Source organism: Asterias rubens, chromosome 7, assembly GCF_902459465.1.
Source record: "Asterias rubens chromosome 7, eAstRub1.3, whole genome shotgun sequence".
Lineage (NCBI taxonomy): Eukaryota > Metazoa > Echinodermata > Asteroidea > Forcipulatida > Asteriidae > Asterias > Asterias rubens.
In genome coordinates, this window is record NC_047068.1 from 11071734 (window position 1) to 11186409 (window position 114676).

Genomic DNA, 114676 nt, shown 5'->3' on the forward strand with positions numbered 1-114676 from the left:
CTGGTATGTACGGGGAGCGGGGGGGGGGGGGGGGGTACGGGGACCCCCCGAGTCAGAGAAACAGAGCGCCCGCTAGCGTTATTTCATTACAAGTGCGTACAGTTTTTGCCGTGCATAGAACGTTGGTTGTGTGTGACCGCGCAACACCAATGGTCTTGGAACCAAGACTAACTCTACATGCGCAAAGGGACATGTGTTAAAGGCAGTGGACACTATTGGTAATTACTCAAAATAATTATTGGCATAAATAATTCTTGGTGACGAGTAAAGGGGAGAGGTTGATGGTATAAAACATTGTGAGAAACGGCTCCCTCTGAAGTGCCATAGTTTTCGAGAAAGAAGTAATTTTCCACGAATTTGATTTCGGAGACCTCAAGTTTAGAACTTGAGGTCTCGAAATCAACCATCTAAACGCACACAACTTCGTGTTGCAAGGGTTATTTTTTGTTTCATTATTATCTCGATCGCAACTTCGACGACCGATTGAGCTCAAATTTGCACAGGTTTGTTATTTTATGCATATGTTGAGATACACCAACTGTGAAGGCTAGTCTTTGACAATTACCAATAGTGTCCACTGCCTTTAATCACCATGTGTTATGCGCTATATTATGGGCTGGAGGTGGATGTTATTAATTTAAAAAGGGGCGCTTTTTTAAGCTTGTAGGCCTACACAGTTCGCCTGATGGAGGGACGCAGAATCTGTTGCCTCACACCGGTTTAAACAAGAGTTTGGTCTAACTAGTCTTGGTAATGATTATGCAAACATTCTTGACAGCTGACCTGACATATATTGGACACATTGAGAATGACATGTAGTTTCCAGTTTTTCCTTAAAAACTGATACCTGGATAAAGTTTTATTTTTTATTTATTTTTTTTATTACAAAAAAGTCAATTGAATTTAAGTTTGCGGGGTGTCGTGGCCGAGTGGATAAGAGCACCGAACTCAAGCTCTGATGCTTCTGTTCAGCAGAGTGTGGGTTCGAGTCCAGGTCGTGACACTTGTGTCCCTGAGCAAGACATTTAACTATTGCTTCTCTCCACCCAGGGGTAAATGGGTACCTGTGAGGGCAGACATGGTTCTTGTGATTGGTTTAGCCATGTAGCGCATATAATTGTCGCACAGGCTGTATACTCCCCAGGGAGCTGAGATGGTTTAAGGAATGATTTAAGGCCCAGTGACCAGGGGTAATAATGTCGGAAGCGCTTTGAGCACCCCGTGAAAAAGCGCTATATAAAAACCGTGTATTATTATTATTATTATTAAGTTGACTTTACGGTTCGGGTACCCCTTAGCTTCATCTGACGTCACACCTCGAGGTTCGTGGATATGAACAGGGTTCAGATCAGCCCAGGCAACAATTTGTCTGGTGTGTCTAGAATTTGCCATCCTCAAACATTTCAAACATTTGCCATCTTTTGTTTAAACTTTTACTGCAATTTTAGAATCTTTAATGTATAGTATATAAATTTGTATTTTTTAATGAGCTAGGTCTGGGAGGGCTCATCTTTTTTGAAGACAGTTATTTTTTTCACTCTTGCCTTTCCCTCGACGGCCTGTGCTTGATTTATTGTTTTGCTTTTTTTGTCCGAAGAATTAAAATAAATAAAAAATAAACAATTTCCCGGGCACCCCCTTGTTAACTCTAAATAGCGCCCTCTTTTGACTTAACAGTTCATGCATGTGTAATCTAAATGGGTGTACAGCTGTGAACAGGTGAATCTGACCCCTGGGGAAAACAAGTTGCCGAGAACGAATACCCATATAACGGTAAATATGCATTGATTCTGAATTTTCAACCATTTAATTTAGATTTCCAAGTGAAGTTCTTTATAAAAAGTTTGTGAGGGGAGGATGGAGGGTCGAATATCGCGCATCTAAACTCATCATGAACTAGGCCCACACGGGCGCGCAAGAAGCTGTAAATTACAGTGGTTAGTATTACTTAAGTAATGTAGTGGGTTAGTTAGTAGACCTACATTGTGTATGTAGCTTTTTCGATAAGTTTTTGTTGTTTTATTGTGCATTTATTTTTCAGTTTTTGTAAGCGCTCTGTATAGTTTTCAATGGGGAGCGTTTCTAATACCTGTTAATGTTATTATTACTCCTAAAAGAGTCCTAGCTATTTCACTTCAGTTTTGTTCCGCTATCGTCTCCCGTTACCGAAATAGTTCTAGGAGTAGTAGTGTAGAGGAGAAGTTTTTAGTTACAATACTAGCTCTATCTTTGCTTAATGCTCTATCAGTACACCCAGTAGCTGATTGGGCGCTGGTGGTACTCCTTTTACTAGTAAAATATTGTCATTTAATATCGTGATAATGACAAAATTTTCGAAATGTTCAGTCATTATCAGTCATACTTCTAGTATGACCATATGGAGATAGAAATAGGCAATGAAACTGGACGGCTCAGGTAGAGGCTGTCCCAACTAACTAAAAATTCAGTAGTTGGGACAGTCCCAACTTGAGTGATCAGTTGACGGCCCAACTATATCTGCCACCCAATCATACCTCCATGCACCAACCAAGGAACCAGTAGGCCTGAAGAACCAGCACAGCAGTTATTTCATCACAAACTATTACTATTGTAAGTACTACAGTATTACTGCTGGTGTTCTGTAGACCTAGTTGCGATAACGTAACCCTTCTGACGGCGGAGCCGCGGGCCTCCGGCTCCGCCAATTCGGGAGGAGGGTTACATTATCGCAACTGCTTTAGACCCAGCCGTGTTGGGGTGCTGTTTTTTCAAAATTTGATATTGATATGACAAATTTCGCAAAAAAGGAGTACAGCGCCCCACTTACTGGGTCTACTACTAACCCACCTTGTTGAGCTGTTATGGCTCTCTTGTAAAAAAATCGGTCTCCCATCACCGTCGCCATTACTGTGGTGAGACTGATTTATTAAAAGATAGCCATAACAGGTGGTCTAGGGTCTATTGTACAGGTGGTGCATGGTTCTACTTTGTGTATATAGTATAGCTCCATAGATAGTGCAAAATACCCGATGCGTCTGAATAATTCAGATAAAAGTTTGAAGTTTCTCATCCAAATAAAGAAACACAAGATCTGTGAATCTATCATTTGTGAGCCAAATTGCAAGTCGAGACAAACTTAAAGGGGTAAAAAATCATTTTAGAAGCCTAACTTATTGTGGTTTTCTATGAGAGTTTTATCAGTCTCTTTGCAAGGCCCACTTATTTTAATAGTTAATATTGGCTCCTCGCGTTTTCGTTTCCAAATATTTCTTATCCCTGCAGACCAGTCAGCAATTGATTGAACAACCATGGCTGCTGCATCAGGAAGACTGGGTTCCAGACTCTACCTATCGGCCAAGGGTTTCGCCTCGAGGCATCCAGCGATTGCAAACTCCATCACCTACGGAACGATCCTGGGCGTGGCTGAGACGATGCAGCAGACCATAGCTGGTTGTGAAAAGTACGACTGGCCAAGAGTTGGGCGGATGATGGTGATCGGTGGGTGTGCCTATGGCCCCATTGGGTTCTACTGGTACAGGTGGCTAGATAGGGCGCTTCCAGGGGCAGCTAAACTCGCAGTTGCAAAGAAAGTCATCCTTGACCAACTGGTGTCTGCTCCGTTGTTTATAAGCATTTTTTACGTTGGTAAGTAGTAAACCATGTAGCCCCAAACCCAGGGGGAGGGGTGGCCAAGGGCAAGGGCGGTGGGCCCCTTGCTGCTCAGAACCCTTGCCCCCTATCTTGCCCTCACCATTGATTGATTGACTGATTGATTGAAATGGTTTATTTAAATTTAAATTTAAATTCAATAAAAACAGCGCCAAGGATGGTACAAGGTACATTACGAATTAAAGGGAAGGTACACCTTGGGTAATTACTCGAAACAAATATTAACTTAAAAACTGACTTGTTAACGAGCATTGGAGAGCTGTTGATTGTATAAAACATTGTGGGAAGCGACTCCCTCTTAAGTAATGTAGTTTTTGAGAAAGAGGTAATTTCTCACTTAAATAAGAAAAGACTTCTAGCTAGAAGTCTTTTATTTTTATCTGAAAGCACACAAACTCGTCCAACAAGGGTATTTTCTCTGTCATCATTTTCTCGCAACTTCGATGACCAATTGAGCCCAAATTTTCACAGGCTAGTTAACTTATGCTTATGATGGTATACACTAAGTGAGAACACTGGTCTTTGACAATTACCAAACGTGTTCAGTACCTTTAACATACATGTCACAAAATTTGTACATAGAATATAAACCAATAGTGTTTCACAAGCAAATGACATTCAACCCTTTAGCATTTTTAAAGCGGTTCAAGGGAAATTTGTAGGGTCTCATGGTCGTCTCGAGTGGTAGAGCAATGAGCATCAAATTCAAGTCCTGGCGCTTGATTGATGTGGGGGTTTGGGTCCTGGTTGCTTTGTGCAAGATGCATGACTATAATTGCTTCTCTTCACCTAGGGGTATAAATGGGTACCTTTAGGGGTAGAGGTTGAAATTATGTATGAACACCCAGGGGCATAAATGGGTACCTGCAAGGGTAGAGGTTGAAATTATGTATGAACACCCAGGGGCATAAATGGGTACTTGCAAGGGTAGAGGTTGAAATTATGTATGAACACCCAGGGGCATAAATGGGTACTTGCAAGGGTAGAGGTTGAAATTATGTATGAACACCCAGGGGCATAAATGGGTACCTGCAAGGGTAGAGGTTGAAATTATGTATGAACACCCAGGGGCATAAATGGATACCTGCAAGGGTAGAGGTTGAAATTGTGTATGAAAAGGCCACTGGAGCGCTGCGGTTGCCTGGGGTTCAGAATACTTTTCAGGGTGCTGGAGAAAGATTAAAGGAATTTTTATTGACCCAATGCCCAGGCATGGCCCAGGGCACTAATGTAAAGGGCATTAATTCTGTTTTTGTGTAAAATGTGTATAATAAGAACTTGTTGTTACTATAACATAATTTTGTTTGTGTTTTGTGGGTCATTTGCAGGATCCAGTATTATGGAACGCACAGAAGATATTTCTGCTGAATTGAAGGAGAAGTTTGTCCCAACATACACTGCCAGCTGTTGCTTTTGGCCACTGGCACAGGTAAACAATTCAAGTCTGGGTGCAAGCCGTTTTTGTTGACTGTCACTCAACTATCGCGATCCCCTGCTCTGCTCCACGCACATTACTATCAAACAGTAATGGCGTTTTTGGGGAAAACTTCTAGACCATCACATCCCACTCAAACATCCAAAACAGTGGGTTCCTGGCTTCCAGAATCGCCCTCTATATGTGGAATAGTCGCGATGCGTGTACAAAGCTCTCCATAAATAGTCGCCATTGTACATATCTGACAATTACTACAGCTGCAACCACAACGCAGACAGCTTAGATCATCCACATCTTCTCCTCAGTTTATCGTGCCCAGAACCCATGCTGTGTCATTTAGCTCATTCTCCTGTTTTGAACCAAAAGAATGGAAATTTCTCCCTAATCACATCAAGGATGCTAACACTTTTTTTTGTTCAAGAAACTTTTCAAGCATTATCTTTTCCAACAAGTGTATCGATATTAATTTCATCCAACACTCTTGAGCCCCTTTGAATGATTATGGTTGATTTTGGCGCTCTATAAACATCCTCTGATTGATTGATTGACTGATTGACGAGTGCCTATTCAACATGAACGTCTTGTACCAAGACTAGTAAAGAATTGCTAGATGCATATACTTTTTTTAAATTGAATTAAAAACATTTGTTTTCCCCAAATATTTATTGCTGGCGTTTTTAAATAAAAAAATCCCCCGAATCCTTCTAATCCTCTTTGCTGAAGAGGTTTCTTAATGTAAGTCTTTAGAATTAAACCATTTTCAATTGTCTCAAAGTGTTGTTCCCACACCCAAAGCTAATGTTGTATTTCCTCCTGAATATCTTATAAACTGACTTTAAAACTTTCTCCAAAAATGACAGACCGTCAATTTCCTGTTTCTACCTCCCCACTTCCGAGTTGTTTACGTCGCCACGCTGAGTATGGTCTGGTCTAATATCCTCTGCTTCATGAAGAGAATTGTAAGTAAATAATAATAATAACAATAATAATAATAACAATTATCAATTGAATTTATATTGCGCTCTCTCCAGGACCCGCCTGTTTGATGGCTCATAACAGTAAAAATGGCATAAGAAAAACACAAAGTCAGTTTAGGAAAAAGAACACCTCAGTAAAACCATAAACAAAATAGAAATTAAAGCCTTATTGACAAAAAAAGGTGCATAAACATCATAATGCTGTCAAAAACAATGCATCTTAGGTACAAAGTAAAAAAAAAAGTATTAATCATAACAACCGACAGATACAAAACACACCGCACATTATTATTATTATTATTATTATTATTATTATTATTATTATTATTATTATTATTATTATTATTATTATTATTATTATTATTATTATTATTATTATTTTAATTATTAATATTATTATTATTATTATTATTATTACATCACCAAATGCTCCTTTTTAGAAGGGAAGTTCTAAGTTGACGAATTATTCCATAGATTAGGTGCTGCTGAATAAAAAGCATGATTTCTTAAATGTAGCCAGCATTTTGTTGTTTGGATATTCTAAAAAGGACTTTACCTGCTGACCTGGAAAATCGTCCATTTCAACTCACTGTGACCAAACCGAGGCTAGAAGGAAACTAGACTGGTACCCATTATGGTGAATTTGAAGGCATGGTAATAAATTTAATGAATTTTAGCTGACATTGGCCCGAGAAAATATGTAGTTAAAAAAAAGAAATTATGATTATTATAATAATACTGTCTTTAAAATACAGACCTGTAAGCTGTAGCTTTGTGCCAATAAGATTGTAAGGCCAAGTAATTCACTTTGGCAATAGCTATGGCTTCAGGATTGGGCTGTTGCATATTTCAAAAAAATATTTACACAATTTGTTTTTCTACAAATATAGTTTTAGAGTTTAAGTTTTTTTTTTTTTCTCTTTTTTTTCTTTCTATTGCAGAGTATGCACAAAGAGGAGAAAGTGGTTCCAGTTTAGACAGCAATGTAGGGAGAACTATTTTCTACTACAAACCACATTAACAGGATTCCAACACTTTGAGTGCCGGGTATGGCCCCTAATTTGTATCTGTTCTAAACAATAATTGTTACTATTCGTGACGTCCTTCAGAATCCGTTATTTTTTTACTGATTTGATGGCCTTATTAGTACTGCCTTAAATTGTGCTGAGGCTGGTGGCATGCATGTACCAGTTTTAACAGAGTCTAACGCTTGGTTCATACTTCATGCAAAATGGGAAGCGAATTACATGATGCAACCAAATTGCTGCCAGCTTGCTGTTTGCTAGTTGTGATTCAAGGAATTTGGCTTCACTTTTACAACTCACTGTACAAGAATGACAGACTCTCTAGGGTTCTGATGTTTAAGGATTCTTGTGGAAAGATGTTTTCATTTTTTCTATTAGAAATAGATTACGAAATAGATTACACGCAGTTACTTAATTAATTAGCTATGAATTGCGCGTTCCGCGTGATAGTATTAGCGTACGCGCGCGTCTGACATGCGGAAGCTAGCCGGTTTTATATAAACAGCTCCAGCTGGTCATTATCAACCATTTAATCACCCCCACTTGACGCGCTCTCCACCAATAGGAGTAGCGAAACTGTCTGGGGTATTTATGAATATTTATTTATAGTTTCTTCCATACTGGGGCCATAGTTGGTACCCGCTGTCACCAGCATACCTTGATCGATTCGATGTTCATGTCAAATTACCTTGAAATTTGTTTCAATGTTTCAATGAAACTCTCAAGTGACTTTTTATTTGATCTTTCTTGATAGTTTTGCCTATTCAGCTCTATGGTGACACAAACCAATCTACATGTTATGACCCTACCTTTGAGTAGAAGGGAACTCACAAGATTTATTCCAGGTTATATGCATCAGTTAACACTGTTACCATCTGCAAATCATGCAAAAGAAATTGTTGAGAAAATAGAATTACCTGTTGCAAACAATTCTTACCAACCAACTCAGGACCGATGGTATGAATGCAAAAAATCGTTAATGGCCTGACGTTTCAACCCTAGCAGAGTCTTTCTCGAAGGCTATCAAATAAACAAATTTGGCCTTCGAGAAAAACTCTGCTAGGGTCGCAATGTCAGGCCATAAACTATTTTTTGCAAAAGTAGTTTAAGTTTGTTTATTGTTTAACTAGGTTAAATTAAAATGACTGAAAATTACTGAAATATAGAAATGCCAAATCATTTTTTTTAATGACAGGTAATGACATGCAAGTTTTAGTCACTTTTTGTTGTTTGGTTGTATTTATAGAACATAATTATGGCATTTATGCAAATTTTCTAGCTTATACCCACTTTGCAGTTTTCTGCATTATGTTCATTAAAAAAACATTAGGCCTAATTATAAAGCTACAAATTCGTTCCTTGTTCTCATTAAAAAGTTCTAAAGTTTGAAAAACTTTATTTTGATATAGTTTTCCCATCGGAAATTAATCAGATGTATTTTATTAAAAAACAAATTTTTTAAATGCTATGAGGCTGCCTTGTTAATTAAAAAAATAACACAATTGAATCTTTTTGCTCATATCTTCCATATTTTCTATGACACTTTATACTGTATTTTGTCTATAATTCTATTCTTCTTGAGTATTTTTCATAATTTTTTAAATAAATTAATATCAACAGATTAAAAGTTCAACTTGAATGTTGACATCATTCTGAGAAGAAAATTGATATTTTAGCATTTTGAATTGTCATTGAACCTTTACCAGAGCTGAAAGAATATACGGGTGAAAGCTTTTATAAATAAGCTTTTATAACAATCTTTTATTAAACTTCTTTAGAAAAATTCTAAAATGTTGTAAGCTACTTTTTGAACTCTCTCTTTTAAGCAGGTTTACGTAAATATGTATGTATGCAAATGTACTATTGAATTATAAAATGATAGAACTTTACTTGTCTGAATCTTGTAAATTGTTCTTTTTTAGTGGTTTCAGGAACAGTGGCTCACATAAAAAAGGGTTAATTAGTCTTGGTACAAGAGGTAGACCCCCCAACCCCAGTAGGTGATAGCGAGTTGGTATATACGCATTCAACCAGGGACCTGCATGTTTAAAGGCAGTGGACACTACGGCTCCCTCTGAAGTAACAGAGTTTTAGAGAAAGAAGTAATTTTTCACGAATTTGATTTCGAGACCTCAGATTTAGATTTTGAGGTCTCGAAATCAAGCATCTGAAAGCACACAACTTCGTTTGACAAGGTTTTTTTTCTCCATTATTATCTCGCAACTTCGACGAGCAACTGAGCTTTAATTTTCACAGGTTTGTTGTTTTGTGCATAGAGATACACCAAGTGAGAATACTGGTCCACAGTTGGAAAACGTTTACAAAGCCAATGGGAGCTGTTGCACAAAATTTAGAGTATACAAAAGAGGGACAATAGAAGGTCCACGGTTGCAGGCGTACACAAGCTTGTGTGTGTGTGATTAGGTATACACTTAAAAAACGGGGACCAATAACAAAAGAGGGACAATAGGAGGTCCACGGTTGCAGGTTGATACAAGCTTGGTGGGTTTGGGAGTAGTAGCATTGTGCAAGGTGCGCTGAAAATGTAAACGGAGCAATGTAGACAATTATTTTTTTGAGGATAACTCGGTACGCTTTACAGATGCATTGAATTATGTGCGTTACTTGTCGTGTACTTTTACACATTGCCCATTAAGCACAATGCATGGACAAGGATTTCTGGCCCAAGGTTAACATGTCACACTGGGCAATTTACTTGCAACCAGTTCCAGGCAATCTCCAAGAAGAGAATCCATTCACATGTACACATTCTTGGGGGATCGTAAGACATGGTTTGAAAAAATGACTCGTGTGCTACCGTACCCAGAGTGGTCCTGTAGCATCCACCAGCAGTTGGTTGCCTCCAAGTTGCCTGCAAAAGTTGTGTCGTGTGACAAGGTCCTTACAATAGAAATAAGGAGGTTTAGCACCAAAATTTGAGCTGATACGTCGTGTGTAGGGAAAGTGTTTCTCACGAAGCATTGTTTGATCAGTAGCTTCCCCCCCCCCCCCCCCCCGAGTCCACTGGAAAACAGCTATATAGGTGACTTTGGTGGGAGTAGAACCAACAACATTTTACCTTCTAGCATAGACATCCGGACTAATTTGATCTTTTGTGGCAATCATTTTGGTTCCCTACTCAATTTTTGTATTTATATAGTCTACTTACTTATATCGTGAAGTCTGTGGTTTCCCGAACCCTCTGGAAAAAAATCTATATACTTTTTGGGACCTAAAATAGTTGTTTTGCATTCTTCAGGTATGTAGTTTCTAAGGATTTCTCAAAATCTCCTTGAACCTTCAAGTTTTCTTGAAGGAAGTAAAGCAATGACTAAAGAGACAAAAGAAATATTCCACATTTGTAATGCACAGGGTCTGTTGACCTCCTGAAAAGTGTACCATCTTGGAGGGTTTGGATCTAGGGGAACCAATCAAGCTCACATTCTTTAAACCTCCTCCCTCAATCTTGAGTGGATGTCTTTACTGCTTTTCCACCATTCCCAACAAGTGAAACGAGGCAAAAACGAACCCTTCTTCATATGGTTGTCAACTTAAAAGGTTACACATCTTCAAACTTAAACTATTTTGTGAAGAACAAAAATGAGTTTTGGTTTCTTTGGCCGGAACTCTCAATTTTATTTTGCACTTCTAAAAAAAACAAAAAATCCAGAAAGTCTACTCAAAATACACAACCCATAAAATACATTTGGAAGAAACTGTTTTTATATTAATAGTTAGAATTTCTTTTGGAAGGCAACAAATATAATATAATCTTTAAACTTCTTAAATATTTAAAAAATATTATAAACAACTATTCTGCCATATATGCATATGTCATCAAATGCAATTTGAACAAATTAAGGCAAAATATACTAAAAGGCATTGTACACCTATGGAAATTGTCAATGGCCAGTATCTTTACTTGGTGTATCCCAAAATAACAAACCTGTAAATTTAGGGCCTATGGGCTGAATTGCTCATGAAATTTCTAAGAAAATAATAGAAAAACACTCTTTTTGTATCAAATTGTTTGCTTTCAGATGCCTGAGACTGAAGCCTTTTTTGTTTTTGGGGTGAATTATTACCTCTTTCCCTTGAACTACATTACTTCAAAGGGAGACATTACAAAGTATGATTTCACTGTCTTTAAAGGCATAGACACTATTGCCAATTACTCCAAATAACTGTTGGCAAAAAAACTTGGTAACGAGCAATGGAGAGTTGTTGATAGTATGAAACGTTGTGAGAAAGGAATCCCTTTGAAGTAACTCCCACTTCAACTGAAGCTTTTTATAATATAAATATGACAGCAAACAAATTTTGCACATGAAAGCATACAAATTCGTGCAAACAGCTGGGTGTTTTTTTCTTCATTAATCTCTTGCAATTTCGATGACAAATTTTCACAGGTTTGTTATTTTATGCATATGTTGGGATTCACCAAGTGAGAAGACTGGTCTTTGACAATTACCAAAAGGCGTCCAGTGCCTTTTACTTGTCAATAATTACCAAAAGTGTACACTACATTTAAATCCATCACATGAAAGTTAACGAAATAAAAACAGGCTTCAACAATCAAATTCTGTTGTACACATTCCAAGTACAAAAGGCCTAATAAATTAAAGATATGGGCCCAATCTCATAGAGCTGCTTTAGCACAAAAAAAAGTAGCTAAGCACAACAAAGTTATGCTTACAAGATTGAGGTTAGCAGCCAAACTTCCATGTCACACATTAAATTTGTGACTGGTATTCTGCTATTTTTTTCTGCGCAAAAAGATTTAAGCAATATTTTCTGCTTATGCAGATCTGTGAAATCGGGCTCCGCTGGAAGAAATAACAACTTAAATTAGAAATTAAATACCAAAAATGCATTCGACTGCAAATACATAGCATGGGAAATTCAATTTACGATCTGTAATAAGTTAAATAATAAATATTTTGACAAATTTCATAAATTATTTTTTAGCAGCTGCAGCGTTCTTCTTCAAACATTGTGCCACAAAATACTGATAAACTTTATACAATGTTAAGTGGGTTTGTGTGGCCTACCCTTCTAGGACATTTTTCAATAGGGACAATAAGTCCTCACTGGTTCTGTTTTCATGGATCCTCACTAATCATTTGAGTACAAAACCAATAGGGATTGCTTCAATACAGGAACAACAGAAAGCACATTAGGCGTCCTCTAACGTAATGGTCAAACACGACTGAATGTAGTTGATCATGTCCTCTTTTTTCAACATAACCCATATAATACACCAATTTATGTGTAAAGCACTGAATACTTCATACTTTCCCCCCGAGTCTCGAAAAAAACACCGCAGACATATAACTCAAGTTGGATTCGAACCCACGACTGTTGCCATTTTAGAGCAGATGTCTTACAAACTAGACCACTGCAATTGCCCAGTGGCTAGAGGCAGTTCGAATCTTACATTTAGCAGCGGGAACCGCATCAATTTTTAATATTTTTTTGTACTAAAAGATGTTAAATTATACATTTATTGAAAGCAAATAGTATTTTGAAAAATAGACAACAGGTCTTATAGTGTTATTTAACAGACAAATGAACTCAAAATGTTTGAATACATATAAAACGCCTTTACCCTACAATGAAAAAGTTCCTTGAACATTAGCAATGGCACTACAGGGGGGGGGGGTATGTATTTGCCCTCCCGCAAAAAGATCTCAGTCCCCATCCCCCCCCCCCAGTCTAAATTAAATTTAACACCAATCCCAGACCACATTAGTATTACCGCAGCTCAAGTCGGTCATCGTGGTAAGTCAGTGCTTTTTTAGCAGTACAAACAAAATAAACATTACCCCCTCCCCCCATAAACATGGAAATGTGGCCTCAAAGGAGTTAAATGATTCTTGGAAAAACAAACAGGACTTCTGGTCTATTTATGGATACCCTTTAAACGTATTTGGTATTTATTATTATTTTTTGTTTTATTTATTTATTTAATTGTTCAAAAAAAATTGGGGGGGGGGGAGGCAAACGGGAGGAAACGAAATAACTTGGAAGTGCTTTTGATGTATTGAACCATTCATTTGTGCTTTTTTTTTTGCTCTAAAATTGGATCCAGTTACACTATAATTCATACTTGTTTAGCCTAGATAGTGTAATGTTATGGTGCTACCAATGCTGCGGGATCAACAAGGGAGTTGTAGCTTTGACCATAGCAGGAGTAAAAGCAGCCAATTATTTGTTTCAAAAGTGTGCCCAGCTGTCTAGGTACCAAGAAGCTGCTGTTGCTAGGGTTTTACTGTACATTGGTTGCTATGGGATAGTGCAGTGGTTGCTATGGGTGTACATCTACATGTAATACTTTGTTTGCTATGTGTACAGTGTCGCATTCACGTGGCTTTCAAGTAAAAATAAAGACATATCATGATGCAATGCCCTCTAAACCGAACAAAAGGCACAATCTTTGTAAAGGGTGTTTTCTAATTTTCCGTCCTATGGAATTGTTTCAATGACTCATACCGCGCTTGGCATGCGATATTAACACTCCACTTATGTGTCATGAATAGTTGTGTTAAATTTGTTATTAATGGCCGACTTTACCCTACAGGTATATCTGTACATGAACCATACTATAGTTATACGCATTAGGCGTGAGACTCACGCATTTGGGCTCTGTCTCACGCTCACACGCACAGCAACCATTTTCTAACGCATTGGGGCCAGACCGGGAAAAAAATAAAAATTAACGACAATGCATTGCCAAATCGCGCTCGTGTGTACAAAAAACGTAATCTACAATGTTTGCACAATCTTCAGATTGCACGCAGTTTATCAGAATCATCAACTAGCTACCGTACAAGCACAGCGCAAATTTGCAGATTGCGCACGCAAAGTCTCACGCAAAGCTGGCCTCTGGACTTGGCATCTCTGTCATCACTGTATACATGAACCAAACTATTGACCCAATTCACCTGACATCATCATCAGAATAATCTTTGAAGCGCCATTTTGTTGGTCAAAGTCACTGGCGTTATTCATTGAAGTGCGCATTTTAGGCGTGTGATGTGCGTGCCAGGGGTCAATAGTTCAACCTTGTACACATGAACCATACTATAGTCCAACCTTGTATTAACCATACTATAGTTCATCCTTGTATTGTGAACCATACTATATGGCACCCTCGGCTTCGCCTCGAGTGCCATTTTCCCCTTCTGGTGTACAAAACGCCATGGACCTCATCACAGCGTGCAACAATTGTATAATGTACCATGGCTGCACAGCGCAACAGGTAACATGAGTTATGTTAACCGGTGTACATCAACTTGATCGTTCCCACCGTTGGTCGATTTCCAGCTCTTAGTACGAAATGACCACGGGTTGAGGGAACAGTGAAGAATGGTTTCTTATTTTGAACAACTGTTCGCCTGCTTATTAATTTGTGCATACTCCGTCGTTATAGTGTTTGAAGATGACAACATAACTTTGAGAAGAGGAATAACCATGTTACCAAGGTATAACAAAACAATTGTTGCACGCTGTGATTTGGGGTGCATGGATTTTGAACACCCTCGGGGGAAAATGGCACCCTCGGCTTCGCCTCGGGTTCCATTTCCCCACTCGGGTGTACAAAACGCCATGGACCCCGTCACAGCATGCAACAATTGTACAATGAACCATACTAAAGTTCATCCGTGTAAACATGAACCGTACTACAGTTCATCCTTTAGAGCTTGAACGAGCCAATCATTTCCATAAACCTCATCAGATTCTTCCTCGCTCAGATAGTCTTCATCTGCATCTTCCTCTCGCCGCAGCAGTGATGAATAATGAAGCTTCCTCTTCTTGGGGACGAGCTGTTCAACCAAGACCACAACCATCCCCCAAGCAAGGGCCAGGCCTGCCGACGCACTGTACAGGACCTTCAACCCCACTTGATCGTAGACGAGGCCCCCCACGGAACCCCCGATGAAGAAGCCGAGACCATGGTACATAGAGTTCAGGATGGATTGTGTGGATCGGTCCATAGCTGGGGGGGATATCTGCTCAGCGTACGAGGATACTGTTTGGAAGAGAGCCTGCTGACTGAACGCGCACAGCACTTCAACTGGAACGACAGCCCAAGGTGTCCACAGAAACGCAAAGTAGAGAAGACGTGATGAGAGGCACAGCAATGCCACAACCAGGACACCAGTGTGGCCAAGTTTTCGAGTCAACCAGCCAGTTAGAAAAAGCATTGGAATTTGGGAGGTGACAGAGACTAGCAGCGCAACTCCCATGACAACTTCTGATCCTCCAAGGTCTTGCATATGCCAGAAGAGGAAATTGTGTATGTTTGACGCTATCGCTCCTGCAATAAATGTAGTGAGTGTCACCACAACATTGTGCGGATCAGCAAAGAGCAGTCTGATGCCCTTACAGAATCTCATCTGCTTGTTTCCTTTCCTTATTGCAGGGATGGGGTAGAAGAAAGCCAACAAGAAGGCAAGTCCGAGGAGAACCGCAAACATGTAAAAGTGGATCATGAAGTGGCTCGCCTTCAGGAAGATACGGCAGTCCGTCTTGTCAACAATAACTGCAACAGTCACGGCAAAGATGGCAAAGCCAATCATACTCGGCACTCGATGTCTCTTGTACTTGTCAAGTTCATCTACAGCATCCAGAGTCTCATGTAGATTGCTGTCGCATATTTTGTCAACGGGGCACGAAAGGCTCTCCCCGATGACCACAATCAGGAGTGCAATTACAAACACAATGTGCTCAGATTCAAGGAAACTGGTCAGAGGTTTACTTACAATGTCCTGTGCCTGGCCCAACGACTGAGGATATTGGTTATTTTGTGATATTTCAGATGCCTCAATCGGTACAGTGTGTTTATCGACGTTGCTACGCTTCTTTCTGTCATGAGATACACTTGGTTTTCCTGCAAAGATAGATTTTGTCGTTTCAATCTTTTGCCTCCGATTTGGTTTACTATTTGAGTTTTCTGTCAAAGTGGGTTTCCTCTGCCTTTGGTTTGGCTTATGATTAAATTTCTTCTTTTTGTTTCCTGATGCTTGATTATGATCGATGTTACCCCAGTTCAGATGGGTCCCAGGTCTTCCATCATTGTGATTTGGATTTAACTTAAGGTTATTGCTTTGTGGCTGCATCACAGATTCATGGTTATAATATTGGTTGTGATTTAGTTGCTGGTTGTTGCTTTTCGTTGTCGAAGGGGACACAACAGCAGGTAGAGTTGGAGTGGTTGAAATATAACTAGGTGCTGAATCTTGATAATCCTCAAGTTGGGACTGTTCATTGTTTGATTGGAGATGATCAGCTGTAGATTCTTCAGTGTACTGGGAGTTGGATTCTGGCAGAGTATTTGACTCTGGAAGGGGGTTGCTTGGCTTAGGAGTCCAAATCTGATTTGCGTTATTGTGAGGTGAAGGCCGTGCTGTACTTCCCGTATCGTGGTTGAGATTTGGATGGAAATTATCAAAGGGTAGTTTTCTGGTTGGTTTTATTCTTAAATAAAGAGTTGTTGTCTTCTTGGTGTTGATCCACAGGTTAGAATCAGTTGAACCGATGAAGTCCTTTGAGGTTTGAGAGGTTGAGAATGGACTACCTGACAGGGTCGATGTGTAACGAGTTGTAGGGGCGGTTGATGAAGGCATGCTTACAGCATCTTCATTATCAACTCTTGAGTTGTTTGAAGGTTCTCTGTAGTTTGCCGAATTATTTCTAGGGTTGCAGTAGGCTAAATAGAGATCTCCATCTGCTGGCGGTAACAGCGTCAACCCAAGGTTAGATGCCAGCATCATAAACATAGCAACCATCAAAACGATACGCTGTCTGCCATGTTTTGTAGCACAGCTGCTCCACAGCGGTGCACCCCACAGTGCAACGAAAGCCTTCAGTCCACAGATGACACCCGTCTGGGTGGCACTCAGGCCTAGTTGACGGAAGTACAGGGTCAAAAAGGGGAAGAGGCATGCTTTACTAGCTGAGTACGTAAAATAGAAAAAACTGACAAAGGTCAGAGTTCGTTGTAGGTCGACTTGATCTCCTTTGGGCATAGTGGATGAATTTTCAGATCTTCGATGTTGACAAATGTCCGACAATCTCTAATCTGCTGTCTTCATTTTTCTACCAGTTGGCAGGTTAAATCAGCTGAGGGTCTGTGAAAGGAAAAAAATCAATCATTTAACAATAACCTCAAATTTAATTGATGTTTTATATTTTGATATTCGCTCATATTAGAGCCAAACGAGAGAAAACATTAAATAAATTTAAGTTTTAGATGTGGGAGGAAAACCCAGAGAAAGTCCATGCAGTCAAGTAGGGACTGACTGATGATAGTGATAACCAATCCACACAGTACCGCCCCCGGTGGGATTCGAGTCGATGTCTTAGAGGTGGAAGGCGAGGCAAGACACCACTATACAAACCCGACCACCAGGGCCCAATTTCATGGCTCTGCTTACCGTAAGCACAGAATCGGCGCTTACGGAAGCAGGGAATTCTGTGCTTACGGCAAGCATATTTCACAGTTTAGTGTGCGTACTCCACGTTACCAGACATTCTACGCTTACAAGGCTAGCGCAGAAATTCGGCGCTTGCACGTAAGCGGGAATCGCGATTGTAAGCGCAGAATTCGGCAGTAAGCAGAGCCATGAAATTGGGCCCTGGTTTAAGAACATTCTAAAATAAAAATTATAAATAAGTTACAAAAGTCTTTTCACAAGATGCCATGTATGTGACATGTCTCAGATCACCATTTTTTTCACTGATTTGTACTAAAAAATAAAAAAAAGTATTTAAAAAAGAATTAAATTAAATAAACTACCTTTCCTTGCTTATTCGGGTTTATTTGTAAATTGTAATTAATAATTACTTTTTTTTATTGGTCATAAATAACTCATATATTACTTAATGAGTCTTGTCAATAAAGGACGAGTAAAAAAAGGCAGTGGTCGGAATCAATTGTTTTGTCAATTTGTTTTGATTTCGTTTACTTTTTATAGCCTATCTATGTTATTATTAATTATTTATCGATATTAATAAATAAAGTAACTTTAGATACCAGTAGTAGTAGTAGTAAAAAATAAAAACGAATGAAAAAGTGGTGCAGGGTCACAGGTGGATACGGAAACTTTGCCGAAAAAGGCTTACACTTTATTCAGCTTGTCTGTACTCTAGTCTCTACTGTCGTCGTTTCATGCGTAATCGCTTCATCGTCTTTCTATCTAAAGACTAAAGTAAACATGTAAAGGAAAGATCGTGTCAGCCGCCACCTAACCACCGTCGTGTCTACAAATTGTATGTTTTTCGTTATGTGAAAAAGTTTCGTATTTTAAGCTTCCATGATAACCCATCCGCCTGTTGGCGGTTTCAAAGTGTGACGTAATGCTAGTCTCTTTCAACCAGCTGCTAGTTGCTGTTTATTTCATTATCTTTTCTTTGCATTATTAGTTAGGAAGATGAAAATTTACGACGAAATTGTAACTCCAATTCAGCCTATCAAATTGTAGTTTTTGTTTGTTGTTTGATGATAAAAAAATACAATGTTTTTTCGTTTGGGGGGGGGGGGCGGGGTCAGTAGATTATGCGAACTGTACGGATTGGAGTTTAGTTTTTGTCAATTCTTTTACAGCAATAACATAACAAACTCCCGGGTTAATGAAAATTTACCCTCTCTGGAAAGTTGACAACAACGGGAATTTTAATTCCCTTTCTTGACAAACTACTTTCCTAATAAATGCACAGAGTGTCTCTTTTTCAGGAAATATAAGCAGGGTACTAATGCTACTATGTTTGATGGCAGGGTCATTCGTCTCAACTGATAAATCCGTTTCCGCCCCCTGCCCCCCGAACTTATTTCATCCATGCATAAGCCCCCTCCATGGCCCCGCCCCTCTTTCCCAAAACAACCTTTTTTATTAGTAGACTAGGTACCCTTTCACTCATGTGCCAGCGTGGACTAATCCAACATGGCAGCCAGGGTGAGTGTTGGCGATGAAGTAATTCCTACATCGACACCAAATCACGTGCCTAAAGCTACCCCTTCCTCCAAACCACCCTTGAGAATGGATAGCAATTTGCAGAAGGTAATGTGTGATGTCTTATATGTATTTGTTTTATCTCATGGGTGTATTTTGGATCTTATGTGAAGTCCGGACTCTGCTCTGGCCCCCTACAAAATAAAAAGGGGGTTTGTAGCGTAATGCGTTGTTCGTGGCAAGGGGGCGGGGCTTTTTAGCAAAATGCCACCATCCAAAATGCATAGTGGCTCTGGCAGCAGTGTAATTTCAGGCCTGTAATAACTTTTTAAAAAGACAGGGTTGGAGGACTGCAGAATTTCACTAAATAAAACTTGAGGTTAAGTAAAAGCTGGCAAATCTTGTTCAAAATAAAAATCATAAATGAACAGATGAATGACAAAATCATTTTTTGTTCCACCCCCCACCAAACCAAACAAAGTTGTTTTTTGTTATCACAATTCCTATCGAAAGAAAGTTTATAATTTTTTATAGTAGTAGGGCCCTAGTATATCTATAGTTTTTCCTTATTCCGATTTGTGGCTCCCGAGAAAGGAAATAAATGTCTTTAAATAAATTGAATAAACTGTACATCTCTCCAGACTAGTCCTATAGCCGTACTTGTTCAGACTCAGAGGTAGAAATGGTCAAACTAAGTCATCAAAACAGTCAGTGTCTGGCAATACCCACTGCCTTTTTTTAGGCAGTGGACACTATTGGTAATTACTCAAAATAATTATTAATTAGCATAAAAACTTACTTGGTTACGAGTAATGGGGAGAGGTTGATGGTATAAAACATTGTGAGAAACGGCTCCCTCTGAAGTGACATAGTTTTTGAGAAAGAAGTAATTTTCCACGAATTTGATTTCGAGACCTCAGATTTAGAACAGAGGATTTTTCTCGGGATCTTTGCTGTTCCCAAAAGCGCTATTATTATTATTATCTTTTTCTTGCACAGATGTTCATTGAACCGTCGTTGAGAGATATGTCGGAGAGTCTTAGTGAGGTCATGAAAATGATGGAGAAACACGGCAGGTGAGCTTTGATTCAGACTGTTTGGGTCACAATTGCACTGCAATGACCAAAACAAATCTGGAATACATTCATATTTAAAAATTCCATGGGCTAGTCAACACCTCTCCAAAACTTGCCATGAGAAACACACATGGCCATGTGTGTTTCTAAAAACTATGCAACCTTCTTGGTTCAAATATTAATTTTTTTTCCTTTTTCAGAGATGAGTAATATGATTAAACAATTTCTTGAGTGTTTGAATGTAACTTCATTTTCTTGACCATTATTAAACTAGTTGTGATGGCTGCAAAATCAGAGAGATACATTTATGTGACTAAAATCTAGCTAGGGCCAGTTACTAGCCCAGTTGGCAGCAAATGTTTGGATTGAAAAGGGTTAACAGCTTTATAGGCTAGTGTTTTTTTTTTGCCTCCCTATGTGACTGGATCAATAGGCTTTCAGGCTACAGTGTTTATTTATACTTGAGTTGATCCTGGCCATCACATTACGGTTGTTTTGTAAATTTCTTGGCATTTACGGTCTGTTTTGCTTTTTTACTTAAATTTTCTTTTATATATTCATTTATGTATCGACTGTTCGTTCTTGTTAAGTGGTCAAATAGAGAACAAGAATGAAATTGGGCCGAGTTGAACAAAATAAGTTCAGAGAATGTCAGTCCATTCACTTCCTATTGTATACTGCAGGAAACTGGATACAAATAAGAATGAGACAGCACCCTGGAATAATGTACAAACCACCATGAAATCTCCTGAACCTAGTATAAACAGGTTGGACTCTCTATCTCTAGTTCACAATATTCGTCAGTTTGACATTTTCTGGTGTTTTGTAGGAATTTTGGGTTGATCGGTTCTGGTTTATTCCCATGCATGCAATTGTCATATTATTTAAACTTTACATAAAAATATAGGTTTTTCTTTGTCACTTTTGGGTAAACAAAGCACCCAATTGTTTTTCCCCTTCTTTTTGGGCATTAATTAAAAGCTTCTCAAAATAGTTGTTCATATTTATGTGCAGGCAAGTGTTCTTTTTTGCGTCATGCGATTTAAAAAGATAACCATTCAATCTAACAATCCACTTCAGAAGCAGTGAATTTCACGCTTATGTCAAGCATATTTCACAGGTTAGCAGGGAACTTATGCTTGTGTGCGAGTTTTAGGAGGAATTGGGAACGTTAGCTCAGAATTGGGTGGTAAGCAGAGTCATGAAACTGGGCTTTGGTCCTGCTGGCCAGTCACTAAACAAAACCCTTAAGTTTGAAACAATTCAACTGCATTGGTTGTGTATGGACCTTTAGGCCTAAAAAAAATATATGTTGGATTGCCCTTTCACTTTTTGCTTGGGTCGGTCGGTCGTTTTTTTTTTTTTTTTTTTTTTTTAGATGTCAAACAATGCCCAATACTGCATAAACATTTCATGAAAGATTAAGTTGTCAGGCAAGCAAGGTATTAATCATCTTATACATCTCGCTCTTTTAGCGTCTTTATTTTGGCAAATTCCTTCAAAAACAATTTCCAAGAGTCATTTCATTCACCGTGTTTTTCGTCCGTTCAATAAACGAGCGATACCATATATGGGCATTACTGGCAATAGCGCCCTCTGTTGTTCAATGGAGTGTTCGGATAAACAGGCATGCGGTGTGATATGTGGAACAGGCTCAATCATCCGTGCGTGTGAGGGAAATCGATCTACATTAGTACGTTGCGTTTTTGTGAATGTTGAAACCACGACTGTTGCACTGGATAATTATTACTGCCGACCGTAAGCAGTCGGCCAAAAACTAATATTTGTGTCAAATCTACCATTTTGAAAGCATAAAATATTCATGAAATCAAAAAAGTAAAAAAAGGGGAAGAAAAAAAAAAAACGTGACCGAGATTTTGCTACTTTTACGGTCAGTCGGGATTGGGCAATCCAACATAGTTTTTTTTTAGGCCTTATCATGCTGCCTCCATCTCGGTCATGTTCCTCGTATCAAGTAACAGTAATGAATGCTAATAATCACTTTGCAAAACGGGAACCAGACTATTTTGTTCTTCCAGCCTCGGTTTGGTAACATTGATTTCAATGGGAGAAATTCAGGATGGCTGCACCATGATAAAGGTCTATGGGCTTTTTTGAAACAACGTCTTCGGCTTTGGATTTGGCTTCAAGCTCCATCCTTGCGTCTGAAGCCGTGAGGGCTAACGCAAAACATGCGCAGTTGTCAAAACAATCGCGGGGCCAAGCTAGCCTGAGCTGAATCCAAGGCTGAAGCCGTGGTTTCGTAAAGGGCGTAACTGTGCACTGTTTGTGCACTGAACGGTGTGCTGTGTGACCATGCCTGCAATTTTTTTATCACATTCAAAACCAAATTGGATAAATATTATTATCAGACATTGCTTGGAAAAAGTAGTCAACATGCATAGATGCAGGTGTAAACAGAATGTTTAGAGCCATTTGGAGTTTGTAATTGTGTAAATATGTGGTGAACAACAAAAGAACATTTGAGTATTATGCATACATTTTAGACAGCTGTTGTTTGTTTGTGTTAGGATTGCATGACGGTGAAGGTTTTTTTTTTCCCCCTTTAATTTATTTTGTGAAAGCACAGCTGTGACATGCTGACTTTATGGTGTTGGACTTATATTTAGTTTTTCTCATATTTATTCCTGCATATTCGCTGAAAACAAATGCAACATTTGTAAACCAACTGGTCCTAATTGTTTGTTCAGGGAAACTTCTGTTTTATAGTCTTCAGATTGACTTTGATAATTCATGTTTGAAAATAATGAAACAAATTTGTTAATTTGTACCATTTACCTACAAATTTTAAAAGTATCTAAGATCACATTTTGATAAGAGAGAATAAACAATGATAATAAGTTGTTTTTTGGAATCAGGTTATTATATTAGTTCTATGCTACTTATTTAGCTATTTATTTTTAGTTTTTCAATTTCCCTTTCTTCTTTTATTGCAGTGGTCAGAAATTGGATGAAATTGTTTGCAAGTTGGAAAGCATCATTGAACAAGATGATGTGGATGGCCAAGCTGTGTAAGTTGAAGCACTTTGCTTTCAAGGCAAAGTATATCTTTGGTTTTGGGGAACCGTTAAATTATTTTTTGGTCAATATATGAATGTAGAAATACAGTATATCTAACTCATGAAGAATATTGGGTGAAAAATTACCTCTTTCTCTTAAAGTACTTTAAGGGATCATTTCTTACAATGTTTTCTCATATTTGTGGTTATTAACTTGTGAAGTAATAACCCAAAGTATTAAAGATTTATGCCTTAGTTTCACATTGCACATTCTCTGAGGACTTAAGATTGTTCTGCACTTCCAAAACGGATGGTAATGGCTGGAATAATTTGTAATTTGAAAAGAAAGTTGACGAATAAATGTTGACCAATGGTGGTGGTACTCGTCGTTGTGTGTACAAATAATGGCGCTCGGGCTTAGCATTATAGGAACAAGCTGTTTACTGAAAGGTTTAAATGGACTTGCAAAGAAATATCAGTAAACAGCCGTCTAGAATAAACAACTGTTTATGGCAAGCGAGAGTTTATAGTGTTGCTTTTCAGTGATTCATTGACAGGTACATGGCAATATATTTAGTTTTGGCTGGTAACCATGTTCGGCTAAGCAACATTTTTCTGTGCTAAACAAATTGTGTTCTCAACAACTGAATGAATTTGTTTATTTATTTATATGTTTTTTTAAAGGAACATTACAGAATTGGTTTTTGCTAACAAAACAGTTGCTGGCAGTGTAAGCACTTTATGTAATCCACCATATACATAAACTGACAAACCTGTAGAAGTTTGAGATCGATCGGCCATCTGGGTCACGAGAGCATAGTGAAAACTGATTACAAATTTTGCATTGCATCGATGCTAAAATAAAAACGCTCACTGAGCGATAAACTCCAAATGCGCGAAGTTAGATTATTTATTTATCATCAAATATGACATTCCAGACAGAAATATTTCAAGGGATGATTTCAACTATCACCATCATCAGACCGTTTAAGTTTTATGTAAATCTGTGATCTTCACTATTTTTGTTTCTTTCCAATTCTGTAACGTTCCTTTAATGGTTTAAATGTATTGACAACATTTTTTATTTACTTCTTAGGTTATCGCCGCCATGTTTAGACAAAGAAGCCCAAGTTGCTATGCTTGGCCAGAGCATTGCGGCCTACTGCAATACACTCGACGCTGCCCACCTCAGGAAACTGACCACTCGCATCATCTCAGACACAACGCTTTGGCTGTCAAGGATATTCCGGTGAGTAAATCGACCCCTGTAGAGGCCGCTTTAACCTTGAAACAAGTAATTGGCGTCCCGATCTTCCCCGATAAGTATATGCCAAATAAATATGTCTGTTGATCGTCTCCTCCCTCATCCTTTTTTGAGGCCGCATCCTTTTTTTTACTTTTTCTTTTTTAAATAGACAAATTACTGTGTATTTCTCATTAAACTTACTATCTTTTAAGAACTTGTAATATGTGGTGACTTAAAACTGAACAGTTGGAGGCCAGTTTGAATTAAATGCTTGCAGCCACCTTAGAAAGAAATAAAAAACAAAAAGGCCCTCATCCTCCTCTTTTGGGAAAAACCCGGACGATTAACTGGTGTTTGTTTTTACTTGGCCTTATGGTTTTTGGGTTCAAAGTCAATGCATGGTGACGTATGGTTTGCAGAACACAACGTAATTTTCTGCATATAAGACGTGTCCTGTCATATATTCAAAGGTAAAAAAAAAGTCTCTGCGTCTTAACTACTGGTGCGCATTATCTGATACAGATTGAGTTAATTTTAATGATCCTTTTGTGAAACTTTGTGATCCCTTTACATTAGGGTAGGTGTCAATATACCGTCACAATGGCCCCTGTATGTGTTGACGTACAAGCAGTGAAAGTCTTGTTGCTTCTTAATTGGTGGTTTGCATGAACTCCTCTTGACCAATAAGAATGGACAAACTGACAGTTTTTTTGAATATTTTTTATAATAACATGTCATTTGGTAATGAATCATTTTTAAATTTTTTAATTTCAGGTTTGATGATTCCTCAGCCTATTTCCATTCCGATAGCCGTGATGGTTTGCTGCGAGTCTGCCGGCTGGCCCTCAGCAGTAAATACGATAAGTACGGCACTGATGGGTTTAATGCACTCTACACTAAACCTCCAATTATCTACATCAGTGCATCAGCCAGGCCTGGGCTGGGGCAGTATATATGTACACAGGTAATGTTATTACTGTTTTAAGCCGACCTCAGGTCAACCTACGATTTTCTTGTGCCAGCAACAAACCGTCGGCAACGCGCAGACAAAATATGCTCAGGTCACAACTGAGAAATCGTGTGCCTGCGATTGGTTCCGGACTGTCGGGATCACGTCGTACAAGTTGAAATTGTTCTACTCTTGCGACTGTTAATTTTTTTTAAGCGGCGACTTTTCAGATTTTCTTAAAATCGTCGCAGTTACGCTCAGGTTGTAAATAATCGCCGACTGAAAAGTTCCCGTTGGTCTTAGTTCAGGCGCAGCGTGATCCTGAAAAGTCAGTCCCCAACTGTTTTTAGTTGACACAAGGTCAACCTGAGGCTGGCTTTAGAGTAATGGTTATGTCACCCGTTCAAACGATCTCACCCAAATCTGAAACCAATTCTTTTAAGGCATGTTGTGGCCGAGCGAACAAGAACACAAGACTCAAGCTCTGGTGTTTCTGATCAGCAGAGTGTGGGTTTGAGTCCTGGGGTGCGTTCCACTCGCGCAAACGACTCGCAACTGTTCGCGCAAACGTTTTTTTATCGTTTGAACGATTGGTGCGTATACGCGATGTCAATATGGCGGCGCCCTGAAATGAAGATGGCGCGCACCATACGTAGGTTTTTTTTAACTTCGTTTTTGCTGCAATAGTCCTCTTTTTGACATCATTACATCAACTAATTAACTTTGTTATTCCAAATCTGCATTATCATCCACCAAAAATACAATGTAATTATGTTTGTGACAAAGAAATAATACCGTATTCTTGTCCGCCATTTTAAAAATCACTCGCCAACACCTCCGAAGTATGTTCGCCTAAAGTTGCCAACGTTCGCCAACGGTGGCGGCGAACAACTCGTTCCACTTGAAATTGTTGGCGAACGTGCGCAACTGTTGGCAACGTTTGCGCGAGTGGAACGCACCCCTGGTTGTTACACTTGCATCCCTAAGCAAGACACTTGCACCATTACTGCTGCATCCTTTGGATGGAATGGAAGCCGTAGGTCCTGTGTGTTGTGGAATGCACTCAAAAGAACCCAGTGCAAATATCAATTCCTGGTTTGATTGGCTGCATATCATGCGTATTGTGCCGCAGCACCTTGCATACCTTGTAGGAAAAGTAATACTCTATAAATAGTGCCTTGCACTGTAACTCGTAGGCCTGAAGATACCTGTGCAGACAACATGATAAAGAAATTTCAGTTTTAGATGTGAGAGGAAAACCCCAAATAGGGAAAACCTGTGGAATCGGGTAGGGACTGAAAAACCCAATCCACATGCCGGGCGCCAGTTCCTGATTCAAACTGGGGTCCACAGGCAGGGAACGGCAGTGACATAAAACCACTGAGCCAATCTGAATGCCCTATTATGTGAATTGAAGATGAGAGACAATCCATGCCAGACCAACTTAATATTAATTGACCCCTTGCACGCGCGTCACACGCGGCGCCTGATGCCACGCTCACCATGTTGGTGGTCAATAGGTTTACGTGTATAGGCTGCGTCGCCTAAAATGCGCGCTTCACTGAATAACATGTGTTGACATTGACCACCAAAATGGCGCATCCAAGATTATTCTGATGATGGCGTCAAGTGGATTGGGTCAATAGGCCGTGTCCGAAGCGGCGACTTTGGTTCAGCTACAGCTAGATCAGCCTGATTCCAGTCTTGAAGAATAGGCAGACGCGCAAGATCTAGCCATAGTTGTAGCCGAAGTCGCTGTTTTGTACACGGCCATATAATAATCTTTATGAATTTATCTTGTCTTTTTCTTTTTCAGCTTGGTCTTCCGCTGTCTAGTTTATGTACCGTCCCCTGCAATACTGTCTTCGGATCACAGCATACAATGGTAAACACGGCTCTCTACCCTCTGTAAATAAGCAAGTCATAGTCTCCTGACGATGACTAGAGCAAGCTAGTCGAAACGTTGAGACCAATTTAAGAACTCGCTCTGCGGTAGTGCAGTTAATAACGATCCTATAGGCTAAAGTAGTAGTCCAAGCCAATTTTCAACCTTCCGCCCAGGTAGTAGTTAAAAAGCCGGACAATTCTTTTCAAAACTGAGAAGTCTCCCGAATAAATCCAATAAATCTACTCCGCGGTGTAGTAGATTAAAGCAAGACAGTTCTCTAAGAACAAACTCAACCATGTTTTAACATGTTAGTTTTATTGTAAACATCTACATTTATATAGGATTACAACGGACGGTATTTTGCCTTTGAGTTCAAAGATGATATTTAGCTTCTGATTTATTATTTATTATGCTGATTTGTGTAATATGGACAAAAGATTTATCAATTTGTGCTTCTAATATTACAGGTATTTTGATAAATAAAAGTTAATTTTAATGCTCAAACAAAATTTATTTGTCAGGACATAGCGACGTTGGAGAGACTGATCAAGGATGATGAAGGGTCATCTAAGATTCCGTTGATGGTAGTTGCCAATGCCGGTACCCCGCTAGCCGGTCACACAGATAACCTCAACCGACTCAAGACTATCTGTGATGAGTATGGAGTCTGGCTTCACGTCGAAGGGTGAGTTAAACTCTGACAGTGCCGTAATAATAATAATAATAATTATTATAATAATAATTGAACTTTATACAAAGTGCTTTACACACACTTTGAAGGGCATCTCAAAACACTTCCAATGAGTCGATTTCACAATGAGTTAGGACAAGTTCTAACTTAGGACTAGTCCTAGGAGATATTTAAAAAAAACGTAAAACTAAGTTAGGACAAGTAACTGGTCACTGGACCATACAATCGCAGCTCCCTGGGGAGTATAAATAAATTGTAATTTTTTTCTCATGTACTTGGTTTTATTGTGGTGTTTGTACAATAATAGTTATCTGTATTCATATCTGTGTGTACCCCAGATGTGGGGCAACAGCTCTAAGGATCATAGTATGTATTTGCTTTCGCCAGAAGATGATCAAAGCATACTGATCGAAACGTCAAGAAAACCAACGGTTCTTTTCAGAATCACCCCAACTCATTGAGAGATAGTCATTGCAAGGTGTTACCACAAACTTTTCCATTTTTGCTTTTGCTTTCCCCTCGCCCATCTCGGTGTGTATTGTCTTGTATTTTGTTATATTTACTGTGGCAAATAATAATAATATATATAATGATAACTTTTGAATTAATGTACTTTGTTTTTCAGTCACAACTTAGCAACCCTGGCATTGGGAACGGTTCCTACTTCAGTTTTGGTAAGTTTAGAGATTTTACATGGGAACAAAAAAAGTTTTAGAAAGCTTGATAATGCTTGGAAAGGATCTCTTACTTTTTGTGATTCACTCTTTTTTTAATAGGTAGAGTCCTTGTGACAGTGCAAAACTGTTTGTTGCTCTTTCTGGTGCAAAACCTGTTAACATTTATAAACAACAGATGGTATTTCATTTTGGATAAACGGGTTTGTACATTCTTGTATGGGGATTTTTTAGGTCGTTCCTGAATTTCCAAAATATTTGATCAAAATGACACTCAGGGATGTGTTTTCTCTGGTTTCTTGTACGAAAATCTGTTTTTTTGTTTGTTTTTTTTATACCCGGCATGCCCAGCGAAAAAGAAAGAAAAGGACACACCCCTAGGTTTAAGAACCACCCACCCTTCTGTTTAAAGAGCACCCATTCCACCGGGAAAAAAGGTTTTGATTTTCTCATTGATTGCTTTGATTACAGGCGGCGAAGAGAGTGAACAGTTTGACCTTACAGCCTGGAGTATGGCTGGGCCTCCCTGGTGTTACCTCAGTCGTATCCTTTACAGTACATTACCTGCCAATATTGTCTTTTCAGAGCCAACACTTCCTCAGAAGAGATTGTACACACGTTTGTACCCGCAAGTCTACTATTCATAATTATATTTATCGTGTACTCTTATTCTCCTCACCTTGCAAAGCTTCAAGTACCATTTAAAATTCTCTACATTGCAGGCATGTGAGACTTCCTCTTTTTAGCTGATTTCCTCTTTTTGGGTTTTGATTTTCCTCTTTTTTTTCTTCACTTTCTGTGTACAAAAGGATAGGTATATTATCTTGTCCTCTTTTTTTCTTGCCTGGTATTCTCTTGTTCTCTTTTTTTCATGGGTAATAATTTACATGCCTGATATTGGCACGTTGATGCTGAGGTCGCAGGTTCAAATCCCCCTCTAATTAATTTGTCTTTGTTCAACTCAAAATAAATTTTGGCTGGTATAATTTTTCTGCTGAGCAAATAATAAGTCGCTTAGCAGATTTGCCTGCAAATTAGAATTTGAATTTGGGGGCTGATTTCACAAAGAGAGAAGATTGATCTGAATTGCGAATCAGTCGTACCTGTTCAGCACGTGTGATGTCACAATGCAAATCACTATAGCGATATTGGCAACTCATCTTTTGAAGGCCAGATTGATCTTTCAGCTATTATTGGTTTCCTTAACTATTGATGATGTAGACTTTGTACAAGAGTGCAGATCCTGCTATGGTAAGTGATGGCCGAGTGGTTAAGAGCACCGGAATAAAGCTTTGTTGTTTCCAGTCAGCAGAGTGTGGGTTCGAATCCCTATCGTGACACCTGTGTGACACTATTGCTTCGTCCTTCTGATTGGACTTAAAGTCGTTGGTCCCATGTGTTGTGTAACGCACATAAAAGAACCCAGTGCACTTTTTGCGAAAAAGAGAAGGGGTTCACCCCTGTGTTTCTGGTTTGCGTGGCAGCATATTGCATCACAGCACCTTGTAAACCATTACATGGTGCTATCCCTGTGTTTCTGGTTTGCGTGGCAGCATATTGCATCACAGCACCTTGTAAACCATTACATGGTGCTATCCTTGTGTTTCTGGTTTGCGTGGCAGCATATTGCATCACAGCACCTTGTAAACCATTACATGGTGCTATGTAAAAGAGTAGGTCTCATACTTCAAACGTAGTCCCACATACATGTACCATGCAGGAAAATACTGCGCTTCAGAGGCTGGCCCTACATACGTTATATTATTATAATTATTATATTATTATGTTTGAGGAGCATTCAGAGAGTCTTTCAATTCAATTCAATTCACCTTTATTTCCACTAACACTAACACATTTCCACAAATTACAGAACTACATTGTAATGCATATACATAAAAGACAGAATCAGAATAAACTAGCGGGAAAGCGCTTGGAGGCAAGGCCCAAAATAAGCCAGGTTCAGCCTGCAGCAGCTTAATATTACATAACAAAATACATCAGCAAAGGTACTTCTATTGACAATCAGAGTGTCAAATAATGTACCGACACAAGCACAGTGGGTTATATTAAGTTGTCAAGCAGTAGGAGGTTAAGGTTGTTTTGCTCCAAGTTTTTGTAATAATTGCTTGATAATTCATTTCTGGTTTCTTTGTAGACTTTAGCAGCCGGTGTGGGATCTTCACAGATCCATGATCGTCTAAGTGCCTTGCCTCTCTGGCTCAGCTTACAGTGTCTTGGGTACAAAGGCATTGTAGCTAAACTCAAGCATGCAGCAGAATTGGTAAGTGTCTGTAAACAATTTTCAAGAGGTTTTGTTTAAAATTCCGGATGGCTTAAGACTTGCTAATCTTGACATGAATATTAGTTTTGGAGGTGTGTTTGCAAGGAATGGAAATTATATTTAAAATGCATTATATTATTTCCGATATTTTGCATTAAGCAACTTATAATCAAATCAGGCCAAGATGTAAACATCAACTTGAGACCGACTCCCAGGAGAGGTTTACAAGGAACCTTCCCCACCCTACAAAACCCAACACCCTACAAACCCAACACCCTACAAAACCCAACACCCTACAAACCCAACACCCTACAAAACCCAGCACCCAAACTGTTGGATTCTCATTATGGTGGTATGCCTGATCCCATGTAAAGCATAATCAGTTTACTAGTCCAGTCCTCAGTCCAACACCATACAGTAAATCAGAACCCAAACTGTTGGACTCTGATTATGGTGGTATGCCTGATCCCATGTAAAGCATTATTAGTTTACTAGGCCGAGTCACACTGCAGCGATAACAAAAAAGAGAATGCATTCTATTGGTTGAATTGCTCCACGCAGAATACGCACACGCTCATTCAACCAATAGAATGCGTTCTCTTTGCATCTTGAACGTTATCGTTTTCATTTTGCTGCAGTGTGACTCGACCTTTAGTCCAACACCATTCAGTTACTCAACACCAAAACTGTTGGACTCTGATTATGGTGGTTTGCCTGATCCCATGTAAAGCAGAGTTTGTTTTCTAGTGCACTACTCAGTCCAACAGAATCGAACTAAACTTGCAGTTGAATTTTGAAGTGTTTCGGATTTTTATGGGTAATTTTGAAAGAGGGTGGTAGTGTGCCTGATCCCATGTAAAGCAAACTCACTTTACTAATGCAGCCCTTAGTCCAACAACACTGTAAAGTAACTCAACACCCAAACTGTTGGACTCTGATTACGGTGGTTTGCCTGATCCCATGTAAAGCATACATGTATTCGATTTTCTAGTGCACTACTCAGTCCAACAGAACTAAACAAAACTTGGAGTTGAGTTTTGAAGTGTTTGGGGATGTTATGGATAATTTTAGAAGAGCATCTTAACTTCCTACACAAGTTAAATTAAGTTATTGATTTGTCTGCTCTACAGAGTCAACATATGCAGCAAAGACTCAACTCGCTGGGATCAATCAATATATCGGTAAGTAATCAATAGCGGATTCATTTTCCTATTATTTGTCAGGGGCGTGTTTGGCGACCCAGATCACAAACGAGTTTCTGGCATAAACTCAATGATCAAAATAATTTCCCACAGCTACATGACACGGGTCAGTTAACAGAAACTGTTCTTGACGCATGAACATTTGACATGTCTAAAATATAAAACCTTCAGTTTATTTCCAAATAATGAAAACAAAATTGTGAAATTTAAAGGAACATCACAGAGTTGTAAGTAATTTTGTTTGTGAAGATCACAGATTTACATAAAACTTACACAGTCTACTGATGATGATAGTAGAAACATCCCTTGAAACATTTCTTTCTGAAATGTCATGCTTGATGAGAAATAAATGAAACTAATTTCCTGTCTGGAGTTTAACGCTCACTGAGCCTTTTATTTATTTATTTTTAATCAATGTCATTCAAAATGTGTAATCGGTTAGTCACTTTTTTCTCGTGACCCAGATGGCTGATCAGTCTCAAACTTCTACAGGTTTGTCAGTTTATGTGTATGGTGGATTACAAAAAGTGCCAGCAGCTGTTTTGTTAGAACAAAAAAAATTCTGTAATGTTCCTTAAAAGACACTGGACACACTTGGTAATTGTTGAAGACCAGTCTTCTCACTTGGTGTATCTCAACTTATGCACAAAATAACAAACCTGTGAAAATTTGAACTAAATTGGTCGTCAAGTTGCAAGACAACAATGGAAGGAAAAAACACCCTTGTCACACAAAGTTATGTGCTTTCAGATGCTTGATTTCAAGAACTCAAAGTCAAATTCTGAGGTCTCGAAATCAAATTCAAATATTTGAGTGGAAAATTACTTCTTTCTCGAAAACTACATTACTTCAGAGGGAGCCGTTTCTCACAATGTTTGATACTATCAACAGCTCCCCATTACTCGTTACCAATTAAGGTTGTATGTTAAAGGCAGTGGACACTATCGGTAATTACTCAAAATAATTATTAGCATAAAACCTTTCTTGGTGACGAGTAATGGAGAGAGTTTGATGGTATAAAACATTGTGAGAAATGGCTCCCTCTGAAGTGCCATAGTTTTCGAGAAAGAAGTAATTTTCCATGAATTTGATTTTGAGACCTCAGATTTAGAACTTGAGGTCTCGAAATCAATAATCTAACTGTACACAACTTCGTGTGTTTTTTTCTTTCATTATTATCTCGCTCAACTTCGATTACCGATTGAGCTCAAATTTTCACACCAGCTGTGAAGGCTAGTCTTTGACAATTACCAATAGTGGCCACTGCCTTTAACAGATGGAGATTGTTGTAACTGATTTTTGATTGTGTTTTTGTTTAGGAAAAGCCACTCAAAGACAGCAACCAGGTTATATCTGAGGGTTCTCTAAAAGAGATCTTCACCAAAACAATACAGGTTCTGGTGAGTAGATTTCTTATTCATAAATACCTAAGACAGGTTATCCATTCTGATTGGTCGTGAGGGCATCACGAGGTGTTGTTTGAACGGATGATATAACACCAGTAAAAAGGGTTATAACATGGGCGTGGCACGTGCGCCTGCACCTGTGCGTATAAGACAGTTTCTTCATTCCTATTGGTTGAGAACAACGGCTGAAAAAGTTGTGCAACATCACGCGATACGCGCGACGCGCACAGCATCTCCTTATAAGGAGTTGTTTACCCGAGGGCCTAACCATTTCATAGCTGGAGGGGTGTTGTGATGAAGGAAATCATTGAATAATTATGATTTTTGCATTTATTTCACCTTTTGACAAAAAAGTGTTGATGTTTTTTGACCGAAAAGGTATTTATGAATGGGAATCAAAGTGTGTTGAATCGGTTTTCAACTAGCGGTTTAAACCCGCCGAGGCCTGGTTCATGATAATTTACCTCGAAGTCCAGGCCTCGTTGCGGGTTTAAATCACTTGTTGAAAACCTCTTCACCACACATTGATTCCCTTATTATATACCACACTCACAGACGTTGTTTTTAGCCACAGTGAGCGGTGCTGAGCGGGCTTGCCCCAGGACTCACAATTTTTGCCCAGTACTCTGAGCAAAATACAATGTGCCGCACAGCACAGATTTCCCCTAGAATAAATCAAAACATTGTCCAATGTGCATTGATCTGAGACACGGCTGATGATAAAGAGTATCAAATGTCCGAAGAAAAAACACAGTCAAAAGGCCAAGCAACTTATTTCATGGGCCCCATATTCTTGAACAGTTTAGAAAAACTGTGTAAGTTGAGTGTAAGTCTGTAGACATTATGTTTTTTGTTCTACAAAAAAGTACATAGACCCTTTAAAAGGCTGATTAGTGACTCCGCAACTGAGAGTCCTCAACTTGGGGGCTTCTGAGTTCATGTCTAGAAAACCTTTTTTTCCCCAACAACTTTTTGAAGTTGTGAGTTTTCAAGAGAGTTTGCAAAATTGAGGCATTGTTGGTTGTGTCTACCCTCAAGAAATTTGAAGTTTACAGTCCTGTAATTTGTTAGAGTAACTGGAGTAATTTGAACCCAGGGCTATATTGGGGACAGAATCTCTAGGGGAACAGATTGCCCTCCGACACAAGGAGTTAGTCCAGAGTTTGCAGGATCAAATACACTTCTAGTCTTTTTTTGCTTGAACAGATGTTAATTTTACATCTGTTAAAGCAAAAATTCCGTTCAACCAAACATTATTACAAATTTATCCAGTCGGTTTCCCTTGTGGGTTATTACTTGGTGTTTAGTTACGATAATACAGTTGCAATTTCTTTCCCCTTTTTCCCTTCCACCTCCCCACTATAGGGTCAGGCTGATGTCATTTCACCAGTCATTGTATTCAAATATGGCGACAGAAGAGAGGGTCCCAGTCCAGACGCTTCACCATACACAGACAGCGCGGAGGACCAACCAATAAGCAGTCTACCGAGCCCACTATTAGATGCTTTCAATACATGGGTATGTAAGGAGTGGAATACAGTGATGGAGCCAAGTGTTTAAACATAGTACTTTTGGTACTGGGTACTAAAATACAGTATTTTTGGTACTGGGTACTAAAACACAGATCATTGAGTACAGGGTACCAAAACACAGAACTCTGAGTACTGGGTACTAAAACAGTACTCTGAGTACAGGGTACTAAAACAGAGTGCTCTGAGTACAAGGTACTGAAACACAAGACTCTGAGTACTGGGTACTAAAACAGAGTGCTCTTCATGAGTACAGGTTACTAAAACATAGTACTCTGAGTACAGGGTACTAAAACACAGTACTCTGAGTACAGGGTACTAAAACACAGCACTCTGAGTACAGGGTACTAAAACATAGTACTCTGAGTACAGGGTACTAAAACATAGTACTTTGAGTACAAGGTACTAAAACAGAGTGCTCTGAGTACAGGTTAACAGAGTGCTGTGATTACAGGGTACTAACACAGTACTCTAAGTATTGGGTGCCAAAACACAGTACTCCGAGTACAGGGTACAAAAACACAATACTCTGAGTACTGGGTACTAAAACAGAATGCTATGAGTACAGTGTACTTAAACACAATACTTTGAGTACTGGGTACTAAAACAGAGTGCTCTGAGTACAGGGTACTAAAAAGAGTATTCTGAGTCCAAGGTACTGAAACGCAGTATTCCGAGTCTGGAGGTACTAACACATAGTTCTCCGTTCAGGGTATGTAACTATATTTTCCAATTACAGGGTACTGAAACAGTACTCTGAGTACTAGGTACTAAAACAGAGTACTATAAGTACATGGTATTAAAAAAGAGTGATCTGAGTACAGGGTATTAAAAAATAGCACTTAAGATACTGAATACCAAAACATTACTGTGATTCGGGGTACTAAAATAGTGTACATTTGCCTTACAGCTTGGTGAAGAGCTACGTCGGGAAAACCCAAACGTCAAAGTGGATATTGTAAATATTGATAAAGATGGCGTCTGTCTTCGGTTTAGCCCTCTTGAGTCAGCATCATGTAAGTCACTCAATGTGTTTTGATACATACGTGTAAGGTTTTGTAGTGTAAGTGTGCTAGGTGGTTGTGTATTTTAACTACATGTGTTCAAAGCATATAAAAACATTTAAATCTATCCGGAGTTGAATTTAACAAACTAAAACGGGTTAATAGCACACCACACTAATTATTATTTAAAAAAATTACAAGTACCTGGATCTCCGTGTTTCTCTGTGTCTATTTCCATGATTCATAATATTATTGAAGTCTTATACAGCGCACGTATCTCCCAAGGTATTAACAAACATTCATAAATACCTCAGACAGTTTCGCTATTCCTATTGGTAGAGAGCGCGTCACGTAGGGTTGTGAGCGGAGACTCCGCGCTAGTCTTGATGCAAGACGTTTCTTGTTACGGGCGATGCATGCGCTGTCGGTGAGTTGGCTGCGCTGTATGTGAAAGGAAAAACCAGCGAATATGCACCAAGACTATACGCGCATGCGCACGAACGGAACCGCGTACAGACGTTGTACTGAACATACCATGGAGGTGGAAACATACAGAGCTCGAGCACTGGGAAAACGGATTTTACAAAGTTTCTTACTTTATTACGCCTTTTAACCAAAAAGGTATTTATGAATGGAAATCAAAGTGTGTTGAATCGGTTTTCAACTAGTGGTTTAAACCCGCCGAGGCCTGGTTCTTGTTAATTACCTCGACTTCATCTCGGTAAAATTATCAAGAACCAGGCCTCGTTGAGATTAAACCACTAGTTGAAAACCTCTTCACCACACATTGATTCCCTTAATAAAAAAGATAGGTTATTGCAGTAATGAATTCTGAGACCCAATTATTTAGCATCTTACAGGGGTTTACAAGGTGCTACGGCGCATACAGCAGCCACAGCCAAGAACTGCTTCTCCTCATTGAACCCAAGTCTCGCCACACTTTGGCTGACAGGTCTTTTTCTTCAGCTGTGCCACTCATCTGGAACTCTCTACCACCTAATCTTAGATCTTGTCTCTGTACCACAAAGTTCAAATCTCTTCTCAAAACTTATCTTATGTCGCAGGTTTTCAAGGACTAATTTTTGTTGTGTCTGCTTTTCTTTCATTTTGTTTTTGTTTTACTGCCCCTTGGACACCCAGCAGGGTGGATATGTGCGCATTACAAGTATTTATTGTTAATATTATTATTATACGCATTTGTTCGTGTCCAAGTTGATGTTTTTCACTTGTATTGACTGTACTTCTAGTGCAGTTTGGCATGGTGATGTTCGAGTAAATGGTGGAATACTCGTGTGACAGGAGGTTACTTTGAGCAAAATTGACATAGTTAGTGCGGACTGCTGTTGTGTAATTTTGAATTATCAGTAACCAACGCACTAAATGCGCAACAGAATATGTATCTTCTGATATTTCAGTTCAATGTAGTTTATTGCTGTACAATTTTTATCATATTTTTGGGAAAGCAAAGTTAAGCCATGAAATGTATGAAATTACTTTTGTTATATTTTAGTCAAAGAAAACCCAAAACTAAGGCTTGACCTCCCGTTTTTGGTTTCTTGTAAGTAATAAAGAATTTTGGCCATCTGACGTTCATGCTATCCTTGTAACGTTCGCACAAGTTTGGCCGTGATTGGCAAATGGGGTTACTTGAAAAAAAAGAATCCTCGGCCAAAGTGTTAATTTTGTTTCAATGTTAATTTTAACAAACTATTTGTATTATGTAACAGTTAATTGTATTTATGAGAAACATCTACGGGTACATTTTAAAATATTGTAAAATTTAACTAAACAAGAAGTTTTGATATCATCAAGAATTTTAAATTGTTTGTCGCTTTTGATACATGAGAGAATTGCACAGTCTGTATAGTTAATAGTTAAGAGATCAATTAAACAGTGTTATTTACTTACTTTTTTCAGTAATTGCACACAGAAAATTATTTTTATTTTTTTATTTTACCAGATCGAGGAACGATGTCTGATGATATTGACAATTTCGTTGAAAGTCTGAAAAGTCTAATAGTAAGTTCATTCAGAGCCTTCTATCCTGGCGCTCCTGAAGCCAGGAATGCTATGTTAATGACCCATAGAGTTACTCCCTTTTACAGGGGACTACGGTGAAGTTTGGGGTAGCACCTTGTGTCAATCTCTTTTGAGTAGTGTTGCTTTTTGACTCCAGTTCTTCATAGAACCACAACTACTCAAAAGATATTGTGCTACTGCAAACATCGCCATTCCAATGTGAAGGCATTTTATTTTATGTTTATATTTTGTTTTTAATCTTGAGACATACACAACAGTTACAAGTTGTACAGGGGCTGTCAAGGTTTAAACAAAAGTTTAAAAATGGTCATCAAAAAATGTGTACAACCAGACCCCTGCCAACGATAAAAATGTAATTATATGATATAAACAGGAGATTGCACTGAAACATTTAAAAATCACACAAGACAACATTAAAACACAAGCAAACAATCAATGCTAACCAGAGCTTCACAAAATCTTAACAAGTTCTTTTTCCACAGCTCAAATCCTACATGTATTTGTTTTTGTACCGCTTCTGAAATCATTATGGGAAAGCTCCATTAAATAATTTCTGCCACAAAAAAGTTTGGCCACAAAAAGTAAATATCCTTTTCAGTGAGCAAGTGTGTGTACACTGAACTATGTAGGTCATTAAACTTTCTATTCTATTCTATTCTAAATACCAAATACATAGAGGTATCAGGTTTAAGTTACCAGAGGAAAAGGGTGTGTCTTTTTAGCCTCCCCTTAATGGAGCTTTCCCACAAAAGGGAGTGGTCTAGGCACCATATTAAGACTTGCAAACTTGGGCTCTGACTTTGGCTTATGCTTCCTCATTAAAATTACCTACACCAAACGAAGCCGGAAGTCGGAGACCGAGCTGAGGTGTTGAAAAAGTCCTAAACCCTTTTTTCGTCTTTCTCTCAGGAACTCTTAAATTTCACAAGTGAACACAGATTTGAGTTCCAGGAGGCTGTCGAGTCCAGAGAGAATCTTTTATTTGTTGACCTGCTCTCCCACGGAGGCCTCGGTGTCGTCCAGTAAGTTCACTTTTATTTTATTCTACTTAGTTTGTGGTTTGTGGCCTAGCGGATATCATAAGAACACCGAACTCAAGCTCATGTGTTGTTTCTGATGAGTAGAGTGTGGGTTTGAGTCCCAGTTGTGACACTTGTTTCCTTCAGCAAGACACTTTACCATTATTGCTGTGTCCTTCGGATGGGACATAAAGCCCCTTGTGGATTATGTAATGCACGTAAAAGAACCCCGTGCACTCATCAGAAGGGGTTTGCCCCTGTGTTCCTGGTCTGATTGGCAGCATATTGCAACACATCACCTAGTAAACCATGACATGGTGCTATAAAGGAATAGGTCGCATCTTTCGATAAGATAACAGGACACAATATTGAGCTCTTTGATACACCCCTAGGGGCTTACCTCTTTTATACGGCAAGCTGATTCTCTTGAGATTTTCAAGCGACTTTTAAAGACTCATTTGTTTGCATCTTTCTTTTGTAATAACAGGCCGATCCATTAAGCTCTGCCCCCTTGCGTACTGACCAATCACAACCCATTGCGCAACCAAAAGTCTGACAAGTAAAGTGTGACATGCGTGCGCGTATGCTTGTCGCGCGCGGCAGAGTTGTACATAATGGCATTGGAGAGGCTCACGTGTTCTTGCTCACACGTGTGCGGGGGGGGGGGGGGGGGGGGTGGTGGAGCCTAATGGATCGGTCTATTGCATTTAGTATATTTTGTCATTGTTTTATGTTTTGTGCATGAAGGCTCCAGCATTAGGCTATATGTCTTGTATTATTATTAATATTATCAATATTTTCAGCTGGGACGATTTCACAAAGCAATGAAGCTCATCGCTAGACAAATTGTCAGTATTACCATAATGATTAGTATTGTGACATGACACTTTACTTTGCAATACATGATTGATTTGCAGTTCAGATCTATCTTAGCTCTTAGTGAAACGTTGATACCTCACCCTGTAATGCCTCAAAACCCATAAGCCTCAAGTAAGAGGGTTCAGAATGGATATGGCTGACGTTAATTCGTAATGTTGGTTTCCCAGATTCATTCCAGAGTATTTGAACTCGGGTCAGAACAAGGAAACAGCCAATAAAGCCAATAAAGAGCTGGATAAAATCAACTCGGAGATCGTCCAGCGTCTGCAGGCCGGCGAGGGCGGTCACATCATCTCAGAGGTCCTATCAACGTCTGGTACGATAGCCGTCGGGGTCGGAGTCGTATCGGAAGGGATCACCATTGATGATGTTGTTGACCTTGTGTGGTCAACAGGGAAGGATCTTGAAGATTCATCAAAGGTAAGATGGGGTATTAACAGCTCTGGGCCCAATTTCACAGAGCTGTTAAGCACCAAAATTTGCTTAGCTTGAAATTTTTGTCTTGATAAAAACAGGATTACCAACCAATTTTCCACGTGATTTTCAGGATAAAGCAAACAGCAGCTAATTACCAGTAACATTCATATGCAACAAATGAAAATTTGGTTGGTAATTCTGTTTTGTCAAGGAAGAAATTCATGCTTAGCAAATATTTGTGCTTAGCAGCTCTTTGAAATTGGGCCCTGATTATGGTTGTGGCTATGGTTACCAATGTGGTTGTGGCTATGGCTGATGTGATGGCTGCAGCAGTGGTTAATGTCCGTGTAGCTTTATATTATGATATGGCTGTGTGTAAGGTTGACATGGCTGCAGCTATAGCTGGTGTTATGGCTGCAGCAATGGGTATTGTAGCTAAAGATTATATATCTCTGGCTATGGCTGATGTTATTGCTGTATGATTGACATGACTATGGCTTCAGGTATGGTTGCAGTTATGGCTGTGGCTATATCTAGGTTAGGTCACTGTTCTGTTGATAATGCAGCATCACTTTAAAGGCATATGCTAATCATTATTTTGAGTTAATACCAATAGTGTCCAGTGCCTTTAAGAAACCCATTTCCCTGTGTCTTTAACATGTTTAATGGCTAGTATGATGTTTACATGGAAAGTTTGTTTAAAATACATACAGAGCATAAGAAAATATATATACTATTTTTTAACGTACAGAAACCATTAATAAATATAAAAATATTTATTTAAGTACAATTTCAAAATACAAAATATAATTACTTCTCACCACCCAGGGTTAAATAGGTACCTGTGAGAGTAGAGACGGTTCTTGTGATTGATTTAGCCGAGTAGCACATATTTGTTTCACAGGCTGTATACTCCCCAGGGAGCTGAGATGGTTTAAGGAATGAATTAAGGCCCAGTGACCAGGGGTAATGATTTTGGAAGCGCTTTGAGACGCCCTTCGGGTGTGAAAATTTTTCATTATTATTATTTTTATTATTAACTTGTCTAGTTCCTTGAGTCCATGGCTGATGTTGTCTTGAAGGGGATTCTGGATGCACAGAAGGCGTTGGAACAGGAGAATGAGAACAAACTCTTGGAGGAGGTATATATGCTTAGTCATAATTAAATGCTTAGCAGCTAAGCCATTCTGGCTAAGCAACAAAATAATAAGACAGCAATCGAAGACAGGCAAATAATAAAAGGCAACAATAATCAGAAAGGCAAGAAAGAACAAAGCAGTGTGTCTGTTTATCATAAATCTGTGGACATTTGTGTTTTGTGGTGAAAAAAATACCCAAACCCTTTAAGGACTCCCAAAAGTGCCGCAACCCTGATTATTGTGGTAATAGCGTCAAGTGAGAATTACATGTGAAGTTATAGGCAAGTAAAGACTTTTATGTAAAAAATTTTTATCAACAGGGTGTGCTACGTCAGATGCCTGGTGTGTCCTCCCTTTTAAATTGGTTTTCCCCGCCCCCTAAGGAGGCAACCATTCGAGGCAGATCTCTCAATCTTACTTCAGGTAAGTCTCGGATATTGCTAGACTTTGCGGGGAAGGGGCGTTATTTAGTATTAGGTGTCGTGGCCGGGCGGATAAGAGCATCGGACTCGAGTTCTGGTGGTTAAGTCATCGGGATGTGGGTTCGAACCCCGGTCGTGACACTTGTGTCCATAAGCTTCTCTTCACCCAGCGTTAAAACGGGTACCTGTGAGGGCAGAGATGGTTTATGTGCATGATTAGTTCGGAGAGCGGTAACTCGCAGCACCGGCTGTATACTCCCCAGGGAGCTGAGATGGTTTAAGGAATGAAATATATAGCCCAGTGACCAGGAGCAAAAATGTCAGAAGCGTTTTGATACTCCATTCGGGTTGTGATAAAGCCCTATATAAAAATAGATTATTAATGTTATTATTATAATTATTTGTAAAAGATGATTATATGATAAAAATATTAATATTTTGTTTTATTACTTTGTGCATCATTTTAAAATGAAGTTAATGCACCACCTCCTTCTATGACTGTTTTTGTTTCTGTTTCTGAAGAAGCTTTTTCAATCTTGCATTTCAGTATTTTTTATTTTCTTGTTTTTATGTCTGGTTAGAGATACACTTGTATATGTACATGCTGTTACAGCAGACCTTACTTTATTGTATTTCCACCTTACAAAATTTTAAATCTACTTATAAATGTACATGGTGTTACAATTTCAATTAATTTAAACTTTAATGGTCCTACCGTGGAGGAAATTCACTATGCATACATGCAATACATAATTAATAATTAAACCAAGGCAACGTGTTCCTTTAATCAATATTGATGAAATAAATTAAACCATTAATAATAATATTAATAATTAATGATTGCTTTGGTCTGAAATTTGACCCAGGTTCACTGGAGAGCACAGAGAACACCTACAAACTCCACATGCAGGTCCAGGAAGAGAAAACCTCCACCCCTCCCAGGCCCTCCGCCCCTCGTAAACCCCGCTCCACACCCACCACACCCCTCACCCCGAACTCCATACAGAGCCACCATTTCAGCGACACTGAGGGGTCAGTGCAGGGTGACAGCGAGGATCAGCAGAGGGTACAGAAGAAGGATTTGGAGGAGTTGGTGCAACCTCAGGGATTGGAGATGACTGGGAGTAGTAGCAGCACTGTCACCACAGCAAGGTCAGACCAATATTAGAAAAAGAAAAAAAAAACACTAGTAATTATAAACATTGTAGGGACACGTTGCCTTGGATCAGTCAAGTTGGTCCATGAAAAGCATTTGAAACCGTTTGCATAAAATGCATATGGTTGGAAAGATGTTTTGAAAGTAGAAGATAATGATCCACACAACAATGCCTCGAAATTGCATGGGTTTCATTATTTGTTGTGAACTAAACATGGCACACCATTTTGTGGAAGCAACTTTTTTTCTGACCATTTTAGTTTGTAAAATAATAGGAAAACCACGCCAGTTCAAGGCATTATTGTGTAGATTATTATATTCTACTTTAAAAACACCTTTCTAACCATATGCATTTTATAACAAACGGTTTCAAACACTTTTCATGGACCAACCCGCCCGATCCAAAGCAATGTGTCACTTTTGGATAGATCTATCAATCAGAAGACATTTATGTAGCGCCAGAATCAACAAGATATATAGATCCTACTTTGTTCTCTTCCCCTCTTGTTCTTTTTTGTAATTTTGTTTTTCTTTTCTATTCACGTCAACAGTAGCTTTCAAGAGGTAACCCAGGAAGACATCGAAGAGTCGGCCGTCGAGAATGAAGAAGACAGTGACCAAAAATAAAGAAAAAATGTCATCTCATTGTAAGATCGTTTCAGGCGGAGTGCGATTGTTCAGAAAAAAAACCTGGGTCAAAAGTCACAAAGCTGTATATCTAGACCCAATTTCATGGCTCTGCTTACCGCAAGCAAAGAATTGGTGCTTACAGAAGCAAGGAGTTCTGTGATTACCTCATAAGCGTATTTCACAGGTGAGCGGGGAATTTTGGCTTTTGTACGTGCGTATTTCAAGTTACTAGGCATTCTACGCTTACACAGCCAGCGCAGATGTTTGGCGCTTGCACGTAAGCGGCGAATGGTGATCGTAAGTGCAAAATTCGGCGATAAGCAGAGCCATGAGAATGGGCCCTGATTTGTGAAGTTTATTTGCTAGAGCAATATGATATTTAAATTTTATGGGATTTTTTTTGTATTTCTTTTCTTAATGCGAACAGTGATAATGATTCTAAATGAACTAAAAGTAAACACACATATTATCAGGTGAGGACATTTCACGTTTACTTTTGACGTGTCTTGGAGAATATTCTGTGTCTTATAAAAAGTTACATTGATAATTTTACAGTTCAAAATGAAATACAGACATTGGTGGAATTGTATTGTTTTAAGATCCAAGCGAGTACTTAATGTCCATATTAGAAATACCTGCAATTTTTGTTATGAGCGGCGGGGGAAATATTTGTTTGTGGTTTTCAGTTTTCCTGAAGTAATTTGTCATAAAATGAAGAGATCTTCTCTCTGTACAGATGTAGTTATTAAGATGTAAAAGGGATATTTATTTTTTTGTAGCTGGATTGTAGGAAAACGATGAATGATTGTGTCATCAACTTCGATTAGTTAATGGAAGCTTAATGCTACTTGATTGAAATTGGTTTTGATAATAATAGTAATACCGGGTTCTTATAGAGTGCTTTATCACACCCCTAGGGGGCGTATCAAAGTGCTTACCGTAGTATGTTTTGCCTTCAAGTATGTGGAGCTACGTTTTGAAGTAAGAGACTTTTTACTTTGTAGCACCTTGTAAGGATTTTACAAGGTTCTGTGGCATATAATGCTGCCGATCAGACCAGGAACACAGGGACGAGCTCGTTCTCTTTACGATAAATGCGCTGGGTTATTTTACGTGCGCTCAACAACATACAGGACCAACAGCTTTACGTCCCATCCGAAGGACGAAGCAATAATGTCTTGCTTAAGGACACAAATTTCATGACCGGGACTCGAACCCACACGCTGCTGATCAGGAACACCATAGCTTGAGTCCGGTGCTCTAAGCTGCTCAACCACGACTTGCAATGATCACTCCTAAAATATCCGGTCTCAGAAGCTTGCTGGTGATAAACTTGGTCAAGAGAAAAGCAAAAGTCAATCTCCTGTTGTAGTTACTGTTGAGACCAAGTTCATACATTTGATATTACAAAACAATTAAATGCATCTATCGTCGTTTTCTTACTTATAACGACAACAAAAACACTGAAGATTTTGGCCTGGCTGATAATAAGAGAATTTTAAATTAAAATTATAGTAATGATGTTAAATTTGCATCGGGATGAAGAATATTAATTTTGGTTAAAACCAAAGTTAATAATATTATTGATATTGATAATCAAAGAGTTTTGATGAATGTGAACTAATCGTAAGCATTAGTTGCTAACATGCGAACATACCAGCAGCATTTTGGTCACATTGCCATTGCTGTACCTTATCTTGATTCATAGAGTGTATACATACCAACAGCAGTTTGGTCACAATAGCTGTACCTTATCTTGATTCAATATAAGGTACAGCAATGGTAATGTGATTCATAGAGTGTATACATACCAACAGCAGTTTGGTCACAATACCATTGCTGTACCTTATCTTGATTCATAAAGTGTATACATACCAACAGCAGTTTGGTCACATTACCATTGCTGTACATTGTCTTGATTCAAAGAGTGTATAATACCAGCATGACCAGCAGCAGTTTGATCATTAAATATTATTTATTTAAATTTGTTGATTTGAATTTTTTTTATAAAATGTTTAGTTGTATTCCTGTGTTTAAAGCACAATGTTAAATATATGAGTTAGTTCGTTTCTCATAGTAAAAAGTAAAAAAAATTAAAAACTTAGTTTTGGCTTTTAAATGTTTGTTTAGTAAATGAAATCGTACCAAAATATGATTACCCGGTATACAAATATTGGATGCATAATGAGTGCATTGTAGCAAAATATAGTCGCCAGGTAATCTGGACTTTTCCGTTTCACAATACTAAGCGGTGTGAAATATAAAAGCCTGATTTTACCAAGTGTTATATTCTGTGACGAATGAAACGCATTCAATATTTGCTTTATATAACCCCAACTTAGATCTCTGTCATTTGAAACTGGTTTACAGTAAACACCAAAAACACACAAATATTCGCAATTCGGGGGGAAAAAAACCTTCTGAATAACGTGAATGATTCGATGTAGACACCAAACTTGTCCCCATGACACAACTTTGCCTCAACAGGCAGGGAATGATTTTGGTATAAGCATCATATACATACCCATACTGGACTCCAATATTAAATTGTGGATGACATGTGGTTTGTGTTCCACCAATTAAATGGTAAGGATCTATGTGTTTGGTTACTGAAAGAGATTATTTTTAATTCATTTAAGTATTATTTGGCAAGATTTTTATTTGTATCTTTATCCACTATTTGTAGTTTTCTGCTTTGCTTGATGTTTTTCTTGTTATAAAGGGGAAACAAAAACACTTGTGCAATGCATTTGTACATTTTATCGAAATCTTGTCACTCCAAATGCTTATTTTTATATAGCCATAATTGTTAGTGTAGTAAATAACTTATGCCAATTTGTACCTTTCCCGGCTATTATAATTTGTAAGTAGGACTTGACAATGAGCAATTTGCTTGTTAGAATTGAATGTTGTCTGGTACAATGACTTGCTTGATCACAAAAGTCACCACTTAAGATTGAATTCCTCAGACTATAGATTCAGTTGCTAAGTCACATAATTATTGGTAAGCTATAGTTATGAGAAACGGTGAACACCCATACACAATTCTGAACAGATGTGTATGGCACTGCGGTACCTTGGTTTGCTCATCTGGAGGTTGCTATACAAAATCTTGCCCCTAATCATGTGACATAGCAACTGTCTCTATAGTCTGGTGAATTCAAATGTAAGCGGTGACTTGTGACTAAGCAAGTCATTGTACCAGACATCATTCAAATCTAATGCGCAAATGGCTTATTTGCATGGTGGGACTATATTCAGGTGAGGTTTGTAGTATCTGTATCTGTATGATCATAGACATGTACAAACACCCATATGGGTTGTCGCCGAACGGTAGCACCATGTGTAAGGCCCAGTAAAAAAGAAAAACATGTTTCACGTCCGGGTTTTTCAAAAAAAGGAGGAAGAGGGGCTTTTTATTTTTTATTTCAAGACGGCCGCCATTCTTTGTTAAAATGTCAAATATCCATTGTTTTTTCTACTGCTGAAATACACAAAACACAAAACATAAATGAAACAATTTAGTCGAGGCATTCAGACAAGACATTCAGATTGTTTTTGCTGTGATCATTTAAAATAACCCTATTTAAAAAAAAAAAAAAAATGTGCATAAAAAAATAAAATAAAAAATAAAATAAAAAAGGAGGCGGCCTGTAAAAAGGAAGCGGGCGGGGACGCGAAACATTTTTTTTTTTTTACTTGGCCTAAATCTCTTTTGAATAGTGTTTAGTTTTGAGAAGAACCAAACATACTCAAATGAGTTTTACACATGGTGCTGCCGCAAACCCTCACCTGTTAGTAATTTATACTGAAGATAAAGTTTACACATATGTATGGTATTGGCTATTTAATGACAATTCTGGAATTTTTCTTTTTGAATTTTAATTTAATATGTAAAAAAAATGAAGGAATTATATATATTCCAATGGCTGTTATTAGTTTGTGTTCATTTAGTTTGTGTTCATTTATTTGTTGTTAGTAGAAACTTGGTTGAAGTTTTAATGAAGTGCATTGATACATTTTGTACGAGTTTTTTATCTGTTGCAGTTTTTTAGTTGGGCATGAACTTCTTCAGTCACTGTGGTCAAGTGGATAGACTGTTGGACTTGCAATAAGGTTGTGGGTTCGAATCCTAACAATAACTGTTGATTTCACAATGACTAAAATACATCAAATTCTAAATCTGATGTCTCAAAATCAAATTCGTGGAAAATTACTTCTTTCTCGAAAACTACGTCACTTCAGAGTGAGCTGTTTCTCACAATGTTTTATACTATCAACCTCTCCCCATTACTCAAAATCAAGAAAGGTTTGATGATAATAACTATTTTGAGTAACTACCAATAGTGTCCACTGCCTTTAAGGCAATTATTGAAAAAATTATACCACATTTTGAAATGAAATTTTCACAGGTTAGTTTTACTGTACACATTTATATCTAGGATTAAAACAATTAAACAGTTCCAAAAACCAAAGGTATACTTTGCCTTTAATTTAGAATTGTTTCTTAGAATTAATGCTGCAATTAAAACAATTGTACATGAAATAGAATTGTTAAACCTTCACTGAGAGACCACACCCCAATGTACAAAAAATGTTTAATATTTAGTTTTCAAGTATTTTATGAAGCCGGTGGCGCAAATTTGTTACGCTCTGTAAAAAAAAATGTTTTAATGAACCATGTTACCAGCCAAGGTCTGACAGGTTTTAAGCTTCAGACTTTCAGGCTGGTAACCTACTTCTGCTAAGCACTTTTTAAGTTCAACTCATCTGTTTGTTAGCAAGGAAACTTGCTATTTTGCTATTTTCTCCTGAAGATGAGCAGAGTATACTGTTTAAAACATTGAGACCAAACCGTCTCTTTTCAGAGCAAACACTCCCTCAAAAGAGAAGAGTTGTTATACCGCAAGTGTACTGCTATGTATAGTTTATTCTTTGCTTAGTATTGTATTCTGATTAGGCTCTGTCCAAATTTTGGGCTGCTGCTTGTTTGTTACATGAGTAAGCGTTGGAACACAGGATGTCTAGAGCAACAATTGTAGACACCAATAAGCTATTTGCGAGTTACAGTTGGATATGAATGTCTGGTGTACTTGTATTTACTTGCTTAGTCGCATGTTGCTGCTATCAATTTTGTTGTTAACCCCGAGTTAAGTTTGAATTCCTCGGACTATAGAGAATGTGGCTATGTCAAATGATTTGAGACAGGCTAACTCAACTTCTCCCCCGCCATCTTGTTATGGTACGCCTGCAGCCGGCAACTAAGTCATTACACCTGGGGTCGATTTTACTAAGAGCCCTGGGCATCTGCCAGAGACCCGCTGGGTCTGTGGTGGCTGACACCGGGGCAGACACGAGTATCACGTGATGGCTAATCGAATTCTCTCTTGCAAGTTTAACTTACACATGCAAGCTAAATCGAACGCACCCTCTATAGTCTCAGGAATTCAAATTTCATTGGCAACCGGTAATCAAGCAAGTCTTTGTACCAGACATTATTCAAATCTAGCTCGCTAATGACTTATTTGGACACGACCTCGTTGACAGCTTTATGAATGACTCCTGACATGCCATGTGCTTAATATTTTTCTGTAAGATAGTCTTTTTCTTAATCTTTACGTGGATTTATGAATGGAAGAATTATTCGGTGGAAGGTTAAGAGCAACCCAGGCATGATATTTGGTCCTGGGGGAGAAAACATTTGTAGGAATTTTCTTATTCAAGTACAAGGGCTGATCAAATTAAATATAATGTAGGTTTTCAATCAGTTTTTCTGATTTATCCAAGGGCAACGATATCTGAAATTCGGCTGAAGTAGGACGAATATCATGCCTTGGACAACCATATGATATTATGTTAATAAAGGACTTGGAATAGTCCGTAATTTAGGGTGCAGTTAACAACTATGCAGAGCTGCCAGCGTTAGCAATCAGGGAGATTTTGTACTGCTCTTAACGGGGAGATATTTAGAATTACATTCAACAAAACGGGGAAAAACTTTTGACAATCAGGGAGACTTTTCTGTCAGTCGGAGAACAAAATGGGGAAAAACTTTTGACAATCAGGGAGACTTTTCCGTCAGTCAGAGAACATGGAAAGATTTGTGGGTTTTTTTCAGGGAACTTTCTGCAGAATATAGGACTAGTCGGCAGCTCTGATTACTTGTTGGGAATAGCCTTAAAGGGATATTAATTGTTTTGGGATAATTTTGTAGTATTTCCAAAGTTATACGATTTTTATTTAAGTGAATAAACAAAAAGACTGAACACTATTAGACCACAACTTAGACTTTGTTCCTGCAGGCACGATTTGTACACAGCTCAATTGAAGAAACATTTATCCGATTGTTATCAAGCGATATATAAGCAGGGCACATCTCAAAAACTTGTTATTTTCACAACTTGAATTTGGGTTGTAATTATGATACAAAATGTCCAATTTCTTATTTGACCAGTGTAGTATCTCGCCTGCCAGAAAATCAATGGAACGTACAAAGTCACTTTTTGTAGTCAACAGAAGTTAAACGGTCTACCTCTGGTATTGTTTCTATGGGACATGACAAAACGTGTAATAAAGACACAAAAACTACACAAGATGAAATGTTTGGTTTCATTTTATTTGCCTCATCGAAGCAGTAACCTCAGGAATTCTTCCTCTAAAATTCAGGAGGACGTGACCAACTTCTTTAACCCTCCTCCTAATCTAAACCTCCTCTTAAGAACTAACAGGAGAAATGACTTAACTCAAGAGATATTTCTTATTAATCTTCAAGCCTGATGCTTCGGTTTTTTAAAAGGGCAATGTCACTAAGCCATGGCACCTCTATGAGGGAATTTTAATTTCTGTTGGAGCCTTAAGGGGCACCAAGGCAAAATGACCAGGGGCAACAGAGACAATTACCTCCCTTGCCTCCATGAAGTATCAGGCCTGAAACTTAGTCAAAGCACTGTTTAGAGAAGTGTTTTTAGCTAGGGTTTGAAATCCACTTCATCTTGGCATTTATTTTATGCAACATCTTCCAACTGTAACAGATTTTGAAATTAAGTTTTAAGACGACTTTCAAGTTTCATTTCCAAGAGAGAAATCCTGCGTCTCCAAGGTTTTTAAGTTCCAGAGATTTGTTTTATGGTTCAGAGATGGAGGGTTTTATGCTTTGGTTCTAGTTCCAGTCTTTGTTTCCGGCACCACCCCAGTCACCAGTATTGGGTGCAGCAGGGGCGGGGTTGGTAGCAGACCAGTCCTTGGCAGCGGGGTCGGCTGCAGCCCAGTCGTCACCCTTGGTGAAGCCCTGCTGCATGGGTACAGCTGGGACTGTCATGGACTCTGCAGCCCACTGTGGAAATAAAAGCAAAGAAAGCAAAAGTTGTTAGATTTTTCATGGTGACAGGAAAGATGGAGATTGATACCCAAACTTTTACCCTAAAAATATTTTGTTAAAGATTTCAAAGCAACAGATTGACAACTTCCGACTTCAAAACACAAAATAAATATGTAGATAAGAGGCACATCATGGAAACCTGTTCAGAGGTGACCATTTCTGTTAAAACAAAGTGCGAAGCCAAAACTTGTTGTGGCATCTTTAGTCTTTTATTCGGAATATTAAACAAAATTCATGTTTCGTTAACTCAGGGATGTGATAGGTTGAAAAAAAACCAAAAAAAAACTCTTGAGCGCAAAGCCCAAAAGCCTGTGCGCTCGCAAACTTGCGAGCGTGAAGCCCAATATTAACATTTATCTTTGGTTTTAAAAGCTGTACTTTGCAATCTTGGGCGTTGTATATGGTTTTAAATTCGTTTTTGTTATGATCTCAAAATTTTGGGAAAAAATAAATGGAAAAAAAAGAAAAAAAAAAAAAAGGGAAAACTGTATTTTTAGAGGAGAAAAAAATCCTGGGAATTCCATTTAAAAACGGAGAAATCATTCACTGTTAAACTATGAGAGACTTGAAATAGACTCACATCGGTAACCTTGACACCACCAGCCTGGTCTTGAGGAGCAGCGGGAAGGGCAGGAACATCTCCCTGGGCTCCCCACTGGTCCTGGTAAGGTGCCTGGGGTTCCTCCTTAGCCTGGGCCTTCTCGCGAGCCTCTTGCTCCTCCTTCTCAGCCTGAAAGAAATATAGCAAAGACAGGAAAGTAGTACAAATACATTCAATTGATAATGATACCGAGTGATACTGGTCTGTCGTCTTGGCCGACCGGATAAGAGCACCGAACTCGAGCTCTGGTGTTTCCGTTCAGCAGAGTGTGGGTTTGAGTCCCGGTCGTGATACTTGTTATCCTGAGCAAGACACTTATGTGTTATTGCTTCTCTCCACCCAGGGGTAAATGGGTACCCGTGGGGGCATATATGGTTCTTGTGATTTATTTAGCTATAGTAGCGCAAATTTTGTTGCCCAGGCTGTATACTTCCCACGGAGCCGAGGTGGTTTAAGGAAGAAATTGAGGCTCAATGACCAGGTGTAATGATGTTAGAGCGCTTTGAGAAGCCCTTTTGTGAAATTAGCAATTGACAAAAATTATTTATAATTTTTGTTTGCATATCGGCTGAAATTTACACCGATGATGCTAGCTTATGCATGTGGAGAACCGTGACAACATTGCTCTGTATCACGGTTGTCAGGTGAAGGTTATTATTCCGAAGCTTACCTCTTCTGGATCCCTGTAGAAGTAGAGATCCACCATGATGTCCCAAGGGATGTCACGGCTGATGGTGCCTCTAAGGCGCAGTACCTCACGAGCCAACAGGTACCACATCAGACCGATAGACTGGGGACCCTGTACAACGCAAAAAGGAAATAAGAGCAAAATAATTTTAAAGGCACTGGACACTATTGGCAAAAGAATTTTTAGCATAAAAGCTTACTTGGTAATGAGCAATGAAGAGCTGTTGATAGTATAAAGCATTGTGAGAAACGTATGTTTACAAAAACCCAGATCGTCTTGCCAAAGACATATGTTCGGTTGCTACACAAAGCTTCTTTCCAATAACTTTTGGCAAAACACAACAAGTCTGTTGTAGGAAACTCTTGACGTTATCCTTCTCACTGGAGCAATGAAATGCAATCAGTGTTTTGAGGTTAGCCGTTCCCTGATCGTCACGACACAGGATCAGCTCACCTTGTTGTTGCATGGGATAGCAATGTCGATATGACGGAGTGGGGAGTCGGTGTTACACAGCGCGATAACTGGGATGTTCACGTACGATGCTTCCAGGACCGGCTGGTGGTCAGTGCGTGGGTCGGTCACCACCAGCAGACGGGGCTCACGGAACGCTGCCTGGATCTGATTGGTGAAGGTACCGGGGGTGAAGCGTCCCGCGATCGGGGTGGCACCGGTGTGGGTGGAAAACTTCAGGATGGCACGCTGGTGGAATAAATTAACATTAGTGAATAAATTAAGTTGAAACAAGTACTTCATGACTAGTACCGGTCAAAATAGTCTGACACTGGGCTCCAGATCTGAGGAGGTACTATGACATGATGGCATGTCCACCCTTAAGTAAAGCCTGGAGTTACATATTCAAAGGAGCTTTTGGAAACAGTATCCTCAGCACTGGAGAAATAGGTCAAAGAGCCCTTTTTTATTTTTTTAAAGACAGCTTTTTCTGCTATACAGGTTTTACTGTTATACCAGGCAGACTCTAAAAAAGTCTGAATTTTGATAAAAACCTGAAACTTCTCTCATCCCTGAATGATTACAAAGTGCCAGTCACCTGTCCATAGGGGCGAGCTGAGATGACACAGACATCTGCTGGGTGCTCAATGGCCACAATGCAACGGGCAGCGAGCATCAACTTCTCCCAAGTCTTGCGCAGATTGATGATGTGGCTACCTGTAAAGTCAATCACAGTGATCAATTAACTTTTGTTTCTTCTTCCACAGAACAGTTTCTTTTTAGAAGTCGCCAGAATCTCAAACAAAACTATTACTCAGCTTACACTGAATCTTCCTTCCTTGTCTTCTCTATATGAGGTTCTTGGATAGTAACAGGAATAAGTAACAGTGGAGAGTTTCTCTCAGTGTCTTACCGTCTGACTTGACCTTGTACACATATTGTAGCATCTGAAAGTCCGAGTTGTTAGCACCGATGTGGGTGCTACAAGCCAAGAATTTCGTCACGTCCTCCTCCTTGAGGGCTAGTATGTCCAAACTTCCCGACATTGTGCTGTTGAATCTGGTAAGTGATGGGAATCAACCTGCGACAAGAAACAACGAAAAAAACGAGTTAAGTTTCAATAGATGTTGGTTTTATTTTTGCATCCGAGACAAAGACAAATTTATTTTTACCCTCACACCAACATGGATATTTACTAGTGTCCCCTCCATCAAAGACAGGTATTTTTTTTCCCATGACAAACGGGGAGAATTATCTGCACACGTTCATCCTGGAAAGAAAAAATACCCGATCCGTGCTTTGTGTACAAAACATATTGACACGTGTCTGGGAACACTCAAGTTATCTTCTTTCCAGGATGAATGTGTGCAGATAATTCTTCATGTTTGCCCTGGAAAAAAATATACGTGTCGTGACGTACCTTGTGACGCGTCTGGGCAATCGGCATTTCTAGTGTAGTGGTAAAAAGTATTTGGGGACTGAATTACGGTAAAAATTTATAATTTTTAACAACTTTTGAGATTGCGGAGTGGATTCTCTGGATGTCCCCTAAGTCAATGAGAGTTCAAAGGACACTAAGACTGGTAAGAGCCTAATTTCGGTGAGATTAAAAAAAGAGAAAAAAAAGAGATTTGCATTGCCAAAATTAAAACTTTATAAAACTTAAAAAAAAAAAAAAGAACCAGAAAAAAGCAGTCTCATTGTTGTCTTGAGAGATGTCAGCCTATGAGGTTACGGGAGTCGATAGCGGAACGAAACTGCTTAGTTCTAGGTCTAGGAGTAGGTAGAGCAAGAGGCTAGCTAGATCTATTCCGATTCTGAATATTCTGACTGGAAAAATGACTATCGAATATTTAATTTTATTTTCATTAAATTTTAATAACTTTATTCCCCGACAGATATTCCCTTAAATAACAAAACATCAAAACCAATTGATTGAATTTTTTGAGTTAGTCTGCAACAATTGGCCCTAGAAATAATTTTTAGAAATCTATCTAAAATCGATCATGCTTTACTAAATAAACAGAAGAGTTAGAGGGCGCCCATCATTTCACAATTTCGACACCCACCAACATACATATCATGTCCTACACGCAAACTTTTTAGTAAAAATCACCCTAAATGACAACGCACCCCTCAACAAACTTATGTACACAAATCTTTATATGATTAATATTTTTAAAATGCAAACAAATCATGATTTATTTCACAATTTCGACCATAAATAAGTCGGCAAAGTTGAGGGAAAAGTCTTACACGTGCAAATGCCAATGGGAGATGGTTGGAAAAGGGCGATATTGCGCGTTCACGTATTAAATGGTTCCTTTCCAATTTAAGGTTACGGCATGCCAAGTACCAGCTAAAATATGTGCCAACCACCTCCTGGACAACAGAGGGCGCTAATGATGAATTTTCGGCCATGGAAAGTTTTGACAGGTAAGCTTTGCAATTTATGTGTTAATTTCTTTATTTTTAAATACAATTAGAAATTCTTCTTTTAAAATACAAAGTAAAGATGTGTTTTTTCACTGAGTTTTTCCTTTTGAGATTAGGGGGCATTTATTTTTAACACTACACTAGTGAGTACTGAGTGGCTGCTGAGTTCCCTTGCCTTGCCCTTGGCTTGGGTTATGATGGGCCACTCCATGGGCCACTTGGGCCTGGCAGGATATTTTTTAAATTAAAACTAAATTTTGTTAATAATAATTAATATAAATGCAAATGAATAGTTGAAATACTGGAAACTGCCCAGCCGATTTCGCACGAAGGTCCAAAGGCTCAGTGGGAATGAAAGGGAGCACTGCTTACCTGTTTACCTGTTTACCTGTTTACCTGTAGATTCGGGCTCTGCATAATGAAGGCTAAATGAAGCCTTATAAAACGCCCATCCATATTCACACAAAACTTACTGCAAAAGTACTGAATGCAATGGAAGTAGCGAAGTCAAATGTGAGAGCAGAAGAGAATGAACTTAATATTTCCATATATCCTGTGGTGAACATTCTGCAAAACTGTACATGTCAATGTTTTTGGTGAGGTACTCATCAATGCCATTTTTGAAGATGTTAGTTGAATGAGAATGAACAACTGCAGCTGGTAGTTTGTTCCAAACATTACAGACTCTCTGTGTGAAGTTGTTCTGACGAATTCTGGTAGTACTACGTTCCTTGTTTATCTTCAGATCATGGCCCCTTAGACCCTTTACATTTCTTGACATGTCAAATAGCTTATCTGGATGGACATCCTGGAACCCATGCATCACTTTGAAAACTTGAATGAGGTCACCCCGCAATCTTCTGTAGGCAAGTGTTGGGAGATCAAGGAGTAGCAGCCTTGTTTCATATGGCAATTCCCTTAAAGATGGAACAATTTTGGTTGCCCTCCGTTGCACCTTTTCTAACTTGTTAATGTCTCTCTTCAAGTAGGGGCACCAAACGCTGTTGGCGTACTCCAGATGTGGGCGAACCATGGTCTTGTACAATGCCTTGAAAGTCTCCTCATCCATGTATGATGTAGTCAAAGGTCCGTTTTATTACACCTAGAATTCGAGTCGCCTTGTTTGCTATTGCTCCAATGTGCTTACTGAAAGTTAGTGACTTGTCAAACAGGACACCAAGATCCTTTTCGTCGTCCATTTCTTTCAAATTTCTGGAGTGGTTTCCTTCTGTCATGGTGTAAGTGACTCTGTCGACCCCTTTCCCGTAGTGCAGTACTCCACACTTAGCAACATTGAATTTGAGCTGCCATTTTGAGGACCAGTCACCCAACCGGTTGAGGTCTTCCTGTAATTTCTGACAGTCGTCTTCTTCCTTGACTGGAGTGAAGATCTTGGTGTCGTCCGCAAACATCATTACAAGACTGGAAACTACATTTGGTAGGTCATTGATGTATATTATGAAAAGTATTGGCCCAAGAACACTGCCCTGCGGGATGCCACTCCTCACACTGGCCCAGTCTGATTTCTCACCATTTAAAGACACTCGTTGCTTTCTTCCAATCAAGAAACTTTTGATCCATCGAATCAGCTTGCCACCAATTCCATTTGCTTCGGCCTTCTTCAGGAGGCGCAGGTGTGGGACAGAGTCAAATGCTTTCCGGAAATCTAGGTAGACTACATCAATATCCGCACCTTCCTCCAGCAGTTTTGTCCACATTTCCATTAGAACGAGTAGTTGCGTTACACACGAGCGACCCTGTCTGAATCCATGTTGTTCCTCCTGAATGATGTTATGGTTGTTCATAAATGCCATAGTGTGGTTTCTGATGATAGACTCCATAATCTTGCATACTATCGAAGTGAGGCTGACTGGCCTGTAGTTCCCAGCATCTGCAGCACTACCTTTTTTGAAGATGGCAGTAACTTCAGCAACTTTCCAACCTTTTGGAACTTCACCTTCATCCATTGACTTTCTAAAGATGATGGCAAGTGGATGTGCTATCTCATTACATACTTCCTTCAGTACCTTTGGGTGCAGTCCATCCGGTCCAGGGGATTTTGTTGGGTTGAGTTTCTGCAACTGTTTCGCCACTTCTTCCACGGTAAAGACTACATCCGTAAGTTTATCGCCATCAAACATATTATCGGGAACTGGTACATCACTTAAATCTTCGTCTGTGAACACACTAGCGAAGAAGGAGTTCAGAATCTCTGCCTTGTCACCATCTGTATGTGCATAAGATCCATCTTCTTTTAGTAGGTCCTTCACTCCTGACTTGACTTTGGTTTTTGACCTCACATACTTCCAGAAGGCTTTAGGGTTAGTTTTTGTCTCATTGGCAAGATTTCTCTCGTAGTATTTCTTGGCTTTTCTCACTTCTTTGGTGGCTTCATTTCGTATTTGGCAATATTCTTCATAGTACTTGTATTCTCTCGTTCTAGTATAACGCTTCCAGGCATTACATTTCTTCTTCACCTTTTGCATGACGTCTTTATTCATCCACAATGGCTTGAATTTCTTCTCCTTTTGGTCACATTTGGTAGGGTTGACTTTAGGAATGTGGTTTCCCATTGCATTCTTAAGTTTATTCTCAAAGAATATCCACGATTCGTTGACATCAAGGGTGCACATATCTTGTTTCCAGTTAACATCTCCTAATTCGTTCCTCATCATATCATAGGCACCCTTCTTGTACAGAAATCTTTCTTTAATTTTTGTCTGGTCGGTTGTTACAAAGCAGTCCAATTTGAAGAAGAGGGTGACATGGTCACTCTTTCCAAGCGGGCTGCTACTTTTCACATCACTAATTAGTGATTCGTCGTTGGTAATTACTAGATCTAGTAGACTGCTGTTCTGTCCTATTCTGTGTCTAGTGTCGCAATCGATCAGCTGGTGGAGGTAATTATCCTGCAGGCAGTTGATGAGTGCTGAACTACCATGGCCTTCACCTGCATTTGATGTCCATGATTCCCACTCTACATCTGGGTAGTTGAAGTCTCCAACTATAACAAGGTGCGAATACTTCATCTTGCTCGCTTTGCTAATTAGGTCCGTCAACCTTGTATTATTCAAATCTGTGGAATTTGGACTTCTGTAGATACAACCAAGTAGTAGTCTCTCTTCACTCTGCAGTCTCATCTCACACCCTTGTCCCAGGTTCCTTTCCATTTGTCATCATGACCGTTTGTGTGAAATCAACTGGCCGGGACCAGGGGCAGTATTTTTTTGCGATTGAGTCTGACGCATTTTTAGGTTAGTGTTTTTTCTCCTGACTTTCAGTTTCATGTGACTGAGTGCGGAATTCTTGGTTTATTAATGGTGCACATGATTCAATCATTGATGAGCCATTAGCGTAGAATTCTGCGGTAAATGGACACCGTGACATTAAAAAATCTGCATTAGCCCAGGTTGGACTCCTCCGTTGCAGGGCTAACCGCGACATTAGTAGTGGTCAAGCATGATGGTTTTAGAATTAGATCATAGTAGATGGATCATGCACCGTGACCATGGTAGTTGCAATACCGTAACCCTCCGACTCCGTCGGCAGGAGGGTTACGTTATTGCAACTAGCACCATGGTTCATGATGCGAGTCGTATCTTCACGTGATTGTGAGGCTGCACTTTTCAGGAAGGAAGGAAGAAAGTGTTGCATACATGTGAATTGGCTTTTCACTCAGTTCCTATCTAATCGCGTGGTGGGTTTTCCCACTGCATTTCTCTACACAGCACAGGTACTCAAACCTACATAACCTACTTCTATGAACTTTAAGGCTCCCCCAAGGGAGCCTTATATAGTTTCTAGAAGCACATAAAACCCTAAGAAGTAAGAGTATGAGGATTCCAACCTGGGCTGCAGGTAACAGTCTGACAGGAAGGTATAGTTACTTTGTTGAGGGTCCCTTGTTAAAATTTTCAGAAAGATAATTGCCTGTAGAAATAATAACAACACGTTAATAGAATTGTGAGAACTGGTATTTGACCTATTTGTTGATTAAAATTATTTTTATTTCTTTACCCACACAAGGGTTGAACAACTAATTGCCGACGTCAACCAGTGCATTGAAACCAGCCAAAGCCTATGTGAGAGAGTCTGCAAGGATCTGCGCCCTCTTCTTCATCAACCCTGGCCTCCGAAGGAAAAACCATCACCAAAACCTTCCCCTCAAACAGATAGCAGTGTCGGTGACCATGGTGATGCTGTATCATTAGAGGATGCGGAAACTCTCGCTAAGGTGGAGCTGGCGTTGGTCAGGGCCCAGAAGGCTCGAGACCTTCAGCGGAAGGTGAGAACTGGGCCCAATTTCATGGCTCTGCTTACCATAAGCATAGAATCGGCGCTTACGGAAGCAGGGAACTCTATGCTTATGGCAAGTGTATTTCACAGGTTAGCAACGAATTTTGGCTTCTGCCCGTCTGTACTCAACGTTACCAGGCATTCTACGCTTACAAGGCTAGCGCAGAAATTTGGCGCTTGCACGTAAGCGGGGAATCGTGATCGTAAGCGCAGAATACGGTGGTAAGCAGAGCCATGAAATTGGGCCCTGTTATTTTCTGATACTTTCTTTGTCATGTTCCCAGTCTGGATACTACAGAAATCAGTACTGTTTCTCATTATGTCAAAATGGGTTCAGACTATTTCGCCCCAGGTTTGGTTGGTGACACAAATTTGAAGTTTTAAACAAAATACAGCAGAGAAGGCACAAACAAAAATAACACGGTCCAGTTTCATAAAGCTGCTTGAGCAGTCACAAATTGCACTGAGTGGTAATTTTTGCTGGTAACCGTACAAAACAATTTTGCTTACGAGATAACTTATCTCGTAAGCAAAATTGTTTTGTGCTTAGTCACTTTTAGTGCTTGAAAGAAGCTTTTATAAGAAATTAAGGTCTGGATGTTTCATTTTTGAAAGGGCCAGGGCACCAAGGTATTTTCTCATTTTCAAAGGCAGAAGAAATGTGAACTTTTCTATTGGATTGTTAAAAGCCAATGCCCTGGGGCAACAAATGTCTTTGTGCAGCATCAGGCATGAAACAAGGTTTTAACATTTGTGTTTCTTATCAAACTTAATGCAGAATTTGTATCAAACAGACTGTTTTTCAATGTAATTCCTCTGCCAATTGTCAAGTACTATCAATGAGCGAGAATTAAAACTAAACTTGTCCTTGAGGATAATGATTATTTTAATATTTTCATGAAAGATCGCCTAACATCACAAAGCCACAGACGGCCACTTTAACTAGCAAAGTGAGGGTTACACTTAAAGGCAGTGGACACTATTGGTAATTGTCAAAGACTAGCCTTCACCGTTGGTGTATCTCAACATATGCATAAAATAACAAACCTGTGAAAATTTGAGCTCAATCGGTCATCGAAGTTGCGAGATAACAATGAACAAAAAAAAACCCTTTGTCACACGAAGTTGTGTGTGTTTAGATGGTTGATTTCGAGACCTCAAGTTCTAAATCTGAGGTCTCACAATGTTTTATACCATCAACCTCTCCCCATTACTCGTTACCAAGTAAGGTTTTATGCTAATAATTATTTTGAGTAATTACCAATAGTGTCCACTGCCTTTAACTGATTTGGGCTGTCTAACCAAACTGTCACCAGGGGCACATTGCCATCTACTCCTTTGGGCTGAATCAGGGTTACCTCCTTCGCTTCACAGTACGCAAAGATGTAGGCATTGGTTTCTTCCAACAGGATGTAAAGCAGATTGCACTTTCTTCTTCACTGTTCACAAAGTATTTATGGCTATTAGTGCCTTGCTCAAGGGCAAGTGTGATGACCAGGATTCAAACCCACACTCATTTGCCGACAATACCAGAGCTTGGGTCAAGTGACCTAGACCACTCGGCCAGGACACGCCACAGATTACAGGTTCAAGTCTGGAGTATGAACGTGTACAACAAGTGGTGAAGGAAACATCAAATAAAATAGTTGTACTTAACTTGTGTTTTGTTTACCCCTTTAGCTGAATCCTGTGGTGGAGCTTCATAAAGAAGACAAAACAACATCAGAGCCTGAAGAAGAGAATCCACCAAAAAGTCAAACAATCGACGGACAAGAGTTTGCCGTCATTTCCCAGTCGGATCTTCAAAAACTATTCAGAGATGATGCGCTTAAACTTTCAGAGAAAAAAGCAAACACTTCAGCTACGAAGCCAAGACTTGGCCCAGCACAGGCCAGAGCTGCTTATAGCGCCAAAGTTCCTCGTCCGTCAACAAAGTCCCGCTATACAACCTCCTCATCTGATATTGGAAAACACAAAAATAAACTAAAAGCAACTTCAGCAGATGGCAAGAATGCAAACTCAAAAATGAAACCTGTAAGTGAAAAAGACGCTGTTAGACAGAGGAGTGCAAACGTAGGTATTTCAAATAACCGGATAAAGAAGCAACTTAATGTTCGCAATGAGAATGAACTTGTGAATGTTGACACTACATTAGCTGAGGAACCAAAGACTGGAAACCTACGATCTGCCGCAAAGCATAACAGAACTGCTGTGAACACAACTGTCCAAGAAAATCAGCCAAGAATGAGAGAAAAGGTTAAACAAAGTTCTGTGAATTTTTCAAACAAGAGCAGACATGAGAGAGAAGTGCATACTCAGTCGACCAATGGAAGTGAGAATCTTGCTCGTAAAATGGCAAAACTGAAACTTACGGATGAGGGCCCGTCAAAGCCATTGGTTATGGGAGTTACCAAGGATGAAACAAGTGGATTGGAAGAGCAGTCAAAGCCATTTATGCTGAAATGGAATGGGTACGTGTGAGTCCTCGGGCAAGAGATATTTGCAGAGTTCATTGTGTGATTTAGATAGGATGTCTAAGCCCGGGTCTTTTGTCCTGCGAATGCGAATGCCATACGAGTTTCGAAGTCACAAACTAGCAACGAATAATTTGCATCAGTTGATTTGTGCTGAACTCCTGCAAACTATATGCTGCAACAAAAAGCCCTTTGACGTCTTTCATTCAAAACCACAGTGGATAATATTGAAGGATCACACAGTAGGAGGGTTGACTGTCGTGTGCTGTGTTCAGTGTAGATTTTTTTTCACCACATGATGTCACACTGCAGGCTGGTCAGACAGTAGGAGGGTTGACTGTCGTGTGCTGTGTATGTATTCACCACATGATATCATTGCAGGCTGGCTTGTTTTTCTATAACTCAAAACTAGTATAGATGACAATTTTTTTCTGTTATCACATTTTACGAATGTAGATCCGATCTGAAGGTTTCTGGTAAGATCAAAAAGTCTTATTCCGTTATCGCCAAACTTCGATCTAAGCTCTCGTCAGAAGTTGATTCAGTCAAGGAGTCCTCGCCTTCGCAGTATTTCTTGCATCGGATGGAATCAAAGGTAATTGAGAAGCCTCCTTGAAAATCAACTTTGACATCATTTTGATGCGGATTATTTGTTACTTGACCAAAATAATGCTCAAATTGAATATAGGGAAGTGCCAATAGCAGCAGCGGTCCTTCAATTCAAGTATGTACTTTGATTAAGAACTAAAGGTTGTCCAAACACCAAACATGGTAGATGTGCTTCCAGTGTGTCCGACCTGGGGTCAATTTCGCAAAGCAATAAAATCCATCATAAGACAAATTGTTGGTATTACCACAGTGATTTGCATTGTGACATCACACTTTACCAAGCAATTACGATTGATTTTCTGTTAAGATCAATCTTGGCTCTTTGTGAAATCAACCCCAAGTTCCTCCTATCAGGATGTCTGAGCGTGAAACCGGGCTTTCTGCTTCTTCTCACCGCCACTCTTGATTTTCTGAGATGTAGAACAATGAGCCGTTCCAACAGCTTTATTCCACATACTACATCTTGTTAAAACTCCTTGTCTGGTACAATCTTGACTGTTAATAGGAAAATTTTCTTTCAGCTCCCATGAGTTATTTCATCTAAAATGTGTTCTTCTCGTAGCCCCTTACCAAGAGTGGATATTAGCCTGTTTGGGTTGAACTTGCTAAACATAAAAAAAATAAAAAAAAGTTTTCCCCTAAAGTGCTAGGCCGAGTTTCATGGCTTTGCTTACCGTAAGCAAAGAATCGGCGCTTTTGGATGCAGGGTATTCTCATTACATCAAGCATATTTCATGGGTTAGTAGCAGGGACTTTTTCCTTGTAGGCATGCACTCTCCAAATTACTAGGCATTCTACACTTACACAGCTTGCTCAGAAATTTGGCACTTGCATGGTAGGTGGAGAATAGTGATAGCCAGCGCCAAATCCGGCGGTAAGCAGAGCCATAAAATTGGGCCTTCCTTTGCACTCCTTTATGTTTTCCTTCATTCTTCAAGCTAGTAAGATTAGATTCAAAAGGAATGTAAAATTCTTGTACCATTCTTGTGTTATCTTTTTTTCTTCTTGAGTTTTACTCCAAACTAAGTATCAAACTAGTTGCTAGTATGATACAAAAACACCCAGAAAATTACATTATTTTTATCTCTTCTATTTGATTTTAAAGTTTCAGCCGTCGCCGACATCACTATCTTTTAGAGAGGTCCAAGAGAGAATAGAAAACTTGACCACGGAATGTCGACATGTCTTGCAAGTTGTGAAGACAGCCCTTTTGCAGAATCAGCGACAATCAGGTAGACCTCTTCAAATTGATTTATTAAAAAAATTCTTGTCTTTTCCGCTGGTGAAAACTGCTCAACGTAGAACATTTGTTTTGAAAATTCCTTTGCAAACTTAATTATCTGCTAAGCAACATAATGGGGGTACCAGTCACAAGTGATGTATTGTTTCATACTATATTGGCCTGTAACCTATTTCCGCTAAGCAACTTTCAGCTGGTACTGAGCAGCTGAGTTTAATTGGCCTTAGAGCATATCCGATTTACAATTTTTGGGACTCTTAGAAAAAGTGGCAAAATTGTTATTAACTAGCCTGAAAAACGATGTACAAAATTTATGTGTAGGTTATGTTTTCCTACCCTTTTCCAAGGGCCTAATATTTATCATTGAAATTAATTAAATCGTATGAATGCACTTTTCTTGACGTAGAAGAACCATCGTTGGAGAGTAGGTATACAGTTAAACTCTTCGCCGAGACCTTGAGAAAAAGGCTAGAAGATCTGACAGTTGAAATTCAAAATGTCGTTGCAGGTAAGTTAATCTGTGTCTGTATTAAGTAACTGTGGCTATGGCTATGGCTTGTGGTTTCAGGGACAAATAGCTCAGCAAGTCAGCCATAGCCACTGCCAAATCCATTATTTCATCTGTTTAAAAATCAGGACTAAGAGTTCCCGCAAGCGGAAGTTATTTTTTACATAAGGTCAGTAAACTTGGGACTGGACAAGTCCGGCGATCGAGCATTTTTGTTTAAATAAAATGTTGACTTTCAGTCAGAAAAATCTCTTTCAATTCTGTTGAGTATTGAATAAACCAACAATACAAATGCGATAAATCTTCTTTCAGTGTTTGTTCAAGTTAAACAGTTTAAATGTGTTTTATGGTTTCTTAAAAGAACATTCTTGAAGGAATATTCTCTTTAGTTTTTTCCTTCATCAGGCAAGGTTATGATTGCGTTATCTGCCCTAAGCTACAGGGGGCTTGGGTTCGATTCCAATGAGAGATCTCTGCAAGAAGCACTTCAGCGTAAAATCGCATATCTTCGAGTTTTCAAATTTTCTTTTCTCGTTTTGATTCCAGCTGAGGAACAGTTACTCTCAAGTCAACACCGACGAGTCCCCAGCTCGAAGTCATCAACTCCATTCCATGAGGGACTTCAGCAATGGGAGATCTCCACTCCATCCATCTCAATATTCCTTCCTGTCAAACAATTTCAGGGTAATGTTAAACCTTCTCACTCTACTACTACTACTACTAATAAAATGATAATTATACAGCGTATTTTTCATATTAAAAAAAAGGCGCCCGACAATAAAATGATTACAAAGAACTAAAACAAAGACAGTAAACAACCAAATCATAAAATTTTTTACAAAACATTAATCTATTCATGCTACTCCTCGGGGGCAACTCCGGGGGAATAACAGCCAGCACTTTCACACTTAGATGGCTTTACCCGGCCTGATCTATCCTGGCCAATAGTCATCCCGGGGAATAGCAATCACTTCTTATAAAGAAGAAATTTTAGACAGTGATCTCAGACCAATTTTTCTTTTTTTTAAACAGCCCATTTTGAAGAAAAAAAGGGATGCTGAATTTTTTTATTTTTTTTATTTTGCCTTACATTGAATATTCTGAATGTCCTTTAAAGTAGATTTAATTTGTCACTTTCTTCATCAGGCAGCGTTAGCCAGATCCGCAGTGGTCAAGACAACTGCAGAAACATTGAATACTGCACTCTGAGAGAGCTACAGACGTTTTCCACTCTGCAACATGATGTACAGAGGTTGGCCCTTCAAATTCAAATAGAGAAGGTAACCAACGTTTCTCTTTCAGAACTACCCCAACTTCTTTAGAAATTATCTTTGGGTGCGTTCGATTAGCTTCCTCGTGTAGACACCGCGGTGCTCATTTAGGTGAGCCCTTGGCAAGAGCTAAGCGAACCATTACACTCGCTCTCTTGTGGTGACGTCATGCACCTTGGGCCAGCCCCAAGTGACCCATTCCACAAGCAGGGCACTGGGGGCTGACCCAAGTGAGCCCCTGGAATGACGTCAAAGCTATTCGAACTCACCCATTACATGGTGTTACCACAAACCTTCCTGCAGAAGGTATTATTGAAAACACAAAGCAGGGACACATCATTCAACATGTCCACAATAAAGGAAATTGTTCATGGGACTTGTATTGTTCACTTAAATGACCACCTGGAAGCCCTCTGTTGTGAAGTAACATAACAGTTCACAGTTAAAGGCATTGGACACTATTGGTAATTATATAAAATTGTTGTTGGCATAAAAACTTACTTGGTAATGAGCAATTGAGAGCTGTTGTATAGTATACACATAATGAATGTTTATGAGTGCAATGGTGCGAATATGTTCATGAGTTGAAAGATGGAATGTTCTATTCAACGAGGCGGAGCTGAGTTGAATGGAACATTCCAGCTTTCAACGAATGAACATATTCGCACCATTGCACGAATGAAAAACATTCATTATTTGTTTTATATAACATCCAAGTAGAACTTTGTCATTTTGATTGAAAGAAACAACTTTCAAAACAAACAATTTCAACTGTAGAAGCCGAATGCTAGTAATTTTACTATGCCTTCTTGCAGTAACACCTGCTGCGTTACCAAAGACACGCGCACGCAGTGATGTTTTTACTCAGCTTTTTCGTTCCATCCGAAAAGTACCATTGCACGCTGGCAGCGTGCCAGCGTGCAATGGTACTTTTCGGATGGAACGAAAAAGCACGGCGAGTGACTCAGCGTGCAATGGTACTTTTATTTGCTATCACGTGACGGACAATCCTCCAATCAAATGGCAAGGATCTGCTTGGGTGTTATATAATATAAAACATTGTGAGAAACGGCTCCCTCAACTAAGATAGTTTTTGAAAAAGAGGTAATTTCTCAAATATTAAAAGCCTTCAGGTCTGAAACCTTTTTTAGCCATCTGAAACAACACAAATGTGTGCAACAAGGGTGTTTTTTCTTTCATTATTCTCTTGCAAATTTGATAACCAATTGAGTCAAAATGTTTACATTTTGTTATTTCATGCATATGTTGGGATATACCAAGTGAGAATACTGTTCTTTGACAATAACCAGGTGTCCAGTGCCTTTAACCCTTTTCTTACCATAGGAAACTTTAGTCAAGTGCACAAATTTCCTCCTCCTTACCACTGGCGACTTAAGTTGACCAACCTTACACAAACAAATCCTTTAAGTCCTTTTTTAACAAGCTGTTGTCTTGCCCATGTTAAACTATCATAGCCAAGCTAACTATAGTGAGAGAGAGGAGGATTGGATGTTTCCAGTGATGGTAAAATAAGGTTGCTACTCTCAAAACTTATCTTAATATGTCACAGGTTTTCAAGGAATAATTTTGTTTTGTCTGTTTTGGTTTGCTTTGTTTTTGGTTTTACTGCACCTTGAAAACCCAGGGTGTATATGTGCGCATTTCACGTCCTTATCATTATTATTATTATTGTTGTTATTACTATTATATCCTCTGCTTCAATTCAGCTCATCGGTGCAGAGATCTTACCCATAATAGAGGTCCTGAACCCATCCGATACGAACTTTGTGCCCTTCTATCGATCAGTGTTCGGTCTACTCTGTCATTGTGGACAACTCTACCCGTCAGTTATCACAGACAACGTTGGTAATACGAGTGAAGCGGATGTTACCTGATCATCCTCACAGCTAGTCTTGGTTCAAGACCCTCCTGTTCTTAACATCACATGATCCATTATCGCAAGGGGGAGTGTTCTCAACATACAACACTATTATAGACCTTTTAACAAACCCAGTGCGCAAGCGCTAACTGTTGAATGAGGTGCATGCTGGTCTAGCTAGCGATCAAACTTGATTGCTAGCTAGACCAGGAATCACCTCATTCCAGGCCTATAGCAGTATTGGAGTCTGCTGGTTCTCGGGTTGATTGCGTTTCTTTTTTAACAGCGCCCTCTATTGGCAACTATCAGTGAGAGAAATTAACGGCAGGTGTACACCTTTCACAATTTAATATTTGGATTGGTTCAATGAAACTTATCTCCAAAGAGATGCAGTACATGGACAAAACTGTTGGAATGGTTATGCTATCTTTCTGATAAATATTTAACAACTTGGCCACTTCACTTGAATATGTTTGAACATAAAATGCATTTAGAAATGCTGCAGTTTATTTTTGTGAGAATTGTATTGTTGATTCTTGGAAATGAAAATGACATAAATAATAAAACATGAATATTATTATTATTTGTATTTATTTCTTTGGTTAAAAGTGTGATTAATTGTTTGTTTTTTAAGTTGTTGTGTTTCTTAAATATAAAATGATTGGTTACTTTGCTTTTTTTGTATTCTAAAGTTTGATCGGCGTACTTGCACTTTTAAACTTTGTTTGCCTTTGAGAAAGTGTGAGAATGTTAATACGGTTGCTACATAATACTGCTTAACCTTAGTCTGTATCCATGTGTAGATTTGGTGAACATGTTGGATTGTGTCAGTTTGAGTTAGGCCGTATCCGAATTGGCGGCTACGGCTAGATCGCCGCGTCATCATGCATTGAAGTATAGGACACCCTTTAGCAACACTCCTGGCAACGGTCGTAGCCGTAGCCACCAATTCGGATACGGCCTAAGTCTAAATCTGAGGACAGTTATAGTTGTTCAGAAGCTGACAGTCAGCTGCATTTTCTCTCTCCAATCTCTCTCTAGCCTTTTAGAAAATATGTGCGTAAAAATCCAAGGCAAAAATTATTGAATTATCATTTGGAGTGGATTGAATAATAGTATAGTGCTTTTCACGCCCGAAGGGAGTCTAAAAGTTTCAACATTTTGGTCACTGGGCCTTCATAATTTGTTCCCTTATCCATCTCGCAGCTCCTCGCCTCGAGTATACAGCTTGTGCAACAAATATGCACTACCCATCTAAATAAGAACCACCCTGCCCTCACAGGTACCCATTTACCCCTGGGTGGAGAGAAGCAATTATAGTTAAGTGTCTAATTGCTCAGGGACAAGTGTCATGACCGTAACTCAAACCCACACTCTGCTGGAACAGCGAAGCACCAGAGCTTGAGCTCGGTGCTTTTATCCACTTGGCCACGCAAGCAACATTGTTTGACCCTCACACTGAAGTAGGTCAGGGCCCAATATCTTAATAAGTCTGTGACGCACCATTGCAAATTTAGCATAAAATCATGGCATACCTGCCAAACTTTCTATGCTTTATATATCCCGGGGTATATTCATCAGTTTGTATTGTTGCATCTAGTACCTACTCAATTTTTGGTAAGCAAAGAAATTTGTCAAGCAGATGTTCTGCTTAACAGCTTTATGAAATTGGGTCTAGGTATAGTGAACAAGTGAGGTCCACAATTCCCATAACTGTATTTTTTACATTTTAGCCATTTAAGTGACCACCTGTTTACCATTATTTCAAGTAACCACCGGGTGGGGGCAGTAGATAGTGCATGCAATAATGCAATACACGCATAACCTCGGCTATGATATAATGCATCATCAGCACGCTCCCTCAGGCAGGATACCAGTACAGTTATCATAAGACCACGCGGAATATCTCCCCATCCCCTGGTAACAAAACCAACGTCGGTTTTGATGGACGGCAACCAGTGAAAGGGGAGGCAACATGGCGGATGATTTGTCGTACGGTAAGTCAAAACATGTTCACACAAACCCACCCCTGTTCTTTAACCTCATGTGTAACTTTTCTAAAGTCAAAAAGTTGAAACAAGCTCCGGTATATAGGAGGTATTCAAATAACTATTTATTGTCTTCATTGCAGGTGTAGTGCCGGCGTATTATCGAGAGGTGTATGACATCGTTTGCCCGAACCCGCGGGATGGAAAAGTTGATCAAGATATGTTTGTGAAGATTCTTGTCAAGTCAAGTTTACCAAAGCAAACATTAAGTTCGGTGAGTTTTGTTGCAAGACACTTATTTTGTTTGTTTGTCCGTCGGAAGATATTTAAGACCGTAATATTGCAGTATGGATTGCAATACAAAACAAAAACAACATTGTCATTTATGTTTGAAGGATTGTTTGTGGTAAGAAGGGGAGGGGCGTGCATAATAATAATATAGCCCAGCTAGTGCAGTGGACGTCGCCAGTCTCCCATTTGGACCATGAATTTTGCACAGCTATTGACGTCCTGTTTGGGTTATTTTAAAAAGCTTTATTCTCTACAAAAATGCAAAGAGTTATTTTCCCCCTTTTTAATCTGATGTTAGAAGTCCATTCATTGAACTTCTGAATTTGAAAATGCTCACTTTAACTCGATCCAGTCATGCCAGTTCAACTTCAAATTCAATAACTGCATACGCTAACATAACGACAGTCCATGCTGACAGTGACACCAGACCTACCAAGACTCACTCATTAGGCGTGAGACATACGCATTTGGGCTCTGTCTCACACTTACACGCGCAGCAACCATTTTCTCATGCATGCAAGACCGGGAAAAACTAAAAAATAACGACAATGATCACAATGCATTGCCAAATCGCGCTCTCGCGTACAAAAAACGCAATCTACAAAGTTTACACAATCTTCAGATTGCATGCAGTTTATCAGAATCATCAACTTTAGCTGCCGTACAAACAGAGCGCAAATTTGCAGATTGCGCACGCTTTTGCTCTCCCATCAGGTTCAGCTAAAATTCGGCAGAGCGCAAAGTGCTTATTGTGCACAAGTTTGTCCGGATTCGTTTAGCAAATTCGTTCAATGCGCTCCACTAGCGAAGACACAACAGGCAGAAGTAGTGAGCGGAGATTTTGGACATCATTTTTAGTACCTTTTTTTTTGTAATTTTGGGGGGAAATAATTTGACACAATCGTACCTGTGTACCTCATGTGAGTTTTAACTATTCTGAAGAGGTTTTTGATGCATTTGGAACACATTTTTGTCCACAACTAAATTTCTGCAAGTGTTTTTGTTTTATTTTTGTTCAAAAAAAGAAAGAAAAAAAGTTGGGGGACGATTTCGACTTCTAAAAATTACATTTTTTTTCGGGGGGGGGGGGGGTATGGTGAGCTTTGAAAAATCTCATGGATAGCTGGCCTCTGGACTTGGCATCTCTGTGACACTATCACTTTATATTTATTTCTTTTTAATTTAAAATTTTACTTGAAAATGAAATAAAACACAATCTTGTCTTGTACAAATTGTCCTGCCCCGAACATAATGTACTTACATTCACACTTGAAATGCCTATATATGCCAAATGTATTGCTCTCAAATAATATTTTAAAGATGACGTGCAAATACAGAACTCGGCACATTTATCAGTGCAGTCATGGAGGAATAACATTTAGAATTGAACAATAATATAAATGAAATAATATGGTCAAATGAAAAAGCTGATCCTCCACTGAAAACAAAAAAAGCTGACTGAGGTATCAACACGAAATGTTGTATCTGTAATCTTATCAATCGGTCCAGTGTCCACAGTTCATGATAAACAAATGAGTCCAGTCAATAAATAATGTGAAAATTCCACTAAACATTAACTTATTGTATCCCATTTTATACACTAATCAAGATTGTGTCTGGTTGGAGTGGTTTCCTTCCCTGCTTCACTTCTGGGGACTGCTTTTGAGTTCCACCTCTGACCAGAGCCTTCCATTGTTTTGGCCCAACTTCATAGAGCTGCTAAGCACAAAAATTTGCTTAGCATGCAATTTCTTCCATGATAAAAAAACAGAATTACCAACCAATTTCCATTTGTTGCATATTGCTTGTTACTGGTATTCAGCTATTTTTTGCTTAGAATCCTGAAAATCACGTGGAAATTTGGTTAGTAATCCTGTTTTTATCAAGGCAAAAATTTCATGCTAAGCAAACTGTTGTGCTTAGCAGCTCTTTGGAATTGGGCCCTGATTGCAAGGATTTTACCCATAATGGGTTTTTCTCCTACATCTCTAAACAATCATTCATTGTTTCCTCTTTATCTTGTTATTAGCATTAAAGGCAGTGGACACTATTGGTAATTACTCAAAATAATTATCATCATAAAACCTTTCTTGATTATGAGAAATGGGGAGAGGTTGATGGTATAAAACATTGTGAGAAACAGCTCGCTCTGAAGTGCCATAGTTTTCGAGAAAGAAGTAATTTTCCACGAATTTGATTTCGAGACCTCAACTTTAGAATTAGAGTAACGAAATCAAGCACCATTATTATCTCGCAACTTTGACGACCGATTGAGCTAAAATTTTCACAGGTTTGTTATTTTATGCATATGTTGAGATACACCAACTGTGAAGACTAGTCTTTGACAATTACCAATAGTGTCCACTGTCTTTAATTGTGCTGTTGGATTTATGATGAAACAAATAAATAAATTATTGTACACTAAACTTCAAACCTGATACTTCAAAGGCAATTAACACAATGTCCCCTGGTCATTGCCTTTTTGCCCTTGAAATGCTCTGACAGTAGAAATTTACAATGTACTTTAACAGGGTGCCCTTGAAGGAGAAAATGCCCGAAGTGCTGGCATTGCCAACCTCGTTCCCAGGGGTGATAGATCTCGCTCGATCATAAACCCTGGAAGTGTAACTCCAAAATATCAAAATATAAGGGATATTACAATTAGTCCTGTGGTTGATCTGTTCTGTGTTGGGCGTTAGTTGCGCACACGCTGGATGCGCTGTGTGTAATAACAGTCATAAACTTGCCTTGGCGTTCAGTGTTGCGTGACATAAAACATAAATACGTACATCTTTATATGCACGCGTTTCAGCGTTTAGAGCTTTTTGAAGACGCACAGCATTTCATATTTTGCGCGTATATGATAGCCAATCAAATTCACGGATCGAAGTTTCCCTCCCAGGGGGTTAGAGACAAACACAGAGCTAGCGGACGATACAGCAAGCTGCCCATGGTAGCAAGGTTGTGGCATTGCCTTTTCAAAAACGAGGCATACAGGCCTGAAAGTGTTGGGTGCAGTATTGACAAAATCTGGCAAAAGTTTGCTAAATTCATACCTCACCTTGACAGACAAGCAAATTACTAACCAACCTGCCAGATGTACGTATGCCTTTTATCTTAAATTCTCAATCAATTAATTGGTTTCATTAAAAGAAAACAAAAAATAATAGGATGGCTAAGACTATTACTTCCTGTTTTTATCGAATGCAGGACAAGGTACATTTTCACTGTATCAACAATGATCAATGGAAATTACTTGTTTGTTTATTGTGTTGGATTGTCCAACTTGCATTATATAAACTTTGAACTCGTATCTAAATTGACTTGGTACAGGTGGAACAGTATCAGACTTTATGACCCTTTGAAAGTATTATCACTCACAGTGATAAGCATCTACATGTATCAACTATCAATCGCACAGTTGTTATGTATGGTGATCATGGGAACTTGTTTAAATTATTCTTTTTTTTATACACAAAACGAAAATATAGAACGGAAAAAGTCCATCAACGAAAACCGTTTGTGGGTGTGTTATAATCTGCAAAGTGCAAACCACAATATACATTTTGGGGCAAGCTGTTGGGTGAATATTTTTCTCCCATTCAATTTGTGCATTCATTTGATTGTATACAAAATGTGTATACAAATTATGCCAGAGTTTCCAGGAAAAGACTGGTTTACTGTTGGAATCAAAATGAACCAACCACATAAAAGAAGCCCTTAAAGGCATTGTTGGACACTTTTGGTAATTACTCCAAATAATTGTTAGCATAAAAACATACTTGGTGCTTTTTTTAGCATAAAACATTGTAATGTAAGAAATGTCTCACTTCGGAGTAATGTAGTTTTTGAGAAAGAGGTTATTTCTCACTCAAATATTAAAAGACTTCAGGCCTGAAGCCTTTTATTAGGCATCTGAAAGCACACAACTATGACTGACACTTGTATAATATCAAAGGCTTCCTGATGTCGTGGCTGGTAATAGCTGGTCATCAACAAGGCTGAAATACATGCATTACACACGAATGCCCATGAGTCATAAGCTGTGAACACTAATTGGGCATTGTTGGCATGTATGTGAGTATTTGATTTGGGGGATTTAGACCTTTTTACTTTTGAACTGAATTTGAGTTCTGTGAAAATTGTTACTATGAAATAAACAAATTGGAATGCAATATTTTTAATTTTTAGTGGAAAGGGGAAGATACAGGCCTAATGCTTCATTCTTTAAAGGACATGGGCACTAAGGCATTTCTCCTTCATGTAAAGGGCACTTGTAATTCTATGAGGAAATGTTTAAACTATTAAATTGGTCTGAAGCCTGGTCTAGAACCTTCTCTGGAACCTGGTCTGGAACCTGGGCCCAATTTCATAGCGCTTCTTAACGGTAAGCAAATTTTTTAGTCCTTACTGTAGCAGAAAAATTTGCTAAGGTGCAAGCGTATTACACGGGTTAGCAGGAGAAGTGGGTGGCCATATTGCGCGTTTACCATGGATTTGCATTGTGACATGTGTGATGTTATTTATTTTCATGCGGTAAACACCGTACGGTTAGATGGCCTTTTCGTGTGCTTGCGGTTAGCAGGGCTATGAAATGGAAATCGTGCAGTAAGCACAAAATCGGCCGCTAAGCAGCTCTATGAAATTGGGTCCTGGTTTGAATCCTGGTGTGGATCCTTGTCTGGAACCTGGCCTGGAACCCGGTCTGGTTCGGAACTTGGTCTGGAACCTTGTCTTAATTCCTTAAGTAGTAGAGTCTTACTAGGGTACCATAGCAGATTCCCTGTATATACTCAATGTCACTGATAGCTTGGTTTGAGAGGAAGAAAAACAAGATGGCTGCTCCCTGATAAAACCCTATATCCTGGCTGTCCAAATCCAACCTCAATCATTTTGTTTTATGTTTTGCAATTGATTACATAAATGTAGATATGGGAAGCTGCAGACAGCAAACAAGGCTACCTAACTAGGAATGGCCTGTACAAGGCACTGGCACTAACAGCACTGGCACAGCAAGGCAAACCCATCAGTGAGAAAATACTTGAAAATTATGGCAAAGAAGGTAAGTTTTTAATCTTTTAAAGCCATTGGACACTTTCGGTAAACAGTATTGCCCAAAGGCCCATGCTTCGTGTATCACAACTGATATAAAATAACAAACCTGTGAAAATTTAGGCTCAATCGGTCATCGGAGTCGGGAGAAAATAACTGGAAAACCCACCCATGTTTCAGCACGTTTCGCCGTGTCATGACATGTGTTTAAAATAAATGCGTAATTCTCGATATCCAGAATTGATAATTGTTTTAATGTTTTCAGAAAAAGTAAAGCATTTCATGGAATAACATTTCAAGAGAAGTCTTTCACCATTACCTTCTGTAAACCCTGTAGGTTGTTTGTAAATCTGTGAGCTTCTTTTTTCTTTATTCCGAAAGTGTCCAATAGCTATAAGTTCAGTTTTCACAAAGTCGTTTTTGTATTAAAATTGAGTTCCAATGGTGAGGTTTGTGGTAGCACCATGTGAAAATTTCTTTTTAGTTTTGTTGGTTCTTTTGGTTTACAACTCAAACAAGATGTTCACATGGTGCTACCCAAACCTCACCTAATTATACTCCCACCATGCAAAGTTTCAAATCCTACTTTAAATAGAGTTTACAATTCAGTCCTTTCTTTGTCAGTTTGTGTGGTTTGTGTAAATATTTTCACTCGTGTAATTGGCCTTGATGATGGCATACATGCCTGCTGTTGCACAATTATTTTTGTCCGTTCACCACATGATTTCATATTGCAGAGGAGGGGAGAGGTTACCAGCACAATTCACCCTCAGCCAATATCCTCAGCATCTGGCTTTATTTACAATTAAAACACTACACTGGGCTAAACATTATAACAACACTAGAGGATTATGCAAAGGATTTATTGTTCTAAAAGATGGGTCTTCAAGACCTTCTTAAACATTACTTAAGAGAATAAGCACGACGTATGGATTCGGGCAAGTTGTTTCATAGCTTTGGTGCTGCGCCAGTGTACTTCTTTGAGAACCAGAGTGATGTGATTGCAATTTATATCTTATGACAGAACTACCGAAGCCCCACCTCGGGGACCTCAGCGACCTAAGGACGCTTAGTGCTCAGGTCAGACGAGAGAAGAATCCCAACGTTCTCAACTTTTCCTACAAAGACCTTGTGGAGTTGGATTCCATTTCCATCAATCTAGTACCGGAGAAGAAAGGGCTTCTTTTAAAACATGTAGAATATGAAATTAAAAGTGAGGTAAGAACTAGGTAAAATCTGTTGTAAACAAATTGTCTTTTAGCAAAAATGTATAAAGGAGGATTGGAGTATAGTATCACTGAACAGAAATCTTATTGTTTTTTATTATCTTTATCATATGTTTCTGGTAATGAAACCAAGGATGCCCCTTAAGTGAATTTAATCACTCTTTTTTCGCAAGCCTGAGAAAACCTGTTAACCAAAGTGCTTATTACATGGATGTGGACCAGAAACACCGGGGTTAACCCCTATACTCTTCCACGATAAGTGTTCTGGCTTCTTTTACATGCCTTACCAATCCCAATACACAGAACTTACTGCTTAGTGTCACATCTGTAGGACATGATGGTTAAAAGTGTCTTGCTCAAGAACACAGGCGCCACGAACGGGATTGAACCCACACTCTGCTGATCAGAAACACCAGAGCTTGAGTCCAGTGCTCTTAATCGCTCGGTTTTAAACAAATATCTTGAGCGCTAACCCCCTATTAAACACATTGTTTAAGCCACCTAAGAGCAGACATGTTTACTGTAAGTTTGGATGGACTGCAGTAACAGACTGCAGAATGATTTCAATATCAATATTTCCCTGTGAGATTTACATTAGGTGGCATGTCTACACATCTGCGTACATTTTACATCAAGCCATGTTGTCAGCTAATTCTTTGAAAAACAATTACTCAACCCTTATTTGTTAACACTCTAGTCCAAAAACATTCCTTTTTAACCTTTCTTAGCTCCCTGGGGAGTATAAAGCCCTGAGCTGCCGTGGCGCTCCGGTGGCTTTTTCATACACAGTATCAATCTCTACCCTCGCAGGTACCCATTTTTACCGTTGGATGAAGAGAAGCAAATATAGAAAAGCATCGTCATGACTTAGCCACCACAACTTGAATTTGATGCTCTAAACCACTTGGCAATGACACCCTACAATTATTAATGTGTAGAAATGATGATGTTGTTACTTATTATTTCCTTGCAGTATCTTAAATCTTGTGTGATGCGAAGGTACAGTGACTTTGATTCCCTCTACGACATGCTGACATCTCGTTACCCGTACAGAATGGTACCCAGACTTCCACCTAAGAAAATGCTTGGAGGTAAGGCTAAAGAAGACTGGTGACTTGATCCCAATGTCATACAGTTGATTTCTTACTATTCTACAAGGCTAAGCAAATTCTAAGCTGGGAACCAGTTTCAAACGGCGTGTATTGCATATCTTTTTAGCTGGTAACCTGTTTCAGGCATGAATTTCTTTCTACTTAAGTCTGATTTCCGATGTTTTTGCCCTCGGAAAAACTTTGATTAAAAAGCCTGGAAAGTCTATTTGAACCTGTACCATGTGGAAAGATAGCTCAGCTCTTGTATTCAATAAAATGTGCCCGAAGGACCAAGTATCATGCCTGCTGTTTCTGCTTAGCAAGTTTGTGTGATTACAACCTTTGGATTGTAATCACAGCCCGATTTCCAGGCTCTTCTTACCTTTAAGCAAAGAATCGGTGCTTTTGGAAGCAGGGAATTTACACCAAGCGTTTTTCACAGGTTAGCTGCACGGTAAGCTGAGAACAGTGATCATAAATGCAGAATGCAGCGGTAAGCAGAGCCATAAAATTGGGCCCAGTCTGTTGTCATTTGATACAAGAGGAAAAACAGATGGCATCATCAGCAGTGACTTACTAATCATCCCCATCATTACAAGGGACTATATGGACAACGCTTCAATATTTATTTGAAATCGTCTGCCTGACAGATGTTATTTCAGTTACCTTGGCAACACGATATTCTGCACTTGTTCCTAGTTTAATTTTTCTTTCACTGAACTGTTTGTCTCTTATTTCAGCAAACCGTGAATTCATCGAGGGACGGCGGAAGGCCTTGGTCCGATTTATGACCTTGGTCGTTAGGCATCCTGTATTTCACGGGAGTGACATCATTAGGTATTTCCTCACTTATCAAGGATCGGTGAGTTTTTTTCAATCTTGGTGTTGGCTTAAAGGCAAAGTATACCTTCAGGTTGTGGCACCGTTTGATTGTCTTAGTCCTATATAAATGTAGATGTACATTAAAACTAACCTGTGAAAGTTTAATTTCGTATTTTTGATATATCGTCGAAAACCATAAACTGATAATGTTCTCACTGATAATGTTCTCACAGAAAGAATAATCTGTGGAGTTAAAGGAACACGTTGCCTTGGATCGAGTAGTTGGTCTTTGAAAAGCGTCCTGTAAATGTTTGTTATAAAATCGGTATGGTTAGAAAGATGTTGTAAAAGTAGATTACAATGATCTACACAAATATGCCTCGAAATTGCGTGGTTTTCGTTTTACCTCGTCGACAAACACGGTCGGCCATTTATGGGAGTCAAAAATTTGACTCCCATAAATGGCCGACCGTGTTAGTTCGCGACGTAAAATAAAAAAAACGTGCAAATTTGAGTGATACTTGTGTGGATCATATAATCTACTTTTAAAACATCTTTCTAACCATATGCATTTCATAACAAACGGTTTCAAAAGCTTTTCATAGACCACTTTGTCCGATCCAAGGCAACGTGTTCCTTTAAGTTTTTATACTATCAAAAGCTCTTCACTGCTCAGTACCAAGTAAATTTTTATGCTAAAAATTATTTTGAGTAATTACCAATAGTGTCCCGTGCCTTTTAAGGGAGAACGTTGGCGCTAAACTGATTTTCATTCCTATCAGGACATACAACACAGAATCAAGGAGCAATTCCGAAGCGTCCCAGACGAGTACGTGACCAGCCCCCTCGCCCTGACAGCCAAGGACTTGGTGCCCATGGACACCCAGATTCAGTATGGTAACGCCAGGGAGCACATTAAGAAACTTTTCAACAGTGTCAACCAACTCAAATGCATCGTGGATCAAATGACCATCAGATCAACAGGTGAGGGCGCTATTCTCGTCGGGAACTCATTTTCACCAGAATGAGGATCTAGACTAGCACATCATGGCCAATTTACAACCACGAACATGCTTCCAGAGTTGAACAAAAATATTCTTTTTCTAATCACTAGAAATAAAATAGTTCAACACTTACCTAAAAATCAACCATCCAGATTTCTGTTGTAAAAGGACAGCAAAAAACAAACATTCAGGACTTCAGAATGTAACGAGCAGAACTTCTTTGTAACACTGCTCTTTGTTACGGGGTTAGACTGTATTTATTCGAAAAAATATTTGCAAAGAGTAGAATGTGTTGAATACAAAATTTAAAAAGAGAGTTTAATTCTTTGATTCTCTGTTCATGCAGTTTCGTAAAGTGTTGGGACTACCTTTTATTTTCCCCAGTGTGAGATAATAAAGTTAGTATCTTACATGTATCTTATCTTCCTTGGATATCTCTTTCATTGCTCATAATGCTACACAGAAGTTGTCTCCTTGAGTTGAACCATAGGCCTACTTATAATCATTTACAGTTGGTTTATATTATGGTGAAAATTCACATTATTTGTTTGGTCTGTCAGACAGTCAAACCCAAATCTATGAAATAGCTTTAGGCTCGTACCTCCTCACCGAGAAAAAACCACCACCCTCGACCTGACTTGATTTCCCGAGAGATCCCACCTGGTAGATGTTTCCAGCTTCCTAATCTGATTCTAATCTGTCTCAACAGCCAGCGCCAGCGACATGTTAATGATGGCCAAGGAGTTGAACACCCTCGGCAGTGAGACGCAGATTGCATCAACGTGGGCCATGGGGATCAACGAATCTTGGCCAAAGATCAAGACCGGCCTCAAGGCCATCTCGGTAGAGTTTGCTGCCCTCAGTGATAAACATGCAACGCAGGTGAGCTTCTCTACATAGGGTCTGGATGTTATCAAACTGTGGTTAAAGGCACTGGACACTATCGGTAACTACTCAAAATAATATAGCATCAAAAATAACTTTTTAATGATCAATGGAGTGCTTTTGATAGTATAAAACATTGTGAGAAACGGCTCCCTCCGAAGAAACGTAGTTTTTCGATTAGATTTTGAGGTCTCAAAATCACGCATCTGAAAGCATGTGCGTCAAGGGCGTTTTTTACTTCCAGTATTTTCTCGCAACTTTGACGACCAATTGAGCATAAATTTTCTAAGGTTTGTTATTTTATGCATATGTTGAGATACACCAAGTGAGAAGACTGGTCTTTGACAATTACCAATAGTGTCCAGTGCCTTTAAACAGTGCCCCATGATCGTGGCAATAGCTTATCTTCACTCAGGATTTCCTTAGTATGCCTGTCAATGTATGACCTTAACCATGTTAAAGGGGTTTGGGTCATTTTTGTGCGACACAAAACACAAACACCCACAGATTTACATTAATCTTACACAGTTTGAAAATATTACTTGCTGATTCAACAGCCTATTACATTTTTTTTTTTGAAGGGCAAAAGAGAAGACAACAATGTTGCAGAGCGGTTAGCTTTAATTCTAGACCTCTTACAGTCTTATAAGGTGAGTGAGTATTTTTTTTATTTTAAGTTTGGCCAAATGGTGCTGAATTGAAACAAGATATACTTGGTGTTTATCTTGGTTTTTAATGCCCTAATGTGCAATCTGGAGCATTATAAATTCTTTTAGATGATTTTTGTTTTGTGTTTTTAATTAGTAATTTAAAAATTACAGTCTCCTGACGATGACTAGAGCAAGCAAGTCGAAACGTTGAGACCAATTTAAGAACTGACCCCCGCGATAGTACAGTTAACCACGATCCTATTAACTAAAGTAGTAGTCCCAGCTTATTTTCTTACCCATCCGCCCGGGTAATAGTTAAAGAGCAGGACATTTCTTTTCAGAACTGAGAAGTCTCCCGAACCCCCGAACATCTCCTCCGCGGTAGTAGAATAAAGCAAGACAGTTCTCAAAGAACAAACTCTACCTGGCAAGTAGATACACACATGGTGTTACCGCAAACCAAATATACATTGATACCTCACCATGCAATACCTCAAATCCAGTTTAAAAATTAGTATTATTAATTGTATTTTGTATATCAGCTACCATTAGCACATAATCAGCATGCAAATCACTAGCTTGTGCATGGGGAGAACCAAGCAGTCTATTCTCAAAGCTCGCTCGCAGTTGAACACTTTTGACAATCCAGGGTGCGCCAATAACTGTTTCGATCACTGTTTAACCAATGGCGAAGTCAACCGAAAACAGTTAATGGTTAGGACCACCAAAACGCACCTCTGGCTTTTAACAAACACAGCTTTAACCCTCTCAATACAAATCGTTCAACCTCTTGTTAAGAACTTGTTTAACCTTTTGATTGCAATCTGTACAATTATTCACAGGACTCGGGGAAAGTACTGAGTATATAGTGCTAACACACATTGGTGTATGGGTAAAAATACCCAAATTAATAATCTATACAATGTTTTGAAAGTAATAATGTACTTTGCCTACGATGCAGGATCTTTGCGACCGACATGAGAAGGGTGTTCTGAAGGATCATCAGAGCGCTTTGGCCAAGATGGGCAACATCAAGAAGAAGAAGATGTCAGCAACAATCCGAGGCTCAGAACATGTCGGAGAAGTGGAACAGCTCGAATCTAGGATAATTGAGGTCAGAACTCAAAATGGGGGTCATATCAAGGTCATATCAAGAGAGTGACCTTTGTCACTGAGTGTTTACACTGGGGTATATTTTCTCATATGACTGCATGTGTCATTGGCTAATGTATTGTGTGTCATTGGCAGCTGTCTTACTTTATTGCATGTCAATTGCCACTGTCTTCGTGTCATTGTCTTTGTCATTGGCTACTGTCCTATTTCATTATTGTGTCATTTGACACTGTATCATGTGTTTGTAAGTGTCATTGCCCACTGCTGTGTCAATGCCTGTTTCATTTGAAAACATGCTGTCATTTGCCCATGACAGCTGCAAACCTGTACTATGTCATTGTCTGTAGCATTGCCTGTAGCATTGCCTGTGTCATCGGTCATGGTTTGATGTCATTGCCTGTGTCATTTGCCACTGTCTTATATCTTTGCCAGTGTCATTGGCCACAGTGCTAGGTCATTTGACAGTGTGGTTTGCCACTATCATATGTCAATGCCCTATAGCATTGCCTGTGTCAGTGGTCACAGTCTAATGACATTTTCAGTGTAATTTGCCACTTTCTTGTATCTTTGCCAATGTCATTTGCCAGTGTATTATGTCATTTCTTATGTCATTTGCCACTGCACTATGTCATTTGCCATTGGCTGATGTCATAGCCTGTGTCGTTGATCACACTCTTATATCATTGCCTGTGCCATTTGCTATTGATGTACTGTATTGTTGTATGATAGAAAGTTACAAATGCCTGCTCATCTAATTTCCTGTAGGATTTTTTCTTTATTGTACTAACTACTGAAATTTCCTCCTGTCTCACTCAAACATAGTGTTACAGTCATAAGATGGACATTTGAATTTCAATAACCTTTCAAATAGAAACTTTCTTAACTCCTTGCCTGATATTTGTTCCCCTTGTTCCTGTGCAAGAGAAATATCTCTTCCTACCTTCAGCTTCCCTCCGTTATTTTCATCTTAAATATTTTCTTCTTGAAGGCTCTAATACCAAAAGTGGCTTTAAGCTTCGTTTAGGGCGAATCTGCATACATTTTGCCCACTGAGCTCCCTAGCCGACCCAGATCTTTTGTCCTTTTATCCTTCATGTTTCTTTTTATCTTCTGATGTGCTACTGTATCTTTTAATTTTTGTATAGTGTTTTTTTTTTAGTGTAGTATTTGTATGTTCATTGTATTTAAGAATTCCTTTCTGCCTAGTGCAATTAAGCTTTTTAACAGTAGATGGTCGAGATAATTTGGTTCACTTCTATTTTTTGTACTTTCTTACGTGCTCACAATCTTTATAATTGTGTATATCTGTCAATTGTAATTTTTATTCATGTTGTACATTATTGCTATTATGCCTAGAGTATGTAATGTAGTCTCCTTTACACAGGGAACTTTTTTTCTTTTTTCATGACAATAAATATTTGTAATCTTAATCTTTAATCTATTGGTATATATTAACGCTAGTTTTTTACTGTTCGTTGTACTCTATGCCCACATATTAAGTAATATACGTGTTCATTTGGCACCCATTTGCCAGTATGAATAGAAATTTCCATATTTGTTTTAAGTGTGGCCGATAAATGCTATCTTATGTTATCTAATCTCCTTATTTCTTAAGAACATGAATTTCTTCTTGTTAAAATTATTTTAAAAAAAAACAACAATTTATTTTGTTCTGATTTTGTTCTTTTTTTTTTCTCCCCCGTTCATCAAACAGCAAGAGAGCCAGATTATGACGATGGAGAACAGAAACTATTTTTCCCTACACTGCATTCAGATGGAGACGCAACTGGTCCACGCTAACATCGACATTCTAGCTGAGGTGGTACAGGCACTAGCCAAGACAGAGCTGCAGGGTCACAAAGAGGTAAGAATTGTCCTCTTTTCGTAACCGGAAATCCATTGTTTGTACGGTTTGGTTACATTTATTTGAATGGGAGGAAATTAAAAAGGTCACGATAAAGGTCTATAAAGTGAGATTTGGGGTTGAAATATATTGGGGTTTTTTTTCCTATCATTTTCAATCATGTATCATACCACGAATGCAGAGCCATATATTCAGAGAGTGATGACCGCTTGCGAGTAGAAGCCAGTATGTGTCAAATACAAAAATTCGTGGACGAATACAGTCTGCCCATCGGGTTGTGCTGCACTTGGACTGAAAATGGTGTCCAGCAATAGCGTGACCAAATAAAACTGGTCCTTCTATGTTGCAACTCTCTCAATACACAGCTCGGCATAAATGCACTCACATGCTTGACTTTAACATCTTACTCTGCTTCTTTTCTTCCCCTGGTGCACATTTACCATCCAGCTAACGCAAGTTTGGGAAGATACCACCACAAAAGTAAACACTCACATGTCCGCAGACTCAGCATCCCCTTGACCCCAGCTCAACTACCCCCTCGCCCCCCACCTGATCATTTTATGTCAAGAAAAGTCACATGCAAGATCCGGTTACAGCCAGTTCTTTCCAGATCCGGTTACAGCCAGTTCTTTCCAGATCTGGTTACAGCCAGTTCTTTCCAGATCCGGTTACAGCCAGTTCTTTCCAGATCCATCCAGTTTCATCTGGCATCTTCATGGCGACACACAGGTCATAGTACGCCCTCACTGCCATGCTGGGCTCATGGGGAAAGTCATTTCATCATAAACCACCATGGATTGAGTTTGCTTTTTCTAAATTTTGTAAATTTATTTTATTTGTATTGACAGAAAGAAATTTTATGAACTTTTTTTTAATGGGTCAAAAGAAAGTGCAGGTTAAACTTTAAAACCATTTTGAACTTTAAAAAAAAAAGCATTATGGCTCTACGAATCAACTTTAAGTTTTTGTGTTCTTCCAAAAACCAAATGGCTAGCCATCGTCATCGAGAAGGTTTCTGATGATTTTGGTTCACAACTTTTGAGTGTGTTCCAAATGATCCCAAATCCACATAAGCTTGGCGATATCACGATATTATCGAATATCGCGATATTAATTTGGAAACGATTTCGATATCGGTTCGATTTGGTTTTAATCGAAATATCGATATATCGCGATATCGATTAAACATCGCAATATCATGATGTATTTGCTAGCTGAGACATCTTGCACCCCATAGGTTTGGAGTAAAACCAGGTCATTAGAACACCTCTCTTATGCTTTGACTGTCTCTTCTACAACTTTCACTTGGAGTTTGAAGACTGATGATGTCAAATTTAATTAATCGCGATTATATCGAATATCGCGATATATTGTCGGCGATATATCGTGAATAAAATAAATCTATATCGCCCAAGCTTAAATCCACATTCAATTCAGGGCCCATTTCGAAAGCGCTGTTTAAAAGGTTTAGGTACTTTTTGTAGGACACAAAACACGAGGTCCACAGATTTACATTAAACTTACACAGTTTGAAGATAATGCTGGTAGAAAGCTTCCCTTAAAATATTACTCGCTGAGGTGCTGTAGCTTTCGAGAAACGAGTAAAACATTGTCACCAAAATAATTGTCGTCTCAGCGAGATCCAATTTTAGCATGTACAACATATTTACTAGTATTGGTATTTAAATACCAGACCTGGTAAATCTGTTGTACATGCTAAAATAATTGTTGTATCCTGAGATGACAAAGCTGTCCTTAAATTTTATCAGAAGAGTATAGGGCATGGGTTTATTTTTGGTTTATTTAGTGTGCCAATTAAACTTGCAATCTTTGCAGCTCGGAACTGTGAGCTTGGACCCTGGGCACATTTGCATCAGTAAAGCTCTTAAGGCAGTTTCTAAGCGAATGCCTCTGCTAAGCAAAATAATAACAGGGCACAGGTCTTAACAATATGAATGACACGGCATTGTGGTTGGTAACCTGCTTTTGATAAGCAGTATTTTTCCGCGCTTAGCTATTTTTGGTACTTTCCCGTTTTATGAAATCGGGCTGTGGATTTGGTCACGAAACAACACTGTATCACACTCTTCAATCATTTTCAAGCTCATAATACTCTTCATCAGGCATGATATTCTTCCTATTTAATTCTGATTTCCGATTGTTTTTTTTACCCTAGAAAAAAATCAGTGATACACGAAGTGTGGGACTTGGACAATACTGTTTACCGAAAGTGTATATTGGCTTTAAAGCCAACACCATGGTTACATGTAGCTCATGCATCCCTCTACTCGTCACATTTTCCTACTTTTTTTCCAAAACCAAATTTCAGGTCTGCTTCATTGAACTTGTATTATATTTGTACATTCCAATTACAAGGGTTTGAGCTCTACCCCAAAATGTAAATTCACTTATAGCTATCCTAGTTTATTATAAGGACGTTTATGTGATATGGATTGTTGATCCACTGTTGGGTACTGGTTGAGTCAAAAAGAAGTTAACTGCAATGTATGATTAAAGACACTGGACACTATTGGTAGACCAGTCTTCTCACTTGGTGTATCTCAACATATGCACAAAATAACAAACCTGTGAAAATTTGAGCTCGATCGGTCGTCGGAGTTGCGAGATAACTATGAAAGAAAAAACACCCTTGTCACACGAAGTTGTGTGCTTTCAGATGCTTGATTTCGAGACCTCAAGTTCTAAACGTGAGGTCTCAAAATCAAATTCATGGAAAATTACTTCTTTCTCCAAAACTACATCACTTCAGAGAGAGCTGTTTCTCACAATGTTTTATACTATCAACCTCTCCCCATTACTCGTTACCAAGTAAGGTTTTATGTCAAAAACTATTTTTAGTAATTACCAATAGTGTCCACTGCCTTTGAACAATTTTTTTTAAACAGACACTCAAAACCCAAGAGATGCACATATAAAACAAGCATTTTTTCCTGCTCATCTGAAGAAGAAAAAACAAATTAATTTTGTTTTTTTACCCATACACCGATGTGTGTAAGCGCTGTATACCCCCCAAAAAACCATCACATGCATGTTACTCAGGTGGGATTCGTACCCACGACCCTTGCAATTCTAGAGCAGTGTCTTACTAACTAGGAAAAACATGAAAACAAGTTCGATCATTTCTAAGAGACGTTTTGCCTGCTTTACTGAAAGCTTTCATATGTGTAGCTGTCCATGGAATGTTAACGCTAGACTGAATCTAAACATCTGAGTAAGTAGCAAAGGATATAAAAAAAAGTCATTTATTTGTTTTGTCAAGTATTCCGTGGACAGCTTGCAAAATGAACACCTTGATTAAAATAGACATAACTCCTCTTAGGAATGATTAATTTCTTTCAGACTTTTTTGTAATAAGCAGGATAAGTAGGATTTGAAACTTTGCATGGTGGAAACAAGATATAGAACAGTTTGCGGTAACACCATGTAATGACTATCTAATAGTCATTACATGGTGTTACCGCAAACTCTTCTATATATAATAAGCAGGAGTGAGTGCTTGTTACTGGTAAATATATTTTTACTGAACTTTTGAGTGTCATTTGATTGTTTTGAAAGACATCACCGACCCCGGTCAACTTCTTTGTGACTCGCCCTGTACTTCATAAAGTGGTGATTATTGTAGGCATGAGAAGATGCTGGATAGGCGTTGTAGTTAGGTTATTTCAAGCTTTTTGGGGAAATTCCAACCACGCTGTATCCACGATTATTGCAACTTCACACAGCACTTTAAGGGAAGGTACAACATTGTCCCTTTTTTAAACAAGAACAAATAATTTGTGTACACAACAAAAAATAGTTTGTATTTTTGTAAAGTATTTCTGGGTGTTGTTCACATCAGGTTTATTTTAGTACTGGTAAAAGCAGGCAGGAAGTTCAGCCTACTTTAAGTTTAATCATACTTTTGCCGTTTGATTTATTACATTTTTTTAAATTTATTTTTGGGGGCCTTGGAAAACCCTGTGAAATATTTAAAAACACAAGTCTATTAAAGCCTATATATTTACCATATAATGGCCAGGCCATGTACTAAACACAAGTATCCTACTTTTGTTCTACTTTTGTAAGGGCCAAATATTATGCTTGTTTAACATTGCAACAAAATTAATCAACCATCATTTTTGGAGTCGTCAAATTGCGCCATTTCTCAAGTTCGGCAGTATTTTGGACAAAAATCGCTCTCAGGATCGGTATTTCTTTCACAGGAAATAATTTTTCAGCTTGCAACAAATCCCTTCATCCAAAACCCTGTTAATCAATAATAATAAAAAAAGTGGCTTCGTATATAGCGCACATATCCGTCACTAGTGACGCTTCTGGCGCTGTTACATAGTAGTTGCTATATAGGCATAGTAAAGGTTGGCAGGGTAACACCATGTAATGATAATCTCTAAATGAGTTGGGGTGGTTCTGAAAAGAAACATTGGTTGTCTTCTGCGTTGTTGTTTGTCTTTAACAATTTACTGAATGCACATTTAATATCTGCAGTTATTCGAGCTGTGGGAAAAAATCGAGCCGCAAGTTGAAACGCTGAGAGCGACCGGAGATGGTGATCTACCGTCCTCACCGACTACCCCTACCTCACCAGGTCTATTATCATCTGGTTCCTTTTAAACCCTGACTAGGTCATGTTAGGCTTGACCTAGGCCTAAGTTTATAGACCTGCTTAAGCACAGAAAGTAGCTTAGCACAAAAGCAGGACCCAACTTCATAGAGCTGTTTTAGCAGAAAATATTGCTTAAAAAGTGTCTGCTAAGCAACAACAAGCAGGATACCAGTCTCAGATGCTACATGTGAAATGGTGTTTTAGCTGGTTACTTTTTTTGTGGTATGTATATTTTTAAACTGCTTAGCTTGTTTTTTGTGCTTAAGCAGCTCTTTGACCTCTGGTGTGCTGACCATTTAAATTACCATCCAAAATATGTCACATGTACCGTTTGTGATTGATAACCTACTCATATTATTCTTGGCAAAAATTTGTAAAGCAATATTTTCTGCTTAAGGCATGTAAGGAGCTGTATAGAACTGGGCCCAATTTCATGGAGCTGAGGTGCTAAGCATAATAAAATAATTTGCTCCAGAATAAGGTTACCAGCCAAAACTGCCATTCCAAATGTATCATTTGTGGCTGGTATCCTGTGTATTTGTAGGTAAAGCAGAACATTTCTAAGTAGTTTTCCCACATTGGTTGCCCCACATGGTTGTCCCACAAGGTTTTGTTTCTTTATGAAAGTGGGCCCTGGGCCCAATTTCATAGCGCTGCTTAACGGTAAGCAAATTTACGTGCTTATTGTAGCAGAAAAATTGTTGCTTAAGCCTTAGCGTATTTCACAGGTTAGCAGAAACATTGGGCGGCCATATTGCGTGTTTACCGTGGATTTGCATTGTGACGTAATGAAATCGCACAGTAAGCAAAAAATCTGCCGCTAAGCAGCGCTCTGAAATTGGGCCCTGGTGTGTAGATTACTGTAGGAGTGATGCCTTCAAATGTTCTTCTCAATGTAACTTAGAGCTGGAGTTTGTGATTTTAATGAATGAAGTAACCAAAAACCAAAATTTGTGAACAGACACATCTCTAGTGTTTACATTTTTATTTTAGTTGGTGTCCTCTTTTAAAAACTTGTTCGGCGCAATTTGTACTTACTTTAAGTTGAAGGTACTGGACATGTTTGGTAACTGTCAAAAGACCAGTAGGCCATTCTCACTTGTTGTATCCCAACTTATGCAGCAAAGTTGCAAGAGAATTATGAAAGAAAAAACACAATGTTGTGAACTTTGAGATGCCTAGTCAGGCATTTGAAGTCTTTCAATATTTGAGTGAGAACTAACCTCTGTCTCAAAAACTACATTACTGTAGAGGGAGCTATTTCTCACAATGTTTTATACTATCAATAGCTCTCCGTTGCTTGTTATATAATCAGTTTTTATGCTAACAGTTATTTTGAGTCATTAAATCACCAATAGTGTTCAGTACCCTTAAGCAGCTGAACTTCCTAAATTGGGATATAATTCAACCCGGATTGGGACACTTTTGGATATCAAAGTCTCCTTTTGGGGTTTAAAAATTAAGTCTTTATCCCTGAGGTTTTAACATCCCTCAAAGGAAACTTTGACAACAAAATGTTGACATATATTCATGTGAGTGATGTGAATGTGCCTTGTAATTTGGATGGTTGTGTCAAATTAAAGACACTGGATACTATTGGTAAATGTCAAAGACCAGCCTTCTCACTTGCTGTCTCTCAACATATACATAAAATAACAAACCTGTGAAAATTTGAGCTCGATTGGTCGTCGGAGTTGCGAGATAACTATGAAAGAAAAAAACACCCTTGTAACATGAAGTTGTGTGCTTTCAGATGCTTGATTTCGAGACCTCAATTTCTAAACTTGAGGTCTCGAAATCCAATTCGTGGAAAATTACTATTTTCTCGAAAACTACTCCACTTCAGAGGGAGTCGGTTCTCACAATGTTTTATACGACCAACCTCTCCCCATTACTCGTTACCAAGTAAGGTTTTATGCTAATAATTATTTTGAGTAATTACCAATAGTGTCCACTGCCTTTAAAGTTTGTGTAAAACTGACATTGGTTGTAGAAAGGGTTGATACTCAACTAGTGATCTATGTACAAATACAAAATAAAGACTTGAGCAGTATCTTAAGTCTAGGCTGCCCCATCTACCTATAGATATATTTCAATATCAATAAGGCTGAAACGTGTAAAGCCCAGTTCATACTTCCTGCGAATGCAAATGTGATATAAATGTTGACATCACATATTCACAATAAATATAGTTTGCAGCAGTTGAGTTGCGCTCAACTCTCTAGCAAATATCGCTGCGAAAACAGAGTTGTGACGTCAAATTCGCATCGCAGTCGCATTCGCAGGAAGTATGAACCAGGCTTTACTTGATTGACTTTTTTTGTTATTTGTTTCAGAAAAATCATAGAGTAACGAAAACTAACGACACCAACTGCTATAATTGCTGGTATTGGTTTTGTTTTGGTTTTCACCATGTGTTGTAATTTCACTCTCTTTTTGATTTATCAGAATGGTTCTGAACAGGAACCTTTATTGTATGTGGTTCTTACAAGTACTGTATGTGGTTCTTATTCTGGCCTACTCTAGTCTTAATCAGGAAACTTAGTCTTAGAGCAGGCTTGTAGTAGCATCAAGAAGACAATAAAGTTCTTGGTCCCAAACAAGAACTTTGGTTGTAAATGTATGTGGTTCTTACAAGAAGTGTATGTGGTTCTTACTCGAGCCTACTCTAGTCTTCATCAAGGAATTAGCAAAGGCTGGTAATTTTGAGAAGACAACAAATATCTTGGTTCTAAACAAGAACTTAAATTGTAGGTGGTTTTTACATGAAGCGTATTGGTCTTACCATTAGCCTACTCCAGTCTTTATCAAGAATCTTAGAACAGGCTGTGGAAACACTGAGAAGACATTGTGGTCCTTGGTTTTAAACAAGAGCCTTAATTCTTACAAGAACTGTATTGGTCTTTATACAAGCTTACTTTTTAGTCTCATCAAGAAACTAGAACAGGCTTGTTTTAACCTTGAGAAGATACTACAGTTCTAATAAGAATTGCTATCGCTAAAAGTTCCTATGAAGAACTGCATCGGTCTTTACACAACTCTTTAGTCTTAATGAAGGAACTAGAACAGGCTCGTTGCATCTTTAAGAAAATAATACAGTTCTTTTAAGAACCGCTATCCTTAACAGTTCCTTTGAAGAAAGATAACTGTAAGTCACACTCAAGGATAGTGAGATACCGACATATTGTTTTACAAAAAATAGTAGCTTTTTATATAGCGCTCATTTCCGTCACTCAGTGACGCTCAAGGCACTTCAAGATTCAGTATTTCCTGCAAGGTATGTGGGACTACTTTTGAGTTATGAGACCTACTCCTTTTACATAGCACCATGTAGTGGTTTAAAGGCAAAGGTGCTGTGGCGCAAAATTCTGCCAATCGAACCAGGATCACCGGGGTGAACCCCTTCTCTTTTCGCTACGTGCACTGGGTTCTTTTACGTTTGTTACACAACACAAGGGACCAATGGTTTTACGTCCCATCCCAAGGGCAAAGCAATCATTGTTAAGTGTTTTGCTCAAGGACATACATGTAAGTGTCATGACACGCAACAAATGGTACAAATTTTCTTTATCGATGCACTTTTGTAATCAACCTTGCCGATGGACACTATCAAATGATGCAAAAATTGTTATCATTCATCATGAAACTGACAATAATATTGATTTGTTACCACCAATTTTTTACCGAAAGATTTGATTGGTTCAGATCAGTGACTCTAAGTTTAGTGTTTTGCATATGATGCATTACTTGTTTTATTGCAATGTTTAGAAATGTAGATGGTATATTAAGTTGATATCAAAATATTGTTTAGTTGGGGCATTACCTTTATTAAAAATTTTAGTTTATTATTTCTGAATTAGGATTGGTCATAATGCTTCATCCGTTTGACCATTCTGGTGCAACCAGCTTGTGACTGTAATTTTCTCCACAAAAGGTTACAACAGTCTTTGACCATGTGGACTTGTTAAATAGATTATGAAATACTTCTGTACATATATAATCACGTTTTCAAAGGCGATTTGATAACTCAAATATTATATGTTATACAAAATTTATATACATATTTGGGGGAGATGATTAAAGTCAGCACCATAAAGATTATTCGTTATTATGGTGTAATTTATATTAATTTGTAGTGATTGTGTTTTATTTTTGGATTGTTTTATTGAAGTTGTATGAAATATTTCAAAATTATACTAAATATAGGTTTTTTTTACAAGGCTCAAATCTGTTACTCGGGAATACTAGTCAGTGGGGCATTTTTTCCATGCTCTCTGGTCAAGTATACAGTCTGCTGCCAAGCATATGTAGCGGACTGAACTAAATCAATCCCAAGAACTATCTCTGCCCTCACAGTAGACTTGATTTCAAGTATGTGATCATGGTTATTTCTCTGCACCAGCGCACACCAAACTCCTCACAGATTGGCCAATCCACAAGAGGGTGCTATTTCAGGCAATACATTAAAAAAAATGTAAAAAAATAAACCACGATCACAGGCATGGAATCAAATACTCTTCGCAGAAACTAATTTACCCCTGGGTAAAGGGAAGCAAGTGGCTCGCTCAATGACACAAGGTTCATTAACTGGGATTCAAACCCAACCCATGGATGAAACTGCTCAGTCACGACAAAGAACCCATCCCCACCCTTATTAACAAGACGAGTCAATCAAACACAGGCAAATTTATCTGAAACATTGCATTTATTCATCAATTGAGGTAATCTTTACCAATACAGACCTAAAATTTGTCCCAGCATTGTGAAGATGTTTATTCTACTCTCCAAAAAAAAAAAATAGAAAGTATTTCAGTCAATAATTAATTGTCTTAACTGGGAAGGAACAACGATATGTCATACTGTAACATGATTTTAATTTTAAATAATAATAATTTTGACATTTGAATACAGTGTATGTGATAGCTTTAATCCCTCTCTTCATTTTCTGGTGATTTCTAAAATTTACAGTGTGTTGTTATTAAAATAAGAGAGAAGTAACCCAACAAAACCTCATCCAATTTGTTCATTTTCTGTTGGTTAAAGACACTGGACGCGTTTGGAAATTGTCAAAGACCAGTGGTTTCACTTGGTGTCTACCATCATTTCAGATTCAAACGTTTTGAAATCAAATTTTATCCAAAGCATATTACTTCGAAAGAATCCTTTTTTTCTAAAAAGTTTATACTATCAACAGCTTAAGTTTGTATGGTCATTTTTAATTCCTTGAGTAATTACCCACCTACAACCCTACCTTTGAACAAAATTGTTTTCATGGAAAACACTTTTTCTCAATATCTTCTGGGTAAAATGCTGATAACAATTTAAATCAATTTTAACTATTTTGCATAATTAAACTATCAATTAAGTTAACTTTAAAAAAAAATCATTTATTTACAGCTGCAAAACCCTTCATAGCTTTTAGTCAACATTACTACTACAAATACATCTTGGCATAACTTTCTTTTTTTTAAAGTTTTGTTCTTTAAATGTTGTCTTTTTGCATCAATATTTAGATTTTAAAATGGGTGGAAAACATCAGGAAGTTTCTTTTACTCCAGATTTTTTCTTTTTTCAAACTACTGCCCCACTGGCTTTGTTCTATGACTGTAGAAAACAGGTCTGTTATTTAAAGGATTTGGTACTTTTTCCTAACACAAAACACAATGTCCACAGATTTACATTAAACTTACACAGTTTGAAGATAATGATAATACAAAGCTTCCTTTAAAATATTAGTTGCTGAGGTGCTGTAGTTTTTGAGAAATAAGTAAAACAATGCCATGAAAATACATTTTTAAAAGCTAGAATAATTTTTGTCTCATGATCAGTGAAACAAAAATTATTTTCATGACATTGTTTTACTCATTTCTCAAAAACTACAGCACTTCAGCACGTACTATTTTCAGGGAAGCAGCAGGTTTCTACTATCATTATCTTCAAACTGTGTAAGGTTAGTGTAAATCTGTAGACATTGTGTTTTTCGTTCTACGAAAAGTACATAGACCCTTTAATCTATCTATTGGAAAATAAGTGCACCACATAACAGAATTTAAAATTTAGAGTCCCTCAGCTTAAAACAAAATTCCTCTGAATAATGAGAAATAAAAAGGATATAATCTTGTATGAATACGTCATTTCTGCACAATACTGAGTTGAACTTTACACACACAGCAGCACTCTTTACTGTAGTCCTAAATTTAAAAAAAATCCCCAAACTAAAACAAACGACATCTACAAATCTTTTTGGAGAGTTGTCTAATTTCTCTAAGCACTTAAACAAAGACGTAAACAAATTTTCAAACAATCAGCATGGCAAAATTACGATTGTCTTGAAAATAATGGACGACTGGTCTATTTAGCCAGGTCGCTAACTTCTTGGTAAATTTTGGCATAACTAGGTAAAGAAACATTTATCAATCATTAAGATAATGTTGACATTACTTCTGCAATGTCACAACTCAGTGCAATGTTTTACCATCTATTGGTTGGAACCAGAGCATATGAGATTATTTGCCCGCAGATTTTTGCTCCGCATTTGTTTTCACATGAAGTTCGAACTTGAATCAAATTTCATAGAGTCACTTAAGCCGAAAATGTTGCTTAAAAATTGTCTGCTAAGCAGAAATAAGCAGAATACCAGTCACAATTTGTACATGTGACATGATAGTTTGGCTGGTAACCTAATTCTGGTAAGATGATAATTTTGTTGTGCTAAGCTACTTTTTGCGCTTAGGCAGCTCTATGAAATTGTACCAAGACCTAGTGCTGTCAAATTCATACCTTAGAACTTAATCCTCATAAAAAGGAAAGTTTTCATGTTTTACTTTTAAAGGGTACATTTTTGCCAATCCGCTTTATACATGTTGTGGTACTCAAGGCTTCTCAAACAAAATGGAGTCACTAATTGAATACAAAGAAAAGTCTATACATTTTGTCCTATGACGAAGCACCCCAAATGACACCAAATCCTCAATTTATGAAAATAGACTTCCAAATTCGTTTTGAAATATTGCACCACCACCATTTTAAATCAACCTGATCAACTACACTGGAAGACTTATTAAGTAGTTAGTAAATTTAAGTGAGTACAAATGCTGACCTCTGTGTAGGCTTTAATAGCGTTTTCAGGCTTATTTATTTAAAATGATGTTACTTGTGTTTTTTCTTAGGGCAAATAAAAGAAACAGAAACAAATATACAAATTTGACAAATAATCATGCCTGCTCATGATACAAAGTTTGATACAGCTAGGGTAGAGATCTGCTGGAAAACACACATTGGTTTTAATCTTGAAGATTACTTTAAAAAAAAAATCCTGAGAAATTTTACCTTTATGGTGATCCCCCCCCCAAAAAAAAGTTGGTTTACCTTTTAAAAAAAAACTCTTCTTTATCCCCAAAAGAGAGTAACCGGGTATAAAGTTTTTGGGAAAAAATTCGGCAGGTTTAGTAGCTCAACATTTTTACTGGACCAGAATCATTTCTCAAATGAGAAATACTCGTCTACTGAGATTTAAGTATAAACTGTTTATATTTTAACAAGCGCTGTAGTAGATTTAACTCACTCTTACAGCAAAATATACTTCGATACTCAACAGAATTGAAAGAAATTTATCAGACCTAAAAAGTCAACATTTGAACATCATTTTGTTAAATGTTAAATTTGCATCAGGATTACAGATAATAATTCAGTTGAAAACACAAGACTACTTGATTTGTTTGGTTGTGTCTTAAGCCTGCTTCATAATTCCTGCGAATGCGAATGCGATGCGAATTTGAAGTGAATTTGGCATCACAACTCTGTTTTCCCTGCGATATTCGCAGTGCTGCGAATTATTCGTTGCGAACTTATGACGTTAACATTCGCATCGCATTCGCAGGAAGTATGAACCGGGCTTCAGTCCGGTGGTCCAAAGTTTGCCCTTAACTTTTTCAACGCCTGGCCAGCGGGACCAGTTAGCTTGTCATTTCACTGGTCCCCTACCTTTTTTCACGAGTCCATAATTCACATGCTTTTCAACACTGAATTAGCCGAACCAATACGAGAGAATTTCTGCTAGTCTTTGGCTGTTTTAACTGGCATTTGGCCAGTGAACCACTGTTGAGAGAGAAGGCTGTGGTCTAGTGTAAATGTTGAAGCCCTGAGGTACGATTGATTGGCAATAATGTCTAACTCTTCACTCACTTAATTTATGACACTTTTTACAGGTTGATCTGTGGAATAAACGAATGTACTCAATTACAAAATCATTGATGTACACTAATCTTTCTGAGTATAATCACACCATAGAGTATACTAATTACAAAAAATAAATTGGAATCTATTTTGCATTATCGTGTTGAAGGTAGGGTTGGCGTTTCGTTTTTGTCAACGTAACGCTGATTTAAAGGTAATACCATCCACAAGGAACAAGTTCGGGTAGCGACTGGATTTAACTAGACTACACTAGAATAACCAGAAATCAGAGCACAGTAAGATTGAATATTTTGAACCATTCACTGGAGGATGGTTGACTTTATAGGTCAATTCGAGAGCTACGTCACGGCTTCTGATCAAGTCTAGTCTCTCACCCAAACATGCTCAATGATACAATAAAAGTCACATGTGAAAGTTTCAGTTGAATTCAGTGTCTGCTTATTGAGAGTACAGCAACAACTATCACAGTATTTTCATCAAGAACTTCAAATCCATCCCGGACCCAATTTCATGGCTCTGCTTACCGTAAGCACAGAATCGGCACTTACGGAAGCAGGGATGTCTGTGCTTAGGTCAAGCGTATTTCACGGGTATGCGGTGAATTTCGGCTTCTGCCCGTGCATACTCCACGTAACTAAGCATTCTACGCTTACAAGGCTAGCGCAGAAATCAGACACTAGCACATCAAGCGGGGAATCGTGATTGTATGCGCAGAATTCTATGCTTAGCAGAGCCAGTAAATTGGGCCCAGGTTTAGTGACCTGAAAGCGGGTCGCATCTCTGGCTGTATAGACCTTTGTCATGATGCCTCCATCTTGATCATGTTCCACATATCAAATAACAATAATGTATGCTAATAATCATTTTGCAAATAGGAACCAGACTATTTTGTTCTTCCAGCCTCGGTTTGGTTACAATGATATCAATGGGGGAAATTCAAGATGGCTGTACCATGATAAAGGTTTATTGAGGTCCACTTTCAACAAGCATCACAGAAATGTCAAACAGTCGCTTGTAGGCTACCATTGGAGATTCAAAATTTGTAACATACTTTTATTGATTGCTAATCACCGGGAGCACTTCAGATGCAATAGTTTCACAGGATGCTTCCTACTATATCCATCTTTATAATAAGTAGGCTTTCAGATAGAGTTACACAATTTCTTTAATTTCTTTTACAAACTGTTTCTATTTGAACAATCAGAAAAGAAGATAGATTGCTTTGACCTCTCATATTAACCTTGCTTTAATAGACGATGTGACCTGTGACATCACATGTTTACAAAAGAGCCACCAAGCCTGGACTTCCTGCAGTCACGATTTGTACACAGCTCAATGGACGAAAACATCAAATCTTATATTTTATGGAGATTGCACTGTCCAATTCTTATCAACTTTTGGTATGATGAAAAAGGGCACATCTCAGAACTTGTCTAGCTTTTACTTTCATAACTCTTGGATTTATGTGGAAACTATGACACAAAATGTTAACTTTCCCATATTACCAGTACAGTATCTTGCCTGCCAGACTAGCCAAAGAATGTACAAGGTCACACTTATTGTAAACAAAGGTCACATGGTCTATGCAGATGAGGTTCTTTCTACTTACATTACCAAAGTAAGATGAATTATCCATGATTGTTGTGGCCACTGTAATGTTTCCGATCCATTTATTTGCGAATCGTTTGTCTTGTCCCCCTCTCTCCCCCTCACTCCTTAAGACTTTTGCAGACTCAGACTTGTGAAGCTGTTGAGTATCTCCTCAATTTGATCCACCTGTTCAAAGACAAATATTACACACACAAAATCAACTTGGTTCAAATTTTACATGGTCGTGACACTTGTGTCCTTAACATGCTTTAATCCGGAGACTTAACCATTGCTTCGACCTTCGGATTGGGCGTAAAGCCGTATGTTGTGTAACGCACATAAAAGAACCCAGTGAACTAACTTATCGAAAAGAGAAGGGGGTTTGCTCATGGAGCCTGATGGTGGCTGCTAATTGCGCCGGAGCACCTTGTAAACCCTTATAAGATGCTGCATAATTGGGTCTCAGAATTCAAAACTTCAATAACCTATCTTTCTTTAACAGTGTACATACTCAGCGCCTTGAGTACCTTGTTAGTAGATAGGTGCGCTATATAACACTGATATTATTATAATTATTATTATTACATCATAGGACTGTTGTCATTAGACTTTTTTATTTATGGTGGACACTATAGAAGTGCAGTGTTTGCTGTGGGTGTATGCAGACAAATTTACCCAAACCAATAGTGTCATAGTATATTGTGTCCAGCATACCTCCTAATGGCTTATGAAGACGAATTTGATATTGATGCAAAGATTCCTCTAAGTACTTAACTTTTATTTCTAATTCATTTTGTTTCTATCATTAATCCCTTTGTCTACTTTGTATAACGCTATATAGCGTTATATATTTAGGCTTAATGTTGCCTTTATTCCTCAATTCTAAAATTGGAGCTGCCTGTCTCCCCGTCTTCTTTGTTTATCCATGATTTAACCTTTGTGTATTAATCTACCGTAACAGTTTTTATTTCTTTGTTCTTCAATTAAGTGCTGGTTATCCTGTTTTGTTTTGTATTGTTGTAACCGGCACATCCATCAAAAACAAGCCTTGGCTTTTTAGGATGATGCCTCCATAATATGCAGATGTGGAAAGACATGTTCTATTGATGGATCGATTGATTGTAAACTGGGTGTTTGAGATGGGTATAGGTGCTTTGAATGGGTGCTACATTTGGGTGTATTTAGTCATAAATATTATTGGTCATACCTGGTCATTGGTTGCCGATTCTTGCACTTGTAATGTGAGTTGATCCAGACGCTGAATATGTTCTGCTAAACCAATGCTCGTCATGTATACCTTCAACATGGAGACGAGCTGCAAAAGGAGAAAATGTTGATCAGTTAACGAAATATATCTGTGCTTTGTTTGTTTGTTTAAATTCTGTTCTTTTTGGTGGCCTCATTTTATTCATTTGTGCGCAAGGCGTTTGCCATGTGAGGTGTCCTGGATTGAGGAAAAATAGATGACAGAGAAACACATTGCGCCACATTAGATGGTGCTATGTAAAAGGGAGCTGTACAACGTTTGTACAACAAGGTGTTTTTTAATCATTTTCTTGCAACTTTGATGACCAATTGAGCCCAATTTTGCACAGGTTTGTTTTTTGATGCATATGTTGGGATACACCAAGTGGGAATACTGCCGTCGATTTCACAAAACTCTTCCTACCTTAAAGGCAGTGGACACTATTGGTAATTGTCAAAGACTAGCCCTCACAGTTGGTGTATCTCAACATATGCATAAATCCTGTGAAAATTTGAGCTCAGTCGGTCATCGAACTAGCGAGATAATAATGAAAGAAAAAAACACCCTAGTCACATGAAGTTGTGTGCGTTTAGATGGTTGATCTCGAGACCTCAAGTTCTAAATCTGAGGTCTTGAAATCAAATTCGTGGAAAATTACTTCTTTCTCGAAAACTATGGCACTTCAGAGGGAGCTGTTTCTCACAATGTTTTATACCATCAACCTCTCCCCATTACTCGTAACCAAGTAAGGTTTTATGCTAATAATTATTTTGAGTAACTACCAATAGTGTCCACTGCCTTTAAGACTAATCTTAGGACTTAAGACGAGTCCCAACCCTGCACTGTAGCATGCAGACCTTAAGATTAATCCTAAGTTAGGAAGAGTTACTCGTCCTAACTCGAGATAAGACGAGTCCTAACTCTTTGTGAAATCGACGGCTGGTCTTTTAAATTACCAAACATGTCCAGTGCCTTTAACCAAAAAGGGAAATAAGGTTCAAATGTCAACTTTGAGTTTGATAAATGTCATTCAATTCCTTCTAGTAATAAAGCATACCAATCAGACAGATGGCAACAGTCTTCACTTTGAGCTTGTTTGTTCAAAAAACAATTTACACTAATTACCTTTATCTAGGAAGTGTTGTTTTCTTAAATTGATTTTTGTCAACATTTCGGCCCAGTAAAAGCTTTGATCTATAAGCCTTGAAAATGTTCTCCCTAAATTTAAGCTCATGGTGTGAATGACAGGGCCACAGAGATATGGTTGCGGTCGCACCCAGCTTGTTCAGTCCCAGACAGCATTTTAATTGAGTCTACTTCAAGAAGTGAGAATCAGGGCTCGCCCTTAAAGGGTCGGGGTACTTTTTGTAAGACACAAAACTCAATGTCCACAGATTCACTTTAAACTAACACGCTTTAAAGATAATGTTGGTAGAAAGCTTCTCTTAAAATATTACTTACTGAGGTGTTGAAACATTTGAATAATTAGTAAAACAAGTCATGAAAACTATTTTAGCATGTAAATTGTTTTTTTGTGACATTGTCTTACTCATTTCTCAAAAACTAAAGCACCCCAGCTAGTAATATTTAAGGTAAGCTTTCTACTATCATTATCCTAAAGTGGTGTAAACTTAATGTAAATCTGTGGAAATTGTGTTTTGTGTAACAAAAAGTAGCCAAATCCTTTAAACCCAGAATTCATAGGCCCGGTTGGCTACAGTATTACAAAATAGCTTAGGAGCAAGGCCTGCGGAGAACCTACCTGTAATACTTCACGCTGTAGCTGCATAGATGTGATACCACACGAGGAATCTTTAATATGTCGTAACCTGGAACGTGCCAAATGAACGGGGGTGTGCCCGCCCCTGTCTGGCTCGTGGGTGTTGGCTCCCGACTCTAATAACGTTGTGACCACACCCATGTGATTGCTGAAAACCGCTGCAAGTAACACATAAAAGTAGTCCACTCATTAAAAGTAAAATAAGAACTTGAGGAATGGAAAATCTGAGGTGCTAAAATAATCACATCATGAAAGGAAACAAAAGTAGCCAGCTCTTCGATTTTGGGAAAAACAACATGAAAGAAGTTTGGTTTTACATGTAATGGTTTAATAAGGTCTCTATGTATGTACTGGTTTAGCGAGGCCTGCTTCATGTGTTTTAAAGACAATGTTTTAAAGAAAATGTGCACCAATTAAGCTAGTAGCTCTTTTAAGGTCTACGACCCTCCTTCTGTCTGACCATTCAATATCATCCACTGTGGTTTTGAATGATGGATAAACTTTGCCAGCCTGTAGTATGATATCATGTGGTGAATGCATCTACAAAGTACACAGTCAACCCTCCTACTGTCTGACCATTCAATGTCATCCACTGTGGTTCCGAATGATAGATAAACTACGCCAGCCTGTAGTATGATATCATGTGGTGAATGCATCTACAAAGTACAGTCAGCCCTCCTACTGTCTGACCATTCAATATCATCCAATGTGGTTTGGAACGATAGATAAACTATGCCAGCCTGTAGTATGATATCATGTGGTGAATGCATCTACAAAGTACACAGTCAACCCTCCTACTGTCTGACCATTCAATATCATCCACTGTGGTTTGGAATGATAGATAAACTATGCCAGCCTGTAGTAGGATATCATGTGGTCAATGCATCTACAAAGTACACAGTCAACCTTCCTACTGTCTGACCATTCAATATCATCCACTGTGGTTTGGAACGATAGATAAACTATGATAGATAAACTAAATGGTCCGTCCATTATACCATCTACTCAAATCCGTAAAGCATTATCTTTGATTCATCACTATCCATGGAACCCCATGTGACAGCAATTGCTAGGATCAGTCTGCATGTCCGTCCGTTAAACACTGGACACATACAGAAATATCTTGACAAACACACCACTGAAATTTTGTTCACACTTTCATCAATTCAGGGATGTGATAGGCTGTTTAGAAAAAACAATGAACTCCAACTCAAAGCGCGTAAGCATGCAAGCTCGCGAGCATGAAGCCCATCTATTAACATTTATCTCTGGTTTTAAAAGCCCTACTCTGCAACCTGGGGCATTATTATAACTCAATTTATTTTAGAATTTGATCTTTAACCCCCCCCCCCCCCAAAAAAAAAAAAAAAAAAAAAAAAAAAACATTTGCTCCACCATACACATACCCTTTAGTTTAATGGTTTTAAATGGTTAATCAACTCACTAGAAAATGTTGCTGACAGTACGAGGTTAAATGAGACAATTTTCAGGCAAAAGCTCTTAAACACCTAATAAACAACAATATTTTATTTATTTATCATGCCACACAAAGAACAAAATGCCAGTTTGCTTGTAGACAGAGACTAAAGCTTGACTCATACTTCCTCCTGCGACTGCCATGAGAATTTTGACGTCACTGTTTTGCACAACTCAACTCGTCCAAAATTCTCGTTGCGAAATTTGTGATGTCAAAATTTATATCGCATTCACACTTGCAGGAAGTATTTACCCGACTTAAGGCGTTGAAAGACACAGTGTATTAGGTCTGTAAGGGTAGAGATTGACGATGTGAGTGATGTGCATCCTATACACCCATTCGGATGTCGGTGCTGCATACTCCGAAGGGGTAGTACTACTGGTAAATGTGTAAGATGTGTAAGTTTCTCCTGAAGACGAGCAGAGTATACTGTTTGAAACGTCGAGACCAGACCGGCTCTTTCAGAGCCACCACTCATTCAAAAGAGAATTACACATGGTTGTACCCGCAAGTCTACTATTCATATTTATATTTATAGTTAAATGGGCTCTGTTGCCCCTGGTCTTGGCCTTGGTGCCCCTCCAAAAGTTTTAACTTCCAGTGGAAGTGTCCTTTACAAAATAAGAATGGCTTTGCCCTCCCAAAGATGAAATCCCAGGCCCATTATTCAAATTATTATTGCAACCTTCCCCCAGGGCGATAGGAGTATGTTCGTATTGCGGAATAAAACAACCAAATCCAATCAAATAAATTATTATTGAATCTGTTGTCAACTTACCCAAATGCAGCGGTGTATTACCAACCCCATCTTTCAAGTTGACGTCTGCTCCTTTGTCTAACAGTATCTGAACTGCAATCAAAATCAACCAACAAGTTGTCAGAAAAAAAAAGGAAGGTCTAACTATGTACAAGACGACAACAACAGAACCGACAGGTTGCTGTGTCATGGCCGAGTGGTCTACATTAGTACACCGTACCAAGCTCTGGTGTTGTTAGCAGCAGAGTGTGGGTTTGATACATGGTCATGACGCTGGTCCCCTTGAGCATACAATTGCTTTAGAGCAAGGCACGCAACCTTAATAGCTTTGTAAAAAGTTGGGAAGGTAGTGCCTTCTGCTCTACCAGCCAGGCTCCTAGTGGATGACATACCAATTACCCATGCCTGCATCTTTACGGACTGTGAAGCCCCAGGAGTAGGTGGTGCCCTTAATGGTGGCAGATGATTTCGGTCGATAGCTCAAATGAGTTAAGTGTAGCCCTTGTTTTGTGTTTTTGTTTTAAATAAAGAAACTTGTGTTAAAAACTTGTGTCAATTTCTGTTTTTCTTTGTTTCCATTTCTCTCCCCTCTGTTATTTCTTCCATTTAGTCGCCTTTAACAGGGCAATCTTTTTCAAATATTCGTTCCAAATCTTTTCTATATCCTCTTCTATAATGAAGAATTCAGTGAGGAGGACTGAGGACTGTTGCTTATCATGAGATCACCGTCAGGTATTCCTATCTCATGTAAATCTAAACATTCTGAGAGTGACAAAGGGGAGGATGCTTGCGAAGGATTGAGGTCACCTGTAGGAAAACAGACCGAGGGAGTCAGGATTAAAACACTTTGATGAAGTCTTGGGGGAAAAAGGCAAACATTGTGGAGTCAATCTTTTATAATTCCACCGTAAGTGATGGTTGAAGCTTTGCATGGTGTGATGAACTATAAATAATAGTAAACTTGCGGGTACAACCATGTGTAAATCTCTTTTGACGGAGTGTTGGCTCTGAAAAGAGTTTTTGGTCTCAACATTACAAACAGCAGTATACTGTCTGCTCGTCTTCAGGAGAAAAAAACGTTGAGACCAAACCGGCTCTTTTCAGAGCCAACACTCCCTCAAAATTACATGGTTGTACCCGCAAGTTTTCTTTTATTTATAGTTAATTCGAATCCCAAGGTGTTCATGATTTTGTAAAATACCTACCCATCTCATGACTTCCTTTGGTGACAGCAAAGTGAAGTGCTGCTCTGCCCTTTTCATCTGCTCTGTTTGGATTAGTACCATCGTCCAGTAATCTACGGACTACAATCATAGAATATTGGAATCATTTCATTACAAATTTGCAACCAAAGTTTTGAGTTGGCATGCTAGATATTCCTGTTACAAGTATTTCCTCAAATCAGGTTTCTCTAGCTTTGCATCTAAAGATTAAATCTTCAAAAGTTTTAATAACTTTCAACAAGTCCTTAGCATACTAAAATGGAACTACACCACACTAGGTAATCCAACAAAAAGGAATAAAAACTCAAACAATTCCACAATATTTACCTTCACAAACATTTCCATTGCTGGCTGCGGTTCGAAGCTTTCTTTCTTCTAAAAATGACCAAAAAACAATCAAAATTGTTATGAATATTTCAGACGATTTGTTTATTACATGATAATCCTTTGTACTTAAATTAAATTTAACATTTATTTGTTTATTTAATTTTTCAAATAGGCCTACAGACCCCAGAGATGAAATTTAAATATTACAAAGCAAAGTCACTTAATATTTAAATTTACCTTTATTATTAAACCAAAGAGAAAACTAACTGGGTAAACCCCAATATCATTTAAAATCTACTGAGTCATACATGTATATCCCACCGCCACTGTACTGTCCTGTGGTTGTTTGATAATATTCAAATTTGTGATAAGTTTCAACTAGTCAGATCTTACTTTATAAAGAAGAAAAAAAAGGAATACCTTTTATATCCTTTCCAAGAGGATTCTTGTTGAGAACCACTGCCCCACGTCTGCAGTACAGCCGCGACTTTGGGCGACGGATTTTGCCGACAAAATCATGCAAAGTTGGACTGTTTTCCGGGGTTAGAGTTTCCTGACTGTTGAATGTTGTTGGCAAGTATGAAAAATCAAGTCCTGGCGGAACGTCTGGAGACCAATTGCTTATATCAAAATTCAGTTCAGAATGGTGTGTGTTTGTGTTTATACTCCCGTCACTCTCCATCTTACAGCTACCTTTCTTGTCGGGGCTGGACCCCACGATTCCGCAGGGTGGCCGCGGGAACAACAAGTCATCGTTCTCGGACATCGGGCTTGCAATGCTCGCATCGTTCATTCTTCTAAAGCTAAATCTTTGAATCCTGTCTCCCCTAAAACTCGGCACTCCTGGTGGGCCTTTTGGGCCAACACAGAGTCGGGGTAAGCCGACCCATTTCCCGGAAAAGAATATTAGAGTGTCTGGGTATGGAGTTAACGAGTGTTTTCCTGTTGCTAGACGGAAAAAGTTAACCACTTCGTGGGCGCGGCCATCTTGTTATCTTCTGAAGAACTGAGATTCATGGGAAACAACAAAATTCCCAGTTCTTCGAGAATTCAAAATAATCTACACACTAAACTTTTACTTTACTGTCCTTGTGATAAAATATACTTCTGATGGTGAAGCAACATATTTGTCTGGCAAATAAAGGGAAATTCTACAAAATAATTCAGAAAAATGGGGCATTTAATAATGTAGGTCAAGGGTTACTTAAGGTCAAAATGGAATGGCAACTGGACTACGTTATAGAAAAAGAGAGGAAGTCAATATCTGGGGACCAGTCTAGGTAAGTTAATTTTAGTCTGAGCGCAGCCTCAGCTACATATTGTGCGCTATATTCCTATGTGAATCTCGACGTTTACCAGACTATTGTTATTACGTGTTTTTGCTCGCTGCTCTGCAAGCACACACACATCACTTGGTTTTGGTATGCAAAAGTTTGATGGAATACTTTTAACACTCATGGGAAATTATTTTCTCTCAACGAAAGCCACAAGGAAACATCTCACTGCAATCCTTTCCAAGTGGAAACCTCGCTTCTATAGTGTTACCTGAAAAGATTGGCTAACAAATAATATGGCTGACAGTTGTTCAGATTTGCGGCAAAAACTTGACCACCATCACCACCACACGCATTCATATGATGACACGAGTCGCAGACGGCCGTTTGATGAACGCTATGATACCTCGAGGAGACGTAGCCATTGGAAGCAAGCAGACAACGCAGAACCCCGTCCCTCTTTCGAAGACGACATGGAACAGGTGAAGAAAATTCACTCCGGTATCAAACAAGTTCAACTCTTCTCCGACAGCGAGAGTGCAGAAATCGAGAAGAAAATTGACGAAGTCGTTCAAATCGGACAGGAAGGAAAATACCGTCAACACACTGTCGATAGAGCCCCGCTACGCAACAAATATTTCTTTGGAGAGGGCTACACCTACGGAGCACAGCTGTCCAAACGAGGTCCCGGCCAGGAGAGATTATACCCAAAGGGGGAAGTTGACGACATACCGGATTGGATCTTTGAATTAGTCGTAAAAAAACTAGAAGATAACAATCTTGTTACGAAAGGATTCATTAACAGTGCTGTAATTAACGACTACCAGCCAGGGGGTTGTATTGTGTCCCACGTCGATCCTATGCACATCTTCGACAGACCCATCATCTCGGCATCGTTCTTGAGCGATGCTGCGCTGTGTTTTGGTTGCAAGTTTTCATTCAAGCCGATACGAGTCACCAAGCCCAAAGTTAGCCTCCCTATGGCGAGGGGTTGTGTCACATTGCTAAGGTCTCTGCAAAATCTCTACTACCGTCTTTTCTTAAGTCTTTATAAATTCACTAATCATCTATTTATTTATTTATCTACAAATATTGTGCTCGACGTAAAATACCATGTTTGACAAAGATAAAGATTCTTCCCTTATCCAGATTAGCCCTCTGTGTTCTTCCTACTAAAGCTATGAATGAGGTTCATTCCGCTATCATTGTCTCCTACCTACTCCTACTAGAACCATGAACAGCTGACTATGAAGTTCGTTCCGCTATCGCAACAAACTTCAAAGCTCTAGGAGTAATCCTCTCCCGGGCCTGATATTGATACTTTACAGAGGCAACGAAGGCAGTTGCCTCTATGCCCCCTGGTGATTGCATTGATTGGTACCCTTGAAATGCTCGGTAGAAATTTACAATTTCCTCATAGGGTGCTACCAAGGAGGAAATGCCTTTGTGCCCTTGCCCTTTCAAAAAGGAAGCATACGGGCCTGGTCTCCACATGGTGGAACTGATAGCAATATCCCAAGGAACCTCATAGTCATAGTAGGAGTATCCCAGGCCTGGAATTATACGCAGGCCACGGAGGCCATGGCCTCCGTTGTCCTGGCCGAGGCCTTGGTGCCCCTTCAAAGGCTTCCATAGACTACGATTTTCCAGTGGAAGTGCTCTTTGTAACAATGACAGTTGGCCTTGCCCTCTCAAAAATAAATTTCGGGCCTGGTACCCTCTCTGTAGACTACTTAATTAAAATAATAAGAAGTGCTTTGCATTCCACAACAACATCGCAATGCGCTTTAGATTAGTGCCCTGATCCTTGGGCCAATAAAATTTCTTATAGTCTTTCTCGGCTCTCTATGGAGTATACATTGTACAGCCCCAAGCTGCCATGGCACTCTGCCTAACCTCTACCCTTGCAGGTACCCATTATATTTATGCCCCTGGGTGAAGATACTGGCCAGAGAGTTGGACACGCACCAACAATTGCAAATATTTCTCCAATGTAAGAACTGTATTTATCTTTGGATCAATTAAATTGTCCTTTTAACTTTTAAGTGATTTATTTTGAACTCTTATTACTGCAGGTTTAAATCAAAATTTAAATTTTTACTTCCTTTTTGTTATAATTCTTAATTTATTTTAATTTGTCCTGACCATTAGCTTTATACCAGTGTAATTTTCTTTGTATTTAATTGTGCTCAGTCCCTTCGATGGCTGCATGATTATGGTGCTTTATAAATGTTGATATTTGTATTATTTATGATTAGGGACCTTTTAAAAATCCTGCAAAAGGCAACATTTTTATCACCATAACCATGGCAATGAAAACGAAAACAACTTCTCAATATTCTAAATGTTTTAGAATAACATTTTTTGAAAGATATTGATATAATTTTTTATTATTGCATTTCAGTGGTTACGCAGCAGATGAGGTCACACATTGCATCCGACCACAAGACGTCAAATCAAGAAGAGCTGTCATCATTGTTCGGAGGTGAGTTCAGGGTCCAATAACTCGTCAATTTGAATTGACCCGGTGAACTACAAGTCCTTCAGTTTTGTGGACTATTGCCCCCAAAATTGAGCCCTGCACACGACTAGGCAACCAGGCCTGTATGTTTCATTTTTGAAAGGGCAAGGGCACCAATGCATTTTCTCATTGGTAAAGGGCACCCTATGAAGAAATTCCTACAAGCATTTCAAGGGCATCAAGGTAATAATAATAATAATAATAATAATAATAATAATAATAATAATAAGACTTGTAATGCGCGCACATATCCACCCTGCTGGGTGTTCAAGGCGCAGTAAAACCAAACACAAAACAAAAACAAAGAAAAACAGACACAGCAAAATGACCAGGGGGCACGAAGGCAATCGCCAAGAAGTATATTGCATGTGCAATGTCTTCTTCTTTTTAAAGCAAACAAATATTTTTGTTTTGTTTACAGAGTTTTTGAAGATGCACCAAGGCTCTCGCGTCAGTTGTCACTAAATAGCATCCCAGCCTCGTCCTACGACAAGCGACATGCGTCGAGGTACAGCCAGCATGACGACAGAACCCTATACAATGATGAGAAGTCTCGCAGCAGAGTCTCACCCAACGCCTTTGGGGTGTCCAAAGCCGGTAAAGTCCGCTCCACCATCGCAATCGTCGAGAGTCACAAGAAAACATCACCCACCAAGAATGGCAACGTATCAAAGGAGAGAGGAGAGGGTAGCGAACACAAGAGGGCGCCGTTAAAGAGGCAGTCAGGTGATGGGCGGAGCAAGCAGGAGTCAACGGAGGAGCGACAAGCCAAATCAAAGACAGAGCCAGTACCCCACAAAAAGGTCAAAATCAACCGCCAGCAACCATTGTCATAGTAGGTTATTGATTTTGAAAAAAATGTGTCGGTCACTTTGCAAAAATTAGTCCTTTTTTCCATAGTTTGTACAGGAAGTGTAAAAAGGTGTTATTATAATATACATGTACATTGTATATCAATATTATATAAGGAAGCTTTGTTGAAAAAAAACAAAAAACTGCTATGATCATAATCAAATCATGTTTTTTCCCCCTTTTTTATTAAAAGTTAATATAACTTGGTATTGATTAATCACATGTGTACAATATCCATGTATACCAAGTGTATGCAATAAAAAAACAAATTAATATGCCAGGTATAAATAGACGATAGAAAAATTTGTACACTGATAACCATCCTTGTTGAATAAAATGCCCCCAAAAATAGGTCATGGCCTATTGCTTGGACCCTAGCAGAGTCTTACTTGAAGGATAAATGACAACACAGTGACGGCCACATGAACAAGTACACGTGTATATATACTGTAAGTGTAAACACGAGCAGTGGATTGTATACATGTATATGGATTGCAATATGCGTCATCGACCGGCTTCTTTGAAGTATTAACAGGGACAAAGTGCACGCACAGCGCGTGCACGTGTCCCTTATTAAAATACATCAAAGTGGTGGCCGATGACGCGTATCGCAATACATCTATTAATAATTGATTGTATTTTGCAGCCCATGAGGGTGCTTTAACAGCAAATTCCCTTTCATCACAAATTTGTATTATGTTTTTTTTTAATAAGAGATCACCCAAGTATTTTCACCAGGCCGGACGGCCACTTCAAGGTGAAGGCTACCCCTAACTGATTTGGGCTTCGACCCAAGTCAACTGTCAAAAGGGTCGATTGCCACCTACTCCTTGGGCTGAAACAGGGTTACACCAGGGTAGGCATGGGTAGCATCCACTAGGAGCCTGGCTGGTAGAGCAGAATGCACTACCTCACCAACTTTTTACAAAGCAATTATGGTCAAGTGCCTTGCTCAAGGGCACCTGTTCCATGACAGGGATTCGAACCCACACTCTGCTGCTGAAAACACCAGAGCTTGGGTTGATTGACATGAGTGTTGTTGTAGACCGCTTTGCCACTACACGCCATGGCATAATGACAGTTTATGTTTTCTTGTGTCAGGGGCCAAGGCAAGTAAACAATAATAATACCAATGAAAATCCAGTTTTAATTTGTAAATTTGTTTTGCATTTTGGTTCTAAGACAACCTCAGATAGTTATTAAAAAACAGCAAATTGCCAAACACATCATTTTTGCCAAAATGTTCAAAGAATGGGATTACAGAAGTATTTAACACGTAATTCTAGCTCATTTTTGCAGTTTTCTCAAACAAAACTTATTGTAATACATACTTGTGTCATTTGAAACTAAAAGTTATAAAACGTTAATTTTGTTTTTCTTTTCTAAGAAAATTTTGTTTAGATATAACTCTTTTCAAGTTTTCAGAAGGAGAAATCCTTGCCAAAACAGAAAAATTGCTTAAGAACATAACTACAAAGCACAACATTTATTTAATAATCAGGAGACCAGTTAATAAAATGGTACAAGCAACATGGCATTTTGGCTGGTAACCTTCTTGTAAGCAAATTATTTTGTGCATTTTTAATTTGTTTGCGATAAAGCAACCCTATGCAATTGGGCCCCACAGAGCTGTTTAAGCAGACATTAGTGCTTGATCATTTGTACTGCTTAGCAAACTTAATCAGAACCAATTGCGAATGGTCAGTGTTATGTAATTTTAGTTACCTATTGTACATGTATTTTCTGGAGAAGCTCAACTGTTTTGTACCCTGTTGTTCGTTAGTTTCATGAATCCCTTACCCTGTTTCAATTCTGGAAATAAACATAATTTGGTGGTTAGTTGCAAAGGGAAGTTGTTGTACACCATGCCAAGTTTCAAATCCTACTCATGTACATGGTGTTACTACAAACCTTACTAGATTGTATCTCCACCAGGCAAAGTTTCAAATCCTACTCATGTACATGGTGTTACTGCAAACCTAACTAGATTGTATCTCCACCATGCAAAGTTTCAAATCCTACTCATGTACATGGTGTTACTGCAAACCATACTAGATTGTATCTCCACCATGCAAAGTTTCAAATCCTACTCATGTACATGGTGTTACTACAAACCTTACTAGATTGTATCTCCACCAGGCAAAGTTTCAAATCCTACTCATGTACATGGTGTTACTGCAAACCTAGCTAGATTTTATCTCCACCATGCAAAGTTTCAAATCCTACTCATGTACATGGTGTTACTGCAAACCTTACTAGATTGTATCTACACCACGCAAAGTTTCAAATCCTACTCATGTACATGGTGTTACTACAAACCTTACTAGATTGTATCTACACCACGCAAAGTTTCAAATCCTACTCATGTACATGGTGTTACTGCAAACCTTACTAGGTTGTATCTACACCACGCAAAGTTTCAAATCCTACTCATGTACATGGTGTTACTGCAAACCTAACTAGATTGTATCTCCACCATGCAAAGTTTCAAAACCTTACTAGATTGTATCTACACCACGCAAAGTTTCAAATCCTACTCATGTACTTGGTGTTACTGCAAACCTTACTAGATTGTATCTCCATCATGCAAAGTTTCAAATCCTACTCATGTACATGGTGTTACTGCAAACCATACTAGATTGTATCTACACCACGCAAAGTTTCAAATCCTACTCATGTACGTGGTGTTACTGCAAACCTAACTAGATTGTATCTCCACCATGCAATGTTTCAAATCCTACTCATGGGGGACAGTGTACATGGTTTTACTGCACACCTTAAATACAAGTTTGTGGTTTATTTTTTGCTATAAACTTCCGTCTGAGCGTATTTAGTATTTCCATACTAATTTCCATAGTATGGAAATATTGACTGCTAAGAGGGGCACAGTTAAAATTATAGGCCCAAGGTGATGTCAAAACCATGACTATGCCCGAAGCGAAGGTGAGGGCATAGCCATGGGTTTGACATCACCGAGGGCCTATAGTTTTAACTGTGCCCTGATTATTTAGCAGTCAACATTTCTTTTATATACCGAATAAAGATTCTGCTAATCAACAACACTCTGACTATACGGTGAAAGGTCGTATGCGAAGAAAGGTCGCGCCGCGACACGGAATGCTAGTCGTACATTATACATATATCATAGTTGCGTTATTTTCAGAGCGGGGCACAGTCAATTGACGTAATCTTGATAGAAAAAGGTGCCTGTGTTATGGTAACCTTATTCTGGTAAGCAAAATATTTTTGCACTATTAGTTATTTTTTGTGTGTTTAAAGCAGCTCTATGAAACTTGGCCACGGATCGACACAGTTAAATCTTTGTATTTGTTAGCAAGTCCAAATTGCCCATGAATAGGACCTAAGTAACTTGCTGGAATACTAATTATCATAACTTATTTTAGTTGCCATTTGGTTGTGAATTTAATTCTATTCACACTGGTTTCTTTTCTAAGGCCTGAAATGTATTGCCTGGTTTATTTTAGATTTATTCCATGCTGCAGGGTTAATAGTTGCCACTATGTATGGAGTGGTTTGGGGCTTAGGTATAAAAACTGTAAATTTACAATTTCCTTGACAAATTCTATAATAAGAATATTGTGAATTATCATAAGGAAATGAGTTAAGGAAATGGGATTTTCACTGGTCAGATTTGTGTCAGGCTTCGGGGTGCTGTGTTTGCAGCTGTGATTGTGAATGAGTTGGAACAAGTAGTTAATGTATTTAGGCAAGAGTTTTCCTGTATCTATCTACACCGAAGTTTATTCAGCATACACTAAGCTTCATGAAATTCCTACAACGTTTGATCTTTCCAATCTCTATTATTGGCTATCAATATTATATCATTTGCTATCAATGATATAATAAATAGTTGATGACTGCACTTGGTTCTGGCACCCGTATGATTGGACAACTCAATGTTCCGACAACCCAATCAGCCCTGGAATTTCAAGGTCATTTTCATTTTATAACAGTCACTTTCATCGGAAAATCTTAAAGTCTACAGGAAATATTTAAAGGGGCACCAAGGCCAAGATCAGGTTGCACAATTGTTCAACAAAACCTGCCGTAATTAAAATGCTAGTAGTGTATGGATAAAGGATGGGATTAGAAAAACGAATTCCCAGAAAAGCACACCAGGAGTGTATGGTGTTGGAACATCTAGGGTGTCGGAGCCTAGATGGTGGGGGTGAGGGGGGTGGGGGTGGGGGATAACCAAGTATGAAGGTTGTACAACCATTGCCAATCAGATTTGTATTAGTTTGAGGATTTTAATTCTCCGGGAAAAAAACTTTAATTTGGAATATTAATACACAGATGTACACTTCTGAATCCTAAACATTTATGTTCGTCATTTAGCTTTGGAATGTAAGCTATTTTGTTGCATTTTAATCACATATTTAGTGGAATTTAATTAATAACATAATAATTGTCGGAGAAAAACATTCAATATTGCAAAAATGAGGTATCGCTTTTATGTCAATTTCCCTTAACATTATTTCATAGCATAAGTCTTATTGTTAGCAGTAATTTTTCTAAAAGAAATAAAACATGTCAGTTTTAGTTGACTGATTTGCATATTGTTCATTGAAATTCTCCCAAGTGCCTGTTCAGATTAAGATATTGTAGATAATTATATATAAAAATGTATTGTTTAATCTGAAGAATCAATGTAGTTTAAGCAAGAATTCGGCTATAATTGTATTTCAAAAACAGTTTCCCAGCCTTTTATTTTCCTTTATAGGCAGTGGTAATTACTCGAAATAATTATCAGCATAAAACCTTACTTGGTAACGAGTAATGGCAGAGGTCGATAGTATAACACATTGTGAGAAACGGCTCCCTCTGAAGTGACGTAGTTCTCGAGAAAGAAGTAATTTTCCACGAATTGATTTCGAGACCTCATATTTAGAATTTGAGGTCTCGAAATCAAGCATCTGAAAACAGACAACAAGCAAAACATTATTTTTGTCTCGCTGAATGGGGTGGAAAGAACAAAAAGAAAAGCTATATTTGGAACTGATTTTCCCCAACAAGAACAAAATCGGTGATTGTCTTTGAGAAGGGGAAGTGCTTGATGCATTATTGGCTGTTGGTGGACAATTGGATTTGGCCTGGATCCAAGAGCTGTATATTACTGTTTGTTTTTTAAATTAATTTTTTTTTTTTTTTGAGGTGCACCACACTATATAAATTCCCATAGTAACCAAATTCTAAATGCTATTTTTATTTTTATTATTTTTTTATTATATTTTTGGGGGGTGGGGGGGGGGGGCGACTAAAACA

At 38.6% G+C, this 114676-nt stretch overlaps 8 protein-coding genes across 11 annotated transcripts; 5 read left to right on the forward strand and 3 right to left on the reverse strand.

Moving 5' to 3' along the window:
• The first annotated feature begins 1695 nt into the window (after window positions 1–1695).
• On the forward strand, window positions 1696–7421 carry LOC117292107 (mpv17-like protein). Of its 2 annotated transcripts, none has more exons than XM_033774028.1 (5): window positions 1696–1773; window positions 3262–3624; window positions 4977–5077; window positions 5944–6042; window positions 7002–7421. In XM_033774028.1, exons 2-5 carry the CDS (start codon window positions 3288–3290, stop codon window positions 7035–7037), a joined length of 573 nt encoding a protein of 190 aa, XP_033629919.1. In that variant the 5' UTR covers window positions 1696–1773; window positions 3262–3287; the 3' UTR covers window positions 7038–7421. The 2 variants fall into 2 exon arrangements, with proteins under 2 accessions (XP_033629919.1, XP_033629920.1); XM_033774029.1 differs by lacking the exon at window positions 1696–1773 and adding an exon at window positions 1788–1937.
• Window positions 7422–13864: 6443 nt separating this feature from the next.
• On the reverse strand, window positions 13865–18362 carry LOC117292668 (major facilitator superfamily domain-containing protein 6-like protein B). The gene is made up of 2 exons (XM_033774803.1): window positions 18213–18362; window positions 13865–17218 (listed from the first exon to the last, which is right to left on the reverse strand). The coding sequence occupies exon 2, from the start codon at window positions 17114–17116 to the stop codon at window positions 14768–14770; it is 2349 nt and encodes a 782-aa protein (XP_033630694.1). The 5' UTR covers window positions 17117–17218; window positions 18213–18362; the 3' UTR covers window positions 13865–14767.
• Window positions 18363–19020: 658 nt separating this feature from the next.
• Window positions 19021–43949, forward strand: LOC117292530 (putative pyridoxal-dependent decarboxylase domain-containing protein 2). The gene is made up of 22 exons (XM_033774609.1): window positions 19021–19147; window positions 20039–20115; window positions 23073–23147; window positions 24232–24384; window positions 25156–25345; window positions 27147–27215; window positions 27740–27903; window positions 28535–28583; window positions 29055–29126; window positions 29805–29834; window positions 30739–30864; window positions 31995–32045; window positions 33386–33466; window positions 34838–34990; window positions 35912–36017; window positions 37966–38024; window positions 38955–39067; window positions 40111–40363; window positions 41410–41502; window positions 41820–41922; window positions 42788–43073; window positions 43629–43949. The coding sequence occupies exons 1-22, from the start codon at window positions 19031–19033 to the stop codon at window positions 43702–43704; spliced, it is 2496 nt and encodes an 831-aa protein (XP_033630500.1). The 5' UTR covers window positions 19021–19030; the 3' UTR covers window positions 43705–43949.
• Window positions 43950–50302: 6353 nt separating this feature from the next.
• Window positions 50303–55167, reverse strand: LOC117292271 (40S ribosomal protein SA-like). The gene is made up of 7 exons (XM_033774263.1): window positions 55081–55167; window positions 53738–53905; window positions 53423–53541; window positions 52828–53073; window positions 52357–52485; window positions 51666–51815; window positions 50303–51040 (listed from the first exon to the last, which is right to left on the reverse strand). Exons 2-7 carry the CDS (start codon window positions 53868–53870, stop codon window positions 50867–50869), a joined length of 951 nt encoding a protein of 316 aa, XP_033630154.1. The 5' UTR covers window positions 53871–53905; window positions 55081–55167; the 3' UTR covers window positions 50303–50866.
• A 42-nt stretch (window positions 55168–55209) lies between these two features.
• Window positions 55210–68126, forward strand: LOC117292270. Its single transcript, XM_033774262.1, has 9 exons — window positions 55210–55260; window positions 59287–59545; window positions 61237–62027; window positions 62487–62625; window positions 63745–63871; window positions 64286–64387; window positions 64934–65071; window positions 65534–65667; window positions 67386–68126. The coding sequence occupies exons 1-9, from the start codon at window positions 55244–55246 to the stop codon at window positions 67551–67553; spliced, it is 1875 nt and encodes a 624-aa protein (XP_033630153.1). The 5' UTR covers window positions 55210–55243; the 3' UTR covers window positions 67554–68126.
• A 1330-nt stretch (window positions 68127–69456) lies between these two features.
• LOC117292654 (sorting nexin-8-like) lies at window positions 69457–88589 on the forward strand. Of its 2 annotated transcripts, none has more exons than XM_033774788.1 (12): window positions 69457–69534; window positions 69669–69799; window positions 74746–74878; window positions 75893–76086; window positions 77068–77185; window positions 77926–78047; window positions 78790–78991; window positions 79721–79893; window positions 80478–80546; window positions 81508–81660; window positions 83374–83523; window positions 88030–88589. In XM_033774788.1, exons 1-12 carry the CDS (start codon window positions 69513–69515, stop codon window positions 88153–88155), a joined length of 1593 nt encoding a protein of 530 aa, XP_033630679.1. In that variant the 5' UTR covers window positions 69457–69512; the 3' UTR covers window positions 88156–88589. The 2 variants fall into 2 exon arrangements, with proteins under 2 accessions (XP_033630679.1, XP_033630681.1); XM_033774790.1 differs by lacking the exon at window positions 88030–88589 and adding an exon at window positions 83971–84675.
• Window positions 88590–96047: 7458 nt separating this feature from the next.
• On the reverse strand, window positions 96048–105918 carry LOC117292486 (ankyrin repeat domain-containing protein 54-like). Of its 2 annotated transcripts, XR_004519292.1 has the most exons (8): window positions 105164–105918; window positions 104744–104791; window positions 104399–104497; window positions 103215–103286; window positions 100942–101117; window positions 99141–99248; window positions 97953–98119; window positions 96048–96360 (listed from the first exon to the last, which is right to left on the reverse strand). XR_004519292.1 is itself a non-coding variant. In XM_033774547.1 (7 exons), exons 1-7 carry the CDS (start codon window positions 105534–105536, stop codon window positions 98060–98062), a joined length of 936 nt encoding a protein of 311 aa, XP_033630438.1. In that variant the 5' UTR covers window positions 105537–105918; the 3' UTR covers window positions 97852–98059. The 2 variants fall into 2 exon arrangements, 1 of the variants encoding a protein (XP_033630438.1); XM_033774547.1 differs by lacking the exon at window positions 96048–96360 and having other exon boundaries at window positions 97852–98119.
• A 222-nt stretch (window positions 105919–106140) lies between these two features.
• LOC117292485 (RNA demethylase ALKBH5-like) lies at window positions 106141–110279 on the forward strand. The gene is made up of 3 exons (XM_033774545.1): window positions 106141–107026; window positions 108422–108502; window positions 108960–110279. The coding sequence occupies exons 1-3, from the start codon at window positions 106314–106316 to the stop codon at window positions 109372–109374; spliced, it is 1209 nt and encodes a 402-aa protein (XP_033630436.1). The 5' UTR covers window positions 106141–106313; the 3' UTR covers window positions 109375–110279.
• The last annotated feature ends 4397 nt before the right edge of the window (window positions 110280–114676 follow it).

What these genes read in the sequence shown, in the direction of transcription:
- LOC117292107 (XM_033774028.1), top strand. Translation starts at nt 3,288, where the DNA reads ATGGCTGCTGCATCAGGAAGACTGGGTTCCAGACTCTACCTATCGGCC. An exon ending in GCTTTTGGCCACTGGCACAG is followed by an intron (nt 5,078 to 5,943) that starts GTAAACAATTCA and finishes CAAAAATGACAG; the next exon opens with ACCGTCAATTTCCTGTTTCT. An exon ending in TCTGCTTCATGAAGAGAATT is followed by an intron (nt 6,043 to 7,001) that starts GTAAGTAAATAA and finishes TTTCTATTGCAG; the next exon opens with AGTATGCACAAAGAGGAGAA.
- LOC117292668 (XM_033774803.1), bottom strand. Translation starts at nt 17,116, where the DNA reads ATGCCCAAAGGAGATCAAGTCGACCTACAACGAACTCTGACCTTTGTC.
- LOC117292530 (XM_033774609.1), top strand. Translation starts at nt 19,031, where the DNA reads ATGGCAGCCAGGGTGAGTGTTGGCGATGAAGTAATTCCTACATCGACA. An exon ending in TGGCTGTCAAGGATATTCCG is followed by an intron (nt 24,385 to 25,155) that starts GTGAGTAAATCG and finishes TTTTAATTTCAG; the next exon opens with GTTTGATGATTCCTCAGCCT. An exon ending in CCCTCTTGAGTCAGCATCAT is followed by an intron (nt 36,018 to 37,965) that starts GTAAGTCACTCA and finishes TTATTTTACCAG; the next exon opens with ATCGAGGAACGATGTCTGAT.
- LOC117292271 (XM_033774263.1), bottom strand. Translation starts at nt 53,870, where the DNA reads ATGTCGGGAAGTTTGGACATACTAGCCCTCAAGGAGGAGGACGTGACG. An exon ending in GTACAAGGTCAAGTCAGACG is followed by an intron (nt 53,542 to 53,737) that starts GTAAGACACTGA and finishes TTGACTTTACAG; the next exon opens with GTAGCCACATCATCAATCTG. An exon ending in CAGCTCGCCCCTATGGACAG is followed by an intron (nt 53,074 to 53,422) that starts GTGACTGGCACT and finishes TTATTCCACCAG; the next exon opens with CGTGCCATCCTGAAGTTTTC.
- LOC117292270 (XM_033774262.1), top strand. An exon ending in TGCATCGGATGGAATCAAAG is followed by an intron (nt 62,626 to 63,744) that starts GTAATTGAGAAG and finishes TTGATTTTAAAG; the next exon opens with TTTCAGCCGTCGCCGACATC. An exon ending in TCCTGTCAAACAATTTCAGG is followed by an intron (nt 65,072 to 65,533) that starts GTAATGTTAAAC and finishes TTTCTTCATCAG; the next exon opens with GCAGCGTTAGCCAGATCCGC.
- LOC117292654 (XM_033774788.1), top strand. Translation starts at nt 69,513, where the DNA reads ATGGCGGATGATTTGTCGTACG. An exon ending in CAAAGCAAACATTAAGTTCG is followed by an intron (nt 69,800 to 74,745) that starts GTGAGTTTTGTT and finishes ACATAAATGTAG; the next exon opens with ATATGGGAAGCTGCAGACAG. An exon ending in TGAAAATTATGGCAAAGAAG is followed by an intron (nt 74,879 to 75,892) that starts GTAAGTTTTTAA and finishes ATCTTATGACAG; the next exon opens with AACTACCGAAGCCCCACCTC.
- LOC117292486 (XM_033774547.1), bottom strand. Translation starts at nt 105,536, where the DNA reads ATGAACGATGCGAGCATTGCAAGCCCGATGTCCGAGAACGATGACTTG. An exon ending in CAAAGGAAGTCATGAGATGG is followed by an intron (nt 103,287 to 104,398) that starts GTAGGTATTTTA and finishes TTTTGATTGCAG; the next exon opens with TTCAGATACTGTTAGACAAA. An exon ending in AATCGGCAACCAATGACCAG is followed by an intron (nt 98,120 to 99,140) that starts GTATGACCAATA and finishes GTCTTTGAACAG; the next exon opens with GTGGATCAAATTGAGGAGAT.
- LOC117292485 (XM_033774545.1), top strand. Translation starts at nt 106,314, where the DNA reads ATGGCTGACAGTTGTTCAGATTTGCGGCAAAAACTTGACCACCATCAC. An exon ending in GGTTGTGTCACATTGCTAAG is followed by an intron (nt 107,027 to 108,421) that starts GTCTCTGCAAAA and finishes ATTGCATTTCAG; the next exon opens with TGGTTACGCAGCAGATGAGG. An exon ending in GCTGTCATCATTGTTCGGAG is followed by an intron (nt 108,503 to 108,959) that starts GTGAGTTCAGGG and finishes TTTTGTTTACAG; the next exon opens with AGTTTTTGAAGATGCACCAA.